At 34.8% G+C, this 144,179-nt stretch overlaps 1 protein-coding gene and 1 pseudogene across 1 annotated transcript; one reads left to right on the top strand and one right to left on the bottom strand.

Moving 5' to 3' along the window:
- Nucleotides 1-53,071: 53,071 nt before the first annotated feature.
- LOC143663415 (transmembrane protease serine 11F-like) lies at nt 53,072-115,785 on the top strand. Its single transcript, XM_077137093.1, has 10 exons — nt 53,072-53,085; nt 54,250-54,401; nt 73,708-73,826; nt 91,619-91,686; nt 92,865-93,028; nt 95,218-95,256; nt 99,850-100,051; nt 102,365-102,624; nt 111,796-111,938; nt 115,624-115,785. The coding sequence occupies exons 1-10, from the start codon at nt 53,072-53,074 to the stop codon at nt 115,783-115,785; spliced, it is 1,323 nt and encodes a 440-aa protein (XP_076993208.1).
- Nucleotides 55,517-56,110, bottom strand: LOC143663744 (melanoma-associated antigen B3-like; annotated as a pseudogene).
- Nucleotides 115,786-144,179: the final 28,394 nt, after the last annotated feature.

Raw genomic sequence — 144,179 nt, 5'->3', positions numbered from 1 at the left:
GTATATAATAAAGAGGGAAGAGGGAAGAATATATGGGTTCTGATTCAGGCAGGTTACTAGAGAGATGCTTAAGTTCATTTCTCATCACTTCTATCTCTTCAGTAAAAATAAGAAATTATACCATTATTTGAGTGAGAATGGGGAGATTTTTTAAAAGAAGAAGCTTGAAATAATTGACTAGAACAGTGTGAGCAAGAATAAAATAGAGACATATAGTAGGATTATTAAATAGAAGTAAGGGCTTATTGAGATTAGAGTCATGAATTTAAAATGAAACTGGTCAGTTTAATTTATTTTCTTCAATCCACACTCAGCTGCTAGGACAGGCAGAGTCCTCAGTTCATCTGTTGCATTCAGCAAAGGGTAAAGAGTGTGATTAAATGCACTGAATTAAATATTTGGTTCAAAGGGTAAATTTTAGGCTGTATATACATTACTAGAATAAAACTTTTTAAAAAAGCATAGGACTGGCCAATTTATGGGGCCCTAATGTAAACTGTGGACTATAGTTAATAGTACAACTATAAAAATATTTTTCTATCAGTTGTAACAAATGTACCACACTCATTAACAGTATTAATTGTTAAATAATGAACAATATGAAGAGGAAATCAAGAAAAAATTTCTCTTTAAATAGTAACTTAATGAATCAAAAATCTAACCAAGGTTGTAAAGGACTTGTGTACAGAAATCTTTAAAACATTGCTAAAGGAAATGAAAGAATTTGTTTGAAAGGAAATAGAAGAATTATTTAGGAGGAAATATCCTTTCTAAATAAATGGAAGGATATTCTGTATTCATGGATTAGAAGACTAATCCATGTTAAAATGCCAATTCTATCCAAAGTGATTTACAGATTTAATGAAATCCGATCAAAATTCCAACAACATTCTTTGCAGAAATGGAAAAGCGAATCACCAAATTTATGTGGAAAGATAAGGAGCCAAAGCTATATTGAAATAAAAAAAAGAATTGGAGGATTCACACTTCCCAAATGTAAAGCTTATTACAATGTTACAGTAATCAAAGTGTCATGATGCTGACACAAGAATAGACATATTGGGTGGGCCACAGTGGCTCAGTAGGCAAGAATGCTCGCCTGCCATGCCAGATGACCCAGGTTCAATTCCCAGTGCCTGCCCATGTTAAAAAAAAAGAAGAATAGAAATATTTACTAATGGAATTGATATCAGAGTTCAAATATACGCCCTCACATCTATGGCCTTTAACAAAAGTTACAAGTCCACTCAAAGGAAAAAAGTCTTAAAAAAATCGTGTTGGGAAAACTGAATGTCTGTATGAAAAAGAATGAAGATAGTTGCTACTCTGTATCACATACAAAAATCACCTTTAACGAATCAAATTCAAGAACCAGAATTATAAAATTCCTAGAAGAAAATATAGGGAAGTCACTTCAGGACTTTGTGTTAGAAAGTGGTTTCTAAGAATTTCACCATAAGCACCAGTAATATAAGAAAAAAATGGTAAATGGGAATTCATCAAAATTAAAAAGACTTTGTTCATGAAAGTAAAAAGACATCCTATAGAATATAGAAGAAAGTACATGGAAATCACAACTCCAATATGGGTTTAATAACTAGACTATCTAAAGAAATCCTACAATTCAACAAAATGACAAACAACTCAATTTAAAAAATGGGCAAAAAGCTTGAACAGGCATTTCTGCAAAGAAGATATTCAAATGGCCTAAAAGATGCACAACAGCATTAGACTTTAGGGAATCAAAGATCAAGGCAAAAAAGATACCATTTCACACTCACTAGAATGACTACTGTTAAAAAAAAGAAAAAGGAAAACAGTAAGTGTTGGAGAGGATATGGAGAAATAGGAATACTTTTTCATTGTTGATGGGAAAGTAACATAGTATAGCCACTGTGGAAAACAGTGCAAGTTCTTCAGAAAGTTAAGTATAGAATTATCATATGACCTTGCAATTCCTTTTCCAGGTATGTCCCCAAAAGAATTGAAAGCAGAGACTTGAACAGCTATCATTTTTGCATAATGATATTCATGGTAGCATTATTCACAATGCCAAAAGAAGAAAGAAATCCAATTGCCCAACAACTGATGAATGGACAATGAAATGTAGTATATACCTGCAATGGAATATTATTCATCCATAAAAAGGAATGAAGTTCTGACACATAACAACATGGATAAGCCTTAAAGACCTCATGTTGAGTGAAATAAGCAGACAAGAAAGGCCAAATATGGTATGATCTCACTGATATGAAATAATTACAATAATTACATTCATAGAGTCAGAAACTAGAACATAGATTCCCAGGGCCCAGGGTGGTGGTAGAGAAAGGGGTGTCAATGTCTAAATTGTTCAAAGATTCCATTTGGGGTGATAGAAAAGTTTGGTAATTAATGGTGGTATGGAAGCACCATATTTTGAACATAATTAACAACAATGAATTATATATTTGAATGTGGTTCAAAGGGTAAATTTTAGGTTGTATATATGCTACTAGAATAAAACTTTTAAAAAAAAGCATAGGACTGACTAACATATGGAGATCTAATGTAAACCACGGCCTGTAGTTAATACTGTAACTACAAAAACATTTTCTCTTCAGTTGTAACAAAGTACCACAGTCATTCACAGAGTTAATTATAAGGATGGGGGTATATGGGAAGTCTATATCTCCTGTATGATTTTTCTGTAAATTTTCAATTTCCCTAATTAAAAAGCTTCCATGCTGTCCTCTAATGAACAGGTATAAAAGAGTTATAAACTCTTAGTTAATTCATGTTTCAAGTATCAGATACAATCTCTTACCATGAAATGCACACTGATAACATAATATATAGCAGTCTGAACATACCTTCTTCACTAATTAACAATACTTTAAAGTAAAAAATAACTAAAAATATTTTCTTGGGATGTTCCATCAGCAGCACTGTTTTGAATCAGATGTTTTGAATCAATTAATTTATGTAATAATAATGTGTGCTCAATGCCCATATTCTTAAGTGTCTTAAAGTATGTTTTGCAGTAGTGGGGATTCAATAAATATTAGTTGAATTTTTAATATTTTATTGGAAGATAGTTAGTAATTGCAATGCTATTTTATCTACTTGCAGAGAGCACCAAAAATTATTCCTGTAGGGGGTATTTCCTGTTTATTTTCTTTAGCAACATAAAGGAATATGAATGAGAATTATGATAATTCTTGAAATACGGATATTATCTCCAAGTTCTTTTGTCAAAATTTTCACTTCAGACTTACTGTGAGGCTTTGGTCAGACTGATTAGACCTCCTATAAAGTGAGCATAATAATGTTGTCTTTCTACCTGTGGAAAGCTGTAAGGTCTGATGGGAAATGTGCTGTCTTTTGAGCTCTCTGGAAGATAGTGGTAATGATAGTGGTGCCCACAGCTGTCTTAGAAGACGCTTTAATTGACTGTTATTGTTAGAATGTGTAGGAACCAAGCGTTAATTGAAAACCTGCAGAATTTATTGGGAGAGACTGGCTTCAAAGTGGTGTCAGCAGTAAATGGTGGAGACTTATCTGCTTACTTGGAGGACATTCTGGGAGGGAGAGAACGTTTGTTTTTTCTTAAACCCCAAGGTCGTGTTAGCTGTCTCTTGTATGTAGAGAGTAATATACTGAAAAGTAGGCGCTCTGTTTTATCATGAAATGCATGCATGCTTTTAGTCACCTAAACCCTGCAGTATATAAGCAGGAACAAGTTAAAAATAAAGTTGTCTGTTGTCTTTACTGCTAAAGCTTCAGACCCCCTGATCCCAGTCTCTCTCTCATTTTACTTTATTCCTTAGGGTCATAACAGCAGCCAACAAGAATGGACCTATGATTGGCTAAGGAAATGTGGCATGTGACCTGTTTCAAATTGGTAAGAACCCTTTTGAAACTGTGGCTGAGGCTGACTCACACTTAAAGGGTTAATTAAAGCAGTAAGTCCTGGGAGAAGGAAACAGACTGTACATTGTTTTTCATATATTTTGGAACTCACAAGAAAGATTCTGGGATTTCATTCTAGGATCCTTTCCAGAGACTGCCAGCCAAAGAAGCAGATCGTATACTATGGCAGAACCGTTTTAACACTATAAAATACAAGGTACAGAAAACAATGGTTAAGGGGGTTATTGCATATTTTAAAATCCATTTTATTTTCTTTTTTTATGCCCTGCCATGATTTGCTACAGCTTGTGTTTTTTTCCCTCCAATTTATGGTTATGATTACATTTAAAGTAGGCCCTGTTCAATTTTTAATGCCTCTACTTGAAACATAAGTGAATGACTAGACATCTCATCTTATTGCTCAGGAATACGTTTCCAGTCAGTCTAGAAATACATAGGGAGGTTTATAATGGCATTTGTTTTGTTTGGAATGTTTAATTAAGTTGTTTTCAAGGTGTGGGCCATGGATCCCTGGGGAGCCCTGAGATTTTATCATGATGTTGTCAAAGTTAAAGCTAGTAAGATTAAAGGATTATTTTTCTTCTTCATTGTGTTGATATATGTACTAATGGAGCAAAAATAGTGGGTAAAATTACTGCGTTTGAGCACAATTAATGACAGTAGCACCAAACTGAGACAGGAGTTAAGAATGCACTTCTGAGCATTCTAGAAAAAAGCCTTTCCAGTTTCACTTAATGTTCTTGATGAAGCCATAAAAATTATTAATTTTATTAAATATCCACTATTGGGTTCAGATCTTTCTTTTAATATTCTGGGTGACAAAATGAAAAACATACTTAGGCACTTGTGCTACACACCAAAATACTATGGTTGTCTTGAAGAAAAGCTCTTGGGTATTTGAGTTGAAAGCTAAAATAGTCACTTTTTTTACATGTAAAAACTGAAGAGAACACTGACAGACAAATTAGGGTTATTTCTGTTGTTGTTGTTCTTTATTTAATCAACATGACATAAAATTTTGAAAGTAAATAGAGGTGTTTACATGATTTTAAAAAGACATAATTTGTTTCAAGTGAGGAGGCATTGTCTAAAACAATAAGGAAGGAGATGGTTAACATATATAACAATAGTATACTGGCCTGATAAGACAGAATTTTTGTCATCTATGCAGATTACTCAGATGGTTGAAAATCTTTCATAGCTTCCAAGAGCAAACAAATAATCCAAGAAAACATTGTCACTTTTACAGAGTGAAAAACAAATTCTTGTTTTTCAAGAAGATACGCCTGATAAGAAAACTATTAAAAACCTTATAAAACTATAAAATCTTAGCCAACCTTAACTATAACCAATAAAATTCACTTCCAGCAAGACTTCAACAACTTTCTAAAGCCTTCCATATTGTCCTACACAGTCCTGTTTCTCTTTCTGCAACAATCAGTTATTTTACTTTAAGGGTAAAAGTACTATCTTTTTCCTTAACAAAAACACTTCCTGCATACTTTACAAATTTTAATTACCAAAAGAGATCTTGAAATCAATCTTCAAGTCAACACCCTACAAAACTCAATTTTTCTTTTTTCCCCCTTTTGTTTTGTGAAAAATAATCCATATACAAAAAAGCAATAAATTTCAAGGCACATCACAACAATCAGTTGTTAGAACAGTTTTCAAAGTTTGGTATGGGTTATAAGTCCACAACTATATGTTTTCACTTCTAGCTGCTCTAAGATCCTGGAGACTGAAAGAAATATCAATATAATGATTCAACAATCACACTTGTTTGTTAAACCTTACCTTCTCTGTATAACTCCACCATCATCTTTGATTTTTCTCCCACTCTTTAGAGGTATTTGGGCTATGCCTATTCTAACTGTTTCATGTTATAAGGGGATGTTGATAACATGGGATAGGAGAATGGAAGTAGTTGATGTTCTAGAGAGGCTGTCCTCTCTGCAATTCCAGATTTATCTGGTCCAGGGACCCATCTGGGGGTTGTAGGTTTCTGCAAAGTTACCCTAGTGCATGCAACCTTTGTGGTATTTAATATAATGCTCTAGATGTTCTTTAAAATAGGCAGGAATGATTTAGTTGGGGTTTGGCAAGTTATGATAGGTAGAATTTCTACCTCTTGACACTATTTTTTTTGTTATGATCATTCTGTTCTACATATATAATCAGTAATTCACAATATCATCACATAGTTGCATATTCATCATCATGATAATTTCTTAGAACACTTGCATCAATTCAGAAAAAGGGGAAAAAAAAACAACAGGAAAAAATTCATACATACCATACCCTTACCCCTCCTTTTCATTGATTACTATCATTTCAATCTAAATTTATTTTAACATTTGTTCCCCCTATTATTTATTTTTATTCCATTTGTTTTACTCATTTTTTGATAAGGTAGATAAAAGGAGCATCGGACACCAGGTTTTTACAATCACATAGTCACATTGTGAAAGCTATGTCATACAATCATCTTCAAGAAACATGGCTACTGGAACACAGCTCCACATTTCAGGCAGTTCCCTCCACCCTCTCCATTACATCTTGATTAACTAGGTGATATCTATTTAATGTGTAAGAATAACCTCTCAACTGTTTGGAATCTCTCAGCCATTGACACTTTATTTTGCCTCATTTCACTCTTCCCCCTTTTGGTAGTGAAGGTTTTCTCAATCATTTGATGCTGAGTCTCAGCTCATTCTAGGATTTCTGTCCCACATTGCCAGGAAGGTCCACACCCCTGGGGGTCATGTCCCAGGTAGACAGGGGGAGGGCAGTGAGTTTGCTTGTTGTGTTGGCTGGAAAGAGAGGCCACATCTGAGCAACAAAAGAGGTTCTCTTGGGGGTGACTTTTAGGCTTAATTTTAAGTAGGCTTGACCTATCCATTGTAGGGTTAAGTTTCATGTGAAGAAACCCCAAGATTCCCCAATCAGCCTATTGCTTTGGTTATCCCCACTGCTTGTGAGAATATCAAGAAATCAACTTGGAGAATTTGAATTTTCCCCCTTTTTCACCATTCCTCCAAGGGGACTTTGCAAATACTTTTTTATTCACTGTTTAAACTGCTCCAGGATTTATTGGGGCATCACTCTGGACAAACCAATAAAATTTAATGCCCTACTCAATGTTCCATACACTTACAGTGTTCAATTAAGCTGCCTACATAAGGCATATTAGGAAATCCACTAGTCAAAATATAAATTTTGTACAAAATAAACATTTTTTGCTTTAGTGTCACACATAAATTAAGATTTTAAAATATTAATTACTATCTATTTTCAACACCCTACAGTAATGACATTCCTATATTATTTCTCATGCAAAAACATTTTTTAAATTTGTACATTTAGTCACTATCATTATACACTCTAGGTATTCCTAGACTATAACATCACAGTCTTTATTATCCATCTTTCTTTCTGATTTCATTTGTGTCCTCAGTCCTCCTACCTCTATCATTCTCACATTCAGCTTCATCCAGTGTTTTAACATAATTGTATTACAGTTAGTTAGTATTTTGCTATCCATTTCTGAGTTTTTACAATCAGTCCTGTTGCACAATCTGTATCCCTTCAGCTCCAATTACCCAATATCTTACCCTATTTCTATCTCCTGATGGTCTCTGTTAGCAATGAAATTCTCCAAGTTTATTCACTAATGTCAGTTCATATCAGTGAGACCATACAGTATTTGTCCTTTTGTTTCTGACTAATCTCACTCAGCATAATGTCCTTAAGGTCCATCCATATTGTTACATATTTCATAACTTTATTCTGTCTTACGGCTGCATAATATTCCATCATAAATATATATACACCACACTTTGTTTAGCCACTCATCTGTTGATGGACATTTTGGCTGTTTCCATCTCTTTGCAATTGTAAATAATGCTACTATAAACATTGGTGTACAAATGTCCATTTGTGTCCTTGTTCTCATGACTTCTGAGTAGATACCTAACAATGGTATTGCCGGGCCATATGGCAATTTTATATTTAGCTTCCTGAGGAGCTGCCAAACTGCCTTCCACAGCGGTTGTACCATTTGACATTCCCATCATCAGTGGATAAGTGTGTCTCTTTCTCCACATCCTCTCCAGCACTTTTCATTCTCTGTTTTATTGATAATGGCCATTCTGGTGGGTGTGAGATGATATCTCATTGTGGTTTTGATTTGTATTTCCCTAATAGCCAGAGAAGTTTAACATCTTTTTATGTGCCTTTTGGCCATTTGCATTTCCTCTTCTGAGAAGTGTCTGTTATTCTTTTGCCCATTTTATAATTGTGTTGTCTGTCTTTTTGTTGTTGAATTGAGCAATCTCTTGATATAGTCTGGATACTAGACATTTATCTGATATATTGTTTCCAAATATTGTCTCCATTGTGTGGGCAGTCTTTTTACTTTCTTGACGAAGTTCTTTGATGCACAGAAGTGTTTAATTTTGAGGAGTTCCCATTTATTTATTTCTTCAATGCTCATGCTTTGGGTGTAAGGTCTAGAAAACCACCTCCTATTATAATATTTATAAGATATCTCCCTACATTTTCTTCTAACAGTTTTATGGCCTTAGATCTAATGTTTAGATTTTTGATCCATTTTGAATTAATTTTTGTAAAGAGTGTGAGATATGGATCCTCTTTCATTCTTTCGCATATGGATATCCAGTTCTCTAGGCACAATTTATTGAAGAGAATGTTCTGTCCCAGGGGAGTTGGCTTGACTGCCTTATCAAAGATCAATTGTCCATAGATGAGAGGGTCTATATCTGAACACTCTATGCTATTCCATTGGTCAATATACCTATCTTTATGCCAGTATCATGCTGTTTTGACCACTGTAGCTTCATAATATGCCTTAAAGTCAGGTAGCGTGAGACTTCCAACTTCATTTTTTTCCCTCAGGATTCTTTTAGCTTTTCAGGGCACCCTGCCCTTCCAGATAAATTTGGTTATTGGTTTTTCTATTTCTGAAAAGTAAGTTGTTGGGACTTTAATTGGTATTGCATTGAATCTGTAAATCAATTTAGGTAGAATTGATATCTTAACTATATTTAGTCTTCCAATCCATGAACACAGTATGCCCTTCCATTTATTTAGGTCTTCAGTGATTTCTTTAAACAATTTCTTGTAGTTTTCTTTGTATAGTTTTTTTGTCTCTTCAGTTAAATCTATTCTTAAATATTTTATTCTTTTGGTTGCAATTGCAAATGGAATTTTTTCTTGATTTCCCCCTCATATTGCCCATTACTAGTGTATAGAAACACTACAGATTTTTGAGTGTTGATCTTGTACCCTGCCATTTTGTTGTACTCATTTATTAGCTTTGTAATTTTGCTGTTGATTTTTCAGGGTTTTCGACATATATTATCATATCATCTGCAAAGAGTGAGTTTTACCTCTTCCCTTCCAATTTTTATGCCTTCGATTTCTTTTTCTTGTCTAATTGCTCTGGCTAGAACTTCCAACACAATGTTGAATAAAAATGGTTATAGTGGACATCCTTGTCTTGTCCTGATCTTAGAGGGAAGGTTTCTAGTTTTTCCTGATTGATGATGATGTTAGCTGTGGGTTTTTCATATATTCCGTTTATCATTTTGAGGAAGTTCCCTTCTATTCTTATCCTTTGAAGTGTTTTCAAAAGGAAGAGATGTTGAATTTTTTCAAATGTCTTTTCTGCATTCATCGAGATGATCATGTGTTTTTTCTGCTTTGATTTGTTGATATGGTGTATTACATTAATTGATTTTCTTATGTTGAAACATTCTTGCATACCTGGGATGAATCCTACTTGGTTATGGTGTATAATTCTTTTAATGTATTGCTAGATTTGATTTGCTAGAATTTTGTTGAGGATTTTTGCATCTATAGTCATTAGAGAGATTGGTCTGTAGTTTTCTTTTTTTGTAATATCTTTGTCTGGCTTGGTATGAGGGTGATGTTGGCTTCATAGAATGAGTTAGGTAGCTTTCCCTCCTCTTCAATTTTCTTGAAGAGTTTGAGCAGGATTGGTACTAATTCTTTCTGGAATGTTTGGTAGAATTCACATGTGAAGCCATCTGTTCCTGGACTTTATTTTTGAGGGGCTTCTTAATGACCGATTCAATTTCTGTACTTGTGATTGGTTTGTTGAGGTCATCTGTTTCTTCTCAAGTCAATGCCAGTTATTCAAGCCTTTCTAGAAAGTTGTTGATTTCATCTACATTGTCAGATTTTTTAGCATAAAGTTGTTCATAGTATCCTCTCATTACTTTCTTTTTTTCTGTGGGGTCAATGGTTATGTCTTCTCTTCTATTTCTGATTTTTTTTATTTGCATCCTCTCTCTTCTTCTTTTTATCAACCTTGCTAAGGGTCCATCAATCTTATTGATTTTCTCATAGAACCAACTTCTGGTTTTGTTGATTTTCTCAAATGTTTTCATATTCTCAATTTCATTTATTTCTGCTTCAATCTTCATTATTTCTTTCCTTTTGCTTGCTTTTGGGTTAGTTTGCTGTTCTTTTTCTAGTTCTTCTAAGTGGCCAGTTAATTCCTCAATTTTTGCTCTTTCTTCTTTTTTGATTAGGCATTTGGGGCAATAAATTTCCCTCTTAGCACTGCCTTTGCTGCATCCCATAAATTTTGATATGCTATGTTTTCATTTTCATTTGCCTCAAGACATTTACTGATTTCTCTTGTAATTTCTTCCTTGACCCACTGGTTGTTTAAGAGTTTGTTGTTGAGCCTCCACGTATTTGTGGATTTTCTGGTGCTCTGCCTATTATTGATTTCCAGTTTCATGATCTGAGAAAGTGTTGTGTATGATTTCAATCTTTTAAAATTTGTTGAGACTTCCTTTGTGACCCAGCATATGGTCTATCTTTGAGAGTGATCCATAAGCACTTGAGAAAAAGGTGTATCCTGCTGTTGTGGGGTGTAATGGTCTATAAATGTCTGTTAAGTCTAGCTCATTTATTGTATTATTCAAATTCCCTGTTTCTTTATTGATCCTCTGTCTAGATGTTCTACCCATTGATGAGAGTGGGGAATTGAAGTCTCCAACTATTATGGTAGATGTGTCTATTTCTCTTTTCAGTGTTTGCCTCACGTATTTTGGAGTATTCTGGCTCAGTGCATAAATATTTATGATTGTTATGTCTTCTTGTTGAATTGTTCCTTTTATTAATACATAGTGTCCTTCTTTGTCTCTTTTAACTATTTTACATTTGAAGTCTAATTTGTTGGATATTAGTATAGCTACTCCTGCTCTTTTCTGATTGCTATTTGCATGAAATATCTTTCCCCAACATTTCACTTTCAATCTATTTTTATCCTTGGGTCTAAGATGTGGTTCCTGTAAACACATGTAGATGGGTGCTGTCTTTAAATCCATTCTGCCAGTCTATGTCTGTTGATTAGGGAGTTTAATCCCTTAACATTTAGTGTCATTACTGTACCAGTAGTACTTTCTTCTACCATTATGCCTTTTGGATTTTATATGTCTTGACACTATTTTAACTCTCTCAGCCACCGTTACCTTATTTGTTATACTTCTTTTCCCGCTTTTTGTCAGTATGGCATTGTTGATCCCATGGTGCCAAGGCTGGACTCATCCCTGGGAGTCATCTCCCATGCTGCCAGGGAAACTTTCACCCCTGGATGTCATGTCCCATGTAGTGGGGAGGGCAATAATTTCACTTGCAGTGTTGGGCTTAGAGAGAGAGAGGCCACATCTGAGCAACAAAAGAAGTCCTCCAGAAGTAACTCTTAGGCATATCTACAGGTAGGCTAAACTTTTCAGCTAATACATAAGCTTCACAAGAGCAAGCCTCAAGATCAAGGGTTTGACCTATCGATCTGGGTGTCCTTAATGTTTGATTTTCCCTGAAACTATAGTTCTTTATATTCAGATTTTTAGCAGAGAGTTCTTAAAAAATTAATGAAGTTAAATTTCACTTCAAGGAAATAGCTAATAATTTGTTACCAATGATAAAATTCTAACTTTCAAGCAAAATTAGAATTTTCAAAAACCTGTATACTCCCTTGTAAATTTTATTTTATTTATTATTATTCTTTTTTGCATGAGCAGGCACCGGGATTCAAACCTGGGTCTTCAGCATGGCAGGCAAGAATTCTGCACTGAGCCACCATCACACTGCCTCTCCCCTTTGAATTTAACTGGTTTTCAACACTTATAAGACTTTTCTTTTGAAATTGGTGTTGATATTAAAGAATATTTTTGATATTGTATAATGAAATGTGTCAACATTTGGAAGATCTGCATGACTATGTAAACCAAGAGTACCAATATTTTACAAGTGACCAATGCTAGATATTATAAAATCATGCATAGTAAAAATCCATTCACAATGCTGTAGAGGATGACAGACACTGGTGGAGTTTAATGTAACAAAGTACAAAGATCTTATTGAGGTGGCTGCAAATTTCATATTTGCAACTACTTTATGAAGCTACCACTTGTGAAATTTTGGGTTGTATCAAATAATCTCCACAATTGTTTGAAAAGGTTATTAAAATACTGCTTTTTTCCAACTATGTACTTGTGTGAGGCTGGATTTTCTTCGAATAATTCAAAACAGCACATTGCAATACCTGGAATACAGAAGCAGACAGACTTAAAATGAGATTCAAAATTGTTTTTGGAGAACCCAGTTATTTTTCAATAAAATATGTTATTTATGTAATGGGTTTATTATTATTATTTTAACAAATTAATACACAAATATTTAACATTTTTTAGTTTTAATTTCTATCATCGTAAGCCCTAGCTCTTGGGAGTCTTCAGTAATTTTGAAGAATATAAAGTAGTGCTTAGATCAAAAGTTTGATAACTAGTTTAATTCTTTACAAGAGAAAAGTCAGCAATAACACAGCTATGCAATGATATTAGTTTATTGGTCTTGAAGCTAGATTTATAAAAATATATGAGCCCATAAAAATGTTCTCTCCTTTTTTTTTCCATTCAGTGACTCAATTCATCACATTTAGCACAATGATGATGCATCTAATGACTGTACATATTAGAAGCTTTATAAAGTATAATGCTAGTGCTCTGGGTGGCATTTTTTGTTTGTTTACTTATTTTAGTTAGTTCTTATTCCTTGCCCCAGGCATTGAACATTTTACTTATTTCTGCAATCACACTGAGGATCTTTAACAGTATATATATACAGAATATGTACTTTTTACTGTGATTATTTGGTTAACATTGCTATCTAGAATGGAGCCTCTGAGAGCAGTTGAACAGCCATGATCTAAGAACATTCTAAAGTTAATGCCTAAAGGGCTGTTTGAGTATTGCAATCATAATTTCCTACATTCCTTCTCACATTTTGTTTCTCTGGGTCCCTTCTTATACTTTTCTAGACTTACTTTCCCTTTCTCTTGTTTTTTTATTTTTTAATTGTTTTCCCCCCATTTCCTTCTCTCTCTTCTATACTCCTTTCTTTCCCTATCCTCAATCTGAGTACAAATTTTCACATTTTTAAAAACATTGCATTTATTAAATAATTGTATGCTGACATTTTTCATATAAAAATGTTCTTCTAACTTTGTATAAACAGGTGTTTCTCTCTTTCATAATATTTTTGTGCGAGTCTTTGCAGTGCTTTTTCTTCTCAATTGTATACTTTTCTTTTTATGGGTCTTGTACATTTCTCAAAACTATACCTAATTATATATATATGTTTTTTTCACATGGGCAGTCTCCGTGAATTGAACCTGGTATGGCAGGAGAGAATTTTGTCTGCTGAGCCACCATTGCACCGCCTCTAGTTACATAATTTTTGCTCTAGTACATGGATGAATGTATTATTCCTTAAAATTGTCTAAACCTAATAAATCAAGTTTTAAAATTTGGTCTACTTGTTTTTATCAAGTCACTTGAAAATTTTTATTACTTTAACAGTTGTCCTCTTAATTGACTTTGATTTCCTATGTAAATCAGTGTCTGCAAATAGTCTATCAGTCTTTCAATAGTTAAATTCCATTTTCCTGCAAAATTTCCTGCTAAAGCATATTATAATGAACATATAGAAAACTGTTAAATAATAAAGTCCTCATTTTAACAATAAGAAAAAAACAACATGGCTCAGAAGAAATGATAGCCTATTTGAACACTAACTAGTAAAAAAAAGTATGCATATTGATCTTTAATCAATCCCCACAATACCTATTGAAACAGGTTTAAACTTGTCTTCACACTTGATATAAAATAACTTCATAGTTTTTAAGTAGAACTAAGAATGAATCACCTTCTCTTAAATCTTTACCTAAATATATTTGATAAAGTTTTAGGTTACTTGTAATAAATTTCTGGGAGTTGTATAACTGGTCCGTATCCTAAACTGAAAAGTAGATAAGAGAGAATAACTTGTAGTATTTGGCATGTGCCATTACACATAAATTTCTCATCTTGCTGCTAATTAAGCATCTAATTATAGCTTTCATGAGGAAATTCTGACCAGCCAACATTGTGTCATGACTGGTTTCATTCATGAAATATGGGCATAAAATAACTCCTCCAGTGGCAGGTACTTGAATTATGCTTAGATGGAAGAGAGATAATGAAGGAATTGGCACACTCACTGGAGAGGAATGAAAAAAATCACATAGTTTAGAAAGAGATGGAGGTTAGTGAACTTAAATGCCACGTGAATTTGGAATGCAATACGAGATTGATCAGGATTCAGTATATTTTTAGATGAGGAGGAGTAGGGGTTGGGGAGAATGTAAGAGATAGTACTCAGGACAAGGTCATATTTGAGAATAGAAATTCCAAAAAACAAAGGTGAGAAGTCTTTGGAGGATGTGCAGACCTTAGCCCAAGCATTGACTTAGTGTACTGTTTTTTCTGTTGCCCATGCCTTCTACTAGTGTAGATGCCAAAGAAAATAAATCAGCTCTTTCTTTTCTATTTTCACACCCTCAGTATTAGAAGTCCAGTTTAGCTTTTTAATTTTGAATTATAGCTAGACCAGAGGACTCCAGAGAGAATACCTAATTTATTCTAGAAAAATTTCTTGGCATTTCTAACTTGGAGGTATAAGGATCCATCAAATCAGAGCAATATTTTTCAAAACCAGGGCCATGACCTCTTAGTGGTAAGGATGAGGACTGTTTTGTGAAATGAATATATGTATGTATGTATGTATATACTGTACAGTGATATTAATGTATTTTACTGTGGATCATAGTATAAATTTTGAAAAAGAACAAAACAGCCTACACTAAGATATGTCTGAATCCCCAATATTTACCAGAAAAAATCTAGTTGTTACAAGTATAACTATAAGCAGTGATGGGAGAAGTGTCAATAAGAAGTACAATCCTGCTAGGAAGGAGTGTTTTATCAATGATGTTTAGAATTCTGGTGCATGATGATAATAAAATCCACACCTAATTTAATCCTTTTGTCTTAAAATTCTTTAAGGATGATTTACCCACTTATTTCTTGCAGACAGAATAAATTGCTTCCACCAACCCCTGTCTCTAACCTTGGTATGCCATTGCTTTAGAGCTGCAATGGAAATTCCAAGTTATTACACACCAGAGAGGATCTCCTTCCTTAATTAAGCTTTTAACCTTTATATAAGCCAATGTAAAACATACACCAGCTAAAAATAAATTAATGGAAGTGTTTAGAGAAAATGACTCTGATTTTCCTTTAAGTATGATTTATTATAAAATTTCTTTTCCTTAGCAGCTAAGGAAGAAGTGGTCTTGAAGAGCCCTGGAAGGCTAGCAATGCAATTCTTATGCATGGGAAATTAATTTTACTGCCTGGGTCAAGGTAAAGAGAGGAAATAGATCACTATTCCAACTTGTAGAAGTTATATACAGAGTAAATATGAACTTGCTCAATGCATTGTTGCATATTGCAACTAGGCTGCTCTCCTTAAAGTTTAGAAAAGGCTAAGATAAGTCAACCTGTAAGTATTAATTGGTCATACAAGAAACAAAATAATATTTAATAAGCAAAAGACAAGTTTCTGGTCTTTAATGCTTTGACATATAGTTGAAGAGATGAGACTAGAATATATAAGACAACAGGAAATAACACAAAGCTGTGCATCATGGAAGGCTAAATTGTGTGTCATAGATTATATGCACAAGAGTTTACCAGAGGAGAAACTAAGAGTTCTGAAATAATAAATTACTACTTCTGCATTACTGATGATAGTGATGATAATGTATTGTTTATTGAGTGATTACTTTTACAAGATACTGTTCCAACTCATCAACATGTATTTTTTCACTTCCTATTCAGAATAAAGTCTAAACTCTAGATTTTTTTTAAATCTTACTTTCACAAAAGAAGAAACTGAGCTGGGCACAAAGAAGTTAAGTGACTTGACCAAGGTCACACAGTTAATGGCAGAGCCAGATTTTGAATCTAGGCAGTTTTTACTCAGGAACTGCACTTAAATTGTTGTTCTAAACTGCCAGAGATTTCATAAATGAAATGGCAATTATGTTGGGTTTCTGCAAAGTTTCACGTTTAAGTGGAGGAAAAGAAATGAGACAATGCCTCAGTGGGAGGCAGCTGTGTCAAGAGACGATAAATCACAAGTGGAAATTGAGCATTGTATGTCTTAAGGATGGCAAAGCTTAATAAGATTTAAAAGTTCAGGTTGTGATGTAGTGGGAAATAAAGTTTGACTCTTAGAGGGTTTTGAATTTCATTGAGAACATTCTTGATGAAGTAAAATGTAAGGAGTCATTAAAATAATTTTTTAAATAGTCATGATGAAAGCCATGCTTATAGACAATTACTCTTTAATAAGATGTAATGTGGACTAGAAGGTGAAAAGAATAAAAGTCATGGAGCTCAGTTAGAAGGTTGTTATAATATTCTAAACTGGATTGAAGAGAGTAACGTATGGACCAAAGAAAAAAATTGAAAGAATAATTCTCCAAATTACTGGCTGGATACAGGGAAGGAAATAGAGGACAGAATCAAGTTTACCTTTCATATTTTGAGTGGAAATAATTGACTGGGACATTGAGTGATGTCACTGGCAAAGGCAGAGAAGCCTGAAGGTACAAAGACTTGAGTTTGAAATAACTGACAAGGCTGCAAAATTCTTTGAGGATAGAGTGTGTTATATTTATAATTTTTGCTTCAGCTGTTTGCCGGGCACAGTTCCTGTTACATAGTAGGTGATCAAGGAAATATATATTTTTAAATAAATTATTGAATGTAGTCATGGTAAAATAATGGGACAAAAAATTTTAGTAGGCATCTATAAGATGTCAGCTTCAGTGAGAGCGAAGTAGGGATGCAGATTTAGGAGTTGTGCGAACAGAGGAACAGAAAATTCTAAAAAATCATGAGATGGATGAATTCATGAAAGAGAAATTGTTTTGATAAAAAGACAAAGGACAGGGATTTAGCAGAGGCCCTCCTACTTAAGGACTTAAGCAGATGTGTAACAGAACAGAGGCTATTATTAGAAAGATAAGAAAACATTAAACCTCAGTTTGAATATAACACTACCCAATTCTTTAGGAGTTGAGAGAATTATATCATCAAAATATGCAAACAACACCTTACCTGAAGAGTAAATTATACGCAATACTGATTGTGATCATGAGTATGACCATCCATGTTGAAACCAGAAGTGATGAAAGAGAATCATAAAGAAGAAAAGTTCGTAAGAATTAGAGATTGGTCATTCAAGTGAATATATCCTGAGAAAGAAATGAGAGAACTAATATTTACTTAGCATTTTCTATGTTCTAGATTTTTAAGGTATTTTTAATTTTTAAGGAGTGTTACTAAAGGAACCTGTCTGTTTTGTTATTTTATTAATGATCAACACCTGTATATAGTATGTATTAACCCCTTTTCCAGGAAAGAAAACTAAGACTCATACAATTTGGTAAACTCGTCTAATCTCACAAAGCAAGTAAGTGATAGAGCTAGGAGGTTAACTAGATATGTCTTACCCAAAAAAAACATTTTGTACTCCCCCACGATGGGGTTGTTTAAGACCTGAAAATTGAAGTACGTAAAGAAGACATGGAGGAAGCAGGCATAATCTTATTATTTTAAAAAAGTATGCAATGAAACTACATTGAGTAATAGACGAGTAGAGAAATTTTTTTCGACTCCTATATATATAGACATTTTCTATACATAATCTCTTTAAGTTATCCATTCATATTCTGTTTGCACACTCTCAGAGATAGGGAAATCACTACCTTAAGAAGGGAAGTCTTTCTGTGCTGGCCAATGCTAATTTATAAATTGAATAAAATTGTTCTTTAAAAATTGAGCTGAAATCTACCCATCTATAATTTATATTCATTAGTCTTGAATATATCTACTGGGGAGAAGGAAACAAAGAGTAATCTCTATCTTTTATATGACAACACTCCCACTCTCTAAACACAATTAGATCTCTTTTGCCTTTTTGTTTTCCAGGCTAAATGTCTTTAATTCATTCACTCATTCTTTTTTTGTTCATTTATCTATTCATAAACTTTTGTTGAAAACCCCTTATATTTCAGGCCTTAGTTGGCAATAATGAAATGATAGTGATGAAAATGTGGCATGATAGAAACACCCACAAAATGAGTTGAATATTAATTAAATAGGAAGATAAAGCAGCTTTACAAAGTGAAGATGGGAATAGTTTAGGAGTTAAAGCTTAAACAGAGAATACATGGAGAAGTCATAGCAGAGATTTTAAGTCATAATTAACAGTGGAGGAAAAAGAGTTTAGCATATTCTAGTTTTACATCTTCAGGGAATTATTACATTATGGATAGTAAAATTACTATGACCGGAAATTACAAAACTGGCATAATTACTTTATTAGATGTGAACATCCTTGCCTTTTTGAGTGAGAAAGTGCTATCAGAAGATATGTGCATGGTCTTCCATTCTATCCAGAAAAAATGTAAATAGAAACATAAACATATTCCTTAACGGACCATTGTCTGATCCACCAGGATAATCCTTGTGTCTTTTTATTAGAGTGTATCTACCTAGTAAACCCAAATTTTGATGGATAGAAAATTTCCTGAATCTTTTTATAATATACATTATACTAATTTTCATCTGATTCAAAATTTGCTTCAGTGATTTAGCAAAGTAATAAAGAAATTTAACAAAATCACAATTTTTCATTTGATCATTTACTTTGTATGAAACTGGCTTTTATAGTAGACAGGAGGACTTGAGGATACTCATGCACAATTTAAATTTAAATAGGGTACTAGCAGCCAGTCCATTATGAATATATAAATAAGCAAACAAATGCATACAGACACACATCACATACATCTTACATAAACCTATAATTGTATGTAGGATCTTATTTTCTACAATCACTTCAGAATGCCTTGGTTGGCAAATTTATATAGCAAGTATATGTAATGATATTTCATTGGTATTCAAACATGTAAGAATTTTACTTTATTACACTCAAAGATAGAACTGCTTGTATCAGATTATTTCACTGCTGCTTTTTGCTATCTGCTATCATTTTGATAGCAGTAAAAAATGATTTGCCATGCAAAATGATTGCTTACTTTACTGAATGAGAATGGAGGTGATTGTGGAAACTTAACTAAATAGAGGCTTCCTTCAATTTAATAATTAAGGGGGAAAAACACCCTCCTCATTTAGTGTTTGAGTCAGAAAAGTCTTTTTTTAAAATTTAATCCAGGCTGCGGTGTTCATGTTTTATTGATCAGTTTGACACGTTGTTTCTTTCAAAGTCATTCAGATAGCTCCATTACAAATTTAAATTTAAATAGGGTACTAGTAGCCAGTCCATTTTGAATACATAAATAAGCAAACAAATACATACATCACATACATCTGTACATAAACCTACAATTGTATGTAGGATTTGATTTTCTGCAATCAATAAAATTGTAGATCTTATTTCCTACAAATACAGTGGGCTAGTCTGTTTCACTTAGTTATATATCATTTGGGGAAGAAGAGATTATCTCAGTGTGTTTGATTCCAAAATGGTAACATCTAATGATTTTTTTGAAAGGGCACCCTGGAAAATGTCAGTAGCTCTTACTCATAGCTCATGCTTTCTCATTCAGAAATGGTTTTTACCAGTCATTGACTCAGGGGGATGTGGGAAGACAGAATAGTCTAAGATAGTGATTGTTAATCTAAGGGCCTATGTATTTATAATGTTTAATTATTAAAAAAAAACTGGCTGTATTGATGTATTATTTTTGTTATTTAAAGATGTTAGGAAGTTTTTCCCATGCTTTTTTGAAAGCTAATCCTTCCCAACAGGTTAAAGATCTATTTGTTTAGTGTTTATACTTAGGTTCCAATTAAAAAAAACACCTTACAAGAAAAAGGAGGGACCAAGATAAAAATAAAGAAGTGAGAAGAGAAGAAAAAAATAGGAGAGAAAAAGAACATCATATTAAGTTAGTTATGTGTCATAAGGATCTCTACATTTTTAGACATGGGTTAGCAAACAATAAAAAAAAATTCTTGAATATATCATTGTGGCATCAGTATATTGGAGAATGATTATGACTCATTCTTTGTATTATGGGACAAGCCTCGAGGCTTCACTTGTCTAAAATTCAATTATCAAGTAATTGAGGTAAGGTACTTAAACTCAAACTATTCCAGTGGAAACAGTTATCAGATAACTTAGAGGAATATCTTTAAGTCGAGGTTCCATAAACATAATTAATGAAGAATATTACTCTGACTCATACACCCTAGTACATATGTTCATAAATTCATAACTAGTTTCCGTCTATGGATCAAAGAACAAGGAAAACTCATACACAAGCACAGCCGTATATTTCCCCTTCACAGTGTGAAAAAGAATATAAGAATAATTAATATGTTATAGCCTCATTAGTCCAATGCCTGGGAACTCAGACTTGAAATACATCAAAATGAACAAAAAAAAACACCTTTGTAGTAGAAGAATTGTCTTACGAACATATAGGCCAGCAGTTTAGGGAGGATTATTTTCCTGGCATGCATTGCTATTTTATGTTTATTCATTTTAAATTATATAACATAAAATACTCTATTTGTATACCTAAATGCATTATGAAAACTATATAAGAGTAGGAATTAAAAAGATGATATAAGCAAGGATGTCCCGGAGGAGCTAAGTGAAGACACAGACTCTAAGAAAGGAAACCACCGGCATCAGAAACTTGAAACAACAAACCTGAAACAAGCACCAGCAGATGCCAGCCACATGCCTTCCCAGATTGGCCTTCCTTGAGCCAAGGTAGCCTTCTCTGGATGCGTTAGTTTGGACATATTTATGGCCTTAGAACTTTAAAGTTGTTATTTAATAAATTCCCTTTTTCAAAACCATTCTATTTCTGGTATATTGCATTCTGGCAGCTTAACAAACTAATACAGGGATCACTGCATAATTTAAAAGTTATAAATATGGTTTAACACTAGAAAACCTATATGTCTGTTTCCAGAAATACTGTATGTCCCTGATATCTAAAACAAAGCATTGGATGAAGATTCCTTCATACTTTCCTCACTTCCCTTCTGTGATTGTTAGATTCTGGTGTCAACTTGGCCAAATGCTTATGCCCAGTTGTCTGGTCAGACACTGGCCTGACTGTTGCTGCAAGGATACTTTGTGGCTGGGTGGTAAACGGGAAGGCTGGTGTATTAAATCATCAGTCAGTTGATTACATCTATAGCCGATTACATCTGCGATCAACTAAGGCATGTCTCCTACAGCAGTGTAATCCAATCAGTTGGAGGTTTTAAGGAAGATGAGTGACTTTCACTGCTTCTTTAGCCAGTGAGCCTCTCCTGTGGAGTTCATCCAGACCCTTCATCAGAGCAGCCAGCTTTACAGCCTGCCCTACAAATTTTGGATTCTTCCATTCCCAAAGTTACCTGAGATAACTTTATAAATCTCACATTTACAGATCTCTTCTGTTGGTTTTGTTTCTCTAGAGAGCCCTCACTAACACACCTTCTTTCCTAATCATTGAATTAGAATCAGGACTGAGTCTTAGGAACTATGGAAGTAAATAGACTAGGTATGTCTGTAAAATATTCTCTAGATTCGAATTCTTATCTGCCACTCAAGGGTTTTACAGATGTTAAAGATACCTTGTTAGGCACAATATGAAATGAAAGGCCAATAATATTTAAATTAAACTAATTCAAATATAAAATTAAATAAAACTGCATGTGAATATTCACGCACACGAAATGTTGCTGGTTTGGCATCTCAGAACCCTTAATCTTCACTGTAGTAGTTACATAGGCTCTCATAGCACCTGCTACTTCTCCTGTCATGACATCCTTTATTATAAATTTTTGTTCAATATTTGTCTTCGCTCAACTGTCACTGCAGACAGAAATTAATCTCTTTTGCTACAGCTTGCTCAGAAATTAGCACACTGCTTGGCACACAGCAGTGGGTGTTCTTTTGGTCTGCTGAACTTCTTGCACTCTACTTGCTATGCCAAACTGTCAGAGAGAGGCACCTATTACACCTCTAGGGAAGGGATCTCACCACGTGGAAGGTAGCAAAAGCATAACAATCCTGCCTTCAGCAATAGGCATCTTACTATCCCAGTTCACTCCAAGCTTTGCCGGTGTCCATGCTGCCAGCAAAAGCACAACTCACAGAACCATTAATAGGAAGATGATTCCCTACACAGAGAAGAGACAGAGCAAGGTCAGCATCACTAGTGATTGTCAGTTCCCAGTGACCAACAGGTCCCTAGCACTCCCATCTTTTTTCATAGTGTATGGACCCCATTCCCCTCTGCCTCTACAGGAACAGATATACCAGTGATAGTTGTCAGGGTGAGCCGGATGTCACAAAACATCAAAACAGACCTATAAAACATACTGAAATATCTACATTGAATGTTTACAAATGCTCAGAACAACAGGGGAAGGAATGTCCTAAGGACTGTGTTTCATCTCTGTGCACTCCTGAGAAGGGAGTCAGCTCTCACATTCATCACCCATGCTAGGATTCCAGCTAATACAGTCCAGAGCACAGGGGTTTTTGTGGGTCATAAGGAAAGTTGACAGGTTGTGCTAGGACCGCCCCTTACCACATGTTCAATAAATATTGATTAATCTAGGATTTTTGTTCTGAAAGTTTCTAAAGATGCTAAAATGATTTGATGATCAGATGTTCTAGAATGAGTATGATACTCATAACTATTCAATAATTTAAACCTAAAAATGTGCAACCATGTAAGATATATGAAGAAATCCTAATGTAAATTTCATTTCCTTCTCGTTAAGGATTTTATGAAAACTCTTAACCATACATCCAAGAGAATATTTCTGTTCTGATCTAGATTGGATTCTTTCTTTCTTCCTTCTTTTGGTTTTTCTTCTCTTCCTGCTTCTACTTTTTCTACTTCTCCTTCTTATATCCTCCTACTTTTCCTACCCTTCTTTCTACTCCTTCCTGCTTCTTCTTCTAGAGACTGGGGCATAGATTTTTATCCATACAAGCTAGTGCAACTTCTTGTGTTGAAAGAAAGAGAGAGAGAGAGAAAAGGAAGAAGGAAACTAATAGTGCAAGGATATAGATAATGAATTTATGTTGCCAAGACTGCCCTGAAAATTTATAAACAACTTTTTTCCACATGAAATAACAATCTGTCATGAACACTTTCCCCTGGGACATCAAACAACTAAAAATTATCAGAGTATTTGATTAGTGTAAGCTTTGATCCTGTTCATGGGAGAAAAGGTTAGAGTAAATAAACAGGACTTCAAGATCATCTGTTTCAATAGTTCTTAAGTTCATGATGAATTGATGAAAGCAATAAAGCTTTCCTTAGAAAAATACACATGCATACAAATAGGCAAATTTTTACAATAATTTTGATGAAGCCAGTTGAATCATATTCTGGATTCTGGATTTAGTCCAAACACTGAAATATCTATCTGTCTGTCTATCTATCTGTCTATCCATCCATCCTTCCACTCACCCACTTGTTCATCCATCCGTCCATCTGAGTCAGACTTTGGTCTCACTGTACTTCCTGAAATTGATAAGTTGTTTAAGCTACTGTTATATATATTTATCAGCAGGAAAAACATTTTAGAATTTTATATTCAAGGGATAGTAGAAAATATTTACAACTTAAAACTGGTTATAGTGAGAAAATTAGACTACTTATATGCATAGTGTAAATGGCATCTTTTTTAGATATGTGAAATACATATATTTTGCTTAAAATTGAGTTTTTTAGAAGAAATAGTTAGGATGGGAGGAAAAAGATTGGCTAGAACATTGACTTGAACTATCCTAAGATACACTCTTTGAGGTTAAAAAAAGATGCACATTTATCACATTTTATCCTTCACAGACCCAGAATTTAATGAGTACTGGAAATCATCTGTAAAGATGATCTTATCCCATAGAAAGTGCCCTCTTCTTTTGTTACTTCAGTTTTCTGGCACAATTCTTATTTATTTATCACTTTTTAGAAAAATTTTTACAAACCTTATTTTTATAATAAATTACAGAAATATCTCTCAATCTGGTCAACTTTTCCTCAGGCCTATGATGCATTCACTCTAAGCCACGGGAATCGTTGTCTCCCTGGAGAGTGGTGCTCTACGTGTAAACATCATTTGGTAGTGCCCACAAATGGGAAGTTTTGATCCTCCACTAATTTCCCTTAAGTTCTTTCTTCAATGGGAAAGAAGTGCAATTATTCCCTTATAAGTGCAAGGCAAAACATAAGGTCAACCTTCAAACTTTGGGCATATTACAGTAGATATGGGGTTAAATTATTTCTTTGACATTGACTCATTTATTTATTAAATAAATGAATAAATAACAAATTCAATTAACTTGCTGTAAAATGTACAATGTTAAGAAAAGCATAAACAATTCTATTTAAAGTCTATCGTAAAATTTATCATTCCTATTCCTTTTCTTTTGTTCAAATGCTGATACAATTGATCAATTTGAGAGTGTCTTAACTTTCCCCTTGATGCTGTGGTGTAATGACATCTTAGTGTTGACTTTTCCCTATTAATGTTTTGCATCATACACTTATTAAGTGTCTTTTGACTGATAATAAACAAATCAACAGTGCAACCAACAGAAACCAGCTGCTGCCTGCCCACAATGGCAACATGTGTCTGAGAGTGCTGAGAGCCAATGAAATAAAATTCACATAAAGTAATTTCCCTTCTATAATACAAATCCCTTCTATAGTACAAAGTGCTAATACCAGCTAAGCCTCAGCACAAACAGGAAATGCCAGCTAAGCCTCAGAATTAACTAATAGAGTTATTAGCTACATAAAGAAGGTTCGTTTCCAAATCTTCATAGCCTACATTGATTAGACTCTAACAGATCAATGCCTTTAATTATAAATCACAATCAAAGCAAACAAACCTTAGCGCATTGCTGAGAAGAGAACCATATAAACAGGAAAGCTTGGAAAATAATAACTTTTGAAGTCTATTGAAAACAATTAGCAATATAATGTTAATCCTAGAAAGAAAGAGAAAAAGAAAGCTAAAAGAGGATAAAAGAGCTAACAATTTCAAGGGCTCAGTTATGTACCGGGCACTATTTAAATAAGATATGTTTATTGTCTCATTTAAACTAGGTTCAAACATCATCACCATTTTACAGAAGAAACTAAGATACAAAAAGATATAAATGTTCCAGAAACCCAACCCAGGAATCTTATTAAGGAGTCTGCTGTACGGCCACCTCACCACGGTAAAGATGTTGCCCAGAGAATAAAATAGTGTCATTTTATACATTCACTGAAAGCAGAGGAGGGGAAAACAAAAACAAAAACAAAAACAAAGGTACAAAAGTTTTAAAACCAAATCAAAGATAGTTCAGAAAAATTGTTCAGCAAGAAAGTTTCTTCAGGAAGACAGTCAAACCTCTATTCTTAAGAAGCTTTAAAAAATAAAGTAGCTTTTACGCCAATGTTTATCTAAATATGGTTGAAAGACATATTAAAGTATCTTTTAAATGTTCCCCCAGTTCCTATGGTTCAATATGAAAACGCTGGTCTTCTAAACTAAGAGAAAAAAATATGTACATGTCGCACCTTATGCTAGAACCCTTAAAGCTGGTTCATGTATTTATGTGGACATAATTTCCTCCACTCAATTTACAGATTGTATTTTATGTTGTATTATTTTCTACAGATGTAAAGGGCTGAGGATATATTTATGAATTTTAACAAGTAATAATGGAGAATATCAACTTAGAAATGATAAATATTTCAATGTAAACATTAAAATCTTTTAAAAGAAAATTTGCATCATGTTAAATTACAAGTTAGCACAAGTACTATTACATATATTAAACATAAAATAAGTTAAAATGGGATATACATACATACTAAAATTAATAGAATTATTGCACCTTTGTGCAATACACTATAATCCAATTACTTTATTTGCTTCTGCTAAATTAACTTACAATCTTCAATGTGGACATTTTCATTCCTAATTCAAGTTACACTGTCATACTTCTCATACTTATTTTTTTATTTTTTTATTTTTCGCATGGGCAGGCTCCGTAAATTGAACCTGGGTCTCCGACATGGCAGGTGAGAATTCTGTCACTGAGCCAACGTCGCACTGCCTCACTGTCATTTTTTTTTGTCACATTGCCAGTGAATATATAAACTGACAATCTTTATCTGCCTCATTTTTTTCTTTGTAAAAATGTCTTGGTAAATATATTTATATTGGTTTCCTACAGAAATATTGAAAATGCTAAGATTAGATTTATGTTGTATTTGTATTATTTTAGATAGAGGTATCCTGGTTGAACTACAAAGATGCTTGTTTATAGGTTTTTTTTTTTTTTTTGTCTTAAATGTCTCCTGGATCTGATATGTAAAAATAGGTCTTAAAATTGTAATATCCATCCTGGCTTTACTGATTTTTATTAGAAGTTCATGCATTCAAGCTAAAATCTCTATAGATGAATTCAATTATTTAAAGGGGTCATTTATAAATACCGGGAAATTCATACACCCTAAGATAGACTGGGCTTTTATACAATCCTGCCATCCTTATAAGAAAATTAATTTGCAATGAGTCTAAGCAGCTTGCCCATACTCACACCACCAAAAGTCGGCAGAGATACTCCTGGCCATTGTCCAGGTTTTCTCCACCCCACCATATCTTGCGGCTCCCTCAAAGGGAAGAGACCGAATCATTGTACCAATGAAGTAAGAAAAGCCATCAGTGTACTCTGGTTGCTTTCTCATTTGTTTATTTTTGTTTTTGTTTTAAACAAATTGGCGCCGCACCTCAATGTTGATCATACCTCCCCAACTGGAAAAGTGTGGCCTTCTGAATCATCACCAGCTGCAAGGTCATATGCCCTCCACTGCCTGGAGTTTCTCTATGCAGGTATGGAACCTGCTTGGCACAAAATTGATCATGTTCGTAACAGGCTCTATCAAGCCTCCAGGCCTCAGTCACTAAACCCGCCAGACTTGTTTCCTTCCTGTTGCCAGTGACTCTCATTATCTACCAGCCTCCCAACCCTGACCTGGCTGATACAGCTCAGATGGTACCTGAGTAGAAGCTGCCCCTATCCTGGATACATGATGTATGCGTAAGTAATCAGCTTTTCTTAGTGAGGATTATAAGTGAGGATACGTTTACAGCTCTGGAGACAGGCAGTACAGATGTTTGTTGGTGGAGATTGCTTTTATTTTTTTTTAAAAAGGACTTTTCATGTGTTTTATTTTATTTTGTATTGAAGTTTTGTTTTTATTTTTGTTTTGAAAATTAAGAAGTCTTTGAAACAAAAGGACCAATTAGAAAAGTATAAAAGGAAATAATGTGCTATAGTATGTTAACATATTATATTAAGCATTTAGAAACATCTAAGCTTCAAAGAATAAAACGTTTAATGTGTCTAATTTCTTGTGTATATTCAGTAACATATAAACTGTCATCATTTGTAGCCTATTGAAGAATGTGCTGGAAATGTAAATTTAAAAGAAGAGTCTTTTTATTGTTTAATTCTAATCAAAAGTATGATGGCTTACTTTTATATATCAAAGTATATATACTTATGTATATATAACCTTATGAATCAAATGATTAAAATTAAAATATTCATATGTAAATAATTATCAAATTAACAAAATCTAGACTATGTAACATCTGTCACAAAACTCCAAAATAATTGACCAATCAATAAATTTACGGTAAATAAATTTTGTATGATCTTATATTTAGATAGTATTCATGATATTATTTTACAGACTTGGAAATGAATAACTGATATTTGTTGGGGATTTCATTCAAGTCCCCGCTTAGGCTTATATTTTCAAAGTTCTTGATTCCATTCAAACACAGATTTCCCACATATTTTGTACTGACTGATGTTTCAGACTTAATCATGAGTTTGTAGTAATAATAACTTCACAGTCATTTGATTTTGTCTATAATTAAATATAATGCTTTTAGCCTATAAACTCTAGCATTCTGAAATGAAAAGTCTTGTTCTCCTTAATATACTCAAATAGCAGTGTGAGCCTGAGGAGACAGGTACCCTATCCATTTTATGCATCGAGATTCTGCCCTACATTTCAACACAATATAGTATGTTCTCTGTACTTCTTCTTAAATATGAGCTCTGGAGACAGGCAGTACAGATGTTTGTTGATATGAGAAAATTGTTTTTCTTATTTACCAAGATAAGGATAGGGCAAGGACATTCAAAGAAAACGTTACTTTCATCTTTAACAATTTCAGTTTAAGTGAATTAGCAAAGAACTTTTCTTTTATCGTTCAATTCTGTGAGATGCTTTTTCTTTGAGCCTGACTCTTCTCTTCCCAATTTACGCCATCATCTTCTCCACACACTCACATTTCCACTCTGAGAGTTGCATTACAGACATAAGAAATTTCTGTCTCAAAGCCTCATTGGTTTTGATATCAAAGTTTATAGTTGTAAGGATTTTAATGTCCTTTCTAATGGATTTCAGGTCAGTGTTTTTTAACAGAGATATAATATTACATTAAAAAATATGGATTGTGCCATAGAGATCAGATAAGAAGATTGGAGGTGGGTTAATTGAATTCATTAATAAAAATATTTTATCCAAGGCATCTAGTCTCAAATAGTGAATGAGTCAGATGTGTGCTATAGCTTCTTAGCAAAAATGCTGTCTTTCTCATTATTCATCACGATAAGGCCCTCTGTGGTGCGGTGGAAAGAGTAACAGCATGAGATTTAGATGGAAATTGCATCTTTAGTTTTGCATTCATTTGCCTGGATCTGTCAGTTACCTCTCAAGGCTTCTTTTGCCTGTAAAATTTGGAAGCGTAAATGCTAAAGTAAACGATGCAAGGCCTTTTATAGGGCCTTGATATCATTTTCTGGATAACTAGGTAGCTATTTTTATTTATTATGGTTACTAGTTTCTTTTTTATTTCTTTGTTGTACTTGAACTAATGAAATAATTTCTGATATTAATTGTGCCATATATGCCCTATATTATAAGTAGTATGTTTAAGTATTGTACTGTGGAACTGTATCTCCCAGATACATATGAGTATGTATGTATACCCTAATGTGATACAAAATATTTCTGATCATGGGTTATGGTAAAAAAACTCTTTAAAAAACACTGCACTAGAAAACCCTAAAGTCCTTTTGAATACTTAAATTCTAGGATTTCAAAAAGTTACTAGTTAATATGGAAGGCGTTAACTTCCTTAAGGTACTAGAGGATCATTTAAATTATCCCAGGCTATAGATTATTCATTTTTTCCACTAGTCCCTATTTTTGTTGGCCTCCACAAGTGTGCAGAGATAAGAGATATGGTTGTCAGCAAGTACGTAGACTTTAGTGGCCCAGAGGCAAATCAACAAAACACACTTAATAGCACAGTCCAATAAAGGCACAAAAGAAGTGTGCTGAGTCATGTGTCCATCTAATTTCATCAAATGCTTTCCTGAATTTATATTGATTTGAGTTTAGTCTTAATCAGCAAGTAGGAATTAGTTTGGAGGAGAATGAGAGGGAAGCAGCCCAGGCTGAGAGAACATGGGTACTGTGAAAGTCATGAGACTTGAGACATAGTCACAGGCAGATGTTGGAGACAGTTAGAAGAAACTGAAGTACTAAGAGTCAGACTATGAAGGGTCTGCATGTCATTATAAGAGTTCAGCAAAAAATCAAGCAAAAGAGAGAAATGATGAGGTTTGCAACTTAGGACCATTGTGGTGGGCCAGATCCATTCGGTGTTTTTTTGTTTTTGTTGTTGTTTTCATTCAGGTATGAGTGATGCAGAACTAAATGAGAGGAATGGTGGGGAGGGAAGCTGCCTTTGTACATGTCTCTCCCTCTGCCTATAAGGAATGTTCCTCCTCATTTATGGTGAGGACCCATAATCTTCCTTCATCTTTATTCCTAAAGCATAGTCATTTTCTTTAAACTTGCATGACACTCTGCAAATATTCCCACAGGCATTTCTCTTTCTGTTACGTTATTTGTTTATAATGATGTCTCCCAACAAACAGAGAGCTCTCTGTATTCCCAGTGCCACACACATTACCTAGCGCATTGAAGACACACAATACTTGTGTTGGCTTATGATTATATATGCCTAAAGTTAAAGAACAGATATTGAGAAAAGAGGAAAGTCTATGAAAAAATGAGAATTTCGAGCTTACACTTCATCACGTATCTGTTCAAGAAGGCCTATTGGGTATTTTAGATACAGTAATTCAGAAGATAAATAAAAAGCTCTGTAGAGAATTCATTCAAAATGAAGTTACATCGTAGGACTGATGGAAATTTGTTATTGAAAAGGTGAAAGCATTAGAAAAATGCATATAAGTTAAAATTTAGTTTCATTTTATTATTTAAGCCAAAAAATATTTATGCTAGCTTGTAGTGTATAGCATATACTAGAATGCTATACATGCACATGTACATAGATAAGTAAATGCATACATTGTATAGATGATATACGTATGTATATTTCATATGTGTATGCATACACATATCATATGCACATATAAAAGCACATATACAGGGTGGCTAAGTGGCAGAGTTCTTGCCTGCCATGCCAGAGACCTAGGTTCGATTCCCAGTGCCTGCCCGTGAAAAAAAAAAAAAAAAAAGCCCAGATAGAAACAAATATATGGTTTCTGCTTTCATGATTTAAAAGAATGATTTACCATTTAAAAGAGAATGATAAATAACTAATGATAAGTATGGGGTAGTTTTATACTTTTTCCAAAAAGTTTTCCTAATAACTTCATTTATTTTATAATTCTAAATTTGATGATATTGATGGCAGTGATAACCACCAGTTTTTTCCTTTTAACTAGATTTCCAGTTTATATTCTATGATATGCTGTTGTTCATCTGTAGATAAATAAAAGCTAAATATGTGAAATACATTTTGAATATATTAATTCTGGTACAGCGTCCACTCTGCTTTAAAAAGTCTAAATGTTGGGTTAATTTCTTTTTTTCCGTTAATTTAAAAAAAAAAAAAGAGAAGGGATAATTGGAGATGAAGGGATACAGACTGTACAACAGGACTGGATATAAAAACTCAGAAATGGACAGCACAATACTACCCAATTGTAATGCAATTATGTTAAAACACTGAATGAAGCTGCATGTGAGGTATAGGTTTTTTGTTTTTGTTTTTTTTTCTTTCTATTATTGTTTTAATTCTTATTCTGTTGTCTTTTTATTTCTTTTTCTAAATCGATGCAAATGTACTAAGAAATGATGAATATGCAACTATGTGATGTTATTAAGAATTACTGATTGTACATGTAGATTGGAATGATTTCTAATTGTTTTGTTAATTCTTTTTTAATTAATAAAAAAAAAAAAAAAAAAAAAAAAAGTCTGTAAAGTCCTAAATAGGACCTCTTAACACTATTCAACAGGTTTAGGAAGTCAGCATGAAAATCAGTATTTTGTCCAAGGTTATAAGCCTGTGTTGCTTTAAAGGGATTACTTGCAGTAGTCTTTAAAAAGGATATTGTACCTTTGGCGAATACAGGGGTGGGTGAGTTAGGGTGGTGGGTGGGCATTTAGGAACAAATAGCAAGAAAGTTTTCATACTCTTGAATCATGTCATTGTTATATGACTTAGTTTTTTAATTATGAAGGATTGAAGATATTAGGAACATTCATATTCAAAATCAGGTTCAGAACGCAATTCAAAGCCAGATCAGATATGTTTGCATTTTTCTGTTTTGGATTCTATATATTATATATCCTTCCAATAGTATATATAACTAAACTTTAGCTGTTAACTAATTCCTAGTAGTTGCCAGCATTTACTTGTCTTTAAGCGTTTTTTAGGATTTTATAATTAATTGCATTTTGCTACTCAAAATTTGAAAGCAGGCTATTTTGAGGCATTAACTATCTTCTAACATTATCACTGGGTGAAGAAAGCAGCCCATATCTAGGCCTTTTATACAAGAGAAAAGCGTGTTCCTTTTAGAAAATATACAATCTTTGATATATTAGCGACAATCACATATCATTTCTTTCTTTTGAAGGTTAAAAATAATAGCAATTTTATATGGCTCAATTTAATACAAAATCTCTTCCAGGTTATTTTTTTAATTTAATCTAGAATATTGTATAGGGAATGATTAATACAACTCTCAGATTACAGGATATTTGAGAGGTTTTTACAATCTTTAAAATGCTGGTTTAGATTCCAATATGTCAAATAATCTTGAAGACATACCCTTTTAGGTGAGATAATGTAAAACAATTTGGTAAGAACTAACTCCTGATAATAGGAGGAAAAAATCCAGTACAAAACAGAGTGCAGAATGTGTCTACACACTATTCAAGGAAAAAGGATAAACAGTTTCTATTTATTTGCTCTCCAAGATTTCATACAACTGCCTCCACCCCTATACCTGTTGACGAATTTTGTATTAGCTCTGCATTGCTTTTTTTCATAACCAAACAAAAAATATGAATAGGCAGAAGGACCTAAACTTATTGAGATCTTTAGCACAATACTGCTCTGTCAAGTCATAAGAGAACCATTCAAAGTAAAAGAAACTCCAGTTTCATTTGATGAAGATTTTTAGAAATCAGTTAAAAGCTGTGTTAGTGTGTTCTTAGCATTTTTTCACACTGAACTCATTATTTGGGTCATATGTGTAGACATTATAGGTTGTTGGGACTGAAGTTGAAGATTGGATTTGACAGATTTAGCATAAATGCCTACATGCCACCTGGAAACTATGCCAGTGGTATTTATTATCTCAGCTCTCCTCTCGCTAAGTCAGGGAGGCATTTCCTGCCGCATTATAACCGTACTTCCTGCCTTCCCCTCCTTCTTATCATTCATCTTTCCAGAATCATCTTGTTTCCTGGTGATTACTAATCTCTGATTAAACCTTCATTTTTTCTTAAACTTCAGCTAGTTTAGATGATACTGGCCATCATTCCTGCTATTGTAAGGTAAAAGAAAAATCAATTCACTTTTTCTTCATTGCTTATATATCATCACTTAAAATATTAAGTGGTGGGATATTCTGATTAGGTACTTGATGTAGTATGAGATAAAATGATTGAGACAAGCAGCTTCACATTCTCATAGCATCATTTTCAATAAAATTAATTTAAGAAATCTGTCCTTTCTAGAGGACAGTACAGGCTTAGGTTGCTCACCTCTCAGTCTTGCTTGGGATTGCTTCTGTGTTCCTTACCTTTCTACCCAGCAAGAGCTGCAGGATTTTAGTAATTTAGTTGGTATTCACCACTTCTTCACAATTGGCAAGACCATCCATTCTGTAGCTTGTCAGCTATCATCTTTTCCTTGCTGATAGTTTTTGTGAGAACATTAAACATTAGTCAAAATCAAATATGACAACATGGAAGATGTGTTTACTAGCGTGTCTCTTCTTCATTCACAAACATAATTGGACATATGGACTTTATATAGACTTTTTAGCAGGTTGTGTCTGTCGATTTGTACTGTGAAGATCTATTTGCCCTGTCTCTGAGCGTTCTCCATTAGTTGGAAATTTGGATGGCTTAAGGTAGAGTTAGTTCCTTGTCATGAAAGATAGTAGGACCAACCATACTTAAATTCTTATCTCCCTACTTAACTCTAGCCAACTAAGCTAGGTGCTATTTCTGACATATATTTGTAAGCCAGACCACATCATCAACCTATTTTTCTTCAAAAACAGGAAATGACTTTTTAACTGGGTCAACAACTCAGGCAGCATTCACGGACATCTCTAAATCAATGAGGAAAAGGATATCATACTCATGATTGTCTTCATGAAAGTGATTTAATAAATTTTAAATAAGATGCACTTTCATTCAATAGCCTATATGTAACAGTTTCAAGTGTTTGAAACTGAATAGTCTCCTTGAATTATGCATTATCTATGTATAAATGAGTATTAGAATAAATGAAATAAACATTCTTTAGAATGGTGCCTATGTATTAAAATTTTCTTTGATTCAAATACTAATGGTAAGGAAACTAATATTGCATTTGATGCGTAACTGCTCAACTACATAGGAGAAAATACTTGAACTCTGGAGTCCTAATTCTGCAGTATATTTAATGACATGTGGCCATTGTACCTAAAGCTATGAAGTAAGCTTTCTTTCTGGCTGTATGTTTTTCAGAGTTTTATCTGTAGCCAGATATAATATTATAAGAATTTGATTAATTAAATTCCATGTAAATGTAAAAGTAATTAAATTTGTTGATTGATATAGAAATAAAAGTAAGATCTATTAGAATATATAATTCAATAATGAAAACCTAGATATTCTTACACAGGAAAAATATTAGTATTTACATTGCATAAACCATATACACAATTTATAAGTTTTCTTTAAAAGTTCAGAAGTTAGAAATTCAATGATGCTGGGTGTTTCCATAGAAAAAGACTAGATATACTATATATATTACTTTTTATGCTTCTGGGAATTAAGTAATTTTATTATAGCAATTTAGTAAGTATCAGTAAACCACTTGATGTATACTAAAATCTTCCAAAAATAAAATATGACTCTGAGAAAAAAGATAAATCAAATGAAATTTTGGCTTGTATAATTTTTAAAGTTAATTTTTCAACTATAAGACAACTTAGCTTTTGAAAGGGGAAATTCCAGTATAAAAAACTCTTAAACTTCTTTGTCCACAGCACTCTAACCCACTTATTACCTCTATTCATATGGCCTTTCAGAAATATGACCAAAAGATACAGGGACACGTTAATTTTGTTTAGGTAGAATGCAGATTAAATTAGTTGTAAATGAGAACATTGTTGATCGCGTTGATCTAAGACATGTATATCTTAATCATGACTCCTCCCTCTGAACTAAGTTGCAAAATATCACTAAGACTCAAGCCTTTGTACCAGTCAATCATACAGGAAGCTAGGTGAAGAACATTGACTGTTTATTCAAAGAAACTGTGTTTTAAATATATATATATATGTATATATTATATGTATATATTATAATTATATATTATATATAAATTATATATAAATATATATAATATATATTTATATATATATTTATATAAATTATATATAAATATATATATAAATTATATATAAATATATATATAATTATATATATAAATATATATAAATATATAAATATATATAAATTATATATAAATATATATAATATATATTTATATATATATTTATATAAATTATATATAAATATATATATAAATTATATATAAATATATATATAATTATATATATAAATATATATAAATTATATATAAATATATATATATTATAATATATATATATATTCACTTAGCTATTTTGCCAGCAAATGCATAGCACATTATGTTTGACATCTGTGATAATTTATTTCAATATGGTATTTACTGCAAGTTGAAATTAATTGCAACTATCAGTACTTTGTATAAGCATTTGGTCTTTTAGCAGACAAAATACTGAAAATATTTTAGGGGAAGTATACCAGAAATATTGAATATCAACAAATATTCAAAGTATTTGACAGAAGAGGGTATGTTTAATGGTTTATGAGTTATTTTTGAGTCACTAAGACTATTTTAATTCTGCTTTTGCCTCCTGAAATAGCTACCAAACTCAGTCTCCCGGGGCAGAATGTGATTTCACAAAAAGCATTTAATGATATGCTAGATAAGATTTACTAAGATTATTTTGGTTGAAGAAATGGACTTGGGTTAAGAAGAGAATTTATTGAGAGTTCATTGAACTATCTCATAAAATAAAATAGAAAGAAAAAAGATTTGGCATGGGAAGGATGCATCCAGCCAGCTGGGTGTGTCATACAGAAAGGGAGGTGCTAGTTCGTCTAAACCGATGCAAATGTACTAAGAAACGATGATCATGCAACTATGTGATGATGTTAAGAATTACTGATTGCATATGTAGAATGGTATGATTTCTAAATGTTGGGTTAATTTCTTTTTTTTTTCCGTTAATTAATAAAAGAAAGGGAGGTGAGGCTTGATATATGCTTTCCTATACTTTGGCATTTTCTTTTCAATTTATTTTATGTTAATATATGAAAAAAGACCCACTGAGTCATATCTGAGAAAAAAGTATATGTCATTGCCTATTACTGGATCTGAACTTCAAAAACTAATGGAAAAATCTTGCTGTTTTCCTGACTATGTTTGATCACCTGTGTTATTTCTTTTGTCTCCAGTCTCAGGGAACACAATGAAATCTAAGGCCAGGTATTCTTGATTTGATCAGGGACACTCATGGTTGTCTTCATTGTTGTATGTTAAACATTGATTTATGTCTTCCTTGTACGTGGGGGAGTGCTGGCAAAATTATCATAGCCAGAAGTTCACTGTGATTCATATGCATAGTTGAAATTGTCCAAGTTAAGTCAACAAGATTTTAAGGAGCTGCTAGGCAAGTAAATTTTGAAAATATATGAAGCAGAAGATGAAAACCTCTGCCCCTCAGTAGCTTACAGTCTGGTTGAGGAAGTAAGCTTTGCATATATAGGCAAAAACTAAATTAGTAGAAATCAAGTTCTGAATAGGATAATAGATCATAACATACAGGTAAAAAGGATAGAGAATGGCAACAATATGCTTGGACATTTATATATAATCATCACAGGCAGAATTTCTATGAGTTGTTCATCCTTTGTCTATATTAGATCCCTGTTATTCCTGAGCTGAGTTCTAACATTTTCATAGTTACTAATTTTTAAATATTGAGAGCTGTGCAACATTACACTAATAATGTTTACATTATTATTTTGTAAGGAATTGCATGCACTATAATATTGGACAGAAAGTTGATTTTTCACAATCATATACAATAATTTTTGTGGAAATTTTTTTTATGTCTCCTTTCAGCAACTTCAAACCATTCTCTTTTTTTTCTCATTATGTTTCATCTCCAATAGTCTTATTAATAGTAAACTAATTTGTGACACTCCTACACACTTAACACCTGCTCTTCCTCTACCCTGCACATCCCACTAAATGTCATCTAATTGTGTAGTCCTCTGGCTTACCGAATTTCTCCTCAGGGAAAAGATACCTGTTCTCTTATCCAGATAAGTTTTCCCTGATATAAACATATGTGTACCTTGCATTTCTCTCCCTTAGCGTTTTCAACACGATAACTATACACCCATTTCAACACGATAACTGTAACTATAATAGTTCTTTTCAATGTCTGCATTTCTCTCTAAGCCATTGCTCTAAAAGTCTATTTCAGTGACCATAATAACCGTATTTAGCAAAGATATTCGATAAGTAATTTTTGAGTGAATATATAAATGCCAAAATTCATTAATAAGCATAGGACTGAGACCTGATTTCAGAGAATTGCTAAAAATTATTTGTAATCATCATATCAAGTATATGCAGCTTCCAAGCTGCAAAAAATACAGAAAGTTTTTCACCTCAGTCTTGATTACACTATTTTCTTTTATATTAAAAGACCTTGTTGGAATCATCAAATGATCTTTTTCAAAGTTTCAAAAATCCTTTCCATATTTTTGGAAGAATGTAAGGCTGTGACATTATTTTTTTTTATTAGAGAGGTTGTAGATTTATGGAAAGATCATGCAGAAAATACAGAATTCCCACATACCCACCCCATTTTTAACATTTAGTGTCAGTGTGGTAGCTTTGTTACACTTAATGAGAGAATAGTATTATAATTGTACTATTAGCTATGATCCATGATTTGCATGAAGGTTCACTGTGCTGTATGGGGTGGGGGGTGTTATTTTTGCTGTTGTTAATTTTCATTCTAGCAACATATATACTACTTAAAATTTCCCCTTTTAACTACATTCAAATAATTCAATGGTGTTAATTACACTTACAATTTTGTGCTACTGTCATCACCATCCATTACCAAAAGTTTCCATCACCCCAAATAGAAATTCCGTACCAATTACTCATTAACTCCCCATTCCTTGACCTCACTCTGGCCCCTGGTAGTCTGTATTCTAGTTTCTGATACTATGAATGTACTTATTCTAATTATTTCCTATAAGAGAAATCATACAATATTTGTCCTTATGTGTCTGTTTTTTTTCATTCAGCATAATATCTTCAGCATTCATCCATGTTGTTGCGATATCAGAACTTCATTCCTTTTCAGAGCTAAATAATGTCCATTGAATGTATACAACACTTTGATTATCCATTCATCAGTTGATGGGCACTTTGGTTGATTTCATCTTTTGAGAACTGCAAATATGTCGCCATGACTATTAATATATAAATATTTGTCTCGGTCCCTGTTTTCAGTTCTTTTGGTCATAAACCTAGAAGTGGGATTATCAGGTTAAATGGCAGTTCTATACTCAGCTTTCTGAGAAAACGCCAAACTGTTTTCCAGAGGACCTGCACCATTTTACATTCCCACCAGCAATGAACTTGTGTTCCAGTTTCTCCACATCCTAACGCTTGCAATATCTGTTGATATCTCAGTGTGGTTTTGATTTGCATTTTTCCCTAATGTCTAGTGAGGTTGAGCATCTTTTCATATGCTTTTGGCTGTTTGTATATCTTCTTTGAGACATGTCTATTCAAGTTATTTTTACCCATTTTTTAATTGGGACATAAGTCTTTTTGTTGTTGAGTTCTAGGATTTCTTTATGTATCTCTTATCAGATATTGGTTTCCAAATATTTTTCCCATTCTGCAGATTGTCTTTTTGCATTCATTGATTAAACCCTTTGATTCAAAAAGTTTTAAATTTGATAAGGTCCCCTTTATCAATTTTTCCTTAGTTGCTCATACTTTTGGTATAAAATCTAAGAAATCATTACCTAACACAAGGTCCTAAAAATGTTTCCTTATGTTTTCTTCTATGGATTTTATAGTCTTCATTGTCATATTAAGTCTTTGTTTCATTTTGAGTTAATTTTTGTACATAGTGTGACGTAGGGGTCTTTCATTCTTTCACATGAAGATATCTAGTTTTCTCAGCAATTCTTGTTGAAGAGAACTTTCTTTCCCAGTTGAGTGGACTTGGCACCATTATGAAAAATCAATTGGCCTTAGATGTGAAGGCTTATTTCTGAGATCTCAATTTGATTCCGTTGGTCTATACATATTCATTCTTGTACCAGTACTATGTTGTTTTGATTATTGTGGCTTGTAATAAGTTTTAAAATCAGGAAGTGTGAGTCCTCCAACTTTCCTCTTTTTCAATATGTTTTGGCTGTGTAGGCCCTTACCCTTCCACACAAATCTGATGATTAACTTTTCCCCACTCTTCAATTTTTTGAAAGAATTTTCGCAGGACCTGATCAGGATTGGTATTCATTCTTCCTGGAATGTTTGGTAAAGTTTCCCAGTGAAGATATCTTGTCTGGGGCTATTCTTTTTTCAGAGGTTTTTGATTACTGATTCAAACTCATTGGTTATTATTGGTCTGTTGAGAGCTTCGATTTCTTCTTTAGTCAGTGTAGGCAATTTCTGTTTCTCTAGAAACTTACCCATTTCATCAAGCTTATTAATTTGTTGATGTACAATGGCTTAAACTATTTGTTAAAATCCTTTTTATTTCTATTGGATTGGTAGCGATTTCCCCATCTTTCATTTCTGAGTTTAGTTATTTTTGCCCTCTCTTATCCTTTACTAGTCTAGCTAAAGGTTTACCTATTTTATTGATCTCTTTAAAAGAACCAAGTTTTTATTTTGTTGATTCCATTTATTTTTAATTCTTTGTTTCATTTGTCTCTTTTCTAATTTTTGTTATTACTTTCCTTTTGCTCACTTTGGGCTTAGTTTTCTCTTCTTGTTCTAGATTCTCTAGTTGTGAGGTTAGGTCTCCAATTTGAGATCTTCCTTCTTTTCTAATATAAGCATTTAGAGCTATACATTTCCTTTCCTGAATTACCTTTGTTGCTTCTGATATGTTTCGGTATTTGTGGTTTCATTTTCACTTGCTTCACGATATTTCCTAATTTCCTTTGTGATTCTTCTTGACCTATTGGTCATTTAAGAGTGTGTTATTTAATTCACATATTTGTTAATTTTTTGGTTTTTCTATTTGTTATTTATTTCTACCATTCTCCATTGTGGTCATAGAAAATACAATGTATTATTTCAATATTTTTTTAATTTGTTAAGACTTACTTTGTGACCTAACGTGTGATCTATCCTGAAGAGTAATACATGTGCATTTGAGAGGAATGTGTTTCCTGCTACAGTTGGATAAAGTGTTCTTTATGTGTCTATTACTGTTAATCAGTTTAGAGTATTTTTCAAGTCTCCTATTTTGTTATTTAATCATCTGTCTAGCTGTTCTATATGCTATGGAAAGTGGTGCAGTGATATCTCCTATAGTTAATAAAGAACCATCTATTTCTCCCATTAACTCTTTCAAAGTTTATTTCATGTATTTTGGAGCCTCTGCCATTAGGTTCCTCTATATTTATAATTCTTCTGTCTTTTGTTGAATTGACCCCTGTAACAGTATATAGTGACCTTGTTTGTCCACATTTTTAAAAAAACTTAAAGTCTATTTTATCTATTATTAGCAAAACTACCTCAGCTCTCTTTTGTTCATTATTTGCACGGTATATATTTTTTTCATGCTTTTACTTTAAGCCTACTTATGTAATTGAATTTAAAGTGAATCAATTGTAAAGAGCACAAAATTGGTTCATGCTTTTCTATCCATGCCTCCAATCTCTGCCTTTTGACTTGGCAGTTAAATCCATTTATATTTAAAGTAATTACTCATAATGTTGGATTTTCTTCTGTCATTTTGCTATTTTGTCTTTGTCATACCTTTTCTGACCCTCAATTCTTCCATTTTTGCCTTATTTCATATTTGACTTTTTTGAGTTGTGCCATTTTGAGTCTCTTCAGATATCGTTCTGTATATATATATTTTTAGTTACCTTGGCGTTAAAACGTAACATCCTAAATCTGTAACAATTATGTTTGAAATGCCAACTTAGCTTCAATACTCTGTTCATATACCTCTTTGTCCCCCAACTTTTTTTGTACATGTTAGAATTTATATCCTTATATATTATAGGTTCAAAATCATAAATTTATCATTAATTTTATGTATCTATATTTTTGAACCTGTAAAAAGTAAAAAGTGGAGTTTTATATAAAAAATACAACAGTAACGGTATTTATAATTATCCACCCAAAATATCCCCAAAGTATACCTGCACTCATTGTGCAGGCATCGTGCTAGACAGTGACAATACAGAAATGAACAAGATAGGTTCTATTGTTGCCCTACAAAATTTGCAGTCCTGAATGGAAAAAGACATTAACATCAATAAAAATACTATTTCTTACTAAAAATGTTATTAGCTTTGTTCTTTTTTTTCTTTCCATGGGCAGGCACCAGGAATCGAACCTGGGTCTCTCTCTTGCGTGACAGGCGAGAATTCTGCCACTGAGCCGCAATCGCAGCACCCTGCTATTACTTTTTATTATTAATTTAGGGATACAGAAGTGTGAAGCATTATGGGAACATATGCACAATAAGGAGATCATAAAAGAATATCAAGCCAAACTTAGTTTGGAGTTAAGAAATGATTACATTTTTTTTTTTTTTTTTTACATGGGCAGGCACCGGGAATCGAACCCGGGTCCTCGGGCTTGGCAGGCAAGCATTCTTACCTGCTGAGCCACTGTGGCCCGCCCAGAAATGATTACTTTTAGTCAGAGATTCAGAGAGCCTTCATGGAAGTGTGGTGTTTGAGCTGGAAAATGAAGGATGGGTAGAATTTGGTTATGGGGAAAAATTAGAAAGAACGATGTAGGTGGAGTCCATGCCTTAAGCAGAAACATCACGTGTGAAAGCATATTCAGGGGATTAAAGATGTCTAATAGAGAAGCTACTGGGAAATTAATGAAAATTGTGCTCAGTTGACTGAAATGGTAGGATTCGCTCCATAAATGCCACTTTGGAGTGTGGAAAACATTTGAACAGAACAGACACAATCAGAGAGAGGCTTTCCAAAGTGTATCATGGTCACAGTATTGGATGGATTGAGGAGAACAGCTAAAACGCCATTATGGTAGTTCAGGAAGTTTTTAATGGGGCAGGGTTTAACCTATTTCTATGCATTTAAATATCTATGAGTTTAATTATTCAAAAATGTGCAGAATACAGAAATAATATAAGATTGAGAACCATAGCCATGAATTCAAATTCCTGTTATGCTTTCCAATCTTAACTTGCCCAAATTATCTTAGTTAATTCATGAAATAAGGCTGTTAACAACAACATGGAAGAATAGTTAGGGATGTGGTTTAGATAAAATGCATCAGCTACCTAGCACTGTGTTTGGCAGAGAAGGATGCTTCAATTTGAAAATCACAATATATGATAGCACTCATGGTTTCTATTGAGTTCTGTACTATTTATGATTCCAAGTTGATGAATAATAGTAAATATTTTTCTTTCTGTTTGTGTCTACTATCTGCCAGATGTTGTACAAGGCACTTAATTTATATTATCCTGAAACCTTTTACAGTCCAGAAAATTAGGGCCATTATCCTAGATTTCAGATGAGAAAACTGAAGGTTATTAATAGGTCTTAAGGCTAGTACATGATAGAACCTGCTGCTGTTTGCAACTATTGAGCAATCTGTTTCATGATGTCTTAATACAGAGGGTAAGGATATCTGAGCTGTCACTAGAGTAGTCATAAAATTTATGTAAAGAGGATTTATTTATTGAGTGATTCAGTGAGAAGTGAAGAAATCATTTCAGAAATGATAAATAAATAAATACCAATTGGAAAAAGTAGACCAGACAAGCATGGTAAAGATGGAAAAAAATATTCGTATCCTTGGAATATAGTGCTGAGATTAAGTTATGTTACAGCCTCATGCTTAATACAAAGTAAAATTTGGAGACAGTCCTACCTGATGAACTTCAACCTAAATAAAGCATACAAGAAAAATAAGATTAAAATGAATCTTATTTTAAGATTTTAAATGGCTTGGGTTATTTTGAGGGGACATCATACTTTATCTTTGTAGCATTGTTATTCCTCCTTCCATCCTTGGCTGTCTATTAGAGACATTTTACTTTTCAAAGTAAGAACATCAGGGAAAAAATGCAGAAAAGCATTCCACTGGTGTGAGAACAGGAGTAAAATAGTCATACGGGAAAAAGATGGAAGGCATTGGGATTTGATTATTCTTAGGAATTCAGCAGATTTTTATAAAAATCAGCAAATTAAAAGTACTTTTATAGCACTTATGGCACATTACATATATTGTCTCATTTAACTTTCAGAAGAAACTTATGAAGGATACTATCATGCCCATTTTGTTTATGAGAAAACCAAGGCACAGAGCTGTTAAGTATTTTACCTAAAGTTACACAGCTAATAAATGACAGAATTGAGATTTATAATGGAACAGCTGGGCCTCAGGTCTGTTTTAACCACTACGTTATACTACCTCTCAACTCAAACCTCTCAAAACAATATTTATGCCTTTTAATTGTTCATAGAGCAGATAATAACAGAAAACAGTAAATTCTCAGCGATCTGATTCCACTCAGTCATATGTCTGTGGCTTAACACTGGGGAGGAAGTGTCTAAGTCTGTCGATATTGTTACAGGCGACAGCTTCCCTTGTGTACTCAAACTTACATTTATAACAAGTATTGTATTTGTTCCTTTTAGTGCTTGTCTCCATTTACACGTGTGCATCACCACGTACGTGTGTTTTAAGAACGGTCGTTAACCTCAGTTGAGCCAGGTCATTAAGAGCTATTACTAACCACAGGAGTTTCTAGAAATGGGAGCTTCTTGGCAAGAAGTAGAGAGGACTGTGCCCAAATGAAATATCTAATGTGTATCTCTGCTCCAGGTTGAATATAAAATGTGTTAAGACGTGTATAAAACACAAAAGAATTTCTCTCCGGGCAGCTGCTGCAAGAACACCCAGGTGGCACCCTAGCTACAGTGCTTGGAGAGGAGTGTACTGTGTTTGCCTAAAGTTGGTTATTTACATTTATTTAGTACCAAGAATAGTCAGATATTGAAATCCTCATCTTGATGGAGTCAGTCATTTAATACATTCTCTTTACTATCTCTAAATTAATTGCACAGTGTTTCTTTATAACATTTAATGAAATTAAAAACAAATATAAAAATATGCCCAATGTGAAAGTCAGGTGAGGGTGATCTTAACTATTTGAATAATATTGGTCACACTTTAAGGGATGTTTGTAAAGTCCTCACAAAATAACTTCTCTTTTGTAGTTAATCCCTTGGCAAACTCATCCTAGTTTCCTTTTTGATTTGCTGAGCCAAATTAATGCACAACTTTATTCAACATAAACTCTTGGCTCTCTGTTTCTAATTTTGAGGGACATCACTTAGTTGGTTGATTTTAAAAGAAAGCCAAGCCTTAAAGAAAACTTGTGAAGCTCACAGGTTTTCATCCTTTATGAATATATCTCATTCTTTTTATAAAATATAATATAAACCTGTGTACAGAATTCCTACTAATATATCTAAATTCATGGAAGATATTTGTGAAATGCTTTTTCAACACGTCTCTAATTTTTTTTTCAACATGTCTTCAGCATGTCTCTAATTTTTTCCCCTTAAGTAAAGGGTTTTACTTGAGTTTGGCAGACTGGTGGAAGGAACTGGAAAAGCTTCACTTAATTTTAATTTACTTGAGAGTGGTGACCTTGGCTTGTTCATCATTGTAACCCCTGAGCCTGGAACAGTGTCAGGAACAAAGTAGATGCTCAATAAGAACTTTTGAATGGCCTCCATGTTACAGAGGATTGGCTCTTTTTTTTGTATGATTATAAAAATATTACAGCTAGAGTAATGGCTGTAAACTTTAGGAATGCATGTCTGAAAAATATCAGGGCTGTTCAAAGAAGGGAAGATCTTCTCAGGAAGTTAGGGGTGACAGTTTTGAAGAATAGCATTATGGTGGTGATATGATGGGAATTTTAGCATTGGTGATTGAAGTGGATTAATTACAAGGCTACATTTAACTGCGAATTCTGTAATACATTTCCTAAATGAAATCAAGAAAGGAATCCTTAAAGCTCCTGCCCCCCCATGCTTACAAATATATTTGTATCTGCAACCATTATCAGAGAAAGTGGGCCCTTTATCTAAGGCTAACTTCTCTGGATCCTATTTTTCTTACCTCTTTTGAAGCCTTGGGACAGTAAGAAAATAAATGGTTCATGTCTTTAACTACAACCTCTCTACTGGCTCTCTACAGATCAAAGTCTGCTTAAGAGACTTTATAGAGGTGACACTTGAAAGAGAAAAGGGTGCTCCATGGGTGTATGGGAGGGAAAAGCTGGAGAACTGAATGTGAGAGAAATGAGAAGGGTCTCTGTGAGAGATGAGCGGTTGAGGGCTACTTCATGGAAGAACTTTACGATTATGGGAAAGAGTTGCACTTCAGAGGTATTTCTTGGAAATGAAGTGTCTCAGGGATCTCCACAGTGGGAAGATTACAGACTGATATAATTCTATAAACCCTCTCCAACCCAAAACAACTCTGTTTTAAATCTGTATTAGAGTTATATACGAGAATTAACTTGAGAAAGGGGTCTCACTGCCTTCAAAATATTCCAAAACCACTGGCGTCTCATCATTCTTTCTCCTGCTCAAGCTAAAAACCGTAGAATTATCTTTGATTCTTTTCTTTCCCCCACTTCCTGCAAACAATTCATCGGTAACTCTTGTCAGCTCTGCCTTTAAAGTATGTTTGAATCCAATTGTTCCCAGTCTCCCTGCTGCTAACATCCTAGTCCAGTCCACAACCATCCCTCACCTGATCTATTTCAGTAGTCCTCTAACCAGTTTCTCTGTTTCCACACTCCTCCACCACCACAGTGGACTTTCCAAGGGGTGATACTTTGAAAAGGTTCTTCCCCTTTCACTCAGAATAAAATTAAAAGTCCTTATCATAGCCTGCTGGGTTATGATCTAGTCCAACTCTCTCTCTTCCCCCTTCTCCAGCTTGCCGGCTGCACACTGACCCCACTGGCCTTATCGCTCGTTTGCAAACACTCCAAGTCTGAACCGCCCCCCTTCATGGCTCCTGTACATACTGTTTCTTTTGCTAGTAATTCTTTCTTCCTAGATAACTGCAATGCTCCATAGTTTACTTCTTTCAGATCTCAGCTTAAATGTCACCCTCGCGGAAAGGTCTCTCATGACCACCTTGTCTAATTAATATCTTACCAGCCCCTCTGTTCATTCTCTATCCTCTTACCTGAAACTTTACATTTATGTTTAGGTTTGTTCATTGTTCACCATTTGTCTTTCCCATCAATGAGGCATCTTCATAATGGGGAGACTGTATCCCAGCACCACTATATTCTAAGGATGTAAAATAGTGCCTGGCACAAAGCTGATGATCAATGAATATATGCTGAATGAACAAATGAATGAAATCAAAGTGTTTTTCTTAGTAACACACACTTAGTGTCATAATAACCATAAGGTTTTCTTGAGGTAGAAATTATGATCATTCTAGTGCAGTTTTTTGTGGCCATACATGGAATGAAAGATTTTTCAGAGCCCAACATATTTTTGAAAAACACAGAAAAATGATAGAAATGTTCCTCATAGTTTTTAAAGAAATTGAATGACTAAATACTATTGCTCATGTAGCTGCAATCAGAAGTGGAGCTGATCTGCCTGATATTGTAGCTTGGGAGGAGGTTGCTTTTGAGAGCTTACAAGATGGCAATCTTTAGCAGGTCACCCATAAAGAAGGATAAATCACTTATTACACCTAGAATTAATAGATTTAAAAAGTTAAGTAATTTTGAAAACTTATGAAATTCTTATCACCAATATTGTGAAATGTCCTATATGTTTTTGCATTATATTCCACTATGTAAATAGGATTTAGTAGGACTCACATGTCCATGATAAAAAGCCTTTGCACATTCCAGTAAAAGAGCAGCATACTGTGCAACTCTGCCCATGCTCTGCAACTTTGCACATGTAGATCAACTGCCAAACCAGTCATTGCTAGCTGATAGGAAACAGAGATTGATGACTAACTCGTACTTGAAATTCTCCCAGTTCCCCTCCATTCTGCCAGTTCTTTATACTTTGTACATCCCTTATCATGGCATTTATAGAATATATCTCAAGAAACTTTGGGGAAAACCTAAGGACATTTCTTTCCAGAGGCCTGTGATTTGTTTCTCTTATCTTTGAAACGTGTCTCAAGTCCTAACCAAATTTTGCTTCGTCATGAAAATGCCAATGTCATCGCACCTTAGATGACTATCATTTTAAATGCCGCAACAACACAATTAGCTCCTCCCTTTTATATTCACCATTGCCAATGACTCCTGACTCCTTTCCAGTGTTTCTCCCAAAGAAAATCAGACTACCACTCAGCTAAACTAGAGTCTTTAAACCATTAAAATTATTTCCCAAATTCTCTTTGACTGTTCCTATTTCTTCTCATTCTCTATCCAAAATATGTGAATTGTTTGCTTTTGCCAATTTTATTAATTATGCTTTCAAGTGCTATGAAAAACTTTATTAGTCAGTGAGTTCACTTCGACTTCTAAAAACATTGCATGGTCATATTATTTACAAAGGCTGCTTTCATGATAATGAGAAGTTACGTTATTTGCTTGCAAGGAGTAAAAGGGGCAGAATATATTTAACCAGTATTATGTGGCTGGAGAATTTTTATCCTTCATGGGCCAGTTAGCTGTCATATCTTCTGAGAAGTCTTTCCTGTACCCACTTCAGTCCCTTTGCCCAACAGCTTTTATTGCTTAATCCTCTATATTTTCCTATCACTTTGTGAAGTACACCTATTGTTTTCCTGAAGATAATGATAGTGGTTTTATTATTTGATATTATTCTACTCTACCATGAGCCCCTGAATACACAGCTCATGACTTTTACTCTTTAAAATTTACGTATACCCACTGTTTGGCATTTATTAGTTAAACAACAAATGGTTCTTAAGTAGAATTGAATTCTGTATAACAAAGGACATATAACAACCCTCCTACCAGCCAGATCATGCATCACATGACTCTGGGTTGTGTTCCAAGTTCACTAACAGAGCTTTATCTAGAAACTGTTGACATGTTTACATGAATAGACCAATTGTCATATTATTGATATGTACTTTTGGAAACCTTTTGAGATGAAGTCAGTATTCACTTGGGTAAAACTGGATAAACTATCCTAGTTGGAGTTTAAAGAAAGTAGACAATATCTGAGTTTACAAGGCTTAGATCAAGTTTTGCCTCTGTATCAACATATAAAATATGTACTGTAGTTTTTAAAAAGTAGAGACCATTAAGTTTTTATGTATACTTAAATATTTATTAAATTTGAAAATCGGGCTACCACTCAGCTAAACTAGACTCTTTAAACCATTAAAATTGTTTCTCAGCTCCTCATTTTTTGTGGGGGTTACTGTGTTTTTAAAATGATACATTTGGTGCCTTTAGTGGAACACTGTAACATGACCTAGAAAGCAGCCAATTATATTTAGATTATAGAAGCTGAGAATTAGTCAACCAATGCTAAACAAAGAAATAAATATTCTGTAATAGTATAAAAGCTTCCTGATGACATAAACTTAGAAAAATCACACACACACACACACACACACACACACATCAACTTTATTATGAAGTCTAGAAATGGAAAAGCGATGTCAGTATATCTCAGTGATGAACTGGTTCAATCCCATTTTTACAAATGAAGAAACTCAAGCACCAATAGATTAGGTTAAAAAGAGGCAGTGTATACTGCCTAACTAACATGCTATAAAGTTTCTCTGATTAGTGGTAACTACTAGGATTCAGTCATGTCAAGTAAAAATACAGGCAGAATAACCCAAATACCTCTAAAGCGAGGGATGGAAAGATCAAAGGTGATGATGGAGCTATACAGAGAAGATAAGAATTAACAAATGAAGATGAATGCTGGATCTTAAATTAATATCTCTTTTAGTCTCCAGTATTTTAGAGCAGCTAGAAGTAAAAACCTAAAATTGTGGAATTGTAACCCATGTCAAACTCTGAAATCTATACAACTAATTGCGGTGCTGTGCTTTGAAATTTATTGCTTTTTTGTATATATTTTATTTTTCACAAAAAAAAAGAAAGAAAAAAGTTGATTGTGATGACAGAAAATATTTAAGCCTTCTAGCCTCCTATATTCTGAGCAGCTTAGAAGGAAAACTCTGAGAGGATCGTATAGTAGCCCATGATAGACTCTGGGATCTGTCCTGTAACTACTTGTTGAAGATTGCTTTGAAAACTAAAAGAAAAGAAAACAAAACAAAACAAAAAAAACAGGAAGAAAATGAATTCTTAAATGTGCATTTGAAACTGAACCCTTTAGTGATTTCATCTGACTCTATTAATGCCATAGCTGGAAGTTATGTCTGATGATTAAGAAAGTCTTACTCAAGTCTTTCTCATCACATGAGCATCTTCATGTGACTTCTACAATCCACCTGAAACATACCTGCTTTCATATGTTTTAGTTTAACTCTTTAAAAGGGTAAAGATGGGTTAAGATTGAGTATTCTGGAGAAAGAATAATTTGGTCATCAACAGACTACCTTACATGCCTTGATCACTATAATTTATAATTTACTGTTTTTTTGTCTTGGTAAAAAATTCTATGAATTTTCCAGTCTAGTTCTCTCACAACAAATGATCATATTTCACTGGAGTTTGAATAACTTTGTTTCATAGGATCTCACATTAAGGCAATAATCTTAAAAATCAACCTAGGGTGGGCCACGGTGGCTCAGCAGGCAAGAGTGCTTGCCTGCCATGCCCGAGGACCCGGGTTCGATTCCCGGTGCCTGCCCATGTATACAAAAAAAAAAAAAAAAATTCAACCTAGGCTGAGGTGTGATGTGCTGGGCCATGTCTTAAGTTATTAGTAATCTCCCTATTGGGCCTAGATGAAAATATAATACCACTTATGTTATTTAATATATAAATATATAATGAAGGTAGCCTATTTTTGCATACCTTTACTTAAACTACACAGATCAGAACACCAATTAATTTTTTGTAAAAGTCTCTATTTTAAGAAAAGTTCTTTGAAAAAACTTTATTTTGATTACTCCAATACTTTAAAATATATCTTCTTAAGAGCTCAGGATTGAATTAGCTCTTGTCCCTTTTTAATAAGTGATTGCCATGTGTCCAACTGTCATCCAACTTTGCTTTGACTATTCATAGAGTACATTATAACTAGTTATTGGGGGAGAGAAGGCTTCCTCACCTATTTATTTAGACGTGCCTATAGTGCTTGGCATCAAAGAGCCTGCCTTCAAAAAAGGATATAGCTCTAGACCTAATTGTTAATCTACTTAGGTAGAACTTTGGGGGAGGGTCTTATAGGTTGTGTTTGGTCTTTTGATCGGAATATTTGTAAGACGATCTCGAGAGAGAGAAATGTGAGACTAAGCTTTCTAATGTACATTTTTTTCCTATGAAAATGTAATTAGTCTGCTATATTTGACTGAGTTAAGTCGTAAGAATGGAATAGCATTTTTTAGACTCAGGAAAAATGTAAGTGAGAACAAGCTTTAAGGAACTTTGAAGGAATTCTTTCAGCTACAGCAACTGAAATGCTTCTCTTATTGCTAAAATTTCAAGCTGCGAAATATTCACTGGTTTATAGCTGTTTTTCTGTGATCAGTTTTCAATGGCTAGTTCATCCATCAGGCCAAATTACTTCCCATTGTTTGGCACCTCATGCACATTCCTCTTGCTGGAAAAAGACTTCTAACAATTCCACATATGGCAGGTTTCTTCTCATCCTTCATATCTCAATATAATTGTTGCCTTTTCAGAGCGATCATGTATTTGTATTTATTTATTGTATATCCAGTTCCTATCAGTGCCTAAAACATGGTAGGTGTTTCTGAAATAAGTAATAGATAACTCTTAAATTTTAGAACTCTCTAAAAAATTTTTATGGAGACCATTTTTTCTGGGTCTAGGATCTAGACTTAATTTCTTTCATTTAGGATTCATTCATTTATTCACTCAAAAAACAGCAACATTTATTTCAGGTATTAGGCTAAGTGGTACAGTTAGATACAAGGTAGTATAAAATCTATTCTTTTTCTCAAAGAAGCTTATAATTTCTGAAAGAAGTATTCACATAGTTCTTTAGAAATTATGAAATACTTCCATATATAATCTTTATTTTTTTGTATGTTGTATGGCGGGGTCACATTTCATTATTTTTCCATGTGAGTATCCCGTTATTATAGCACCAATTGTTGAATTTTTGTTTGCTTGTTTATGTTGTTTTTTTGTTTGTTTTGCCTGTTTGTTTGTTTTTTGGGAAGTGCATGGACTGGGAATTGAACCTGGGTCTCCCACATGGCAGGCAAGAATTCCACCACTGAACTACCCTTGTACCCCCTATAATCTTCAATCCTTAAAATAACATTGCAAGTGGGGTGATAGTAACTTAAGAGATGAAGGTTTCTTAGATTCAAAGACATCAAGATAACATCACACTGACGATGACCAGACAGAAGAAACTCATTTCATAATTAAATGTCTATAATTTATTTTAAAGTCTCCCTTACGATGACATAGTTTTATAGTGTGAGGTTTGGATAACACCCCCATAAATTTGACAGTTTGATCCTTGCCAATTCTTGCTTCTTGGAGGGCTCAAAATGTATAAATTAAATGGACAAAACATAATAAAATGGAAAAAGGAATGAGAATAAAGAAATAGAATAAGTGAAATAACCCAAAACTAAATAATTGAAAATTCTCATTGCTGTAGTTTTTGGAAGTGGCAGCTTCAATTATGGATGAAGAGGAAGGCATTACACATGGCACATTAGTGCCTCTATAGTTTTGCTTTTTGAGTGTGTGGTTCCGATCTTAGTACTTGCTTTTATTAAAGTCATGTGAACAGGTATCAGTGACACAGCAAAAATAAAATGGGTCAAAGAGAAAAGGCATAAAACAGACATTTCCCATTTGGCTCAGAACCGAGTTTAAGGACAACAAGTTCCTCTTAACAACTCTGATGTCACTATCTATGGAAATACCTTCTCTTCCTCTTGCAATCCTCATATTTTTCAGAGGCACAACAATGTACATAGACATCCAAACAAAGGAGGCATTAATCATAGTCAATCAATCACTCAACAAAGCTCCAGGATTAAAAAGATATTCATCCTTCATCATCTCTCTTCTAGAACTCTGCTGTGACCTCTAAACTGGTCTCCTCCCCTTGCTCTTATCACCATCCTTATTCATGCCAGTGTGATTATTCTAAAATTTTCATCTGACTATAACTTTATTGGCTCCTCCTTTCCTGTAGGGTAAATGTCCAACTCTTTACCTTGCTTTATGAGACTCTACATGAACTGGCCTCATCAAATCTGCTTTACTGTGTCCTCTTCCCAGTCTAACAGTGTTATGAACTATGTGCAAATCTTGAACATACGTTGGCAAACCATAAACTTATAATTTTTACAGCCAGTGCTAATTATTGAGTAATGAGTGCTGTTTCACACCTCTGACCTACTACCCATCACCATCTGCTCTCCCCACCCAAGTCCCTACCCAACCCCCTACCTCATGCTATTCTCTCTATTCCTTTCTCCTTTTTTTTACCTAGAGAACTTTTATTCCTCAAAGATTAATCATGTCACCTTCTTGGTAAAATCTTTGTATACTCACAGACCACCTAAAATTAATTGTTTTTTCTTCTTTTATAAGCTTTTATTTTGACACATTTCACACTATATATTAATTGCTTATTTTCATGCCTGTCTCATCTTTTAAATTGTGTATCTTAAAATTTTTATGGCTCTAGGGATCTTGAAAAGTTTCTGAAACATTATTATTATCAGGTAGGCACTATTTAAGAGCTATCTTACTTAAAGAAACAAAGTTTACAATAAAGGTTCGTTGTCTAAAAGCCTAAAACCATTTACAAAAATGCTTCGCTTGCAAGATATCACAATATTGAATGCTATTTTAGAATTCAAAAAAATAAACTAAATAAATGCCCACTTACAATTGGAAAAAATAAATAAATCGCTTAAGATATTTTGGGCAGAGGAAGTAGACAGGCAGGAGAGGGGACAGGTAAGAGTTAAACAGAAATGAAAGTACTTATGGAGATTTAGGGCTTAGTAAGTGCAATTCACAATTCGTGATTTAACTGGCAGATTGTAGCAAAATGCCAAGAACCGTGTCTTCAAATGTAATATTGCCACTTTTATAACATTAAGAAGTTTTTAACAACATTAAAAAGTAGTTATATTTAAATCTTTATATTTTAATCAAATAAAACTGGTGGGACTATCATGTAACTCTAATGCTAAGATCTAATTTTAATAGCATGGAAATGTTATTTAAATTAACATTTTATTAGAAGACCCTTGATTTTTTTTTTTTTTTAAATCCTGTCACTCACATTCCATTTTATTATTTTTTTTACATGGGCAGGCACCAGGAATCAAACCCAGGTCCTCTGGCATGGCAGGCAAGTGTTCTTGCCTGCTGAGCCACCGTGGTCCACCCAGACCCTTGATATTTTGTTGCCCAACTTCAGAATTGCCAAAATCCCATACAAAAGGAAATGGAAGATACCCTTATTTGAATTTTAACGACAAAAGAGTTTTAACAGAAAGTTGTGCCTTGATTCTGGTGTTAGTATGGGGATGGGCGTGTGCAAATTAAAACCTCTGTTATTGCTAGATCTAAGTACTCCACTGTTATTTAGCAGTGTAAATTATTTTCTAAGAGAAACATAGTAAATTAATATAGAGTAAACTCTAATAAATATTTGCCTCTTTTTCTTTTCAATTATCACAGTCCAGTTGAATTTTCAGAAGTTGAATACCCACAAGTTGAAAACCAGAGAAGACAGCAATTTTGGGACCCTGTTCGGCTAGCTCTTTTCACATTGGCCATTGCTGCAATCATAGGAATTGCAATTGGTATTGTTACTCATTTCGTTGTTGCAGGTGAGTATCCAGGTCACATTGCTGTTGCCTAAGTACTCCATGACTTAGTGACTAGAAATTCTTTGCTGTATAAAAAATGATAATTGCATGATATTAATATTTAATTACTTCTCTTTTATTGATGTCAAATTCTAGTTTAGTCCAGCATTGAGCATTGTGTTGTGTATTTTCACCTAGTGAACCTAACAGTGTACATTATAGGAATGGCCGTGTCTGAAAAAAACACGTATTTAAAATGAAAAAGAATGAGAGGATTATTTTCAGAATAAAAACAACTCATGTCATCTACAGAGTTCAATATATTTTCTCCAAATCAATACATTAATAAATAATCCCCTGCCCCAAAAGCTGATATGGCAAAGGTTACCAAAAAGGGTTTAAAAGGCTAAAGAATCAAGCATTATTATTGAAGGAAAAACAAATGATTTCTTTCATGACTAAGGGAAGAAGGGAAAACGTGGAATTAGTTTCTAATTATATGCAAAAATGAATAATAACACAGTTAAACCAAATGAAAATCAAAATCCATTTACCTAAAAATAAATCCAATTACCTTTTTTTTACGTATCTTTAAATTTTTAATATGAAAGGCTAAAATAGATTAGGAAAGCCAAATATTGAGAATCTTACTTTTTTCTCTATTTTGTGATTTCATATATTTTGTTTGCTGAGTTCTCTCCCACTTACAAGGACATGCCTATCCCAAAACCATGTTATCTTGTCCCAGATCACTAAATAAGATGGAAAGTTTCAGAATGTGTTTTACAATATAGCAAAATTTTACTCTTAAACCTGATGAACAGGAATAAGTGCAATCTATATTATTCATAAAGTTAGATTACAATGTCAAGCAAACCTCCACTTGAAAAGAAAAACTTCTTTTAAAATAACAAAAAAATACAGACAAATATTCAAGTTACCCATATAGAACAGGAATCTAAAAGTTTTAGCATGATATTCCCTTCAGTCCCACCCAACCTTCCACTGCTTGGAACATTGATGGCCGTCCTCAACCACAAAGCAAAGAATCTGCCTCAACTCCCCTATAAGAGGGAAAAGCTTCTGGTCCTGGGATGTGTCCTGGCAGTAGTGCCAGCTCTGGCTGCAACTCCAATTCAAGCTCTCTCTTCCTCATCTCTCAAACTCCTGAAACCAGGCCTGGAAGACACTGGGGCCTGGTCTGTACGATTAATCTTAGCCAAAGATTCCAGGACCTTCATCTTGCTGAGTTCAGCCTGGACTCTTGAACCCCACAGGAACTCATAATGGGGACGATCACTGTTGAGCACCTGCCAGTACTCCAGGTACTGTTCCTGCACCAAATCCTTCGTGATAAGCTTCTTGGACTTCCCAAAGATGAAGTGCCTCTTCCCTTCATATACTCTCATCTTATTCAGGAATTCCTAGATCTCCTCCTCAGCACCATGATTGCCCTTCATGAAAATCTAGCCACAGAGTCATCAAGAAAGCAGTCTTTGGTAACCCCCTGCCACAATTCAGCCTCCCATTGGTGGGGAGGTACATTTTGCTGACAAAGACACAGAAGTGCTTGGTAGAGTCAACTTCTTTTAAGTCAATGCCAAAGAGCACCACCATGCTGAAGGATCTCACAGAATCAATGCTTGCACTTTTTGTTGACAACTTTCATCATCAGCCTTCATAATGGGCTTTTTTACTTTAGACATGTGCATCAGGAATTGCACCAACATACCCACCTTATTCTTGAGACAGGCTTGGCATATCTATGCAGCGGATTGAAGGGCCTGGGAAGAATCTCCCCTTTTCCCATCTTTGCAGTTGGCACCTTCATAAGATCTTGTGCATAAAAAACCTTCAGAAACAGTGGTGGTAGATGGGGCTTTTTGAGGCTGCTGTAAATGCCATGTGAACTAGCACCAGGCTTTTTCTTGTAATGGGCCCTAAAATAAGAGAGGAGGGGGACTGGGACCCTTCTGCTGCTGCAGGTGTGGGAAGGTGTGGTACCCCTTCCTTATGGGTCCTCAGTTCCTCCATGGAGTCACCACCTTGACTCCTGACCAATCTGGAACTCCATGCTCATTTGTTGATGAGAGGCTGCTGGCTTAGACATGGTCCTCACTTTTCTCTACCTTTATTTTTGGTGATTATATTTATGATCATGTGTGATTGAGATGTTAGCTAAAATTTTAAGAAATCATATCACTCAAAATAATAAATCAACTTGAAGAACTTCTCAGGAAGAGGTAAAATATTGTCCAACACCACTAGTATACTTTAACACTCACTTTATTTGGAAAATGATAATATCCATTTCTTATGCTTTTATAAAATAAAAAATAAACCATTACCCTATTTTTATCTTTCTTATTAATATCTTCTTTGAGTTAGGAAGTAATGAAGTGGTTTTGTTTTTCAAATACTTACCACCAATGCTGTAGGTGTTCAAAAAGGAAAAAGTCAAAGATAATATAAATAACATTTTTAGAAAAGATTACCATAGAGGCTGTGGTGGATGAAAAAATGGCCTTCAAAGATGTTCACACTGAAATCTCTGGAACCTGTAATTCTTAACTCATATGGCAAAGGGGACTTTGCAGATGTGAATAAATTAGGGATCCTGAGAAAGGGAGATTATCCTGGAATATTCAAGGTGAGTCCTAAACCTAAATGTAAGCCTAAATGTTATAGGAAGGAAACAAGAAGGTAAGAAAAAGGACAAGGGAAGTAGGGTAAGAAAGTGGAGCTATGATGCTGGGTCACAAATTGAGAAAGAACAATCTCTAGAGGCTGAAAGGTGAAGAAAGAGATTTTCCCCTCTAGCCTCCAGGGGAACCAGCCCTGCCAAAACCTTGATTTTAGTTCCATAAGACTCATTTCAAACTTCTGACATACAGTACTGTAAGAATAAATTTGAGTTGTGTGAAGCCATTAAATTTGTGGTAATGTGTTACAACAACAACAGAAAACAAATACACTCATACCTTGGAGAAATTTCAGGTTCAGTTCCAGACTGAAAGCAAATATTGCAATAAAGCAAGTCACCCAACTTTTGGTTTCCCAGGGCATAAAAAATTATGTGTACACTGTACTGTAATCCATTAAGTGTGCAATAGAATTATGCCTAAAAAACATGAACATCTTAATTAAAAGATACTTTATTACTAAAAAATGCTTACAATCATCTAGACTTCAGCAAGTTGTAATCATTTTTGCTGGCAGAAGATCTTGCTCATTGCTGATGGTTGCTGAATAATTAGGGTAATGGTTGCTGAAAGTTGAGGTGGCTGTGGAAATTTCTAAAACTAAAACAACAATAGAGTTTGCCACATCCGTGGCTCTTTCTTTCATGAAGGATTTCTCTGTACCACGTGATATTGTTTGATAGCATTTTTCCCACAGTAGAACGTCTATCAGAATTGGAGTCAATCTTCTCAAACCCTGTTGCTGCTTTATCAAATAAGTTGATGTAATATTCTAAATCCTTTTTTTGTCAACAACGGATTGTCATCAACAATTTTAACAATGTTCACAGCATCTACACCAGGAGTAGACTCCATCTCAACTAACTACTTTCTTTGTTCATCCATACGAAGCAACTTATCCGCTCAAGTTTTACCATGAATTCAATCACATCTTCAGGCTCCATTTCTCTCTCTCTCTCTCTTTTTTTTTAATATGGGAAGGCATCGGGAACCGAACCTGTATGGCAGGTGAGAACTCTGCCACTGAGCCACCATGGCCTGCCCATCAGCCTCCACTTCTAATTCTAATTCTCTTGCTATTTCTACCACATCTGCGGTTACTTCCTCTACAGACATTTTGAACCCCTCAAAGTCATCCATGAAGTTTGGAATCAACTTCTTTTAAACTCCTTGTTGATATTGATATTGTGACCTCCTCTCATGAATCATAAATGTTCAAATGACATCTGTAATGATGAATCTTTCCAGAAGATTTTCAGTTTATTTTGCCAAGATCCATCACAGGAATCAATATCTTTGGCATCGATAAACTTACAAATTTATTTCTTCTAGCTTTAAAATTTCTTCTGCAGCTACTGTTTTTGAAAACTTTTTTAAGTCCTCTAACTCTTCCATATAAAATTGATAATGAATTTTTCTACTTCTGCAAAGTAGTCTGTTGGAGTATCTACGCTCCTATTCAAGGAGCCCCAAAGTACATGAGGCAAACACTGGCAAAACTGAAGAGAGTAATAGACAACTCTACTATAGCAGTCAGAGATTTCAATACACCACTCTCTGCAATGGACAGAGCATTTAAACAGAGGACCAATAAAAGAAATAGAGAACCTAAATAATATGATAAGTGCACTAGACTCAACACACAAATATAGAACATAGGCTTACAAAATGAATTTATTCTAGCTTTAAAATATCTTCTGCAGCTACTTCACCTTTCTCATGCATGATAGAATTGAAGAGAGTTAGGGTCCTGCTCTCTATCAGGCATTGATTGGCTTAAGGAAATGTCGTGGACAGTTTGATCTTCTCTCCAGACCACTAAAACCTTCTCCATATTGGCAATAGAACTGTTTTGTTTTCTTACCGTGCAGCTCAGGAAGTGCCTAGAGGTAGTAGCTAGGATCCTCCCACTTCCAACCAATCTCTGACATCAATGAGAAAGATTCCCACCTATATCCCATCACAAGGACCCGAACCCACCGTGACCACAGCAAGACTTAAGCTGCTAGAGAAGGCGAAATATGAAAGGGCAAAATATTTGCCCAAAGGAGCAAGTAGCCTGACAGAAGCTGCCCAAACAAATGTTTAGGGACTCAGAAGACAGAGGAGAATATTTCAAGGCCCAGGTCAGTGAGGGACGAAGAGTCTGAGAAAGCGTGGACAGATACTGTAATGCCTGGTACCCATCCTCCACCCATAAGGGAATTGCAATGGGCAGCTCAATCTTTGCCTGGGATACAGCTATAGGTTGTGGCAGCTGGGGGAGTCCTCTGTCACAAGTACATTGGGGGATAGAGTCCGTCCCACATTAAGCTTGATTTTGGCCAGAAAAGTGAGGGTACAGGAACCCCACAGTTTCAGTCCCACTGATTCCATTTTGAAAATAAAGAATAAAGTGTGAGTTATCATGCTTCCTTGAGTTTATAGCATATTATAAAGCCACAGAGGTCAAAACTGCATGGTGCTGGCATAAAGATAAACATACTGATCAATAGAATCAAACTGAGAGTTTAAAAATAGATTCTTAGATCTATGGTCAATTGATGTTTGACAAGATTTCAATAAATAATGTTGGAAGAACTGGATATTCATAACCAAAAGAATGAAAGAGGACCCCTGTCTCACACCCTATATAAAAATTAGTTAAAAAATGGATCAAAGACCTAAATATAAAAACCAGTAACATAAAACTAGAAAAATGTAGGGAAACATCTCCAAGATACTGTGTTAGTTGGTGGCTTCTTAGATTTTACATCCCAAACACAAGCAATGAAAGAAAAAATAGATAAATGGTATCTCCTCAAAATTGAATACTTAAGGACTTTGTCAAATTGGTGAAAAGGCAATCAACTATATGGGAGAAAATATTTGAAAATTACATATCTGATAAGGGTTTGAAAACCAAAATATATAAAGAAACCTCAAACTTAACAATAAAAAGATGACCCAATTAAAAACTGGGCAAAAGACACTAATAGACATTTCTTTCAAAGAAGAAATATAAATGGCTAAAGAGCATATGAAGAGATGCTCAGTTTCACTAGCTATTAGAAAATGCAAACCAAAACCACAATGTTATATCATCTCACACCTACTAGAATGGTTGCTATTTAACAAAGAGGAAACTGAAAATGTTGGAGATGATGTGGAGAAATTGAAACACCTATTCACTACTAGTGGGGATGTAAAATGGTACAGTAGCTAAGGAGGATGATTTGGCAGTTTCCTCAGGAGGCTAAGTACAGAGTTGCCTTATAATCTGGCAGTCCTGCTACTTGGGATATACCTGGAAGATCAGAAATCAGGGACATGCGCAGCAATGTTCAGAGCAGAACACAATTGCCAAAAGATGGAAAAAACTCAAGTATTCATCAACAGGTGAATGGATAAACAAAATGTGGGTACATACATGCAATGGAATATTATTCAGCAGTAAAAAGAAATGAAGTCCTGAAGCATGTGACAATATACATGAACATTGAGAACATTTTGTTAAGTGAATAAGTCAGACACTAAAGGACAAACATCATATTGTCTCACTGATATGAACTAATTATAACATATAAACTCATAGACTTAAAATATAGAATATAGGTTACCAGGATATAGAATGAGGCTAAAGAGTGGAGACCAGTTACCTAATATGTACAGAATGTTGAAGTTGAACCTAAAAGTTTGGAAAATGACAGAGGTGGATGTCACATGCTGTTGTGAGACTGACAGTGCTGAATGTTGGAAAGGGGAAGTTAAGGACATGTATCTCACCAGAAGGAAAGTTGAAGGTTAAAATATGGGAAGTTATAACAGTGGACCTTGTAGTGGGCAGTATTCATGACTAACTACAAATATAAAAAAGCTCTTTCATGAACTAGAACAAATGTATGACACTATTACAAGGAGTTAATAATAGAAGGATATATGGGAGAATGTATCCATTGCAAACTATAGACCACTGAAAACTATAGACTGTTGCAAACTATAGACCATAGTTACCAGTAATATTTTTTGCAGCAATCTACAAACCAGTAATATTTTAATACTTTCATCAACAGCAACAAATGTACTACATCAATACTATGGGTCAATAAGGGGATGGATGGGTGGGATAAGGGGTATGGGAGGATTTTGGTTTTCTTTTTATCTTTATTTATTTTCTGGAGTAATGAAAATGCTTAAAATTGATCATGGGGTTGTTTGCACAACTATGTGATGATACTTTGAGCCCGTGATTATATACTTCAGTTGGTTTATATGGTGTGTGACTATATCTCAATGAAACTACATCAAGAAAAAAAATCACAATGCTGTAAAGACTATTGCATTGTGTTAAATAGGATAACATCAATAAGAAGAAAATTATTTTAAAATACTGATTTTAAAGAGTGAAATTGAATTAATCTAAAGGGCAGGAGAGTAAAATAATCAAATATGTGGATAATTGAAACAGAAATAGGAAATTAGCAGTATTATGATAAAAGTTATAATACCAGAATTGAAATGTATTGATGGAATTATTTTATTCTGAATATCTCAATAATTATGAATCATCAGCTTTCAATGTGTATTATCCTGACCAATTAACCACTCTACTATATATATATATCTTTTAATTAGGGATTAATAAACTTTTAGAATAAAATGGTTTGTCAATGTCCTCCAACCAAAAGAGTCCTGTGGTAGTTAGATTCAGGTGTCAACTTGGGCAGGTGAAGATGCCTTTTTCTGTTGCTGTGGACATGAGCCAATGGCATGTGAATGTCATCTGTCACTGATTACATCTGCAGTCAGCTAGGAGGCATGCCTGCTGCAATGAGTGATGTTTGATTTAATTGGCTGGTTCTTAAATGAGAGAGCTCAATGTAGCACAGCCCAAGCTGCTCAGCATACCTTACCTCAGCACTCGCAGCTCAGCTCAGGCCTTTGGAGATGCAGAAAAGAATCACTCCAGGGAAAGTTGATGGAACCCAAAGGCCTGGAAAGAAGGCCAGCAGAGATCATCCTGTGCCTTCCCATGTAAGAAAGAATCTCAGTTGAAAGTTAGCTGCCTTTCCTCTGAAGAACTATATGTTAGCTAAATAAATCCCCTTTCATTGAAAGCCAATCTATCTCTGGTGTGTTGCATTCTGGCAGCTAGCAAACTAGAACAGATTTGGTACTGGAGAAGTGGAGTGCTGCTGCAGTTGCAAACACCAGAGATGTTGGACCATTTTTGAATGGATAAGGGGGAGATTTTGGAGGAACTGCGAAGAGAATAATGGAGAAGTGTTACTTCCTATTGAAACAGAGCTCGAAGGATATTAAGGAATGATGAGAAAAAAGAAAGGAAGAAAGAAAGAAAGAAAGAAGACACAGATGGGCTCAGGGGGTCTGAAGCTTGAGTTTACTTCAGAGAGACTTCAGACAATTTTATTCTTAACCAGATCCTGGTTATATACCACAGGATGACAATAGGCATGCATGCATTTCCTGAGGGAACAAAGTTCTTATCTTTCAGTGTTCTTCCTTCGTACTTAAAATAACCATTTGGGGTAAACAAACATTCTCTTCCTCCTAGACTGTCTTACATAAATCAGATAACATAAAGCAGCTTACTGCCGCCACCACCCTAATGCCATCTACTCCCAAGTAGTTGCGCAGGTCTTTCTAAAAATGGAAGAATTAAATTTGACACCAGTTTTCTTCTTACTGGACCTGGGAATCCTAAACTTGTATTCAGATTATTTTGGTAAAGTTGGATTGGCCCATGTTAGGGCTCACAGATAAACCCAATAAGTATAAATATGTCCCTGTCCTTCAGCAATTAAAATTATATGTCCTATAATATACATTACCCATTTAGTTATTTTTGTCCGGGTTGACATGTCTGGGTTTTATTCTCTTTGAGGGAATCCAAACCGAGTTTCCATCATCTGCAATGACAAGAGCAAAACCCCTACCCCACACCTTTACCATTCCTGGTTTCCATAAATCATCTTTAACATCTTTCCAATAGATTGGCTACAGCTGCAGTTCTGTTTGGGTTGTATCATTTTTCTTTCCCAAAGTACTAAAATGTTGTTCTGCAGGAGTCTGTGATGAATTATCAAAAATGTTTTTAAAAAATTTAAAGTAAACAGTGGTTTTTGCTAATTGATGTTTTGGTGTACATATTTTCATAACATCATCCTCTTGATCTCCCCCTTTTTGTTTTATGAGCATAGACTTTAACGTCTGGTTTTTTCATTCAATAATTCCTTTCCCAGAGGGACTATGTAGAATTTTTTGTGATATGAATAATAGGAAAAGTAGTATAAAATTTACAAAATTGCTTTCCTGTATCAGCAGAACCATTGCCATTTTATTAGATAACAGCAAAAGCCTTAAGTAAATGTGATCCAACATGGCAGAAAAGTTCTCCATATTGTGAGGTAGCCCAGATGAGATGAGAAAAAGTGTCTATGATACTGCATTTTACCAAAATGTGAAATATGAATAACATCCATTTGCCATAATTCATTTGCTTTTTGACCTCAAAGATTAACCTCTGATGCAAATGGGAGTGCATTTAAAGGTCCACAGATTTGAGAAGTCCTAACAATGTCCTGAGTTTGCTGTTTAGATAAAGATGGAAATTTCTTTCACAGCCCTTTGCTATTGATATCAATTTGTGAAGTGTTGTGGAATTTTGAATTAAACTCACAAGACTATCCTGCTTGCTGATTTTGTAATGACAGAGGACTTGGAAGATTGGTATGAGCTCTTTATATCCACGATAAAAAGAGGATTAATTTGACTTCTGATTAATGTTTGTAAATGTAAAAACATTTAGGAGAGTTCATCTCTTTCAAACAAAGAAGCTGTCTCAATGTGAGTAACTGTTTGGCAAACATATTCAAAATCAGAAACAATATCAAGAGATTGTGGAAAACTTTGCAATACTTGAATTACAGCTGCTAATTCAATAAGCTGGGCTGAGGTATAAGGCATTTTCTAACTTGTTTTCCACTGGGGTGACATATGCAGCTTTCCCATTAATATTATCATTGATAAAGACAGTAATAGCTAGCAGGGAAGCTGGAACTATTTTAGGCAAAATCCATTGCGTTCATTTTTAAAAATTGTAAAAGTTTTGACATAGCAAATGATTATTCATTTGTCCTTTAAAGTCACTTAATGCTATTTGCCAAAAGGTATTGAAAATATATAGACTTAGAACCTCTTCCTTTGTGAGATCACACACTATGCGATTAGGATCATGACCTCTTAATTGATAATATCTTTGGTGACCTTTGGCTATTAAAGAAATAATCTTTTGCAAATATGTATTTAAACATTTTTGTCAATTGTTTGGTAAAAAAAATCCATTTTAAAACACCATCTTGCTAAAATAGGCCTGTGGGAGATTGCAAGTAAAGAAAATAATAAAATCAACAGGCTTTTTAAGATCTATTTCAACAAGCTGTCCTTTTTTTTTTTTTTTTTTTTTTTAAGGAAAGACAGAGAGAAGGAAGGAAGGAAGGAAGAAAGGGAAACATTTTTAAACATTTTCTTGTTTTATTGTATTTTGTTTTTCCGTTTTTTGTTACATGGGCTGGGGCCGGGAATCGAACCGAGGTCCTCCAGCATAGCAGGCAAGCACTTTGCCCGCTGAGCCACCGCGGCCCGCCCACAAGCTGTCCTTTTTTAATGCATTGTTCAATTAATTGTAACTCTCATTCAGCTGCAGCTGTTAACTGCCTTTTGCTTAATAAATCAGAATCTCCTTGTAAAATATCAAACAAGTTTTGTAACATATAATTAGGAATCCCTAAAGTGGCAGGTAGCAAAAATGAATGCAGAGTGCCAATAGTGACGTGTACCCATAGCAAATGACCAGATTTTTTAAATTGAATTCATTGGATTGATTTAAAAGGAATGCAAGAATGTGGATTCTTTATAATTGGTTGTGCATTTTTTCTAATTTTAAATTTATTGCATGCAGTTTTTATGGTATTTTCTCACAATAGTGGCCAAATTTTGATTTGCTTACATGACCGGGCCCAGTTGGGTCCTCTGGGAACTGGCTAGGGACCAAGAGGAGCTTCCTGAGATCTAAATATCTTTATTAAAGTACACCTCCTTCTGGGGGGATAGCCAGTCCTCCCAGCTAGAATGTACATTTTAATTATTCCTTACCAAGGTCATGTGATAGCAACATCAGTTGCATGTAATGGCAACATCAGGTGAAAAAAAAGACTCCACAAGTATATTTCTTCCTTGCATTCAACCCTCAAATCTGATCTGCTCCCAAAATAAGCCATGGTTATTTTAGGATAAATTTAGTTTTTACATATGTAGTTTATATAAAGACTGGACAAAGCCTTAAGATATTTTGGCTTAAAGGAATATAGGTATTTATATGATTTGAATATGATTTATCCAGTAATAGATTCATTTATAGTAATAGTATTTAGATTAATAGATTAAGCCACCTGGTTTAGGGCAAGAAAAGAAGCAGTTTTTGCCAGTATAATGATACCCAGGAGAAAATAAGTATTTTTTATACAGATAACAACAGGATAAAAGTTAACATAAGTTATTTTGATAAAACACAGACTCTTTGCTTTTTAACTAATTACTTAGAAATTTTTTTAATATCTTTTCATTAGAACAGGCTAAGAGTCCAAGAAAACATTGTCATTTTAGACTCATTAAATCTTTCTTGATTTTAACCATAATTTCTATTTTTACAAACCCTCAGCACTTATTATATTAGTTTAGGCTTGTCATTTAGTAACAGTTATTCATTTTAGGATAAAACTATTCTGTTTTCCTATTAATAAAAATACATCTTTCATATTTTTCATACTTAAATCATTACTTTGAACAAATATTTTACCACATATAATTACCATCAAAATTAAATTTGTTAGAATAATGTTAAATACTTAAAAGTAATTAATTACTTTAATTAATGTTTCAAATATGCATTAACTATCAATATATAGTTTTTAACAAGAATTTTTCATTTTAAAGTTCTTAAAATATATTTCTTTTTAAAATATGAGTAGGAGCTAAACTCATGGCCAGTTTCCAAGTTGCTGTTTGTAAAAGGAGATGGGGTTACTACTCCTATTCTTGGTCACAAGGTTTTATTTGTAGCATAGGTATAATTTCAGTAGAATAATTATTTAGATTAACCCAAGGTAACGTAACAGAACACTTTGAGTCAGAACTACAATCCTGAGTTGCACACCCCTTAGGGGACTGGTCTATTATAATTCTACAGGAACCATTCATTAGTACTGACTTTTACTCGGCATGGCATTGTTCCTATTGAATATTTTCTGACTCAGGTGTATATGGATTTTATATAAAAGTAGCTCATATTGATGTAAAATTTTTATAATTATGCATCCCATCTTAAGTTATTTATTTGCTTTCTTTTTCCCTTGCCTCAGGTTCACACTTCTGTGTTTCTATTTTGAAGTTTTTTTTTTAGAAATAGTTTCTTTCTTGAAGAAGCTTTTTTAACCTCTTTTTCCCAGCTAGAGTTACCTTGTCCCTGGCTATTATTTCCTGGCTGTGTCATCTTTATGCTATTAACTATTTCCCTTTACTATTTTCTTCCTAACAACAAGAACACGGTTTCTTTATTTTTCCTAAACTCCCTTCTGTAATTGCCCCATGCGGCTTCACTGTATTGTCATGGAAAACTGTTTTCAATTCAGAACTCTTTTCACTCCTTTTCCCTCAATGTCACCCATCTCACTATGGGGAGTCTGCTTTAGACTCTTCTCTGCTTTATCCACAAAGTCTTTTTTCCTTTAAAATACAAATAACTCAAACTTCATTAGAACCTTATTTTAGTGATGACACCCTGATGATGTTTTCAACACACAAACATACAAACATACATACATACATACTCCATACTTCTCCAGCCGCCTATTATGATTACCCGTTACCCTGATGATCCAATTTACCAATATGACTCGAGTCCTCTTCTATCGGCTGGACACACGTGCCTCTAATGAGACTTTTCCTTGGTTCTTTAATATTGATTTGGAGTCTTCTTCTTCGAGCCCCACGCTGGGCACCAGATGTTGCTTCCTATTGAAATGGAGCTCGAAGGATATTAAGGAGTGATGAGAAAGAAAGAAAGGAAGAAGGAGAGAAAGAAAGACACAGACGGGTTCAGGGGGTCTGAAGTCTGTCTGAAGTAAACTCAAGCTTCAGACCCCCTGAGCCCGTCTGTGTCTTTCTTTCTCTCCTTCTTCCTTTCTTTCTTTCTCATCATTCCTTAATATCCTTCGAGCTCCGTTTCAATAGGAAGCAACAGAGAAGTCCTGGAGTGCTTGAAGAGACTGTTGGTGTATATGGAACCACTGCCAATCTGGACAAAGGGAGACATAAAAGGGAAAAATTGGAGTTTGCAGAGTGAGAACCGTGGAAGTTCGGGTCTGAAGCCGAGAAACCTCGGCCAGGAGAGTGGACCCACCCATATACATGGAGAGGGTGAGTTTGCCCTGAAGACAGAGGATGAGTCTCCTACCTCATTGCAGTGAGTTGTGCCACCTCAGGCCTTGGAAAAGGTACACCATACTCCTTGGGGACTGGGGAGAGCCTGGCTGCCACCACATGGAGGAGCTGAGCATGTGCCCCAGAAATGGCAGAGAGCCCAGGTGTGTTCCAGATGCCTGGAGAGGGTGGAGCAGAGAAAAAGGTGGTCTCCTTGATGTCCCCCGAGGTTGATTCAGAAAGAGGTGGGCCACTGCATAGGCCTAGGAAAGGGTGGGACTGCCACTTTCTAAAGCTGAAAGATAAATGACTTTTGGGCTTTGAAATCCAGTGGTGTTTGCCCTGCAGGTTTTCAGAAGTGTTTGGGTCTTGTGACTCCTGTGTTCCTTCCAATTTCTCCCTATGGAAGTGAAAACCTGTACCCTGTGATTGTCCTCCTTTGCACATTGTCACAAGATAACTTGTTTTGAGATTTATAGGTCCACAGCTAGAAGAGAATATTTTGCACTTTAATATTGTTTAAGGTGATATATGTAATTGCCAAATTGACAAGGGGTGGACATGTGGTAATAAGATGTCAACTTGGCCAAGTGAAGGTGCCTAGTTCTATTGCTGTGGACGTGAGCTAATGGCATGTGAAGCTCATCTGTCACTGATTACATCTACAGTCAGCTGGGAGGTGTGCCTGCTGCAATGAATGATGTTTGATTTAATTGGTTGGTGCTTAAACGAGAGAACTCAACATAACATAGCCCAAGCTGCTCAGCATATCTCATCTCAGCACTCACAGCTCAGCCCAGGCTTTTGGAGATGTAGAAAGGAATCATCCCAGGGAAAGTTGTTGGAACCCAGAGGCCTGGAAAAAAGGCCAGCAGAGATCACCCTGTGCCTTCCCATGTAAGAAAGAATCTCAGTTGAAAGTTAGCTACCTTTCTTCTGAAGAACTATACATTAACTAAATAAATCCCCTTTTACTGAAAGTTGATCAATCTATGGTGTATTGCATTCCAGCAGCTAGCAAACTAGAACAACTCCCAAAACACATCTGTAGTTGAACAGGTTGGATTTATTACTTATAGCAGGGAAGAGAGTTCATGGGGAACTATAGGGAAACTTAATAAGATGTTAGTAAAGAAGTATTTATAAGACGTTGGCTTGTATTAGGTGACTTATATTTAAGGTTCAGGAAATTGAGCTTTTCTCTGGACTGGATGTGCTCAGAAAGCTGTAATAATGTTGTGACTAGGTATGTAAACACCAAGAACACAAGGCAAAGTGATTATAGCAGGCCAGCTCCTTGATATCAGGGGCCACTTTTTCCTTTTTCAGGTTTTACACTTATGACTCCATAAATCAATTTAAATTACTATACTATCCCTTTAAAATATTTATTGTGTTTTTAATTGAATTTTAAATATTTGTCAGCATTCATGTCTTTAGCTTTTGTCATTCTTCATGAAGAAAAGATGATGAAATGATGGATTCCTATATATCCTTAGGATTTCCTAATGGCTGTTCATTTTGGATTTAATCAAAGCAAAATAAAAAAATTGAAATCCTAGCCAAACATTATATAAAGTGTGTATATGTTTTGAGCCTTGTTTCTATGCACCATTGTTGTAGGAATCATCCACCTTTTTTGGTGGTAGCTTTGATCCATTTACTTTTCATATTTCATTGCAAAAATGCCATAGTTTATCTATTCAAATGTTCATGGATATTTGTCTCAGGTTTTCAGTATTGAAACATTGTTGCTATGAACGTTCTTACACATATGTCTTGAAACACATATAAAAGAGTTTTAGAGAACATATGCAAATATAGAATGGTTTGGTCATTGGGCCAAACAATATACAGTGTTTTATTTACTGTATGGAGAGTGCAAAAACTAAAGCGGTTGTTCCTACCTGCATTCCAGCATAGTGTGGGACTTCCTGTACCCCCATAGCTTCACCAACATTAGCTATTGCTGTAGTTTTATATTTTTGCTAATTTGGTGTATGTGTATGGTATATCATTTTTATTTTAATCTGATTACCAGTGATGTTGAATACCTATCTATATTAACGATCATTCTGATTTCCTTTTATTGTGATTTTGGTATATATTCACTTCATGATGATACCTTCATAATTAAGTCAATGATCTTTTAAAATTAGTGAATAAAATCGCAGCCACCACCTCTATCCATCTGAAACATGGCATTAACTAGAAAAATTCGAACGCTGAGTTTGCAGATTTTCTTATTTTAGTTACTAGAATTATACAGTAAATTACATTTTTCCTCAAATATTTTCATTATTTAGATGAATGTTTTCAGGATTGCTTATTAGGTCTCTTGTTATGGGATACAAAAGCCTGTTTTTATAAAGAGTTGCATGAAATATTTTGATGATTTTAGTCATTGTAATTATATTTGCACAAAATTCAGAAATACAGTAAAATGTTTGGTTCCTTAAAAACCCAAAGAGAAAGTCTGCATGTGAATAGCATGATTTGTTTTCCCATTCTACAGGACTGGCTCTACCTCCAAGAATGTAAGGGAACATATTATCCCATGAGGCTCAGAGTCAAACAGACTGGTTTTAGCCTCAAGTTTGCCATATACTAGTCATGTAATCTTTGGCAAGTTACTTTCTACTTCAAGCTTCAGTACTCTTATGTAAAGGAGTATAGTATTATTTTCACTTCGGGGATTTGTTGTGAAGATTAAATTAGATGATGTATTTGTGTTTAGCACAGCACGTGATATATAGTAATTTCTCACAAATATATTTGTCATTATTAAATTGAATTTCTACAGTGGCTTCCTCCAATTGATCCTTTTTTTTAAACTTTTTTTATTGCATAGTATAACATGTATACAAAGCAAAGAAATAAAAAAGCAATAGTTTTCAAAGCATTCTTCAAGAAGTAGTTGCAAGACAGATCCCAGAGTTTGTCCTGGGCTACCATACAATCCTCTCATATTTTTCCTTCTAGCTGCTCCAGAATACAGGAGGTTAAAGGGCTTAAATAATTTTTTACCATCACAATCAACTTTTTTTCTTCTTCATTTTTTGTGAACAATAACATATATACAAAAAAGCTATGAATTTCCAAGCACAGCACTACAATTATTTGTAGCCTCCAATTGATCTTATATAAAAATTATTTAAATGCTCAGTTATGTAATTAGTGAAATGAGCCTAACATATAAGAACTCAATAAATGGCTGCTATTATATGATCAGCATATAATGAAAAAATCAATAAATAATAGATATTATTTATTAATATAAAAAGTCAATATTACTGAAATTCAGTTAATAAAGGGCCAATAAAACTATCATATAGCATGCTGCTTATATGTTTAGAACTTTTAAAAGTACTTAAATACATATTAAAATTAATTTTTACTTCTACATGATTCCAAAAGGTGATTTTTGCCTAACTGGTAGAATCCTAAAGAAAATGTTGTGATATTATATGTTAGAGAATAAAACAGCTCTTCCACTGTAAGATGAATTTTAATTTAAAGTTTATAATAGAATTTGTTAAATTTTGTCATGATATGCTAGGAGAAGTAGCTTGGATCCATTAAATTTAATAAGAACAATAGATGTGAAAAGAAATTATACTAGGCTTAGTATCTATAAGGAATTTGGTAAATATTCATTTATCTGCTTTTCCATTGATGAAAGTAAAACTATAATCTTAAAAATAAAAATATTATCAAAACATAACTGAACAAATAATAAACTATTAGGGTAAAATGTCTTCCCGATGATTTTCCACATCTCATTTTGAATGAAGAAATACACTTTTTAAAGTAGGAAAGCACTTAGAATCAATTTTTTAAGTGAAATAAAGAAAATTTTGAAATGGTGATCATTAGTCTCTCAAGTAAAATAGTATTTATAGAAAGCAAAAAATAAACCAAAGCCACCGGTAGTGGATTATATATTATTTTTATTCCCTTATATATACTTTTTTGTTCATCAGGGTTTCTGATAAAGTATTTATAATCTGAAAAATGTTAAAATTTAATTTAAATTAAATTAAAATTATAATGTTTAACACAGTTTGATGTATTATGCACTTGTGTCAAATATTTAAATAATTAATTAAAAATCAATCCCTTGCTACATAAAAAGTTTAAGGTACTGTCATTTTCCCTAATAATATTTGAAATACTGCCTCTTCTTTGAATATAGAAATGGCACAGCACTCCTTCAAGGAGCTGATATTCTAGTGCACTAAAATTATAGATCACTATCATGCAGTGGCGTGTGCAAAGTTAGAGCTCTTAACAGAATTAGAATCTTAGATCAATATAATATGTGGCAAGTGCCAAGTATATAAATTCACCAGATATTTTAATTGTGAAGTTATGATGTTTCTATCTCAGCCTTGAGTTTTCAGAAACTTCCCTCAACAAGAGGTGATGTCATGAGTAGGATTTAGAAAGTGGAAAGGTCCGGGGAAAGAGCATTCCCGGGAAAGGGGCATTCAGGTGAAAGGGTTGGCATGAGCCAAAACTTATGGAAGGGAAACAGCATGGTCAATGCAGACAAATGTAAACTATTTGCTTTAGTTGCAGTATAAATCTTAAAAAGAAGGTGGCAAAGAGGTGCTAAAGGGTAAACAGGATCCTCATCAAGGAAAATGCATGTCATGTTAAAGAAGAGACTCTTTCTCATAGGAAATAATGGAAGTGCCTTAATTTAATAATGGGCGTGATATTGTCAAATTTACAATTTAAAAGCATCACTCTGTCTACTGTATGGTGAACAGATTTGAGGAAAACAGAACTGGAGGTGTGGATATTATTTTAAAAGCTGTTACAATTTTCCAGGCAAGAAACAAATGAGTAGGTCATGAGCTAGATCAGGAGTGTAGTGGATTTTGTGCATAGAGGTTAAATTTTTAAAATTTAGTTGATAGCATCATCAGAAACTTGATTAATTATGGAGAGATCTAAGATTACTCCAAGATTTCTAGTCTGGGTCCTGAAGTAGATTGTAATGACAGCAATTTAGACAGAAAATAAAGATGGAGGACTTCTTTTGTTTTAGAAAGTCATTTTATTTTGGATAGACATCAGCTGGTTGATGGGGGCCTTTATTAAGGAAGTAGCTTGCATGAGTGGGGTAAGGAATTAAAACGATTTCAAAGGGATTATACCAATAGGACTTAGAGACAGATTGAATGTTAGAAATGATGAAGAAGCCAAGTCCTGGGTGACTGAGTAGATGGTGGCCCGGTTCAGGAAGACAATAAATAAAACAAATAAAGCAAATTTGAGGACAGGAAAAGGTAAATTAGCATTTTACTTTCAGAATATTATATTTAAGGTGGCTATTGGATGTCCAATGCATAATCTTCTAAAAGTTGATAGAGAATTAGAACTCATGACAAAATTCTGGTCTGGAAGTAAAAAAGTTAGGGTCATGAGCAAATAGTTGGTGGTCAAGGTCATCACAGTTAGGATTTCCCAGATGGAGCGCTTGGCATGACCAGGCTAAAAGGATTGCACCTTGGGATGTCTAAGCGTAGAGTGAAAATAAAGAATTGCCAATGTAACTGAGAAGGAGTGGCTGGGGAAAATGGTAGAAAACTAGAAGACTGACTTTGGAAAGGCCAAAAGTGGAATTTCAGAGTAAATTAGGGTTGCAAAGAAATCAAGGAAGAAAACTAGACCAGCAAAAGTCATCATTGGATGTTATAACTATTGTCCTAGGAAAAAGAAAGTCAAAACAGTCATTGCAGTCTTCTATTTAAGTAAGTTTACCAATAGCATAGAAAGATTATATCCCATTCAATGTATTCTCATAATACAGTTTCACTGTGATAATACTTATGTTAGAAATTCTTTAAAGAATTGATAATTTTTACAAAATTTCAGCAATTATTTTTAATATTTCCATTATGTTACGCATCAAATAGTATAAAATTTTGATAGGTATAAATATCTGTAAATGAGGTATGCTGAAAGTGTATTTTGGGATCTGAATTTGCCATTTTAGTTGGCTGTAATTATGAAATTATCAAATATTGAAAAGTGTTCTCTAATAATTTTTTGAAGGTAGAAATAAACTGCATTATAGTAAGCGAGGGACAAGGAACTCATTATATTTAACCCCGGGTCTTTTGTTTGTCTTTCAGATGATAAGTCATTCTGTTACCTTGCCTCTTTTAAAATCACAAATATCAAATACAAAGAAAAATATGGAATCAGAACTTCAAGGGAGTTTGCAGAAAGGAGTCATCAGATTGAGAGAATGGTAACCTCAATTGATGCTTTAATGTTTCTGAATGTATCTTTCTGCCTCACTTTGAATGTGTTCATTGTAGAAATTTAGCCTCTCTGTGCCTGTTTCTTCTTTTATAAAATGGGGGATGAAACAGTACCCTAATCATAATCATATGGTTGTGAGGATTAAATGACTTAATATAAGCAAAATAATCAGAATACTGGTTGACATCATTAAATACATTTAGTAGATTAGAATAGGCAGCTGATTAACACCTAAGGAAATTGTTAGTCAAAACAAATGTTTTCCAATTTATAACCCTTGATTTTGTCTTTCTTGGTTCATTTTTCTTATCCTTTACATGAGAATATAGGATTGCCACATTCACCTTATCATTTTGTTTATTATTTTTGAAAACTCTTAAAGGGTCATATAAAAAGATTTGAATCGATAATTCTTGATATCAATGTCAAATTTCATTATGCCCTTAATATATCTTGGTATCTCTTTATAATTTTTGGATTTGTCAAGGCATATCTATGTCCCATGAAAAGTATGCTTATGGAGTTCATAAATTTGTTTAGCAAAATAAAGTACATTATCTCCTTTAAATTTATGAGAGTTAATTCCACAACAAAGAATTTTTCTGCTGTATAAACAGGGAACTGCATTAATTTAATTCTTTAGCATTAGCTATAGAGACTACTTCTTAATTAAAAGATAAGGATTTTAAGGACTTTAGCACTCCCATCCTTCTCTCAGTGAATTCTCCTATCTCTGTATGATTAAGAACATGGGAAAATATTTGCATTTTATTCTGTTGTTTATCTTTATGTAGGCTGGTTCTAAATGTTGAAAACCAGTAAACAGCATTTTCATTTCCATAGCTATTTAAATAGTGTTTTTATTTTCTTACAAAACAGTGTTTTAGTTTTCTATAAATAGGTTGCTACAATTCTTATGCATTTAAAGAAGAATATTCCCAGAGTTCAGTTTGAAAAGATTGCCCTTTAATTTTTTTGTAAACCTCCTACATTTTACTCTATCTTCAGATATTTCAAATATCTTGACATTTGTTTATTTGTTTGTTCGTTTACTGTTTCTCGAAACCCTATGCTTCCTGCTCTGGTTTGCAAAGATGGCTCTCTAGGTCGATTTCACAGAGGTAAGCCAGGGCCAGGAAGATCTGCTCTATTGGGTGTCCACTGCTTCCTGTGAACAGTGTTTCACTTGATGTGCTGGGTTTTGACCTTCAAGTACCATCCCTAAAAAAATGTGCATGGGAGATAAAATTTCTGTATTATTGTATGCCTAAAAATTTCTTTATTCTATATTCCACTCAATTAATGGATAGTTTGCATATGATGGTAGTTTGAAGTATTTGCCCCAGAAAAACGTTTTCTTAAATTTAATACAATTGTGTAGGTGTGAATTTATTGTAGAGTAGGATCTTTTATGAGGTTACTTCATTTAAGGTGTGACCCACCTCATTCAGGACATGTCTTGATTCTATCACCGGAATCCCTTAAAAATGGAAGGAATTCAGACATGAGAGAAAGCCACAGAGGAAACTGAAATCAATGCAACCTGGAAGAAAAGGGAAAGATCAGGAGATGTTGCCATGTGATGAACTAAGAACCGAGAATCCCTAGCATCCAGCCCCAGGATGCCACAGTCTTAGGAAAGAAAACATTGCATCGATGACGCTTTCTTTTGGCATCAGTGCCTTGATTTATTTTAGCCTCAAAACTGTAAGCACTAAAGTCCCATCGTATAAGCCTATCCATTTCATGGTATTTGTGTGAGCAACCTAGAAAACTAAAACAGGTTTAAAACTTTAAATTGAACATAATTTCTCTCAGAAAATTCAAGGCCTTCTTCATTTTTATTACTCTATCAAATGTGACTGATAACTTGTGTTTCATTTTAGACAATACTTTCTTCCTCTAGAAGCTTTTAAAATCCATACTTTTAGTTTCTGATAGTTTACAATGATGTGTCATGGTGTCTGGTATTGTTTTTTTCTTTAATTCATTTCTATTAGGATATGTCACACTTTTCCAAGTATGTAAAACATTTTAAATAACAATTATAAAATGAATACCCCAGTATCCACCTCCAAAATTAAGAACTTGATTTTTACCAGTATTATGGAAACAACTGTATGCTCCTCTCTTTTCTCAGAGGGGAAAATATTACAATTTTGAGTTTGGTTTTAATCATTCTTTTTAATTTTATCACCTGTAAAATATGTATTATTAAATAACATAGTGCTAATTTTTGTCTCTTTTGAACTTTATGCAAATTGGATCATAACTATGTCCTTCTATAACTTCATTCTTGCAACATTATGATTTTGAGATTTTTTTCCATTTTGATGTATGTGGTCATAGTTCATTTGTTTGCATGTAGAATGCCCTGGTAAGAATTACCACAGTTTATTAATTCATTTTACAGTTGATGGGAATTTGGATTGTTTGTACTTTTTGTTATTATGATGAACAGTGCACGTAATTAACATCCTTACATGAATCCTGAGCATGTGTGAGAGTGTCTCCAAGTGATGTATCAAGAGAGCAATTGCTGGGCCCCAGTTATGCATTAGCTATTCAGGGCCCCTTACCCTTACAAGTACATTTGATGATTGGCTTTTCCAATTCTGCACAGTGGGCTTTATAATTTTGATTTGGATTGCATTGAACCTACACATTAATTTGGGTAGACTTGTTATCTTAATGATATTTAGTCTTCCAGTCTATGGACACAGAATGTCTTTCTATTTATTTAGGTCTTCTTTGATTTCTTTAAGCAATGTTTTGTAGTTTTCTGTATAGAGATCTCCTTTATATCCTTTGTTAAATTTATACTTTGATATTTGATTATTTCAGTTGCTATCAGAAATGGAATTTTTCTTGATTTCTTTCTCAGATGCCTCCTTACCAGTGTATAAACTCACTACTCATTTTTGCATGCTGATCATGTATCTCAACATCTCATTGAAGTGGTTTATTAGCTATTATAGCTTTATTATAGTGTTTTCAGGACTTTCTATATTTAGGATCATGTCATCTGCAAATGTTCAAAGTTTTACTGTTTTCTTTCCAACTTGGATATCTTATATTTATTTTTCTTGCCTAATTTTGCTATAGCTTGAACTTCTAGCACAATGTTGAATAACAGTGGTGACAGTGGCATTTGTTATCTTGTTCTAGATCATAGAGGAAAAACTTTCAGTTTCACCATTGAGTATGATATTAGCTGTGGGCTTTTTATATATTCCCTTCATCATGTTGAGGAAGTCTCATTCCATTCCTATCTTTTGAAATTTTTTTTTTTTAATCAGGAAAGGATGCTGCATTTTGTCAAATGAGATAATCAATTGAGATAATCATGTTGTTTTTTCCTTTCCTTTTGTTAATGTGTTTTATTACTTGAATTGATTTTCTTGTGTTGAGCCACTCTTGCATACCTTGGATAAAACCCACTCAGTAGTGGTGTATAATTCTTTTTTACGTGCTGTTAGATTCTATTTGCAAATATTTTGTTGAGGATTTTTGCATCTATATTCATTGGTGAAATTGGTCTGCAATTTTCTTTTCTTGTATCTTACCTTGCTGTGGTATTAGGGTAATGTTGACTTCTTAGAATGAGTTAGGTAATGTTCCCTCCTCTTCAATTTTATGGAAGAAGTTGAGTAGGTTTGGTATGAATTCTTCTTGGAATGATTAGCAGAATTCCCTTGTGAAGCTATCTGGTCCTGGGATTTTCTTTGTGAGAGATTTTTGATGACTGTTTCAATCTATTTATTTTTAATTGTTCTGTTGAACTCTTCTGTTTCTTCTTGAGTCATGTAGGGGTTCATGGGTTTCTAGGAAATTGCCCATTTCTTTTAAGTTGTCTAATTTGTTAGCATAGACTTGTCAATAATATTCTCTTATGATCTTTATTTTATTTCAGTGGGGTCAGTAGCAATGTCCCATCTGTCATTCTTGATTTTATTTATTTGCATGTTCTCTCTTTTCTTTGCCATTGTAGGCAAGGGTCTGTCAATTTTATTGATCATCTCAAAGAAACAACTTTTGTTATTGTTGATTCTCATTTTTTTCTTTTTGTTCTCAATTTCATTTCTTTCTCCTCTAATTTTTATTATTTCTTTATTTCTGCTTATTTGCTTGCACTTTAGAATTAGTGTGCTGTTATTTTTTCTACTTCCTCCAGGTGTGCCGTTAGCTCATTGATTTTAGTTCTTTCTTTTTTTAATGCCGGCATTTAGGCCTATAAATTTTCCTCTCAGCACTGACTTTACTGCATCCCATAAGTTGATATGTTGTGTTTTCATTTTCATTCATCTCCAGTTCTTTACTGATCACTCTAGTAGTATCTTCTTTGACCCACTGATTGTTGAAGAGTTTGTCTAACCTCCATATATTTGTGAATTTTCTGGTTGCCTTCCTTTTGATTTCCAGCTTCATTCTATTATGGGCGGAGAGAGTCTTTGGATCATTTGAATCTGTTAAAATTTATTGAGAATTGTCTTGTGATACAGCATATGATCTATCCAGGATAATGAATAATGAGCTTTTGAGAAGAACGTATATCCTGCTGTTTTTGGGGTGCAGTGTTCTGTCTATGTCTGTTGGGTTTAGATCATTTATCATATTATTCAAATTCTCTGTTTCCTTATTGAACCTCTGTCTGATGTTCTATCTACTGATATCAGTGTGCACTGAAGTGTCCAGCAATTATTGTAGAGATACCTATTTCTTCCTTCAGTTTTGCCAGTGTTTGCTTCATGTATTTTGGGGCACAATAGTTAGGTCCATAAATACTGTTTTTAGAAATGTAATACATTTTTAGACATGGAATTTTCTAAAATAGCTAATATTGCTAATTATTCTGGGTGGATGGCCCCTTTTATTAATATATAGTGTCCTTATTTGTCCCTATAAGAGCTTTTGATTTAAAGTCTATTTTGTCCAATATTAGTATAGCTACCCTAACTCTTTTTTGTTTAGTATTTGTGTGGAATATCTTTTTCCTACCTCACTTTCAGCCTATTTGTGTCCTTGGGTTTAAAGAGTCTCTTGTAGACAGCATATAGATGGATATACTATATTCTTTTTATCCATACTGCCATTATGCGGTTTTTCATTGGGGAGTTTAACCCATTAAAATTCAGTGTTATTATGGGAAAGGCAGTACTTGCTTCAGCCTCTTTATCCTTTGTCTTTAATACGTCATATCTTTTTAATGCTTTTTTTCCACCTTTTTTGGGCACCCTTACTGAGCATCTTAATTTCTACATCCTCCTCCAAACCTCTGTTTTAGTCTGAAAAACTCTCTTTTTATTTATTGTGGCACAGACCTTTTGTTGTTGAATTCTCTGTTTCTTTTCTGTGAGTATTTTAAATTATCCTTCATTTTCTGAAGGATAGTTTTTCCACATAAAGAATTTTTGGCTGTCAGTTTTTCCCTTTCAATATCTTAAATTTAACATGTCATTGCCTTCTCACCTCCATGTTTTTTTAAATGAGAAATTGGCACTTACTCTTACCTAATTTCCATTGCATATGACAAATCCATTTTTTCTTGCTGCTTTCAGGATTCTCTCCTTACCTTTGGCATTTGACATTTTGATTAGTATGTGTCGCTGAGTAGGTCTACTAGGCCTTATGTTGTTTGGAGTACATTGTGATTCTACCATATATATTTATGTCCATAAGAGTTGGAAAACTTTTGGCCATTATTTTCCCAAATAATCTTTCTTCCACTTTTCCCTTCTCTTCTTCTTCTGGGACACCCCTGACATGTATGTTTGTGTGCTTTATGCTGTCATTCAATCCCTGAGACCCTACTTAATTTTTAAAATTCTTTTCTCTATCTGTTTTTCTGTCTGCAAAAGTTCAACTATCCTTTCTTCTATTTTGCTATTTCTTCTGCTTGTTCCAATCTGTTGTGTGCCTTTAGTGTATTTTTAATCTCTCCTATTGTGTCTTTCATTCCCCTGTCTTTTTTTTTTTTTTGTACGCTATATGCCTGGAGTCACATTTCATCTTTCTTCCATGTGAGTATCCCATTATTGCAGCCCATGTATTGAATTTTTGTTTGTTTTTTCTTTCCTTGCTTGCTTGTTTGTTTTTTGGGAAGTGCCTGGGCCGAGAATCGAACCCAGGTCTCCCACATGGCAGGTGAGAATTCTACCACTGAACTACCCTTGCACCCACTATATCATTTTTTTAATTATTCTTTTTGTGATTTCACATTTTTCTTTGTGCTCACCCAATGTCTTGTTAATATTCTTTATCTCCTTAGCCACATTTTCCTTCATCTCCTTAAATTGATTTTGGAATTTTATTTGAACATCTTTGATTGATTGTTCCAAATTGTGTTATCCTTTAAAGGTTAATTTGTTTCTTTGACTGGGCTGTATCTTCCTGTTCCTTAGTATGGCTTGTAACTTGTTGCTGGTGTCTATGCATCTGATTATCGTGATAAATTTACTCTGGAAGTCAGTTTCTTCCTCTTGCCTGTGCTTTTCTTGATGATTGACTTTGTGCTAAGGTACACTGTGACATTCATTTCAACTTATTATATGCCTTTAGAATTACCTATGTTTAACTGATCAGATTTTTTCTGTCTTCTTTATCGGATTTTTGCCTTGACTATGCAGTACAATTTTTAAGATTGTTCTATTTTTTGAAATTGTTTCACACCTAGGAGAAAGCTTCCTCTCCTGTGTTCCTTCTTCAGGAATTTTTATTTTTCTGTCTCTTTTTGTTTTGCCTTTTTAGTTTAGTTTTTTGTTTGTTTGTTTTTATACTCTTTTCGTTGCTTCTAGCTGCTTTGCCTGGACATCAAATTCTGGGAGGAGTGTCATCATGGAAAGGACTTTCCCAAGGAGTCTATGTTTACCAGTCAAAACAGGGACATAGACCCACAAAGTGGGCACAGATCAGTTCCAAAGTGCCCTAGGGAGGTGACCCAGAAGGACGCCAAACCTCTTTGATGACTCTCCGAATCTGTGCTTTTCTGGCTTGCCCAGAAGATAGTGCTATTCAGTAAATTGTTCTCCATGGTCCTAAGATGTTACTATGCCTTTAAGTCTCAACCAACCCTGCCCCTATTGAGGGCATTGTTGAAACAGAGCTGCCAGTTGCGTTTGTCCAGGGTGGTGGTGGTGGTGGATTGAACCTATAGCTCAGAGCCGAGACCCAGTGATCTGATTCTGCCAATAGAAAACAGTGAACAGTGCTGGGCCATGCCCCACCCCACCCGGGTCCACATACATTTTTATTGGAAAAGTGCCACCTTTCCACAAATTGTTCCCCACAGCCCTAAGAAGGCACTGTGTCTTTAATTCTAACCCCTTCTTCCACACATTGACAGTGGGTTGAAACAGGCTGTTAGCTCCTTTTTATCCTGGGCTAGTTGAAATTGTAGCTACCCTCAGAGCCAGGACCCAGTGATCTGAGTTCACTAAGCAAAAGCCATAATCAGTATTTTGCCGTGCCCAACCCCACTTCCTCATTCTTGGGGAGCAGGAATTTTTATTTCTAGCCAGGGACTGGATCCCAAGGTAGCCTGTCATGAGAGTGGGGGATGGGCACCAGCTGATGCAGCATGCAGAGTTCTTCATTGCAGTTTAGCAGCCTCTTCTTTCTGCTATGTCCTGGATGGTCTGCAATGTTCTTCTGGTCTTTGGCTCCCCCAAACAGTTGTTTCAGACAGTTCTTAACTGCTTACTAGTTTCCCTGGAGGATGAAATGAGTCCTGGAGCTCCCTACTTCATCATGTTACCCATCTCCATGATGCCTTCTTTTTTTACTATTAATAATACACTGCTTGAGATTGTACTCAGATTCCTCAATGCCAGTGACTGGGTAGTGTGACGGAAACTCCTCAACCCATTCAACAGGGAAGGCTTTGGGAAGGAAGGACCAACAGAAGGAACATAATTGGGGAAGTCTCTGCTCCGTGCCCAGGCTCTTCTGTCCATGAGACCTCAATCACTAACAGTATATTATGTTGATACTTTTGTATTAGCCTCCTATGTCTGCTGTAACAAATTAGTACAAACTTGGTGACTTAAAACAACATAAATTTATTCTCTCATGATTCTGGAGATCGGAAGTCCAAAATCAAAGAATTGGCAGGGCTGGCTCCCTTTGAATGCTATTCTTTGACTTTTCCAGCTTATTGTGCCTGCAAGCATTCCTTAATTTGTGACTGCCTAACTGCAATCTCTGCCTCTGTCTTCAATGGTCATCTCCTCTGTCTTTCTGTGTCTCTGCTCTGTGTGTCTCATAAGGACACATCATCAGATGTAGGGTCCATTTGAATAATCCAAGCTATTCTCATGTGGATCTTTAACCTATATTTGCAAAGTTCCCTTTTTCATATACAATCACACTTGCAGTTTTCTGGCTGTAGACATGTCTTTTGGGGGACTATCATTCAGTCTTCTACTCTCAATAAGGCCATTTCCATTAACATGTCATCTTTAGGTACAACTTGGCTAACCTTGGCTTTTTCTTTTCCATATGAAGCAGCACTCACACACTTATATGCACTTCACCCATTCTTATTTGCATTTTGATTTAACTAGAAGTCAGTTTGGAAACAGTTGATAACTTCATTTATTAAAACCTTATTAAATGTATTTCCTTCAAGCTTCAAAAAGTCTTCCTCAAAGGTGTTCATTTTTAGTTAGATGTGGGGATTTTGCCATATTATTATTTGGTTTTGTGTCATTACTAATTGGTATTAATTAAAGTACATTATCTTACTGTTTTTTATGCTGATGTACAGAAATGTGACTGTCTCTTGTAGCTTACCCCTTTTCAGCAGCTTTTTTTCTTTGTGTTTGGTATTTCCAAGTGCTGAGTCTCTCCTGTGTTTTATAGGGTAGACAGACTCCCTTCTTGACTTAGTTCTTTTGACCCCTAGTCTTGTTCAGTGATTCTCAATTGGTAGCGATTTTGTCCCCCAAAGAACATTTGGCAATGTTTGTAGATACTTTTTGATCCTGCAACTAGGAGGGTGGATGCCACTTGCAGCTAGTGCGTAGAGACCAAGAATGGTGCCAAACACTTTACAATGCATAGAACAATACCCCACAACAAATAATAACCTGGCCCAAGATGCCAATAGTGCTGAGATTGGGAAATTCTACTTTTAATCTGTGACTTCCTCCACCTTTATTAGTTATTATAACATCATTGAATGTCTGAGTTCAAGAAATGAGTTGAATCTATCATCTACTAACAAAATTCCTCTCGTTTTGTTAGTGTTAGGGTATATCACCATTTTTATATCTTTAACATAATTTTAACTGGGCCTTCAAAAGGGAGAGAATATATGGCCAGTCTGTCATTTGAATCAAATTTCCCTTATTTACGTATAGACAAAGTTTGTCATGCCAAAATTTCCTAGTTCTTTGAATCAGGTGTCATATATAATACTTCCTTATCCTTGAATATATTTTTCCTTTTGCTTTACCATTTTTGATTCTACTTTAAATTTTTTACAGGACACTGAACAGAATTAAGGTGCTGATGCAATAGGGATTTGTTCAAAAGTAAACAGGCAAGAGTTTTCTGGCTGGTTTCCATATCTTTTATGATGACAGTAATTTATTATTTTTCATTTATCTTTTATCCCTAAAAACTATTGGGCCAATATTTTCATAGAAATTGTAGAATGTTTCTCGTATAATACTTGTTTCAGTTTTACTGCTGTTTTCTCTTTCATCTGTTGCCTTTACTTTCTTTGAAAATTCTTCCCACCCTGTTCCTTTTGTGTTAATAAATCTATCCATCAATTTATTTGCTCATATCTTTGCTCAATGAATATTGAGTCTCTTCTGTACTCCAGAATTCTGTTGAAAGCTGGATATTTTTATTGGTGACCACCAAGAGAGATGATAAAGTGTTATAACTACTTTTAATAATTTATTAATATTTTTAATTAATAACAGTTTAATTTGTGGTCCTTTAGCAAAATATTATAAAGACAGTGTCTAACTCTATTATCTTTCTCTGCTCCAAAACTCATCTGAAATTCCAGAGTTAGTGTGGCAGAGTTTTCTGTGGAACTATTAGCTACAGTTAAAAACAGTATTTATATTCTGACATGTACTCCATTGTCTTTTGCAGAATTTTAAAAAATGACTAATAGAATAATTAAACATGAAAGAACAAGATAATTGTTTTCATATTAAGAATTGCTAGTTTGATTATGTTAAAAATTAATTGGCAAACTAAGTTGTTAATTCAATTTGAATCAGAAAGTACTTACTGAAGACTAGAACCATGCTACCCAGCATTCTAGCATGGGCTGGCCTCCACTTTTCCCCTTGGAAACATCAGTAATTAGTATGCTCTTGCTAGGACTCCACACTTCAAAGTTTGTGTTCCACAAACGTTTTACATTTCTTACTGATATCTTAAAAAGTTTTGCACATTCTCTATTAGCATAGGTACATAAATGAAACAACTAAATATTATGTACATCAAAAAATATTCAAGTAAAGAAATTGAATTAGTCATTAAGAAGCTCCCAAGAAAGAAAAGTCCAGGACCAGATGGCTTCACATGTGAATTCTACCAAGCATCCAAGAAAGAATTAGTACCAATCCTGATCAAACTCTTCAAAAAAATTGAAGAGGAGGGAAGGCTACCTAACTCATCCTATGAAGCCAGCATCACCCTCATACCAAAGCCAAAGATATTACAAGAAAAGAAAATAACAGATCAATCTCTCTAATGAATATAGGTGCAAAAATCCTCAGCAAAATTCTTGCAAATTGAATCCAGCACCACATTAAAAGAATTATGCACCATGACCAAGTAGGATTCATCCCAGGTATGCAAGGATGGTTCAACATAAGAAAATTAATGTAATATACCATATCAACAAATCAAAGCAGAAAAACCACATGATCATCTCAGTTGATGCAGAACAGGCGCTTGACAAAATTCAACATCCTTTCTTGTTGAAAACACTTCAAAGGATAGGCATAGAAGGGAACTTCCTCAAAATGATAAAGGGAATATATGAAAAACCCACAGCTAACATCATCCTCAATGGGGAAAAACTGAAAACATTCCCCCTAAGATCAGAACAAGACAAGATGTCCACTATCACCATTGTTATTCAACATTGTATTGGAAGTTCTAGTCAGAGCAATTAGACAAAAAGAAATAGAAGGCATCAAAATTGGAAAGGAAGAAGTAAAACTATCACTGTTTGCAGACGATATGATACTACATGTCAAAAACCCGGAAAAAACCCACAGCAAAACTACTAGAGCTAATAAATTAGTACAGCAAAGTAGCAGGTTACAAGATCAACACTCAAAAGTCTGTAGTGTTTCTATACACTAGTAATGAACAATGAGGGGGAAATCAAGAAAAAATTCATTTGCAATTGCACCCAAAAGAATAAATATTTAGGAATAAATTAAACTAAGGATACAAAAGACCTAATCAAAGAAAATTACAAGAAATTAAAAAAAAAAAATCACAGAAGACCTAAATAAATGGAAGGGCATACCGTGTACATGGATTGGAAGACTAAATATAGTTAAGATATCAATTCTACCTAAATTGATTTATAGATTCAATGCAAAACCAAATAAAATTCCAAAAACTTACTTTTCAGAAATTGAAAAACACCTTACCCTTATGTTCTCTGAGTATTTATAGCAGCATTATTTACAATTGTCAAGAGATGGAAAGAGCCAAAATGTCCATTAACAGACAAGTGGCTAAACAAGCTTTGGTATATACATACATACGATGGAATATTATGCAGCTGTAAAACAGAATAAAGTTATGATATATGTAACAACATGAATGGACCTTAGGGACATTATGCTGAGTGAGACTAGTCAGAAACAAAAGGACAAATACTATTCGGTCTCACTTAAATGAACTAACATTAGTTATGTTAGTTGAACTTGGAGAATTTCAGTTAAGAACAGAGAGCATCAGGAGATAGAAATAGGGTAAGATATTGGGTAATTGGAGCAGAAGAGATACAGATTGCGCAACAGGAGTGATTGTAAAAATTCAGAAATGGATATCACAATACTACCTAACTGTAATGCAATAATGTTAGAACACTGAATGAAGCTGAATGTGAGAATGATAGAGGGAGGAGGGCTGGGGCACAAATGAAATCAGAAGGAAAGATAGATGATAAAGACTGAGCTGCTATAATCTAGGAATGCCTAGAGTGTATAATGATAGTGACTAAATGTACAAACTTAAAAATGTTTTTGCATGAGGAAGAACAAAGGAATGTCAGTACTGCAGGGTGTTGAAAATAGATGATAATTCATATTTTACAATTTTAACTTATTTGTGAGACTAAAGCAAAAAAAGTTTACTTGGTACAAAATTTATATTTTGACTAGTGCATTTCCTAATATAACTTATGTGGATGGTTTAATTGAACACCATAAGTACATGAAACCTTGAGTAGGGCATGAAATTTTATAGGTTAATCCAGAGTGATGCTGCAATAAATCCCAGAGTGATAAAAAAATCCATAGAAAAGAAATTCTAATAATTTCCGTTTCTTGCTAATCATGATTTCTTAATACTATCATGATTAGCAAGAAATACTAAAATATTTTAGCTAATGGTTGATTATACAGACAGTAGATATATGTCCACATTTCAAACAATGTCCTTAATAATTTCATATTTTAGGCTGTTCCTACAAGTTCTTAGTAGATTGTCATTATGTTTACCTTATGAAAAATAATGAATGTAGAGATTTATACTGACAGTAATAGTCTCTGTTCTACCATTTTCTTTTTTGTGTATTTTCATTCTTAGAACTGTTTTCTACCCATGGTTTCTTTGCAGGTGTTTTTTAAAAACACTCCTCTATTTTGTGAGGGTTAGATCAGTTAAACTTCACTGTGTAATTAATAAACCAATTTAATGAGTGAATCTGAATTTATCACTGTGCTAGTTCGCTAGCTGCTGGAATGCAATATACCAGAAATGGAATGGCTTTTAAATAATGTCCCAATTAAAACAAGTCTATAGAAATGTCCAATCAAAGGTATCCAGAAAAAGACACCTTGGTTCAAGAAGGCCAATGAAGTTCAGGGTTTCTCTCTCAAGTGGAAGGGCACAAGGCAAATACGGTCAGAGTTTCTCTCTCATCTGGAGAGGCACCTGGTGAACATGGTCAGGGTTCCTCTCTCACCTGGAAGGATGCATGGTGAGCACAGCATCATCTGCTAGCTTCCTGTTTCATGCAGCTCCCTGGGAGGCATTTTTCTTCATCTCCAAACGTCGCTGTGGGTGGACTCTGCTTCTTATGGCTCTATTGTTCTGCTCTGCTTTCTCTGAATCTCTCATTCTCCAAAATGTTTCCTCTTTTATAGGATTTCAAAAACTAATCAAGACCTACCCAAATGGGTGGAGACATGCCTCTACCTAATCCAGTTTAACAACCACTCTTGATTAAATCACATCTCCAGGGAGATGATCTAATAACAGTTTCAAACATATAATACCCAATAGGGATTAGAAGAAACAGCTGCCTGTACAACATGGGATTAGGATTAAAACATGGTTTTTTTAGGGTACATGCATCATTTCAAACAGCACAATCACAGTATACTGAAAGTATGAATGAGCCAATCTCTCCATGTTGCAAATTCCCACTCTTCCCTTGAGCTTCTTATGTTTTATGATATATAATTTGATATTGTAGATATAATATTATATGTGTTATATTCGTTATAGGGATGACCAAGAGGGGTATGGAATCAATTGTTAGAATAAATTTTAGTAAAGCTCATTGTTATCTCATTTGTTTAGATAAAAATAAATAGGAATAGGTGCTCTAATAGTTTTCTACTTATTTTATTATATATATATACCTGGACTCCATTAAGAGCTTTCAGGAGATTTACTTGTAAAGAAGGAAAGGTAGCAGGAAATGGCAGAGGAAGGTAGGCAAAGACGTGGTTTTAGAAGTGCAACTTCATCCTGACTTCTCTGGGAACTCTGAAACCTAAGTACCATAACATTGCCCAGAGGCAAGGGAGCTGGGTTGTTTGTATTGTAACAACAAGGGCTTCCCAGGGAAGGTGAACTGTACCCTCCCAGACATCACTGTGTGAGGCTCTCAGATCAGACAAGAGTGAACCTCTAGAGACCTACAGGTGTGAGCTGTTACCAGTGAGTACCTACAGAAGATGGGTCCACCTGTCCAGTAAATACAATTTGATTAGGGCACAGACATCTGCTCCAATTCCTCTTTCATCACAATTCCCCATTTAAAAAATAAATTCAGTTTATTAAGAAATTTCCTAAGAATGAAAGATAATTTTATTTGCTTGATAAATGACTATAAGCAATAAGTCTCCATTGGCCTAAGATTCCAAATCATCCAGGGCATTATCCTTTGTTTTGCTTCTGTTTTTACTGTGGCTTTGTAAATTATCTCATTCAGTCCCATAATAGAAAGATACTTTTGATGGCAAATAACAGAAACGCAATCAGCAAATCAAAGTATAGACAAATAAATAAGGTGAGGACTGTTGGGAAAATCTAGAGATTCCTCTGGCTACAGATACATCTGGATTCAGGGGCTCAAACAATGTCCTCAAGCTCTGATTCTTTCTTTCCATTATTCTCAGATAGTTAAAAGCTGCTTTAGAGTCACATTTTCCCAGGTTATTAACTGAAGCAAGACAAGACAATTCCATAATAATTCTTGAAAGAAAGTTTGAAGAAGCAACCTATTTGGCCAAATTTGGAAGACCTGTCCACCCCTACACTAATTATTGTGGCCATGAAGGTAAAGCTGTGCCACCCCTGTGGGAGATGGGAGAAAGGGACAAATTGAGCCACTTTTAAACCACATAGAATGAGTGGCTCTATATGGTTATAGACCCTGTAAGAAAGAGGAGTTCCAACTTTCACATTCTCTTCTTTGCCCACTGGGCTCTATCCATATCGGTCTCCTTTTGGATCATTTGCACATTCTGTTCCTTCTACCAGGAATATCGCCTCCTCACCCTGTTCTTTTTGTCTTCAGATATCACTTCAATGTCATCTTGGAGAACCCTTCCTTATTATATACTCCCATTAACTATCCTGTAATACTTTGTCGTTCTAGTTACCTTTTGTAATTTTTAAGAAATTATTTTCTGTTTCTCTCTTCTATGAGGCCAGGAACTACACTTTTTTTGTTCACAACTCTTTATCCAGGACTTGTTACAATGTTTGAAATATAGAAGACTGCTAATAAATTTTTTTGAGTGAATAAATTACAAAACGGGAAGAAACGGGGCATACAAGAGGGGCCATGCTAGGATGTAAAAGCCAGCACTTTTTTCTTCCCAATGTTAAGTTTAAGCGTAGCTGGAGAATCAATCAATTTGTGAAAAAGTTATTTTGTGCTTACTATGTGTAAGGTTGTGAAGCATTCAAAGATCTATATATTACATTCCTTTCCTTAAAGGAGTTTATAACATGATTATATGTGAAATTATACATAGAATTATGCAAACTGAAAATTTACCTAACAAAATAATATAACAATATGAGAGAGAGTACAGCACATAATTGTCAAATGTATGATTCAAACTGTCAGTATTTCAGGAGTTTAGAGGGGGAAAAATTCCTTTGGGCTAGCAGGAAGACTTCTTCAAGAGGGAAGGAAGAAAGTGTATTTGACAGTGTATTTGCCCGTTGCTAGTACAGATTCCCTTGGGACTAGCAGAAAATCTGCTGAACTTGCCTGACTTCTTTCCAGGGGTAGACCTCAAAGGGATTCCCCAGCTGGCGTAAGAGTAAATACTGCACCTTCCTGAGGACTTCATCTGCATGCAGTGCCCCAACCAGAGAGAAGGTTCAAGTTCTAGCTTGCTGAAGACAGTAACTGAGGGGGTCCTAGGCTATTTAGTCAGAGCCATTTGTATCGTTTTAAGCATTTTTTTAAAATGCAAGACCTCAAACCAAGGACTAAAATTGTTATCTGATTTTAAGGTGAAATTTCTTTTTTCCCATTTTGAGTTTAGAAACTATCTCATTTTAAATGGAATAATATCTAGAAAATGATCTACTCTTAGGTTTGAATTGTCCAAAGATGCTACATATTCACAAGGGTTTCTACTTGGCAAGAAGATTTGCAGACAAAACAAAACATGTGTGTCCATTTTTTCTCTTTACTGTATTGTTGTTTCTTAACTAATTTTCTCATTTATTCATCAAACAAATATTAAATATGTGCTGCTGCCTACCAGGCAATATACTGAGGACTGGAGATATAAAGATTAACACTTTCTCCCTCATACGGCGCACAGTCCAGAATAGGAGAAACACAATTATAAACCAGTATAATCATTGTTATAATAGAGTCATGTGCAAGATACTGGGGTGTTGTGAATAAAAGAGGGTTGAACTTTGTTTGAAGGAGGCGGTCAAAGATAACTTAGTTGTTATCAGAGTCTCTCAAGGATAACAGAGTAATCATTCAACACATTGGTCTGGGGAAAAAATGTGTTCTAGGAAGAGGAAATAACTGTGTGAAGTCAGAGGTAGGAACCAGCCTAATGTGATTAAGAAACACATAATTCAATAGATAAAAGAATAAAAAGGACTTGAATGAGAGCTAGGAACCAATGAAGAGATAAGACTGTGGAGCTCCTACGAAGGGGGGCATTGGACTTTATGTACCATCAATGAAGAGTTTTGAAGGAATGCAATATACTCAGGTTTGCACTTCAGAGATATGACCTTGGTTACTAGCAGTCTGGAGGAATAATTTAGGGGCAGAAAGATAGGATAGAACCACATAAATGTGCTATTGGGGGCTGCTGCAAAGGTCCAGGTACAATCTGCTGAGGAGCTGATCTTAAACCATGTGGCACTGAAGGAAAGGAGTTGAATTCAATATTTAGGAGGTAAAATGTACTGGGCGTTGTTAGTCTTTTAGGAGAGTAGGGTGGATGGAAAAATCTGGTGGTGGCGAGGCGGGGTGGAGTATACCCTCTTCCCAGAGGATGGAGTGTTGGGGGAGGGTGGATTTCCCGTGAAAATAGACCTTTACCAAGCATAGACCTATAGTTTCTGACTCTGACTCAGTCCAGTGCCTCAACAGTGCCTTTAGGGAATCATGTCACTGAACATTCCAGTTCCTTCAGTGACTCAGATTAGAAAAAGCTAAGTTAAAAAATGCTGATGGTATGTAGTGTGGGAAAACTTCTGAACGTGGTATCAGCTGTGAAAGCCTCCATGTCACAGAAAGATGACTAACAAACTAACCTGTATGAGTATTGGAGTCGCATGACAAATATGTCAAATGCTCTGGTAATGGTGTAATCATTAAAAATATCAGCGAGTTGATATCAATTGTGGGGTAGTTTTCGTATTTGGGAATGAGTTGACCAAATTTATGGTGGACTTTTTAAAAATGAAGATGCTGCTTTAAAAATATAGTAAATATACTTCCATTCATTTGACCATAATCAAACTAGCACTTTAAATAGATAGCTATTTTCCAGGCAGGATTTTAAATGTGTGATATATAGTATTTCATTTACTCTTTAAAACAGCTTTATGAGATGGATATTGTTATTCTATTATATAGAGGCTTGGTAAATTTGAATAATTTTGTTAAGGTTATTCAGTTCTAGAAGGTATAGGACCTGGGTTTGGTCTTAACTTATGAATGCCATTCGTTTGCCTGGAAATAAACTGAAATCCTTGTTTTTGTTTCAAGTCGTTAGGAAAGACGAGTAACATTTTTTCTTAAGGCTAATGCTTTTACATATATTTTTAAATCAGATATCTAGGATATTTCGAAGTTCTACCAGAGGACGTCGGTTTATCAAATCCCATGTTGTTAAACTAAGGTATGTAAATTCAGTTTGTTACTTCAAATCAATGCCATCAGCAGTAGTAGGTGCTTGGCAAAGATGGCTGCTCAGCTTCCCTGGTGTCTTCCTGAGTATGCAGCAAGACAGATTTCTTAAATCCTAAGTAGCTTGTCTTATACTAATCACAATGGGAAGTGTAAAGGGCTCTGCGATAAAAGAGAATCTTAGTTATGAGAGAGAGTGACTGGGAAAGGAGGAGTGGTGCCAACACTTCCCTGTCCCTTAAATTGGAGATCAGTTCCATTTGATGGTCCTCATTTTAAGCGTCCCTAGAAATTCTACTATGACTGTCTCTACAATTAGGTTTTTCATTTTGATGCTGTGATGAAAAGTAATATGTGAAAATTGAACAGTATTTCTTAAACATATGTTAACTGACCACCCATCCCTAAAATATCAGTAGTTTAACAATATAGATTTATTTCATTTCCATGGCACAGTCTAAAGAGTTGGAGGTGGGATAAGGGTGTGGGTGCCAGTGGGGACTGTGGAATGGAATTGCCCACTGCACTTTCTGCCTCTGGCTGGCAAACAAGAAAAGAGTGAAATCATGGAAGATGATATGGGAGTTTTATGGAAATGAGGTACATCATTCCTGTCTATAGCCCTTTGACTAGAATCCATTATAGTGTTTCAATAAACAGCAAGGGAGACTGGGACAAGTAATCTAGCTCTGAGCCCAGGAGGCAAAAACCCTGGAGAACTCAAAGCATTGTCTCTGCCATACCACTACTCATGAGTAATTATATTGGTTACAATTTTTGCTCAAAATGCCTTTAAGAACAAATCTTTCAACTGCACCTTTTAAATTAGGTATACTCTTATGAACACCTCTTTCACCCAAGCCCCTGTGGACTATAACCTAAGTAAGGGCAGAGAGCAATTTTTTTTCAGCTATGTATCTTATCCAGTATTTCTTGAGTATTCCCCTTGTTTCTTCTACAGTGCTTTGCACACTTCTGATCATTATATAAAGGGAGATAAACCTCTTTAAATGTAACATCCACTTCTATTCTATGTATATGGAGATAATTAAAGCATACTATGTCCACAGATACCATCCATCATATTCTTTAAATTTAGTGTGACTCCTAGTAGGTAAAAATAATTAATGATTAAAGATGTGGCATTAATGATCTGTTTTTGTTCTTCAGTCCAGATGAAGATGGTGTGAACGTTCTCATGGTGCTAATGTTTCGATACCCATCTACTGATAGTGCTGAACGAATCATGAAAAAAATTGAAAGACTTTTATATCCAAGTCTGAATACCAACCAGCTGCCTTTGACTGTAAATAAACAATCATTTAGAATCACACGTAAGTTTTTTACCTTCTTTGTGGGTCTCTCCCCTCTCAATCCCCTTTATTTTTCATAAGAATTTAGATTAATGTGCTTTCCCATTTTAAGAATTCACATTTAAGATATGGATTTATCAGTGTGGAATGAAACTGAAATATAAAATTCTTCACTGTGGATAAGATTAACATTTAACTTGTAAGAGTTGTCATATTTGATTAGGGCCTTTCTTAAGGTTTCTAAGATTTCCCCCAAATAATGTCATTGGATCCTTAGAAAAGCATGAAAGAGGAAGTGTTATTTTGATCATTTTACAGGAAAGGAAGCTGAGATTCAAGGCAAATGTGAGAAATGGGATTAGCATGTCTTATGGCCAGAACTAGAATGCAGGTATTTTGACTTCCTGTGGTCTTTACAAGTAAATTCTGGAGGGTCATTTTTACAGTATCAAAGAAAGATTTCATCATGAAGGGTTTACTCCTGTAGGAAGAACTACATAAACTATGAAGACATGTGTTAGCTTATTTGCACTTTGAAAACATTTTTCATTTATTTCTTTATTTATTTCTCATAAAATAGATCAGGAAAGTTGTTGTCTTGTTTCCTTCCTAAAAGTGAAAGAAAATAAAATTCAAAAAAGTTCGTAAAACTAAAGCTTAAACAACTTCATTGTTAGATGGAATTCAAGCTGAGTAACATTTCTATTTTTCTATACCAACATGTAAGTAGAGAAAGTAAAAATAATGTGTTTCAATTTAAACTGTATTTAATTTTCTTACCACTTTTTTCCAAATTCCCACAGGCGATAGGTATTCCAACTCTGTTCATTGCTTCTGAGTTAAGAAACAGATTGTGTAAACTTAATTTCTTCATTGTTAGAGATTGGGAGAATGGATTTTGAGGTAGAAGCCCCAGAAATATCATTGAAAACTTTTTCATGAAGGAATTAGAAATAATTCAGATTATCACATCCACCTTTGTTGTTAGCCAATTATATTCTATTGCAAAAGAAGACTTTTTCCTAATTCTATCAAATGGAAATCTCATAATAAATCCCATTCATGATAATATAACTGTCCCTAATGCATGATCATATCTCCTTAAGTAAATATCATTATAAAATTGGCACTAATTATGTTCAATGAGATGTTAGAGCTGTAGTTTCTTATTTTACAATTAAAAAAGTAATTTGTAAACCTCATTGAGCATGTACTCTGAATCTTTATTATGCGTGTTATCTTACTATGAAAATAACATATTCAATAACCATGCTCAATAACAGAAAATGCACAGCATATGTTTTCTTCTGCCACATACACGTCTCTCATTAAATAGATGAGGAGAAGTGAAATGCCCATTTAACCTCTAGTTGAAATTGGGGCTCATATCCCTCCCTTGGGGAAACCAGTGTCCCTAGGGAAAATCATTGCATATGTAACCATTTCTTCTCTGAACAAATAAACAAAGCTAAACAAAATGAAAAATGAATACTAATACAACAAAATCCAATGAAGCTGAGTTAAATGAACATTAAGTCTAATAGGAAAAAGTTGTCTCAGAAGGGAAGCATTGGTGAGGTGAGAGATTATGGGATGTGTCGGACTTTAGTACAGGAAATCAGTGTGAAATCTTCATGCTTCAAACGTCTGCTGCATAAACCACTGCCTTCCACTGCCATTCATCATGAAAGAAGAATCCTCAGTGAGGGCTGGTCATTAACTTGCATTGGCTGACTTCCTACTCTTTGTAGATCAGGGACTTGAGACTGGGCTGTGACGGTCTGTGACACTATTAGCTTCCTGGAGTTGCCTCAAGCCTGCCTGCCTACCCCACCCACATAGGCAGGTATGCCTGGCAGAGTAAACACCAGCTGTGATAGATATGGAAGTTGCTTCTTTGAGTTACACTGGAGCTCGCAAAGAAAGCAATCAGGAACATTTATTCTTATTCATTCTTTCCTAATTTTCTGATATAGTTTCTGTTTCCTAAGCAAAAACCAGAAAATAAAAGTTTTTTTTAAATTCATATAGTGTGAACAAAAATATCAAATCAAGATAGCTATTTATATATTACTTTGTTATAAAAAATTTCATGCCCTGTTGAAATATTGACAATAAGCATGTCTAATAATGATCATTTGAACAAAATAATATGAAATATGGACATATTCTTCTGCCAAGTAATTCATGTTTTGTTTTGTTTGTTCCAGCTATCAACAGCAAAAAGATGAGGAATCTTCTCAATAGTCGTAAGTTTCAAAATACACAATTAATTGTTTATTTTATAACCAAAGGTAATATGTAAAACCACAGTAAAGTTAGATATAGAATTCGCCAAACCTTTTTTGCTCCTTTTATATTTTCATATGCAAAATGCTCAATCTTATTGTTTACAATTGTGAATATTTAAGACATATAAAGCAATGCCTTTATGACAAATAAAAAGTCAAATGTTATGACTCATAAAATGTGGTAAAATTACATTGTATTCTAAGTATTATAATAATAACTATATTATAACATTCAATTTATTGTTCTCTTTAAGTATTTCTTTTTTCATATTCTCTCCTAATTCGGGAGAGCACTTTAAAATAATTACTAGTTAGGTTTTCTACTGTTAAGAGTTTTCTAGTTTCCTAGCATTTTTGTCAAAATATCTGGCTTATATATTTTCTGTCCTCTCTTTTTGGTGCATATTGAGGTTTTTGGCATATTGAGAATTTCTTCATGAGCAGATATATGTCTGTTAAAAGTGTTGTGTAGGGACACTGAGAAACAATGAATATTATCTGTGTAACATGCAGAGTTTAGCATATTACCAAATACTGTCATTATTCATATGGTAAAAAGTTCTTCCTCCATCGTATTCTATCTTTTTCTATATATACCATTTGTTGTTATTTGTATCTTTTCCACTTGAAATGTAGACATTTTTATGAGTCTATCAGTGCTTACCTTTATGTTTGTAAAATAAATACCTAAGTCCTTATTTTACAATAATCGAAGTCGAGATTAAAGTAATAACTGCATAATAAGGAATTTAACATATTCTAAATGCCTCTTTTCAACCTCAACCAATTTACTGTTCTTTATTCAGTACTCATCTATGTTTGTTTATCATTTAATATTTACATACTCTATCAATATTCTTTTTAAGACTTTGTGTTCAGTTGTCTCCCCATAGTTAAAACTATGTGCCCTTAAATTTATAGGTCTAATAGCAGAACCATCAGAAAATTTCCTGAATACTCTATCTCCCATATTGATTTAGATTTACCTTTGTCTGCCAAACTGTAGCCTCAAGTCATTTTTAAATAAGAAAATTATACAAATGGTCTATTTCCTGAATAGTTATATATGTTAGAATGTTTTTCTGTTTACTTTATCTCAATTTTGTAGAGGATTCTTGGGTCCTAAACTACCGCCTCTAAATAATATGCACATTATTCTGTTATCTTCTGGTGTTTTAATTGTAGAGTCAGTCTGAGGCTGGTCTGATTTTTATTCTTACAATCTTTTTGTTTCTGGATGAATGTAGGAAATCTCTATCCTGTAGCTTTTTGCCAAAAGATCTAGATGTGGTAGTATTTTGCAATAAAGTTTTGACTAGAACGCTGAATTTTTTAATTTATACACTATTTTTTCTTGTTCTGCAAATATTTCTTCCACTGTAAATTTAATAACTGATACTGTTCCAATTGTTCTTTATTCATTTTCATGAACACAAATGATTCATTATTTGGATGTCCATTTTCTGCTCTCCATTTCAATCACTATTTCTAAATCCAATTCAGGTTACTCTCCTCTGCATTCCGGAAAATCTGATCAAATCTTTCCTGTAAACCATTTATCTCATTCTAAGTGTCACTTTTGCTTTTTACTGTTTCCATGTGTATTTTATATCTATTATGGCATTTCTGTGATTTCTTGCATTTGACTTAATAACAGTTATTTCATTATGTGTATCCTTATCATAGCACATTTTTTTATGGCTTACTGCTTTTGTTACATTGGGGCCATATTTTCTTATATATCTTTGCTGACACCAAGACCATGTTTTCTAAAACTTCCTGTTTTTTTGTAGAAAATAATTTTCAAAAATATGTCTCTCTTCTGTATTTATTTAGGATCATTCTCTTTTCTGTATATCACACATTACCTAAGCATTTTATTAAGATGTGGGGTTTTGGAATATTTGATTACTCATTTTTAAATTTGCAGACATGATTCCAGACTTGGCATTTCCCATCAGACAATATATGGAGTTCCTTGAACCTCACTCTCATTTAGGGGACTTGCCAGTCCTTCTCTTAAATCAAGATATGAAAGTGAGATTAGTTTCTTCAGTTCCTTTCCCATTTCCAAGTCTCAACATACACTTTTCATAAGCAGCTCTGTTCGTATAAAGTAGTACTTTATTCTTTAGTAGTTACACTCCTAGATTTAAAATGGCACAAATCCTGCTTGTCTCAGTTTCTGCTTCCTTTCTAGAGCTCACTGTGGTACCTGGAACTCAAAAGATGTTCAGTAAATACTTGTTGAATGGATGAATGAATGATTTTTCTGGGCGGCAGGTGGAGACTCTAACTGCATTATTCAATATTAGATGTAAGCCTAAATTGGTATCTTACAGGCATAATATATGAAAACTACATTAACTTCCCCCTTTGCACTGCCAAGCCCAGCATTCAATGATGCCACTGCTCTTCCTTTCTCTGTTTAAATTGCTTTCCATGAGGAAGCTACATTTTAAATAGCATTTCTCATAGTCCCTGTACCCAAGGTCAGGGTGAACTGTGACTCCTGGATAGATAGGTAAGTGACATAGTTGAAGAGTTATATGGGGTGGGTTGCAATGGGATCATTCAAAATATAGTTTCTCTTGGCAAGGGACTGGTGCAGTTAGCTTTGTTTCCTGGATTAGGGGAGTCACAACCCTCTTGATCTCTGCATACAGTTCTAATTCATAGATAGGGCTTGGATCGTCCAAGATGTTGCTTTTCAAACAGCCCATTGCATACTGCATTACTGAAAATGTTTACAGAGTTTGGAATTTTTTTCATTCCAAATTTTTATTTGGAATTATTCATTTCTTAATTTGGTGATTTTTCTACTTTTGCCTTTGTGAAACAGCATAGATTCAAGTTTTTCACCCCTAGCATTGGGATAATAAGACCTAATATGTACATGGTCTGGCTCATAACAAGTAGCTATTATTTATATTAGTTTAAATATACTAATCTACTTAGATATTATACACTACCATAGTAGTAGCTGAGAGAGGAGGTACTACCAGTATGGTTCCATGTTAACCTAGAAATCCAGTTTGTTCAATTGTATGGTACCCTTAATTGGAAACATCTCCATTAAAGCTCTTTAGCCCTGGGGAATAATGATGAATATGTAAATTTAATTTTCTGCAGTTATTTCTACCTATATTCTGAATCAAACTGTTTAAAAAAGGAAATAACTGAATTTTAATAAAATATAAATAAATAAAAGGTACATTCATAAGATATACTAATTTACTTTCTAGTCTTATTTTAAGGTTGGTTTGAAATCTAAATCCTTCAAATTTGAGAAGACCAAAAACATCATTTTATAAGAGTAAAAATGCAGGTCTTTGCAAAGACAGTATGTATAGATTCTCCTAACTCATGTCAAGGGCAAATCCTGTCTTATATTCAGTATTGAGTTCTCTCCCAGTAGTAAGAAAACACACTGGTGTCTGATTCTCCTACTTTTATATCTCACTCTGCCACTTCACTAGCTGCATAATCACCTGCAATTCATGTCCCCTCTTTAATACAGTTTTCTCATCCAAAAAGTATGTTCTTGTAAATGTATGTAAAATGCTTAGCAGAAGACCTATACATCTAGCCATCTAGCCATATATATGTTACAGAGTGAGACAGAAATAGTTCCTGAACTGGATGTCTTAAAATGCTATTAAATATTTGTTCTAAGCCTGAGTATTATTAGTGGGAGCCTAGAAAACAACCTCAGGGGTTGAATGCTAGGGATGGGGACAATGATCTGCCTAAGCAGCTTCACTAAAGACAACTCAGTGATACTGATCAAAGCAGTGAGTTTTCTGCCCTATGGGCTCAAATGACTAATTCCTAAAACACCAGGGTTTCAAAGAGTGAAAGGGTTCATTGCAACGCACAAAGCAGGAGATCAGATGGCCTTTCAGCCTAAAAATATGTCTCCCCAAACTGCAGGAACTCTGATAGCTTTATAGCACCCAAATATGGACAAGTTTTAGGAGCATGAGTACAATGGCTTGAGATGAAGAAATTAGAGATGACCTAATTATTAAGCATGGGCAGATTGATTACATGCTTAGTCACTAAATGTAAGTGGCAGTCTTAATATGATGATGGGCATGATTTTTAGTATTATAATGAGGTATAGGTGACTTGTAGGTTAAAATTTAAGCTACTGAGCATGTCAGGTGGGCTAATTTTGTTAGATCCAGTTCTGTCTAGCAAAATAGCTTCGGAATTAGGGTGGGTTAGTTATGGAATGCCTCATTAATAAACATTAGGGGCTGTCCTTAGTGATCATAAGATTCTAATGTCGGAAAACCAGATAAGGAGATATATGTGGAGGTCAGTCACAAGTTTCTTACAATCACAAGATAAAAGCTGTATAGTTAAACAATCACTCTCAAAGATTAAGACAGCTGGATTACAGTTCAGTAATTTCAGATATTTCCTTCTGGCTATTCTGATATTCCAGAAAGTAAAAATGATTCATTAATCATGATCACTTGTTAAATCCTGACTTCTCAGTTACATTCTCCTTTCATGAAAACAAGCTAACATGTTTCTTGACAGGTTGTGGGATAAGGATGACATCTTCATACATGCCATTACCAGCATCCTCCTCTACTGAAAGGATTGTCCAAGGAAGTGAAACAGCTATGGAAGGGGAGTGGCCATGGCAGGCCAGCCTCCAGCTCCTAGGGGTTGGTCATCAGTGCGGAGCCAGCCTCATCAGTAACACATGGCTGGTCACTGCAGCTCACTGCTTCCTCAGGTAAGTTCACCAGGGCTGTGGTGAGCCTTCTTTTCCCAGTAGTCAATTACCATTAATTTGTCAATTACCATTAATTTAGTACCTAGTCTCACTGGCTATCTTATTTGCTCCATTCAGAATGGACCTTGCTCTGTCCCCTAAATGTCTGCATGCATGCTCTAAGCCTCTGATCATGTTCTTCTCTCTCCCTTCTTTCAGTACTATGATGCTTGGTTTGCATTTCTCTTAAAGCTCTCCTTTCTCACTGCATTAACCAAGCACCCCTGTGGGCTTATACTATTCAGAGATGTGGGGGTGTGGGGAAGACAGGGTAATACTGGAGTCTGATCAGTTTACGACTGCTACTCCATCTCACTGCCTTCACAGTGTTGAAGATTTGTCATATACAACTCAACAGGAGCTCTCTGTTCAGTCTCAGCTGTATCACTTCACATACATGGACATACACTGGGATCATATTGATCCAGGAGACTACAGTCACACCGTATTTCCTCCATGATATTTTACCATCAAGGTACAGAACGTTTTTGCTTTTAAACACTCAAAAGACAAGAGCTCTGAATAAAGCCCTTTGCCTGCCTGACAAGTGGCATTACTTAACTACATCTAAAGGACCCTTTCCTTGGTGATTCTAGGAAAGCTCTTGAACCACCCAAATGGTTCCAAGATGACCACACCTTTCTTTATGAGATAGAAGGGTAATATAGACAATCTAATGAATTTAAAGTGATTGTTACTTCTCTCACTAGATGAAAGAAAAAGTACCCAACTTATATATATTCAAAGCCCTCAAATAAAAAACATCATGCTTTAGAGGTGAACTAGAGTCCCATTAATTTGTTAATGCTTCGATTTTTTTTTTTTTAACGTTCACTCAGTCCTCCACTCTTTACACTTTTGTTTTGGTGAGTGTATTATCCACTTTAGTTTCTAGTTGGTCTCTTTTTTATGAAATTAAAAATAATTGAAACCAGAATTCCAGTTATCAAAATATAATGAAAAATGTAACCTATAGAATTTTAAACACATATTTCAATAGTTTCAGTGCAATATCTCTGAGTACAGTTAGAGCTATGTGGGAAATGACCATTGAGTCAGGTACTGCCTGAGAAAGGACTCAGCCCATATTTATCAGCCTGTTTTAGGAGCCAGGCTAACAATCTAATCCCAAGCACAAAGTTTATTTGTGGGTTACAGGAAAAGTCTAGCAGGGTGAACTGCGGTTCTTCCCTCCCACTATATGATTCACCAATCCAGTAATTCTGCATAAGAGAGGAAATCCCCTTTTTGACTTCTCTGTGTGATTTCCTTCTACATAAATTTTCCTCCATAGAGGTAATTTTAAGTTTCTCTGTATTTCCCATCATTCCTATGGGGGTAATAAAAGAGAGATGAAATTGGGCTTTCGACAAATAGAAAAATGAAGAAATGGCGGGATTGGATGGAATTTGTTTGTGATGTAACCTTGTGAAAGAGAAAAGCATCTGAGTGAATGGACAGCTGGAAATCTGGTAAGAGGGACTGACCAGGTCAGACTGAAGGATAGTGGAAGCTCCAACAGCATGAAGTAGAGTTAGAGTTGTGTAGCCCTTGAATATTATGAGTGAGGAGAGTAGAACAGTGGAGGTAGGGGGCAAAAGGCAGAGAAACACCCCTGTGTGTACATGAGGGTTTTTGAAGCAGGTAAATTGAACTTTGATCATGGTGAGACCCAGTAAGCAAACACCAAAGAGTAAGTCATAAAATAATAATTCATGGAGAAACTGACAAAGAGGAAAATGGCTCTTATTATACATATTATTTAAAAAAATCAATTTCTATACTGTTGAAATTATAGAAGAAAGGGGCTTTCTAAAAAGTAAGAGATTAAATAATTGAAAATCAATTGTATAGTAGCCTTTATCATTAATCCAAATAAAACGCTGAAATTACTCTTAGTTAATGGGTTTTCTTTTCCATTTTAGAGGATGTAAAATTTTTAAAAGAGTTTTCCTTTGATCACTTGCATTATCATTTTTTAAAATTTTTTTATTGTGATGACAATATACAACATAACATTTCCAATTTTAACTACTTTCAAGTATTTAGTTCCATGCTACTGACAATGTTTTGTGCTAGCATCAGCACCATCCATTACCAAGATCACCAGTGTTTTAACCTCTTTATCCCAGAAGGTTATCAACAACAAATTCTCTCTAATACCATAGATCTTCTTCGGAAGCATAACTTCGTAAGTGATGGAGAAATAAAGCCTCAGTCATTGTTAAAGGATTCGTTTAAGCACCACAAATCTTACCCTTTATGTTTTTACAGAAATAAAGACCCCAATCAATGGATTGTTACTTTTGGTGCAACTATAAAACCGCCTGCCATGAAACGAAGTGTATGTAAAATTATCATTCATGAAAATTACGATAGACAAATTAATGAAAATGACATTGCTTTGGTTCAGCTCACTATACAAGTTGAGTTTTCAAATACAGTCCAGAGAGTTTGCCTTCCAGATTCATCTATAAAGTTGCCACCTAAAACAAGTGTATTTGTCACAGGATTTGGATCCATTGTAGATGATGGTAAGTAGCTAAACCCTAATATATTTAGCACACATTTGTCTTGGGATCTAACAAACTGTCTTTAGGAATACTTGTTTAGGTTTCGTATAAAAATTGTGTTGTTGCTTCCAAAGTGTATGGCCTTGAGAAGAACAGGAACTGTGGATCAAAAAGTAAAAGGAGGGAAGAAACGAGGATGGCAGAATAGGGAACTTTACAATTCAGTTCAGCCTCCAGGGCAGGTATAAAAAGTCAGGAAATATCTGAAACAAAAATATAGGGACTGGAGCAGAAGAAAGAGACTGGTAAACCGCAAGGAAGAACTGTGAGTAGATCTCTCCATGTTGCTAAGGCTGGTGCCTGTCTCCCCCTAGCATGGCCAGCTGCCTCAGAAGCCACTCCTTGGCTGGACATAGAGGAGTCGTCTTTCCTAAGAATGGGAGCAGGGTAGAGGGGGAAGGAAGGCACAGCTAGATACTGATTGCAGCTTTTGATTAACAATTTCAGATTGTTGGGTTCTAGCTCTGAGAACAGCTACACTGTCCCACAGCTAAACTAAGAACAGTTAGAAACACAATATTCTCACAGCAGTAAGGAACAGTTTGCTGAAGGGCAGCTCTTCCCTAAGTAAATGAGGGAGGTGGGGTGGATAAGGCTGGACACTGGTTACAGCTTTTGATTAGCAAGTTTAGAGTGCTGGATTCCACTGCTGAGGACAGCTACAGTTTCAACCAACCCCAAACAGAAAGCGGTGGGATGTGCAGCCTCTGTTTCAACCCCACCCAAAGAAGGGCAGAAGTGCGGCTGATTGAGACACAGTGCTGTCTTGGAGTTGTGGAGAACAGTTTGTGGCAGGGAAGCTCTTCTACAAGAAAAAAGCAGCAGATATAGTCAGGTAAAAAATAAACTTTTTCATTAACAAATTGGTATTACTGAGTTCCAGACTGAGGACAGCTACAATTTCAACCTGCATAGGAGAGAAAGCCTCCAGCAGTCTCTGTTTCAACTCTACCCTTGGGAGGGAAGGAAGTGGGGCAGAACTAGAGACACAAGGCCTTCTCAGCATGGTGGGAAATAGTTTGCCCAAGGGAAGCTCTTCCAAAGAAAAGGGGAAGGAGATAAGGCCCAATACTATTGGGCTTTTATTTAGTGAATTCAGATCGTAGGGTTTGGAATCTCAGCAACAGCTTCAATCAGCCCTGGCCAAAAGTAACTTGCAGACTATGTCTCAACCACACCCCCAGCAGGGGCAGAATCCACTGAGAATTAAAGGACCAGTACCACCTTCCAACTGCAAGGAATAGTTGACTGAAGAGTGCTGGACAGGCTAGGAAAGCACAGGTTTGGGGAACTATCAAAGAGAAGATTGACATCCATCCAGGTCTCTAGGGAACCAATGGAACCAATCTATACTCTATTCATGGGACACTGGGCCTGGTTTGATTGGGAAAAACTGACTTGGAAAAGTCCTCTCCAGGGGTTCCTCCTCCCAGAATTAGCCATTCAGGTAAAAGCAGCTGCAGATGATAAATATAGTGTTAAAAATATACAGAGGCAAATGAAAAACAAACAGAATAGATAAATATTCCCAGAGGAGGAACAGAGGAAAGGAAACTTTCTCTCGAGGGTGAAAAAATTGTGCAAATAATGCACTCTCAAAAATTATAAGATATATCCAGCACAAGAAACAGATGAAAAAGAGTGGAAAGTATCTGATCAGTTAAATACAAGGTATTTTAAAGTATAGAATAGAGTGAACCAAGAGTGAAAGAAGAATATTAGCACAAAGACAATCAATCAGAAAACCCTAGGCAAGAGAGAAGAAACTGATCTACAGAGTAAGCACATCAAGAAAATCAGAGGTTCTATACATGAGCAAAATAATCACAAGCCAAACAAAGAAACAGAAAGATGTGGCCCAGCCACAGAAATGAATTAAAACTTCAGATGAGACACAGGATTTGAAGCAATTAATCAATGATGTTTAAACAAGCCTAAATTAATTCAAGCAGAAAAGAAGGCATTGGGTGAGCATAAATAAGAACTAGAAAGCATGCAAAAAATAACAGAGCTTATGGAAATGAAAGACACAATAGAGGAGATTAAGAATACACTGGAGGCAAAAAGCATATTTGAACAGGCAGGAAAAGGGTTCAGCAAACTAGAGGATAGGATATCCATAATCTTACAGACAAAAGAATACATACAGAAAATAATAGAAAAAGATTGAGCAGGATTTCAGGAATTAAATGAAGATTAAACACACAAATAAACATGCCGTAGGTGTCCCAGATGGAAAATAGAAGGGAAAGAAGGCAGGAAGAATATGGCTGAAATTTTCCCAACTTTTTTGAGGTGTAAATATATATATCCAAGAAGCACACGTACTTCAAACAGAATAAATCCTAGTAAACCTACTCTAAGGTGCATACTAATCAAAATGTAAAATGTAAATACAAGAGAGAAAATTCTGAAAGCAGCAAGACAAAAGTGATTCATCACATAAAAGAGATATACAATAAGACTAAGGGCCAATATCTCATCAGAAACCATGGAGTGGACCTGTCTCCAGGATAGACCACATGTTGGGTTACAAAAACAAGTCTCAATAAATTTAAAATAACTGAAATTATACAAAACATCCTCTCTGATTAAGCTGGAACTCAGTAAAAGATAGACAACTGAAAAATTCAGAAATATATGAGGTTAACCAACATACATACAATCAGTAAGTCAAATAAGAAATTGCAAGAGAATTAATATTTGAAGATGAATGAAAATGAGAACACAACATATCAAAGCTTATGAGATAACACAAAATCAGTGCTGAGACAGAAATGTATAGCCCTAAAAAATTTATAGTAAAAAGATTAGAAAGAACTAAAATGGAAGCCTAACTACTACACATTTCAAAGATGTAGAAAAAAAATAGCATACTATCCACAAAGCAAGGAGAAAGAAATAAAGAACAAAGATTAGAGCAGAAATAAATGAAGTTGAGAATTAAAAAAAAAACAAACAAAGAAACCAAAAAACAGTAGAGATGTTCTAGTTTGCTAGCTGTCAGAATGCAATATACCAGAAATGGAATGGCTTTTAAAAACGGGAATTTAATAAGTTGCTAGTTTACAGTTCTTAGGCCAAGAAATGTCCCAATTAAAACAAGTATATATAAATGTCCAATTTAAGGCATTCAGGGAAAGATACCTTGTTTCTTTCAGCATTTTTCTCTCAACCGGGAAGGCACATGGTGAACATAGCGACAGTCTGCTGGCTTTCTCTCCTGGCTTCCTGCTTCATGAAGCTCTCCAGGGGGTGTTTCTCTTCTTCAGCTCCAAAGGTCGCTGGCTGGTGGACTCTATGCTTTTTGTGGTTACATCATTCTGAAGCTTTCTCCAAAATGCATCCTCTTTTAAAGGATTCCAGTGAACCAATCGAGACCCATCTGGAATAGGGGGAGACATGTTACACTTAACCAAGTTTAATACTCACACTTGATTGAGTCATATCTCCATGGAGATAATCTAATTAAAGTTTCCAAAATACAGTACTAATAGGGATTTGAAAAATGGCTGCCATTACAAAATTGAATTTTCTAGGTTTCAAACCAGCACAAGAGAGAATTGACAAAATCAAAATCTGGTTAACTGAGAAGATAAATAGAATTGGCAAACCTTAGCTAGACTGACAAAGAAAAAAGGAAAGAAGATGAAAAATGAAAATAAATGAAATCAGAAATGAGAGAGGGACCATTACTGCTGACACCACAGATATAAATAATGATCATAAGAGAATTCTATGAACAACTGTATGCCAATAAGCTAGACAACTTAGATAAAAGGACAATGTCCTAACAACATACACTGACTCTAGAAGAAATGAAAGACCCCAACAAACCAATCACAAGTAAAGAGATTGAAACAGTCATCAAAAATCTGCCCAACTCTAGACTTTGGGACCATGGTCTCAAGTACCCAAGCATGGGATGTGACTGAAGATAGTAATGGCAATTTCTCCAGTTTCACAATACCACAAGCAGAGCTTTGGTGGGACTGTGGAAAGGGCATCCTCCAACCGGTTTTACCCAAGAACTGGAAAGGGATCTGTGCACTGGTCCAATTGGCCATCCCATTCACTCTGGCATTTGAAAAGGAGGAGGATCAAGTTGATCTAATGTGAAAACTTAAAAAGTTCAAAAAGAAGGTGGGGGAATTCATAAGGACATTAAGTTTAGCTTTCACAGAAGATGGCACAGGGAAGGGCTTCAGATTAGCTCAAACCAGTTTTATAGGCAGGGAAGGAGAGCACTTCTGACATAAGCCTAGATCTGGCACCAAACAGATAGAAACAAATCTAAGTAATGGCCAAGGTCATTGAAATATAAAGCATAATCAAAAGCAGAAACTTTCTGCCAGAAATTTGAATGAGTTAGACTATCTGGATAGACTGTGACCTCCCGAGTATCTAATCAGCAGAAAAACGGGAGGATCTGAGAGCTAGGCACAAGTATAACGGTTTTGGCATTCTATTGTCTGGCACACCAACCACCATTTTGTGTTTGGCTAGGCACCATTCATGCAAGATTGTGAATAAATTCTTTTCTTTTCCAAAAAAAGAAAAATCAGCCCAAAAAGAAATCCCAGGACCAAATGATTTCACAGGTAAACTCTATCAATCATTCTGAGAATGATTAATTATTAATCATTAATATTAATTATTAATACCAGTCTTTCTCAAACTCTTCCAAAAAATTCAAAAGAAGGAAGCTCTACCTAATGCATTCTATGAAGCCAGATAAAGTTAGTACAAAAAAGAAAATTCCAGAAAAATTTCTCTAATGAATATAGATGCAAAAATCCTTAACAAAATATTTTCAAATTGAATCCAACAGTGCATTTTTTAATACTTTTGTATTAAGAACCATGATCAACTCAGTTGTTGTTTTTTTGGTTTTTTTGTGTGTGTGTGCTGCATAGTGGGGGGTCACTTTTCATTCATTTTCCATGTGAATATCTCATTATTGCAGCACCATTTGTTGAATTTTTGTTAGTTTGTTGGTTTGTTTGGGGGGAAGTGCACGGACCTGGAATCCAACTGGAGTCTCCTGCATGGCAGGCGAGAATTCTACCACTGAACTACCCTTGCATCCCCTGATCGACTGAGTTTTATCCCAGGTAAGCAAGGGTGTTTCAATGCAAAAAAATCAATTAATACCCCACATTAACAAATCAGAGATGAAAAACTACTCGATCATCTCAATTGATGGAGAAAAGGCATTTGACAAAATGCAGCATCCCTTCTCGATCAAAACCAAGATAGGAATATCATGTTCCTCAACACGATAAAGGGCACATATGAAAACCCACAGCTAACAATTTACTCAATGGAGTTAAGACTAAAAGCTTTCCTTCGAAAATCTGGAACAAGACAATGATGCCCATTGTCACCACTGTGATTTAACCTTGTGCTGGAAGTTCTAGCTAGAGTAATTAGACAGAAAAAGAAATAAAATACATCCAAATCAGAAAGGAAGAAGTACAATTTTCACTCTTTGTAGATGATATGATCTTATATAGAGAAAGTTAAAAAACAATCAGCAACAAAGCTACTGGGGCTAATATATGAATTCAGCAAAATGACAGGTTAGAAGATTAATACAGAAAAATCAACAGTTTCTATACATTAGTAATGAGCAATATGAGGAGGTAATCAAGAAAGAAATTCTATTTACAATAGCAACTAAAATAATATAATATCTAGGAATAAATTTGAACAAGAATGTAAAAGACCTGTATACAGAAAACTACAAAACATTGCTCAAAGAAATCAAAGAAGACCTAAATAAATGGAAGGACATTCCATGTACATGGATTGGAAGAGTAAATATCATTAAGATACTAATACACAAATTGATGTACAGATTCAACATAATTCCAATAAAAATTCCAAGAGCCTACTCTGCAGAAATTGAAAAGCCAGTCATCAAATTTATTTAGAAGACTAAACGGTACAAAGAGACAAGAACATCTTGAAAGAAAAGAGCAAAGTTGGAGGATTCACACTTCCTGAATTTAAAGCATATTACAAAGCTACAGTGGTCAAAATAGCACAGTCTGGCATAGGATAGATATAGTGACCAATAGAATCAAATTGAGAGTTCAGAAATTGACCCTTACACCTATGGTCAGTTTATATTTGATAAGGCTGACAAATCCACTCAACTGGAAACAGATTGTCTCTTCAACAAATGGTGCTGCAAGAGCTGGATATTACTACCCAAAAGAATGAAAGAAGACCCTCTCTATTAACTTACACAAAAATTAACTCAAAATCAAAGACCTAAATATAAGAACCAGGACCATAAAATTCCTAAAAGAAAATGTAGGGAAGCATCAGGTGGTGGTTTCCTAGACCTGATACCCAAAGCACAAGCAATGAAAGAAAAAATAAATTAATGAAAAAATGGCTATTCAATGGGAGAAAATATTTGGAAATCACATATCCAACAAGGATTCCTTATCCAGAATATATAAAGAAATCTTATATTCAAAAATAAAAAGAAAACCCAATTTAAAAATGGGCAAAAGACTTGAGTAGATACATTTCTATTGAGAAATAAAAATGGCTAAAAAGCACATGAAAAGATGCTCAATATCACTAGCTATAGGGAAATGAAAATCAAAATCACCATTAGATATCATTTCACACCTACTAGAATTGACATTATTTTTTTTAATGAAAACTACAAGGGTTGGAGTGGATGTGGGGAATAGGAACACTTAGTCACTGCTGGTGGTAATATAGAATGATGTAGCACTGTGGAAGAAAGTTTAACAGTTTCTGAGGAAACTGAGTATAGAATTGTCATATTGCTACTAGGTATATACACAGAAGAACTGAAAATAGGGATAGAAACAGATATTTATACACTAATGTACACAATGTTATTATTCACAAGTTTGAAATGATGGAAACAACCCGAGCATCCATCAACTGATGAATGGATGAACAAACTGTGGTATACATGTACAATGGTATATTATTCAACCGTAAGAAGGAATGAACTCCTTATGCATGTGACAACATGGGATGAACATTGAGTATTATGTCAAGTGAAATAAGCCAAATAAAAAGATGAAATATTGCATAGTCTCACTAATATGAACTAACTATAATGAGCAAACTCATGGAGTTAAAATCTAGAGTATAGGTTTCTAGGAGATAGAATGAGGGTAGAGATTGAGGAGTTGATGATTAATTTGTGCAGCATTTTTAATAAAGTTGGTTGTAAGTATTTTGAAATAGAGGTGATGGTAGCACCTTGTTGTGACTGTAATTTAACAGCACTGAATTATGCATGTTATTGTGGTTGAGAGGGGAAGTTTAGGGTTGTGTATGTCCCACAAGGAATGCTAGAGGATAATACATGGGACTGTATAAACACAGTGAGTCTTGTTGTGCATGATGACTGTCCTTCCATGAACTAAAACAAATATATATAACTATTACAAGGTGTGTAATAATAGGGTGGTATATGGGAAAAATACAGCTAATGCAAACTATCGACTATAGTTAACAGTAATATTTTAATATTCTTTCATCAGTTGTAACAAAAGTACCACACCGTGTTAAGTGTCAGTGGTAGGGGGGTACAATGGGTATTGGATTGTTCTTTTCAGAGCAATGAAAATATTCTAAAATTGATTGGGTTATGAACGTACAACTTCATGATTAGACTGACAGCCATCATTGTATACTTTGAATGGATTTTATGGTGTGTGAATAAACTGGTTTTTTTGTTTTAAATGAAGCAGAAAGAAACATATCCTTATTCTTGAATTAATTAATTAGAGCAATGGTGAGAAAGAGAAGCGACTAATCTAGAAGAACAGAATGGACTATGTGAGGTGCTAGAAGGGACAATAAGCTACGGGGCTTAAAAGGAGAAAATATTTATAGATTATTTCTATACTTCCTAGATCTGCATTCTACTGATTTAACATATACTTTACACCACAATTTTACTGATACTTTTTCATTTGTTTGAATCCTTTCTAGTTTTAATGAGGATTTATAATATTTGAAAATGCCTTGTGAATATTTTGAAAATTTTCATTTTGGTTAGTCATTATAATCTGTTTTCTTCTTTTGCACTTACTTCTAGGATTGTTAAAAGACATCAGTTAAAATAATTTTATATGACATTGTGAGCCATTGATTGTACACCATGTAAGGAATGTTTATATGTTAAGAATGCTCATGTTTATATGTTGTTTGGGTTTGTCAATTAAAAAAATAAAAAAAAAGAAAAATTCTATAAATTTTTCTTAAGATTTCTAAGTTCACTCAACGCTAGACAGATTATGATTGGATGTTTCAAAGTGAGAAATGAAGACATGTTTAAGGTTCTATCAAGGCTTTTCTGAAGAACAGGAAACCATATAACCATTTTTTATATGGTTATATCTTAACCATATGAGAAATGTAGCATTTTTTCACTTGTCAGAATTATGTTATATAGAACTCCATATGCATTTTGAAATGTTTCTTGCATCTCTAACCTGACTTTTGTCTTCTCCTCCTTTACTCCATGTCAGGGTTGCTTATTGACAGCTTCAATCTGGAGCCCTCAGTACCTCGCAACTAATTCTCACCAGTGCTCTATCCTGTCCCTCTGCCCCTGCCCTGCTCAGAGATCTGTCTTCAAATCTCTGCATGTATCGGGCAACTACTCTGTTTCCCATGCTGTGAGACACCCCTAACTAACAGTCTACCAAAAGTAAGGCAAATGTTGATTTGCTTTTGTTCTAGTTCCTATTTGAAAAGCTTTTGTAAAATTGATGAGCTTTCCTAGGTCTCAGTTTTCTCGTATGGAAAATGCCGATTGGACAAGATGAAAGTAGTAAACATTCTTGGGTATCACATGAATAAATGCATAAAGGTGCACACAGTGTAAGGGGCCCAAAAGCCTTGAAGATTTACAAATACAATAATTGGACATGTATGTTTATGGTCCCTTGCATGTAGACAATATGACATGGCAAATAAAATTAGGTGATAATTCAATTAATGTTAGTAAAATAACCTTAGGCTTTTGCTCCTAGGAAATAGCCCATCTATGTGTCTCCCTTGTCTTAGCTGAACTTGTATGAAGAAAACAGATTTTTTGTTGTTTTGTTTGTTGTTTAACAGGACCCACGCAAAATAAACTTCGGCAAGCCAGGGTGGAAACAATAAGCAATGATGTGTGTAACAGAAAGGATGTGTATGATGGCATGATAACTCCAGGAATGTTATGTGCAGGATTCATGGAAGGAAAAATAGATGCTTGTAAGGTAAATCTAAAATTTTGCCAGGGAAATTTTATGTCAGTTCTCATTAGCTGTCTCTAAATTTTACATATACTTCATTTGAGAGAGAATAGTGATGTCTACTTCCCAAAGGGCTAAGTTTCTTTAATAATCATAACATAAAAATGATTTTATTGAGTATTTGCTGTGTATCAAGTCAAGTGCTAATCACTTTTTTTTGGAGGTGGGGGTGTATGGTCCGGGAATCAAATCCGGTCTCCCACATGGAAAGCAAGCATTCTACCACTGAACCACCTGTGCACCCAGCTAATCACACTTTTAATACATTATCTTATTTAATATAATGAAATAGAAGCAGAAGTATCATTATTCTTATATTACAAATTAGGAAATTAAGGCCTGTTGCTTTCCATTGCTGGTTGCACACAATTACTCTTATGCTCTATTTTCTTTGGTTTTTAGACAAAACAATAAACAAAGGATACAAAGTCCCCTTCTTTGAAGCCTATGCCATTCAATTTCATTATTATCTCTCATGCATGCTGTTTTTGTCCCCCTGCCTCCTAGCTATTCCTTTCATCTCCTTCAGCCTTTAATGACTTGTCACTTGGAGTAGATTCCCTCTGCTTTCTAAGCTCTGCAATATTAACATAGGTGAGCCATTTAAATGCTGGATTCCTAGTTTTGACACCTCCTCCTCTCTGGCGATCTTCACTACTTCCTTCAACCACCTAGTCCCAGGCCACACAATGGGTCTTGTCACCAAAACTGCTCTATCTCCAAAAACACAAATTCCCAACAATCTCCCTCTCTGACTGCTATCCCTAAGGTACTCCTGCTTCCCTGGCCACACTCTCTATGTTACATCCCAAACTACTCCCCACAACACACACAACCTACACATATGTTCCTTGTACCCCTTCTCATCTATGTTTATCTCCTTAGAGCTTATCAACATCCAATACACATTAAATTTTATCTCATTTATTATGTCTCCCCCTCTAAACTAAAAACGTAAGCTCTATGAAGGCAAGGGAGTTTTTGTTCTACTTTATTTACTGTTGTATTCCAAACACTTAAAACAGTATCTGTACAAATGTTTGTTAATTGAATAAATACAATAGAACCTTTCCTCAACTTCAGAGACAACTGATTTGTCTACTCTCTCACAATATCATAACCCTTTTCTTTTTTCTACCTTCCACTTATCTAACTTAAATTTCATCTTTTCCTTCTTCTTTTTTTTTTTTTACATGGGCAGGCACCGGGAATCGAACCCAGGTCCTCTGGCTTAGCAGGCGAGCATTCTTACCTGCTGAGCCACTGTGGCCCACCCTCTAACTTAAATTTCATGGTCTATCACTATTTAAACTCTTTTGCTAATACCCCAAGCTCACTTACTGCTGTCTTTCCAACTCTCTAAAGGTAATTCCTCCTACTTGCAATGACCCCCATTCTCTTTGGCCTTTTTTTGGGAAGTTTACACTTGCAGTAATTTGTTCTCTTTTTATGATGTACATTTCTCTTGGAGATCCTCCCCTATTTAAATCTGACAACTTAGAAAAAATAAAAACACAAATTTTCTTCACAATGCCTCCAACTACTATACTACCTTTTCCCTTTACCATCGAATATTTGGAAAAAAAATTCAATATGCTTTCTCCCCTATTGCTCCAGCAAAGTGGCTCTTCTTAAAGTGTCCACTGACCCAACAATGAGGTTCACGTTTTAAAATCTAATAAATATTTTTCAGTCCTCTCCTTTTTTGACCTCTTAACAGCACTTAATAATGCTTACCACTTTGTCTTGCAACACTATCTTTCCTTGCCTTATAAAGATTTTCATCTTGTACCTTTGTCTATATACTTTTTGTCTCTTTAAATTGCCCCAGCAATTAAATGTTAATTTATCCTAGGCCTGTTCCTCTTTTTACCTTATTTCTTCTTTCTAGGGGATCTAATTTCCCTTGACAGCTTCAATAACCACCTATGCGCAGATAAGTCACAAATCTCACCCTCTACCTCTCTCCTGAGCTCTGGACTCATATATACAATTCCTCTTTGACAATTCCACTTAGATATTTCAAAGCATCTCAAGTTTGATATGCTGCACATCATGCTCTTAACCCCTTCTGAATTCAATCTGATCCTCTTCCTATGTTTTGTATTTCTGTGAATGGAATCCCTTTTTATTCTGTTAAACAAACCAAGAGACTAGAAGCCATTCTAACTTTCTACCCCTCCCCATATCCAACTGATTACCTAAATCCATGGGTTTTACTTTCTAAATCCCTCTCCATTACAGTTCGTGTACTCTCTCTCTTTGTGTCTCTTTCTCTTTCTGTCTTCCCCTTTCTCTGCCCCTCCCCCCACCTCTCTTGAACACTGCATTAGCCATCTAGCTAGTTTCTACTTTTTCTCATATTCACTTTTAGGCTCCTTTAGTGCATCAGTCAAACAAAAGAAAAATTATTTCTAACATGCTAACGTGATCATGACAAATTCCCTCTTAAAACGTGTCATGGTTTATCTTTGGGCTTTTTAAGATACAGCAACAAAACTTCTAAATAAAACCAACAGGCCTTCACACATATTAGTCTCTCCCCGCCTCTACAGCTTCACCATATACCACCTTGTTATCTTCTCTCAAGTACTCCTTTTCTTCAAGCCCTTACACATTCTAGGTTCCTTCCTGGCACAGAGTTTTTACACCTTCCCACAAGGCATTTCATTTATATCATTTTCTTAGTTAACTCTTCTTTCTTTAGATATCAGCTCAGTGACACTTCATTGGGGGGGAAACTTTCCTGACCTCCCTGGCCAAATTGCCCTATGATATATTTTAATAGTATATATCACAGCTGTAATTTTACACTTATTTGTGGACTTATTTAATATTGATTCTTTTACTTTGAACTACAAGTTCTATCAACATAAGAACACTTGACCTTTGGTCATCTTGTATCTATAACGTCCATCAAAATGTCTGGTACACATAGTGGGACACAATATGTGGTTGGAATAAGAATGAATAAGTGAGTATAAAAAGAAGCATAGAGAAATTAAGTATCTTGCCTAAGGTACACAGCCAGTGATTATTTGTACTGGGACTAAAGCTCAGGTAGTTTAACTACAAAGACCATACTCTTAACTTCTACATGTATGTCTGTTTACTTACTTAATCTTCTTTTTCCCCAAAATAGACTTAAGAAGACAAATATAAAATTCAGCAAGAAAATATCAATTAGGAGTATGTGAGTAAGGGAAAAGGAGACCAAGAGCAGATCCATAAAGATATAGCCAAGCTAATATTAGTGTTCAAAAGAGATCATTATACTTTCCCATCCATACCCATAAGTGCTAATCTCAAATGTAACATGATATGTAATTTACATATATTAAATATATAGTTACTAAACCATGCATAAAGTATCTATAGAGCTAAAAAATAAATCCAAGGTTGCTAAGCCAAAAATAATGTAACTATTCCACATAAATGAATGCTACTCTTTCTAAAAAACACTTTAGAGTTTAACACAAAATTTTAACTCAGTTGAAGGAAACATTATATAAAACATTTCTAGCCTCCTTCATATTCTATGTACCAATTTCTTTTTTAACCCCCTATGGAAAAGAGATGATTACAATGATCTTCCTACTGAATTAAATCAGAGTTGACGATTTCCAATATGCATTTGCTATTTCTCCAGGGAGACTCTGGTGGACCTTTGGTTTATCCTGATAAGCGTGACATCTGGTACCTAGTCGGTATAGTGAGTTGGGGACAGTCATGTGGTCTCCCCAAAAAACCTGGAGTCTACACCAGAGTGACTCGGTATCGAGAGTGGATTGCCTCGAAGACTGGTGTGTAATGTGAATTGTCCCTGAATTTTATCCATGACACATGGAAATGAAACTCCTGCATGCTCAGGTGGTTTAGGGATCAGTGCCTTTGAGGGATGTCAAGAAACACTTCAGATTCAGACCAATCTAATTTCATGAAGTGGTCTTTGTGTATACACGACTCAGTTCTCCCTCTAATATGAAAGAAGACAAATAAAATAACAACACTAACTCCTCATTCACAAGGAAAATTGTTTCTGATGCTTCCTGAAAAAAATGGTTTCCCACAGTAAAGAATGAGGAACATCATTTCACACAGGATATGAAGAGCTGCCAGTACGGCCAAGATTTTACCTCACATAATAGCCATAGTACCTTGGATTTTAGCTACAAATCAAGTAGTCTTCTCTTTGAGGAGCCACTGTTTCAGTCTCCTAGGATTGATGCCTGGACATTCGATGGATAATATGGAGGAGTATGGAATTTTCAATGTAACTTGAACACAGCTGTGGATTTATATCTAACAATGCAGAACATTATCATTAACCTACAAGAGTTGTCATTTACAAATTGTTTTAAATATATCTGAACTTGCAATTAACACTGTGTTATATACCCAAGCACTAGTTTAGAAAGCATGTTATAATGCTAAGAAGTATTTTTGATGTATTTGCAAACAACTTCTTGCCATTTGAGGGCATACATTAATTGGATTTCAGACCAGAAAACAGAGAAGAAGAAGATTCTTGAGAATCTTTTTCGATGTGTATAATAAGGAAGATAAATAAGAACTGATGGGCCGAAGAATAGCAGAGGGTTGTATTCAGATGATTGATTAAAGGACAGAGTCTCCTTTTCTAGATTTTTGGTGGGATGAGCTCTCCAGTTATTTATTTAGAAATATCTATACCAGTGTATGGTAACTTGTGCTTTTATAAGTCTTCAGCTCTCTGACAGGTCAGAATGTCAAGTCAGGAGAATCGATTTGTGTAAAGCAGGACATATATTTCTGCCTGGCATATATTAAGCATTATGCAAATTTTTCTATCATTAGCAAGGAAATGTCTCAGTAAGTTTTAAGAAAAGAGAATTTAATTTAGTCAAATGAGTGAATGAATTTGGGGATCTAAAACAACATAGTGTTTAAGAGTACAGGCTCTGGAAACAGGCTGTCTAAGCTTGAGTCTCGGCTCTGCCATGCATGAGCTGTGTGCCGTTGCACAAGTTACTTAACATTTCTGTGTATTAGCTCCTTCATCTTTACGATTAGGATTAAATGCGTTATTACTAGTAAGGCAGTTCTGTACACAGTAGGCTTTCAATGCATATTAGCTACTATTAATTATTATTAATGTATTTTGGATGCAATAAAACCAAGTATGTCTTTTTAAAACTGTCCCTTGCTTCTTTAAAGTCATGTAATTGATTTTGATATACTTTAAATTGCAATATAAAAAAAACTATAAAACTACTAGATTTTTAAAATTGCTTTACATTTCATTTACCTATTTTAAACTGTGTCAGCACGTAGACAAGGGGGCAAAGCATATCATGGTAGTTTGGTGACAACAGAGATGCATCTGTTTCCATCTTTGGGCCTCAAATGTGATATCTCAAGCGCTAGACTTGTTGCTGTGATTTACCAGCGAAAAATTTGGCCTATTCATTTCTTTAAGGACAAATAACTTTGTTAGTCTACATGTAGTGTATTAATACTTACTATATGGAGAAAAGATAAATATAACTAAAATATATCTCCTAATTGTTATTATTTACATCTCAATAGTCAGGCATCTTAGGCACAAAAGGCCCATCTCTGTACACTTCCCTTTTAAAAGGGAAATGTTGCCAAATTTATGAGTTGATGACTAGTAATAAGTAAAAATTTAAATTCTTACTCTTATTTCTATACAAAGACACATGCATAGTTTTCTGGAGAATATTTAGCACATTTAAAATGTACTTGATTGATAATGAACCTTCTTTTATATTTAAGTTAAACATCTCCTTTGATAGAAACAGGAAAGAAAATCATCCACCATAAAACCACTTTCCTCTATTTAAGTTCTATAACAATGTATACATACTTTTGTGTTTTCATATTTATATTTTGTAAGACTGTGATATTCACTGTTTCTATATGTGTCTGTGAAACTATGTGTGTATAGAGAGAGAGACAGAGATTTAAATAATTCTGTACTTAATTCTGTTCAACTCAATGAGATTTTAACACAAAAGAATTTGTGGTAAATACAATAACCATAAGTAAATCTAAGAAATGGAAAATTAGATTTTTGTAATAGAACTTATGTGTCATTTCTGGTATGGTATGTGACCCATTAAGTAGTGTTATAGGAACCATGTAATATCTTTTACTTCATGTTTTCCATCTGCCAAATGGGACATTAAACTATCTACCTCATATTGTTGTGGGACTCGCCTGTAAATTAATAAAGTTGAAAACTTTGAGGATATTTTAAACCAGTTCAAAAAACTGCAAAATATGTTACTGTAAACTGATATCAGTATAGGTGATACTGCACGTGTGTTAAGATTGTAATGAAGTTTTTTTTTACAGTGTTAGAGTTTTATTTATCAAAGGAATTGTTTTGTGATTTTTGCAAAAAAAAAAAAAAAACAGAAAAAAGAAAAACCTGGGTTCTGCTTCTTGTGTGATGAATGGTGTATTAATTTTACATCTTGTTGAAGAGGAAAATTTCCAATTTGTTTGACTCACAGATCAAACCATTAGGTCAATAATAAGTGATACAGCACAACATAATCCTTGTAAAATCTCAATGCAATTTGGGGTGCCTTGAGAATTAGAAGATTGGACCAAAATATTTGCCAGTGCTTAACTCTCCTTCAGTGAGAACGTCATGATTCAGCAACAATATGTACAACAAAAATATACTAGTAAGAAACCATCCTTTCAGTTCAATGATCCTAATACTTTGTTAATATATTTATTTTGACAAAGAGAGGATGTCTGAATGTCATTCAGTCATGCAGTCATATAAATGAAAAATAAACTTTTTACATGATTGAAATTAATACTACAACCACAGTTGTTAGAGCCAGAAGGTACATAAGAGATAATATTCATCAATCTCCTTTTTTGACTGCTGTGAAATCAAGACCAAGAGTGTTTTTCCAAGATGGCCAGTGCTGGACAGACTTCCGGAGACTGCACTCAGTCCAGTCTTCTCTCCACTACTCTCGTCTGAGCTAAGCCAGTTCACTAGCTAGAAATACAGTCGCTCTGCAAGCCGCTGGGGCTAAATCATTCCCAAACCAATGTTTCTTCTTGCAAAAAATAAACTCACATGAAAGTCAACAAAACATATTGTTAGACCAAACAAGTTTCATTATTAAGACAATCAAGGCCACTTAAAACTATATCCACCTATATCTAAAGAAATGAAGCATAAAAAAAAAAAAAAGAAATGAAGCATGATTTTAATGTAGCCGTAGTTGCTAATCTAGTTAAACTGGCAGGTCAGAATACAGTAGGGAGAGTTTACTCCTAAAATTCATACCCTTACTGCATCCTTTTCTATCTCCACACTAAGCTTTACAATTATGGAGTAAAAGTAAGCCTTGTTATATAAATTAAAATCTATATCATCATTTAAAATGAGACTCAGCAAAAGATTTCAAAGTCTATTAAGATATCAAATGTTTGTTTCTTTCTCATTGCTTTTTAAATGTTTGTTAACAAAATCTGTTTATAAATACAGAAAACTACAGGAAGCCCACAAAAAGTACAGCAAAGTAGAAAGGTATAATTAGGTTGTTCTTGTAAATGTTTACAGTGAATTTCCTTTTATATTTTTCAATATTTTCCTTACCTTAGAGTTCTAACTATATCTAATAAGGAAGGAAGGAAATGCAATCATGTAACACAATTAAAAGGAGAAAATAATTTTGCTCCCTGCTATGTCCAGTCTGTCAAATGAAACATTAATCTATCTATCTTATGGCTTTGTTGTGAGATTTCCCTGTTGAATAAAAAAAACCCGTAAGTCAGAGAAAATTTAAAAACTGTTCTAAAGATACAAAAGTTGTTATGGTAAACTTATATCTGTGCAGGTGATAATGCACACGCATTAAGACTTTGTAATAAAGTTTTTTTAAGTGTACTGGTATTTTTATTTAACAGTAGTATTGCTTTGTGTATTTTTCAACTACTGCTCTCTTATTGAAATTATATTTGGCATTTCTCCATAAGAAACCATATATAATACAAACTCATACAGTTCATATTAATTATTGCAAAAATACCATTCAAGTCAATCATTATTGATGTGATAGCTTGAAGAAAAAAATCCAATTTATTTAAAGCATATGTTACCAAAACATGTTGGAAAACCCTCTAGAAAATCAAATACTTAAACTTTTTTAACGTTATTATGCAGCATATAGTAGAAAATATCAAAAGCAGTACAGAGTAAACACTTAGCAAAAGGAACTATATTTTAGTACTATTTAATATACATTTTGCATTATTAAAGTTTCTTTAACTTACGTCAGAGAAATGTATAATAATGAGTAGGCTAAACAGAAGTCACAGATTTCCTGTGAAGTTCTCTTTGTACTTGCTTTGTTCCAAGGCCAGAACCTGTATCCCAAATTTAATTTTTCTTTTATTAGAGAAGTTGTAGATTTGCAGAACAATCATGAATAAAGTACAAGATTTCCATACATCACCCCATCACAACACATTGCACTGATGTCAAACATTTGTTACAACTGATGATAGCACTTTTTTGTAATTGTACTATTTTTCAACAGTAGTTACTTTGTTACAATTGGTGAAAGATTATTAAAATTGTATGATTAACTGTCATCCAGAGTTTACATTAGGTGCATTTTTTCCATATACTACTCTATTACTAATGCCTGTATTAGTGAATACATTTTTATAATTCATGAAAGAACATTCTTATACTTTTAATATTAATTGTAGTCCATCATCTACAATAGTATTCACTGTGTTATACTCTGCTGTATTTTGTCTTTTACTTTGTATTTTAGTAACATATGTGACCTAAAGTTTCCCTTTTAAACCACATTCACTTATATAATTCAATACCGTTATTTATACTAACAATATTGTGCTACCATCACCACCAAAAAAGTTTACAATCAACCTAAATAGAAATTCTTTACAAAATAAACATCAACTTCCCTTTCTCTAAACCGAAATTTGCCCTGGTAACCTATATTAACTAATTCTATGAGTTTGCTTATAGTAATTAGTTCATATCAGTGAGATCATACAATATTTGTCCTTTTGTGCCTGGCTTATTTCATTCAACATAATATTCTCAAGGCTCATCCATGGTTTCAAAAGCATCTGCAAAGGACTTCATTCCTTTTTATGGGTAAATAATATTCCAGGGTATAGATATGCCAAAACGTGTTAATCCATTCACAGCTGATGAACATTTGAATTGGTTCCATCATTTGCCATTGTGAATAATGCTGCTGTGAACACTGGTATGCAAATATCAGTTTGAGTCCTGGCTTTCAAAACTTTGGGATATATATCTAGTAGCAGGATTACCAGGTCATGTGGGAATTCTATACTTCACTTCCTGAAGAAATGCAAAACTGTCTTCCACAGTGGCTGCACCATTTTACATTCCCACAAACTATGAATGAGTGTTCCTATTTCTCTATATCCTCTTCAACACTTGGAGTTTTCCTTTTTTTTAATAATAGTCATTCTACTGGGTGTGAGTTGATATCTCATAGTGGTATTGATTTGTATTTCCCTAATAGTTAGTAATATTGCACATCTTTTCATGTGCTTTTTAGCCCTTTGTATATATTCCTTCGAAAAATGTCAATTCAAGTCTTTTGCCCATTTTTTAACTGGGTTGCTTATTTTTTTATCATTCAGTTATAGGATCTCTTTATATATTCTGAATATTAAAACTTTGCCACATATGGGGATTCCAAATATTTTCTCCTGTTGAGCAGGGTGCCTTTTCACTTTTTTGACAAAATCCTTTGAAGCACAAAGGTATTTAACTTTGAGGAAGTCCCATCTATCTATTTTTACTTTTGTTGCTTGTGCTTTGGGTGTAAAGTCTAAGAAACCATAACCGACCACAAGATGCTGAAAATGCTTCCCTACATTTTCTTCTAGAAGATTTATGGTCCTTGTTCTTATACTTAGGTCTCTGAACAATTTTGAGTTAATTTTAATAATAGGGAAAGATAGGGATCCTTTTTCATTCTTTGAATATGCATTCTCCCAGCACTATTTGTTGAAGAGATTATTCTTCCTTAATTGATGGACCTGGCAGCCTTGTCAGAAATCCATTGGCCTGGGAGTAACATCATCAAAATGATAGCATAAAAGCTATTGAAAACTTCTTCCCAGAGATTCAGTGAAAAAAAAAAAAGGACAGTTCTTACTCAGAATTTTGGAGGAAGGTATAGACTTTGGAGAAGCAGCCCACGAATGCCAAATCAAAGAAAGAGACAAATATTAGGTAAGAAACGTTTGTCCCACACCAGCCAGTGCCTTCACCTCCTCTAAACTTGGTCCCATACAGCTCATCCCAGAGGCAGCAGCCTGGATCCCTCCCACCTTCTACTAGAGACACAGACTATAAAATCTCACACAACAGTGAGATACACACCTATATATAGACACAGAGAATCAAGTCCACAGGGTCCCCAACAGGACTTAAACCGCTGGGAGGAGCAGAATATAAAAGGACAACAGGGAGAAGCTTCAAAAATGGAGGTTGGGGAGGGAATGGCAGATTTTTCCCCCCAAGGCTGCAAGTAGCAAGGTAGAAGTTGTCTGAATCAACTGTGTGGGAACCCAGAGTACAGCAGAAGACATTTCAAGGCCCAGGTCAGTGAGAGATAAAGAATCTGAGAAGATGTGGGTAGACACTGTTTCCGGCCCTGGGACCTGGGACCCCTTCCTCACCCTTGAGGGAAAGAGCAGCCCATGTTCAGATATTTATCTGGGGGGTAGCAGCAAACTAAGACAGCTGGGAAGAATTTCAAGCAAGGAAAGTGGAGGGCACAGGCCGACAGTCAGCCAGACTTTGGCAGGCAAAGTGAGGACGCAGGAACCCCATAGTTTCAGCTCTACCCAGGAAGAGCTGGCTCCAGGAAGTAAGCAGCTTTTGAGGACAATTAAGTCACTGAACACCACCATCTGTTGGGCAGGCTGAACAATGCAGGTGGAAACTGCAGGGCCTTTCAGTCTCTCCAGACCCCCTTCCAGGCCCATAGGAGCTAGGTCACAGTGCCTGCATGGGCTCCTGGCCCTTTTTTGGCTGAGAAATACTGACAACCCAACTGGAAAAGCAGAGTCCTAATACAAACCCAAGCAACAGCAAAATCCTACACAAGAAAGAGAAACTGACCTTCCAAGATTAAACCCATCAAGAAAACCAGAAGAACTGATTCCGCAAAGACCCAGAATCTGGAACCGCAAATCTGGATCAGTTCAAAGGAATGAAAAAAATGTACGTAAAGAGATAAAGGACTTAGGGCAAGCCACGGTGGCTCAGCAGGCAGAGTTCTCACCTGCCATGCTAGAGACCCAGGTTCGATTCCCAGTGCCTGCCCATGAAAAAAAAAAAAGAGATATAGGATTTAAAAATATATAAAGATATAAGACACTAGAAGAGCATAAAGAAGAATTTGAAAGAATACATCAAAAAATGGCAGACACAGGGCGGGCCGCGGTGGCTCAGCGGGCAAGAGTGCTTGCCTGCCATGCCGGAGGACCCCGGTTCGATTCCCGGCCCCAGCCCATGTAAAAAACAAACAAACAAACAAAATATAATAAAATAAGAAAATGTTTAAAGATGTTTCCCTTTCTTCCTCCCTTCCTTCCTTCCATCCTTCCTTCCTTCTCTTTCTAAAAAAAAAAAAAAAAAAAAAAATGGCAGACATTATGGAAATGAAAGTCACTGTAGATTATATTAAAAATATCCTGGGGGGCGGACAATGGTGGCTGAGAGGCAGAGTTCTCACCTGCCATCCCGGAGACCCAGGTTCAATTCCTGAGACCTGCCCATGCAAACAACAACAATAACAAATATATATATATATACTGGGACACACAACAGCAGATTTGAAGAAGCAGAAGAAAATATCAGCATGATAGAATCCAAATCAATTGAATTCCAACAGACAAAAGAACAAACAGAAAGAAATGGGAAATTTGAACATGGTTTCAGGGAATTGATTAAAAATACAAAGAGCACAAACATACACTTCATAGGTGTCCCAGAAGAAGAAGAGAAGGGGAAGGGTCAGGAAGAAGATTCAAAGAAATAACAGCTGAAAATTTCACAGCCCTTATAAATGACATAAATATTCAAATCCAGAGGCCCAGCATAGTCCAAACAGAATAGATCTGAATAGACCCACTGCAAGACATATATTAAATGAACTATCAAATCCCAAAGAGAAGGAGAAAAATCTGAAAGCAGTAAGATAAAAGCAATTCATCACATTTAAGTTTTCTCATCAAACACCATAGTGGCAAGGAGGCAGTGGTACGACATATTAAAGATACTGAAAGAAAGAAATGCCAGCCCCAATTTTTCTATCCAACAAAGTCATCCTTCAAAAATGATGGAGAACATAACGATAATAATAAAACAAAAAGAAAAGAAACACAAAAATGGAGAATTTTAAATACTCCCAGATGAACAGAAGCTAAGAGTATTTATTAATAAGGAGCCAGTCCTACAAGAACTACTAAAGGGAGTGTTGCCAGCTGAAAAGATGATACAGGAGGGATCTGGGGGACGGTACAGAAAGAAAGACTATTAGAAAGGGTAACTTAAAGGATAAAAAGATAGAAAAAGTAGATATGACAAATAAAAACCAAATAATAAGACAGTTGAATTAAAAATGGTCTTGAGAGTAATAACTTTGAATGTTAACGGAGTAAACTCCCCAATCAAAATACACAGATTGACAGAATGGATTAAAAAATATGATCCATCTATATGCTATTTATAAGACACTCATCTTAGACCCAAAGATACAAATAAGTTGAAAATGAAAGGATGAAAAATTATATTCTAAACTAGTGGTAACCAAAAATGTCTGGAATGGGTACACTAACATCAGACAAAGTAGACTTTAAATGCAAAATGATATGAGATAAAGAAGGTCACTATATATTAATAAAAGGAGCAATTCACCAAGAAGAAATAACAATCATAAATATTGATGCTTCTAATTAAGGAGCCCAAAAGTACATGAGGCAAGCACGGGCAAAACTAAAGAAAGTAATAAATGAATCTGCCATAGTAGTGGAAGATTTCAACACACCACTCTCTCCAATGGAAAGAACATCTAAACAGAGGAGCAATAAGGAAATACAGAATTTAAATAAATATAATAAATGACAGACATATATAGAACATTGCACCCCAAAACAGCAGGATATACATTATTTGAAAGTATTAATGGAACATTCTCCAAGATAGACCATATACTGGGGCACAAAACAGGTCTTAATAAATTTTAAAAGATTGAAATTATACAAAGAATTTTCTCTGACCCTAATAGAATGAAGCTGGAAATCAATAACAAATGGAGAACTTGAAAACACAAAAATATATGGAAGTTAAATAACACACTGTTAAACAACCAGTGAATCAAAGAAGAAGTTGGAAGAGAAATCAGTAAATATCTTGCAACGAATGAAAATGAGAACATAGCACATCAAAACTTAAAAGATGCAGTGAAAGCAGTGCTAAGAGAGAAATTTATAGCCATAAACACCTACTTTTAATAGGAAGAAAAAGCTAAAACAAATGACCTAACTGAACAATTGGAGAAACTAGAGAAAGAACAGCAACCTAATCCCAAAGCAATCAGAAGAAAAGACATAACAAAGACTAGAGCATAAATTAATGAAATGGAGAGCAATAAAACAATAGAGAGAATCAATCAAATTAAAATATAATTTCTAGAGAATATCAATAAAATAAAAAAGCCCTCAGCTAGACTGGCAAAGCAGATAAAGAGAAACAAAGTCAGAAAAACAGGTGTTCATTAACACAGTCACTGAAGAAATAAAGATCATAAGAGGTTATTACGAATGATTATATGCAAACAAGACAACTTAGTTGAAATGGACAACTTCCTAGAAACACACAACCTACACTGACTCAAAACGAAATAGAAGACCTCAACAACCAATCACAAATAAAAAGACTGAATGAGTCACAAAAACCTACCAATGAAGAAAAGCCTAGGACCGGATGCCCTCACTGGTAAATTTTACTAAGAATTACAAGAAGAATTAACAAATTCCTGCTCAAACTCTTACAAAAAAACTGATGAGGGAACACTACCTAACTCATTCTATGAAGCCAACATTACTGTAATACCAAAACTGCATAAAGATACCACAATAAAAGAAAACTCTAGGCCAATTTCTCTAATGAATATAGATTTAAAAATTCTCAGCCAAATACTTGCAAATTGAATTCAACAGCATATTTAAAAGAATAATACATCATGAACAAGTGGGTTTTATACATGAAAAGGTGTTTCAAAACTGAAAAATCAATTACTGTAATATAGGACATTAAAAAATAAAAAAGGAAAAATTGTATGATCATCTCAATTGAAGCAGATTAGGCATTTGACAAAATTCAGCATTCTTTAATAATAAAAACACCTCAAAAAGAAGGAAACTGCCTCAACATAATAAAAGGCATATACGAAAAACCCACAGCTCACATCATACTCAATGCTGAGAGACTGAAATCTTTCCTCTAAGATTGTAAACAGGACAAGGATGCCCACTGTCACCATTGCTATTCAACATTGTCCTAGAATTCCTAGCTAAAGCAATTAAGCAAGAAAAGAAACAAAAGTCATTCAAATTGGAAAGAAAGAAGTTAAACTGTCTCTATTTGCAGATTACACAATCCCATATTTAGAAAATCCTTTAAAAAAAGGATGAAAACCTACTTGAGCTAATAAGTTCAGCAGTGTGGCAGTATACAAGATCAACAAGTAAAAATCAATGGTGTTTCTATACAGTAACAGTGAGCTTTCCACAGAGGTAGCAAAAGAATTTCATTTTCAAGAACAACTAGAAGAATCAAATATCTAGGAATAAATTTAACCAAGGATGCAAAGGACTTGTACACAAGAAAACTACAAAACATCATGAAAAGAAATCAAACACCTGACTAAATGAAAAGACATTCCTGTTCATCATGGTTTGGAAGACTAAATGGTTGTTAAGATGTCAATTCTACTCAAATTGATGTACAGATACAATACAATCTCAATCTAAATTATGAAACTATTTTGCAGAAATGGAAAAGCTAATCACCAATTTTATTTGGAATGGTAAGGAGACTGAAATAGCTAAAAACATCCTGAGAAAGAAGAATGAAGTAGGAGATATCACGCTTCCTGACTTAAAACGTATTATAAAGCTTCAGTGGTCAAAATAGCATAGTATTGGCATAAAGACAGACATACTGATCAATGGAATTGAATTGAGAGTTCAGACATAGATCTCAGATCTATGGTCAATTGATTTTTGATAAGCATCCCAAGCCCACTCAACTGAAATAGAATAGTCCTTTCAATAAGTGGTGTTGTTTTATTCCTCAACTTAGAGAGAAAGCTTTTAGTCTTCCCCCATTGAGTATGATGATATATTCCCTTTATTATGTTGAAGAAGTTCTCCTCTATTCCCACCATTTGAAGTGCTCTCATCAAGAAAAGATGTTGAATTTTTTCAAATACCTTTTCTGTATCATTCCAGATGATCATGTGGTTTCTCTGCTTTGATTTATTGATGTGGTGTACTACATTAATTGAGTTTCTTGTGTTGAACCAATCTTGCATACCTGAAATAAATCCCAAATGATCATGGTGTATAATTCTTTTAATTTGCTGCTGGATTCAACTTGTGAGTACTTTTTAAGGATTTGTGCATCTGTATTCATTAAAGAGATTGGTCTGTAATTTTCTTTTCTTTCAGTATCCTTGTCTGGTGTTGGTATTAAGTATACGTGGGCCTCATAGAGTGAATTAAGTAGCTTTCCCTCTTCAATTTTTTGAGGAATTTGAGCAGGATTGATCCTAATTCTTTCTTGAACAGTTGATAGAATTCACATGTGAAGCCATCTGTTCCTGAACTTTTTTGGGGGGAGATTTTTATGAAGAATTAAATCGCTTTATTTGTGATTGGTTTGTTGAGGTCATGTATTTATGCCTGAGTTGATGTTGGTTGTTCATTGTTTTCTAGAACGTTGTCCATTTCATCTACATTGTCTAATTTATTAGCATATAGTTGCCCATAGAATCCCCTCATTATCTGGTTTATTTCTGTACAGTCAGTAGTAGGTATGTCTGTTGTTTGTCTCCTTTTTCTGATTTTATTTATTTGCATTCTCTCCTTTTTTTTTTTTTTTTGTCAACCTAGTTAAAGATCCACTGATTTAATTGATTTTCTCAAAGAACCAACTTCTGGCTTTGTTGATTCTCTATTGTTTTCATATTCTGAATTTCATTTATTTCTGCCCTAATCTTTGTTATTTTTTTCTTCTGTTTGCTTTGGTGTTAGTTTGCTGTTCTTTCTCTAGGTCTTCCAGATGAACAGTTAATTCCTTAATTTTTTCCCTTTCTTTTTTAATATAGGCATTTAAGACAATGAATTTTCCTCTCAGCACCACCTTTGCTGTATCCCATAAGTTTTGATATGTTGTGTTTTCATTTTTTTTTGCCTCAAGAGATTTACTGATTTATCCTGTAATTTCTTCTTTGAACCACTGGTTGTTTAAGAGTGTTTTTTTAGCCTCCATATATTTGCTAATTTTTTGGCCTTTTACCCATCATTGATTTCCAATTTCATTCCATCATGATTTGAGAAATTGTTGTGTATAAAAGTCAAAACTTTTTCAATTTAGTGAGACTTACTTTGTGACCCAACATGTGGTCTATCCTGCAGAATGATCCATGAGCACTTGAGAAAAATGTGTATTCCACTATTGTTGGGTTTAATGTTCTATAAATGTCTGTTAAGTCTAGTTTACTTACAGTACTGTTCAACATCTGTTTCCTTATTGATTCTCTGTCTAGATGATTTATCCATTGATGAGAGTTGTGTATTGAAGTGTCCAACTGTTTTGTAGAGGTGTCTACTTCTCCCTTCAGTAGTTTCAGTGTGTGTCTCATGTATTTTGGGGAACTCTGGCTCAGTGCATAAATATTTATAATTGCTATGACTTTCTGATGAACTGTCCCTTTTATTAATACATGGTGTCCTTCTTTGTCTCTTTTAACTGTTTTCCATTTGAAGTCTAATTCATCTGATATATAACAACTTTTTTCTGGTTGTTGTTTGTATGAAATATCTTTTCCACCCTTTCATTTTCTGCTTATTTTTGTCCTTGGATCTAAAGTGAGTCCCTTGTAGACAACATATACATGTTTTTTAAATCCATTCTACCATTCTATGTCTTTTTTATTAGGGAGTCTAATATATTAACATTTAATGTTATTACTGTAAAGGCAGTACATTCTTTCAACATTTTGTCTTTTGGACTTTATACGTCATATCTTTTTTTTTCTGTCTTTCTTTTTACATGTTCTGATAGTCTTCATTTCTACACTATTCTCCAGATCTATTTCTCCCATCTTTTCCTATCTATCTGTACTGTTCCCATTAGTACTTCTTGTGGAGCTGGTCTCTTGGTCACAAACTCAGTGTTGTTGGTTTGAAAATATTTAGAACTCTCCCTCATTTTTGCAGGAGTTTTACTGGATATAGAATTCTTGGTTGCCAGTTTTTCTCTTTCAGTATCTTAAATATATCATACCACTGTCTTCTCACCAGCATGGTTTTTGCTGAGAAATCCACACATGTTCTTATTGAGCTTCCTTTCTATGTGATGGATCACTTTTCTCTTACTACCTTCAGAATTCTCTTTGTCTTTGACAATCTAATTAGTAAGTGTCTTGGTGTTGTTCGATCTATTCAGATCTTTTCTGTTTGGAATACACTGTGCTTTCTGGATCTGTAATATTATGTCTTTCATAAGAGATGGAAAATTTTCAGTGACTATTTTTTCCATTATTCTTTTGTCCCTGTTCTAGTTTGCTAGCTGCTGGAATGCGATATACCAGAAACAGAATAGCTTTTAAAAAAGGGAAGTTAATAAGTTGCTAGTTTACAGTTCTAAGGCTGAGAAAACATCCCAATTAAAACAAGTCTATAGAAATGCCAATCAAAGGCATCCAGAGAAAGATACTTTGGTTCAAGAAGGCCGATGAAGTTCAGGGTTTCTCTCTCAAGTGAGAAGACACATGGTAAACATGGTCAGGACTTCTCTTTCAGCTAGAAGGGCACATAACAGACACAGCGTCATCTGCTAGCTTTCTCTCCTGGCTTCTGGTTTCATGAAGCTCTCCAGGAGGCATTTTCTTTCTTCATCTCTAAAGGTTGCTGGCTGGTGAAGTCTCTGCTTCGTGGTGCTGCAGCATGCTCTGCTTTCTCTGAATCTCTCATTTTCTTCAATGTTTCCTCTTTTATAGGATTCCAGTAAACTAATCAAGACTCACCGGAATGGGTGGAGACATGTCTCCACCTAATCCAGTTTAAAAACCACTCTTGATTGAGTCACATCTTCAGGGAGATTATCTAATTACAGATTCAAACATACAGTACTTAATAGGGATTAGAAGAAGTGGCTGCCTTTACAAAATGGGATCAGGATTAAAACATGGCTTTTCTAGGGTACATACATCTTTTCAAACTGGTTCAGTCCCCTTTCCCTTATCCTCTTCTTCTGGGGCACCCATAACATGTATATTCATGCACTTCATTCAATTTGCAATGACACCTCTCATATTTTTCCATTCTTTTCGCTATCAGGTTTTTTTGTGTGTGTGTGTGTGTGTGTGTGTGTGTGTGTGTGTAGGATTTCAGATGGCCTGCCCTCTAGGCACTAATCTTTTCTTCTACCCCTTCAAATCTGCTATTGTAGTTCTCAATTGTGCTTTTCATCTCTTCTATTGTGCCTTTCATTCTGACGAGTTCAGTTTTTTGTCAAACTTGAAAGTTCTTCTTTATGTTCACCTGGTGTCTTCTTTATATCCTTCACCTCTTTTGCCATATCTTCCCTCAACTCATTGATTTGATTTTTGACATGATTGACATGTTTGTTTGCACATCTTTAATTAGTGGTTTAAACCCCTGTATTTCTAGTTTGTTCGTTGACTGGGTCATATCTTTGTATTTCTTAGTAGGATTCATCACTTTTTGCTGGTGTCTAGACATCTGATCTCCTTTCATCTATTCTGGAAGTTGTTTTCCCTCTTTCACCTAGGGCTTTCTCATTGGCTGCCTATGTTCTCTATCTGTTCTTTGGTGTCCAGTTCACCTTATTCTAGCCCTCTAACATAGTTTCTGTTTAGCTGATCAGAATTCTTCAGTTCTTGATTTTCTGGTTCCTGTCCTGCCTATATGGAACCTTTTGTTTTTGAGAAGGATATCCCCAGATATGATCAATCCCAAACAGATTTTCCCAGATTAGGTAGACCCAGGTCTCAGGGGAAGGGTGTAATCAGTATCAAGTATCCTAAGGATGAGACCCAGTAGGTTATCACACTTTCCTGGGAAGCCACTAGACTCTGTGCTTCCCGTCCTACACAGCAGGTAGCACTTATCAGCCTGCAGCTCCCCTCTGGCATAAAGTGATAGAGTGCCTTTAATTCTTAGCAGTCCCTGACTGTGCCAGGGGTGTGGTGGAGGCAGATACTGAAGTAGAAGGCAGGTCTAAGCTGTTTCTGTCTTCCAGTCCCTGGGTTCTGATTTCTCTGGAGGAGGGCCACCTCTTGATCTGGACCCTGCTCCCACTTTTTGGCAGGAAGATACACCCTTTAAGGAATTCCCTTTCCCATTTGATTGGTTACTTTGTATCTCCATCCTATTTTAACTCAGCCCTTACCTGTATCCTGCTTACAATTGAAAATGCCTGATGCTTTCTATAATAAGCTACCTAGTATTATTTTAAAAAAGAAGAAAGAGAAATCCCTTTTCAGAGCCAGCCCCTAGCTCCCATGGTTTACCAGTCAAGAGCCAGAGTTGGTACCTGGCTCTAGGTACCCCTGCTTTTAGGACACAGCCCCTTTTCTGAGCTCTGATCTCAGCCAGCTCCAAAAACCTTCACCTTTATTCTTTTTGTTTTGTTTCGTTTTATTTTTACCTTTATTCCCACCTCTTTGTTGGGAGAGACCTCAGGGTTCCTTTTCTGCTTGCTCTGGGTTTATCTTTGCCCAGAGCTTATATTCAGTAGTCCCAAGTTGGTCATTAAAACCACAATTGGAGCTTGTGTGCTACCTTCCCTTGCTCCTGGTAGTGACTGTTTAAAGATACACCCATTAGGGAATTTTCCCATTGACCTGACTAATTACTTTGTCTTTCAACTATTCCTTAATTCTACCCTTGCCTGGGGCAGTGCTGAAGCCTGGGAATTCCAGTAGATCTATCTAATGGGCTGTTAAAAAGTTTTTTAAAAAAGAAGAGGAAAAAATATTTTTCAGAGTCAGTCCCCAGCCCCCCAGATTTGACAGTCAAGAGCTGGAGTTGTTACTCAACTCTTTGTACCTTTTTTCTTGAGGCCCAGCCCTTTTTCAGGATTCTGAGCTCATCCAAGTCCAAAAGCCTGGATTTTTTTCCTTCAGCCCTACCTGTGCTTTGCCAGGGAAAAATTTCCCAGTTCCTTTTATGCTTGCTCCAGATTTATCTGTGCTCAGAGCTAATAATCAGCAGTCCAAATTTGTTAATTCTGCAATTCAGCTTGATTGACCTACCTTCCTCATTCTTAGTAGAGAGTGCTTCTGTTTTGCACTGTGGAGAGACATGAGTCAGCCTGCTATGCCAACGTGGAAGGGGCACAGGTTTCTTGGCTCCGGAGACTTAAAGTTCTGTTCTGTGATCTTGACTGTTACACCTGTTTCAGACTGGTGTATGATGCATGTCCAGTCACTGAAGTCCCCAGAGAGTTGTTACAGATAGTCCCTTACTATTAGCTACCTGCCCTAGAGGATGAAATAAATCCCATACCTCACTATGCCACTATCTTGTCCCACCTACCCTCTCTTTGTGTTGTTTTTTCCAAATTTACCACGTTATATATTACCTATCCATTATCAGGAAATATGCCTTTTCTTGTTCAAATTGTATTCTGACTCTTGTAGGAACTAAAAAGCTGTATACTGAGGGTACAATACTATTGGGTTTTGCATTTATTTACCTTTTGATCATCTATATTTCTGCACATTACTCCAAGCCACTTTCTCTTGTCTTTTCCTTTCAACCCACAGAACACCCTTTAGAATTTCTTGGAAGGCAGGTCTCTTGTTGATGAACTCTTCTGGTTTCTGATTATAAATTAATATTTAAAAAATGTCCTCATTTTTAGACAGTTTTATTCATATACCATACAGTTCATCCTCAGTGTACAATCAGTGGCTTTTGGTATGATCACACAACTATGCATTCACCACTACAGTCAGTATGAGAATTTTTTTAACAGTGTTATTTCTGCATTATTTTTGAAAGCCAGTTTTGCTGGATAAAGAATTCTTGGCTGGCAGTCTTTCTTTTTCAATACCTTAAATATATCATACCACTGCTTTCTTGCCTCCATGGTTTCTGATGAGAAATTGGTTCTTAGTCTTATTATATATCCCTTGTATATGACAAATCACTTTTCTCCTCTTGCTTTTAGTAGTTTCTCTTTATCTTTGGTATTTGGCATTCTGATTAGTATGTTTCTTGGGGTAGGTTCATTGGGATTTTTTTTTTTTTTTACATGGGCAGGTTCCAGGAATTAAACCCAGGTCTCCACCTTGGCAGATGAGAATTCTTGCCACTGAGCCACTGTTGCACCACCCAGTTCATTGGGATTTATTCAGTTTGGAGTATGCTGCACTTCTCGGACACGTATATTTATGTCATTCATAAGAGGTGGGAAAGTTTCAGACATTATTTCCTTAAATATTCTTTCTGTCATTTTCCCTTCTCTTCTCCTTCTGGAACACCCATAACTGGTTAATTGGTGCAAAATTTATATTTTTGGTAGTGCATTATCTAATTCAATTTATATGGTTAGTTTATTAAAAAACCATAATTGCATAGGACCTTGAATAGGGAGTGAGAACTTGTTGGATTGTACAGGTTATTGTGATGCCCTGACACATCCCAGAGTAATTTGGGCAGAGAATAAAAAAGTATTTGCAAAGCCTCTTGAGGTTCTGGAGAAAAATGTGGAATATTAAACTTCCTCACTTGGGGAATTCCAGATACTCTGGCAATATTTGAGATCTACCAATTGTCTGCTTCATGTCATCACTCAATTCCCTGAGAGACTGATCTTATTTTTCTCTAAGTTTTTCTCTATCTGTTCTTTTGTCTGTAAGATTTTGATTGTTCTGTCTTCTAACTCACTAATTCTTTCTTCTGCCTGTTCAAATGTGCTGTTATATGCCTTTAGGGTAATTTTAATCTCTTCTATTGTGCCTTTCATCTCTATCATTTCTGTTATTATTCTATTGATAAATATAAATTCTTCTTTATGCTCACAGAATGTCTTCCTTAAATCTTTTATCTCTTTAGCTATATTTTCTTTGGTCTCATTAAATTGATTTTGAGATTTTTAAAAAATCCTTTGATAAGTTTTCCAAATGCAGTCTCTTCTGAAGGTCTAATTTGTTTTCTTGGCATCACCATATCTTCTTCTTTCTTAATAGAGCTTGTAGTTGTTTTTTGCTGCTGTCTAGGAGTCTTGATGAGTTAACTCTGAAAATCAGTTTCTTTTTCTTGTCTGGGGTTTTACTGTTGATCAGCTTTGTGTTTACTGCTCTTCTTCAATGCTTGGTCCATCTTATTATAACCTATGTTTAACTGATCAGATTTTCTCAACTCTTCTTCATCTGATCTTTCCCTGGATATGCAGGATACTCTTTAAGATTGCCCTATGTAATTGTTTCACCTCTTGGAGAACGCTTCCTTCTGCTTCTTCTGGAATTCTGTTCTGTTTGTTTATGTGCAGATTTTTTCCCTCATATTCTATGATTTGTTTAAATTCTCTTGCTCTCATAGTGTCCTGTTTTCCTTTTACTTTCCAATTCTGGGATCTTCTTGTCTTACAAAAGTTCAGTTTAACACTCACCATCTTTGTTTTCTCTGTGAGGCTTTTTTGCCTCTAGTTTCTTCCCTGTTAGGGTATCCTGCCCTGGGAAGCCAGATGGAGGGACCCACAAAGGTAGGTAAGTCCAAAAAAATCTTTTTTGTGTTTAATTGGTCCAGCCAATGGGGACTAGATTGAGTGAACACACCATTTGCCAGGTGCAGTTCTGCTGGTGATCTTTCTGTTCCTACACACACACACAGGTGGCCATATTGTATGCAGTACTCCTCAACTTGTGTTCTGCTCTGGGTCTCTGTGTACTTGGTCTTTGTGCCTGTATATGTGGATTCTAACTCACTGCTGTGATTGGTGTTATAGTCTGTGTCCCCAACGGGAGGTGGGAAGGATCTGGGCCACTTCTGAGCAACTCGTAAACTGTGCAGGGCTGAGAGAGGGATTGGAACTGAACTGGCTGGTCCAGGACAGAAGTTGGCCAACAGATATTTTTCCTTTTCTTTGATTTAGCATTTTCAGTGTCCTTCTTCAGTATCTACCATGCTCCATAGTTCTAAGCACATGAATTAGTCTTTTTATTCACTGAATCTCTAGGGTTTTCTTCAACAGATATCTTATGTCACCATGTTGATATGTCAACCCCTGTGTCTGAAATTTTATTTTAAAATGTAGTCTTGTAGATAAGGAGATCATCCTCTTCCACTCCCAAACCTAGATACATTTTATACATGATTTTCAGATACCCTTGTTTTAAATATTGCTGAGAGGAGAAATTTCATAAACACATAGGATTCCATTCCAATTATTTAAACAATACTCATTCATCTGTATCCCAATGAGAAACTTCTGCTTAACCTTAAATGTGTATCTCTCTCTTTAGATCTAGGCAGAGATTCCTGAATTCCTGGCTAATTTTTTAATGCACTAGTATTTGCCCTAAAACTAATAATCCTTAAGGAAAGAGGATTAGGAAGTTGAATGAACAGACTGAAGTGCAATATGAAGAAAAGAAGAATTGATATGGGGAGAAGACATAAATAGAACCTGAGAATAAAAAAGGAGTGAATGGAGAGACCAATATTAAGCCACAGCTATGTGATAAAAAGTGTTACAGAAGCAAAAAAAAAAAAAAAAGAAAGAAAATTTCAGAATAAAAGTATTTTTTAATTAAAGGATTTTCCATTTTATAAATATTGAATGAACATAATAAATAATATTATTTTGAGGGACAGAGAGGATAAAATTTTACCACCTTAATATAATAATTTTAATTTTTTATCTTTCAATCCTTGTACATACGCATACATATATTTTCCAAACTTGAAATAATAGCATATATTAAATTATGTATATTCCATGTAAGCTTATATTATAAACTTTTCAATGATCATGTGAATGCCCTTTGCACTGTCTCCATTGTTTTATCATCTTTAAGCTACACCTTTCCCCAGATATTTTTATTGAGTCCTCTGTGATAGTTAAGTTCATGTGTCATCTTGACTAGGTGATAGTGCCCAGTTGTCTGTCCTCTTGGTGCAAAGACATTTCATGGGCTTAAATTATCAGTTTGACCGCATCTATGGGTGATTGTATCTGCTGCTGGTTAAGGGGAGTGCCTTCTACAATGAGAGTCATTTAATCTAATCAGCTGAGGGCTTTTAAGGGGGGAGATGATAGCTTCAGCAGTTGGAAGAGTCACCTCTACAGCCAACTAGCTTCTCCAGGGGAATTCATCAAAGACCTTCATCAGAGTGCCAGCTTGCAGCCTGCACTATGGAATTTGGACTTGTGCATCCCTACAACTGCATGAGATATTTTTTAAAAATCTCATACTGTATACAGATATGTCCTGTTGGTTCTGTTCCCCTAGAGAACCCTGACACATCCTCCTTGCTCCCTTTTATTAAAACATCCCTATACCTTTATTCTTTTTGCAGAATGTTCCTTCATTATTTTTTTGGATGCTTAACTGAAACATCACTTTGTCGTAGCTCTCTCAAGTGGTTACTATTTTCCCTGGCTCTAATACTGAGTCAGAATTCTTCTGACTACCAACTAAAAGTTTCAAAGTACTTCTTTAGTCTCGCAACAATTACTTCTGCACGTTAGCATAAAAATATATTTCTTTGAGGCCCATGCCCTTAGCTATACCATGTATTGCCCCTCCTAATTGCTGCCAACCTCTAGATCACTCCCCACTTTTACAGAAATGCTAGACATCTAGCTCAAAATTGACTTCTCTACCCAACTACTGTTTTCATTGGGATCAATTTCAGCATCTAAGTAAATGACCCACATGACACCCTAGCCTCAATTCTTTGAACTCATAAAACCAATGACCTTGACCTCTATTCCACTCCAGAAATCTGGTTTTCTAATTTATTAAATTTCTCAGTCACTATATTATCATAGTACATCAGCCCCTTAAAAACCACATTTTTCCAAACATACCTGTTTGTCTTCATTGAATATTGTTTAAACTGCTTTTCCATTATTATCATTGGCAATTTTCTAGTCCTTAATTTGCAGTCTACCAATCTGCAAAATTCCCAGCCCTAGATCACTCCCAGAATTCAATGGCTCTTTTCTTATTCCTGGAAAAAATATTGAACAATATGAGAAAAAAAATTCATTTAATCATGCATATTAAAGCTGTTAGAAATTTGAGTTGTCATTTCAGCTGTGCAATTGATGCCAGAGACAATTATTTCACTTCTTGGGAAAACATTTTCTTCTGTTCTTCACACTGGTTGTTTTAGCATCTCAACTTTCTCTCAGTGACCCATCCTCCACCTAGGTTGTTCCCATTCTTTTTGGTTCAGACACATTGAGAAAACAAAAAACAGAAGGTATTACCTAAAATCCACACATTAATGAATATTTATATTATTGTTTGCCTCCTTCCTTTCTGTCTCAGCAAAGTAGTTTCTCTCAAAGATTGAAGCTTCTATTTTATAATTGGTAGTCCTCTCCTTTTGCACTCCAGATCTTGATCCAACACCTACTGAGCCAGTTTGAAAGTATTATGTACCCTAGAAAAGCCATATTTTAATCCTGATTCCATCTTGTAGAGGCAGCCATTTCTTTTAATCATGATTCAATATTGCAAGTTGGAAACTTCTGATTATCTTATGTCCATGGAGATGTGATATGCCCAATTGTGGGTTTAATCTTTTGATTAGATGGAGATGTGATTCCATTCATTCCAGGTTGGTCTTGATTAGATTACTAGAGTCTTTATAAGGGAAGGCATTTTGGAGAAACCTCTGAAACAACAGAGCCAACAGAAACCAGAGCAGAGTTGACAGTCAGAGAACAAGGATACAGACATTTGAAGATGCTTGGGGCCCAGTAGACATCGTCATGAGCTATCAAGCAAGCCAGAACTTAGAAAGAGCCAAGGGATTTCCAAAGATGAAAGCCAGCCCTGGAGAAACAAAGTGGAGAAGCCTCACAGGAACCAAGGCTAAAAGCAATAGAGCCCAGGAGCAAGGGACCAGCAGGTGCCAGCCACATAACTTTCCAGCTGATAGAGCTGTTTCAGAAACACAGGTATTTCTTGAGTTAAGGTATCTCTGCTTGGATGCCTCAGTTTTAACAGTTTCATAGGTTTAGAACATAAACTTGTTAACTTATTAAATTCTCCTTTTAAAAAGCCGTTCCAGTTCTGGTATATCACATTCCGCAGCTTGAAAACTAACACCTACCCTCTCTCTTCAGTAGTTTCATCCTCTCTGCTTGCTTCTTCCAGACAGGCTATACACATGTTCACTATTCTTCTAGTATAGAAAAAAAGGAAAAAATGGAAGAAAGGAAGAAAGAAGGAAGGGAGGAAGGAATCTTTAGATCCTTTTCTCTTAACCACCACACTATGAAATTTGAAATTAGCTTGGACTCTGCCTTCTTTCTAACCTCTGGCACAATTTCTCTCACTATCACCTCTAAAGTCTCCCCCTTACATGACTGACTGCACTGTTCAGTATCATGTCACCTCCTGTCTGTGCTGTTGGAAGAGCCTCAAACTGATCTTCCTACAACTTTGATCTCCTCTAGTCCATTCTCCTGCACCTCTGTTTCAAATACATCTAATTTCCTAAAACAAGGATACTTAACACAGGACCCAAAAATTTGGATAAGAAGAAATATTCATCTTTATTTTCACCAACATTTAATAGAAATTTAGTATTTCTTAAAATTATAAATATAGACAAAATTTTTTTTAAAAGTACGATTAGTTGTATCAGTAACTTTGTCACCAAGAGAAATCATTGACATATTTATTTCATTTAAAATTGTCAAAGATATATCAAAATGTACTTTGAAACTGTTATTAGACTCATTGCTAAATCCTATATTTTAATGTGTTAATAGAGAAGCATATTTATTATATAAAAACTCAAATATTTTGATAACTGTGTCTTCATATATTAATTCTTTATACTTCTAAGTATTCTATTTTATGCATCTAAAATCATCAGTATGAGAAGGTTCTGTAGTCTTCACCGGATTGCCAAAGATGTCCACGGACATGGAGTAAAAATAGATGAAGAACCCTTGTCCTATAGCGTAAAGACAAACTTCATTCTCTTCAAGCACAAGAACTTTGTGATCTTCCATCTTCCTATTTTCCATTTTACTTTCTTCTTGTCTTCTCCTCTAGTGCCATCTGCACCTCCATTCTTCATTTTTAATTTTAGATAAATTACTTGCAGTGCCCTGAACACATTGTGATGTCTCATATGTAAAGGAATCCTTTGGTATAGAGGCTCTTCCTTCCTTATCATTTTAATAAGCTTACTTTCTGATTCTGTTTAGCCACCTTATCATACACCCAGAATATGTGAATATTGAATTTTCACTAGAATCAACTAACATTGTTAAACATGTAGTTAAAAAGAAAATATTTTATTTTGGCATTGAGGTAGGTAGAATTCTATAACTGCCCACCAAGATTTCTGTCCTAGTCTTTAGACTGTGTGGACTGACTATTATGAGGTATTATACTCATGATTATGTTATGTTACATGGCAAAAGAGATTTTACAGCTGTGATTCAGGTTATGAATTAGTTGACTGTGCGTTAATCCAATGGGAGATTACCTAGGTGAGCCTAATCTAATCACATGAGCCCTTTACAAGTAGTGGATCTTCTCTGTCAGGTAGCAGAAGAATAAATCAGGATATTCCAAATGTGAGATTTGCTGACTTGAAGATGGAGGAAGCCATGTGTCTAGGAACACAGGCAGCCTCTAGGAACTGTGAATATTCTCCATTGGCAACAAGCAGGGAAACAGGAACCTCAGTCCTTCTAAAGGGAGCTAAATTACGCCTATGGCCTGAATGAATTTTGAGGTAATTCTTCCCCAGAATCTCCAGCCAGGATGCTCCTTTGATTTTGGTTTTTGAGATCCTAAACAGAGAGCAAAGTTGAGCTTGCTCTGACTTCTGACCTACAGAATAATAAATAAGAGACGATAAATGGCTGCTGTTTTATACTGCTAAATATGTGTTTATTTGTAGACAGTAATAGAAAATTGATAAAGATATAGAATTTTATATACGAATCCCCAATCATATTGTACATTTCTCTATAGTTCATTTATTAATTGTAATTATTGTGTATTCTCGTTGAGCTAAAAAACTTTTTTCAAAAAAAAACAGGGGTTACATTGTGAAAAACATTGTTTATCAAACTGAATAAAAGGATCAGTAAGCATGAATGCCAGAGTGTTTCGGAGAGATGCTGTGAATGCATTTAAAGGCTCCATAGTGTCTGGCTTCAAATCATTCACTATGTAACAGGAGAACTAAGTCACAGGAAGTCTTCCTGAAGTCTTCCTAAAAATAAGCAAAATTAAAACTACATGCTTACTTGAAGAAGAAGGATGGGTCAAGGGTTGCTCAGATCATGTAGTAGCTGGGGAAGTTAGGCAGAAAGATTACACAGGAGTTTGCCTTCCAGTCTTTGGACTCTGTGTACACAGTTTCTTGACTCTCACAAAGAGATGAATTTTGAATTGAGAACTCAAATACAAAGAAAGGAAAAAAAACATTTTAAGGATGTGGGGCAAAAATTCAATGGGAAAAAACTAAGGAATTAAATGGACAGAAAGAAAACTCTGCTAGGTCAAGGGGGTAGACCCAGATATTACCATAAAAGAGAGCTCAGGGAGAAGAGAGAATCTTCTGGAAAAACCTCTAAAATAGCAATTGGCTTAAGATGTACTTTCACTTTCCCATTTTAAATACAGATCCTCTTTAGAAGTAGACACAGTTGAATTACTGGCCAGACATAGTGAATACATATTCCATTGCATTAAGAAAAGTGAGCCAAGGGTCATCAGTCATATCTTGAATACCTCCAATCTTTTGCAGGCGTGCCTCAGAAAGAGATGTAGCAGGACTGCAGATCAGACGTGTACTGGCTCAGAACAAAGAGTACCACCAACTGAAAAACAAATACAAAACTTCTCGAAGCATCAGAGAGTATTGCTTAAGTTTTGGACTTAATATTGTTTCTCGCATAACGTTAATTAGTCAGAACCAGGAAATTCTTACTTTCTGTGAAGACTTCTGACTTCCTGTGACAAGACTTATCAAGTAATTCTTCACCTCAAACCATATTATTGTTTAAAGTTTACCCATCCCAACTTGTTAGACTTGTTTATTTTAAATCCTTAAGTATTCTTATTTTAGTCAGCTACAGGTCTGAAAGAATGCCCAAGATACCACTCACTTGACTAGAAATCAGAAAGCAGACGGAGGCAAGGAGTTTGCATTCTCAACAGCCTACAATGTATCAGTAAGTTTAATTTTATTTTCACAATTGAAAGATTTGTTTCAGATTTCTGGTTTCCAAATCGGAAAGTTTTTCTCAACTGGGAGTGTAATCGTTTTTCCTGTCTCTACTTTTGAGAGAATAATAACATGATGTCACTACTTTTTTTTTTTCAGGAAATGGGGCTAATGATTTTATATTTAGGATTTGAAAAGTTTGAGTTGGGTTTTAATTGGATCGCTTCATGCGAGAATGTGACAATCACAGAGAGGAGGAGGGAACACGGGGACTTTGGTGAAATTGTGTGAGTGAGTTTGTTGGAGTGGAATGGTGGGGCAAGGAAGAAATGATCTCTCATCCTCAGTCCAGAATTTAGAATATATAATGTTATTTGTGAACTTTCTAAACTAGATATTTAGTTAACACACTGGAAAGAGAGTCAATACCCAAGACATATAGGAGAGTATTGTTAACCCCCGTTCTGAAATTCATCAATATAACTCCAAAAAATGAATAAAATTTTTAATAAGAAATTTGAGCAATTCTTTGCCTTTTAAAGTAAAAAAAATTAAAGAACAATATAAGAACAATTTATACATAAGAATATAAAAAGTGAGGAGAGAATAAATTATTGTAAGAATTTGTACTTTAATAGATTTGCAAAGAAGTCTACAGAAAATAAATCAAACATTTTTTAGCTCTACTCCCCTCTCAGACTCATTCTGTATTTTTCTAATTCATTTCAACTGGTAGCATTGAATCATTTTTGAATGTTAACTCTCCATGCACAAATATGATGCCAATCAGTACAAATTATTCAAAGTAATGAGGGAATTATGAATGTCTTTTTTGATGGTGTTTAACCACAGTTGCACCTTTTTCTTCATTGGTAAAAACTGGATATTTTTATATAAAATTCCACAGAACATTTGTAAATTTCTAATCTTCAATCCCTCTAACAGATTTAAATTTTTACAATCACTCAAATGCTCCCCTTTCTACTTGCTCATCTTAGAGCCCCAAGACTAAGAATTAGTTTATTAGAAACAAAATAAACTTTTTACATTTAATCTTATTAATGGAACTAGCACACACTCAGATTTACATATAAAATGACTATAATAGAATGAGGAATTATTATTATTACTATTTTTATTTTTTACTAAACAGACTCTCCAGTCTACAGGGGGAAACTATTATGATACCACACCAAGAAAAATAATTGACAAAATTAATCCATATTTTGTTCTTTAATATCATCAATATTCATTCATTTTATTTAAAAACTATTATATGCTAGGCACTGTTCTTGGCAAAGGGGCACAGTTTTACTTATGTTTCTTTTAAGGTTTATTTAAATGTCAGTTCTGTATTGTAGGTGGTTAAAGGCAAAAAAAAAAAGTCTGCCAGAATGATAAAGAGAAATATGAAGTGACATATAAGGGGGTAGACAAGAAAATAGAGTAAAACAAAATATGGAAAAAGCAAAAGACCTATATCACTAAACAAATTTAGGTCTCTACTTTCTTGTGTCCTTTCATTTTCAAGATGCCAAAGTTGTCCCCTCCAGATCCAAACTCTTTGAAAATTCACAGTCCCATTCCCTATTCAGATAAAACAGTGTATCTGTTTTGTACATATTTTGCAATATTGGGTTTCCTTTGGCTTGGTTGTGCATCTCAAACAAAGAGTGAGCAGTGAGAGTGGTGGGATGGATGGGAGGTGTTGCTGAACAGCCATCCCTGTTCTTCCCATTTATAATCAATGCCTCATTGTAATTAAGTCTCTGTGTCTCTCTCCATTTGGTCTACTCAAATAGACTTTCTGCTTATTATTTTTCATCTTCTATGAGTAATGTGAAGAAAACACATGCCGGTACTGAGTATTATGTTTGGCACGCGTTTTAGTTCTTAGGCTGCTTAAAGCAATATGCCATGAAATGATTTAGCTTAAACAAATGGGAATTTATTCACTTATGATGTTTGGACAAATGTTCACATCAAGGCATCGACAAGGTGATGCTCTCTTCCTGAAGGTCATTTGCCTGCGATTCTCAGCTCTTCTGCCACCTGGTGAGGACATGGTGACATCTGCTGGTCTCTCCCTTCCCTTCTAGATTTCATTACTGTCAAATTCTTGCTCCTCTCTCTCTCTCTCTCTCTCTGTCTCTCTCTTTTTCATCCTGTTTATAAAGTACTCCAGTAAGAGTATTAAGACCCACCCTGGGCCATGATTTAGCTGAAGCACTCTCATCAAAAGGTCCTACTTAAAATCAGTTTACACCCACAAAAATGAATTAGCTTTAAGAACATGATTTTCTGGGGTAAATACAGTTCCAAACCACCATAGCAAATACATGTTAGCTGAACCATTTAAATGTTCTTCAAATTTATTTGGGAACCAACTAATTTCTAACCTACAACTCATCAGCTAATAGTAGTTTGATTATTTTCCATTTG

This window comes from Tamandua tetradactyla, chromosome 19, assembly GCF_023851605.1.
Source record: "Tamandua tetradactyla isolate mTamTet1 chromosome 19, mTamTet1.pri, whole genome shotgun sequence".
Lineage (NCBI taxonomy): Eukaryota > Metazoa > Chordata > Mammalia > Pilosa > Myrmecophagidae > Tamandua > Tamandua tetradactyla.
This window is presented reverse-complemented; position numbering and strand designations above follow the sequence as displayed.

Coding starts and splice junctions, on each gene's coding strand:
- LOC143663415 (XM_077137093.1), top strand. Junction 73,827..91,618: donor GTCATCAGATTGAGAGAATG/GTAACCTCAATT, acceptor TTTTTAAATCAG/ATATCTAGGATATTTCGAAG. Junction 93,029..95,217: donor ACAATCATTTAGAATCACAC/GTAAGTTTTTTA, acceptor TGTTTGTTCCAG/CTATCAACAGCAAAAAGATG.